Consider the following 144,179-nt stretch of genomic DNA (forward strand, 5'->3'; position numbering starts at 1 on the left):
CCAAACTCCTTCATCCTTACTCCCAGAGCCCTATAGTCACTTCTGATCTGCTGAAGGTCATACTTCGCAGTATCATTAGTGCCCACATGGATGAGTAGCATGGGGTAGTAGTCAGAGGGCTGGATGATCCTCGACAATCCCTCCGTAATGTCTCAGATATGGGCCCCTGGCAGGCAGCATAGCTCCCGGGATGCCATGTCAGTGACAGATGGGTGCCTCTGTCCCCCTCAGAAGAGAGTCACCGATCACTACTACCCTACTTTTTCTCTTGGGAGTGGGGCTATGATCCTTCCAGCCTTGGGGGTACATGGCTTCTCCTCCTCCAACTTTGGGGGTGAATCCTCATGACTCATTGCCAGGGCAGCATAATGGTTTTCCATCACCATGGTGGGTGGATTGGGAGTAGGGGTGGAGCACTGCCTGCTGCCAGAAGTAACCAGCTGCCAGTGTCCTCCCTGTGATAGAGCCATATCCTCCTCCCCTGGTGGTGTGACAGCAGTCCTCTGTAGCTGGATAACCTCCTCAGCCTTGGATGTCTCCATGTGAATACTCTCGAGGAATTCCACGCGGGCACGGATGCTCATCAGCCTAGCCACCTCCTGCTGTAGCTCTCCCACCTGCTTCCTGAGAGATTCCACCAGCAGGCACCTCTCACACTGGATGGTCCCCCCAGCCTGGCTTTCTATGAGTGGGAAATGCAGGCCACAGTCTCTGCAAATCCACAGCAGGATCTGGGTAGAGGCATCCAGGGTTAGGTTGTCTGTCTGGATATAGGCTCAGGTGGAGGAGCCAGGAGCAGCGTTGGCACTGGCAATGAGGCCCTTCCTAACCATAGCGATTATATTACATCTCTCTCCCTCAAACTCCCTCTCAAACTCCCGTTTGTAATCCCCTGTTCACTAGCTCCCCTGCATCACTTAGCCTCTCTCTTTTAAGGCCTTCCCTCCTAGGTCAATCCTACCCCCTCATAGGGCTTGTCCAAAGGCAAAAGAAAGTTTGCGGAAAGCAGGGAACTAAACTTAGGTTTCCCAAGTTCCAGGCTAGCACTAGACCATCCTACCTCTCCCTGGATGTAATTTGGGGGAGTAGATGGGGGTGGCATCACCGACTCCCAAATGGCAAGCCTCCGGCAGGTGTGAAATTTGCCCTCTCCCCCTCCATGGACAGCCCAATTGGCCTGACTGGAGCTGTCCTCGTACATATAGGAGTCAAACGACGCCTAGCCTGCAGGTGCCAGCAACAAGATGAGTCGTGAGCTAGATTGGGGACTGGCTGGGTTTTAAGAAGAAGGCAGAAATCTGGAGGAGGGCCAATGAGCAGGCGGGGGAAGAGAGCTAGAGAAGGATAACCAGACCTGTAAGCTGTCCCTGAAGGGGAGAGAAGCCCAGAGGGGACTGAGAGCTACTGGAGGAGCAGAGGGCTGTCATGGGGGGATGTAGAAATGAGACCTCATGGTCAGAGAAAGCGATAAACAAGGGGAGAGACAAATATGGGGGAGTTTAGTAGGACAAAGATGGGGAACTTGAGGAAGAGAGAGGCCAAGCCCGCCCTGCCAGGGGAAGCAGCTCCTCAAGATGCCCATGGAGGTGAATACTGAATGCACCTACTGGCTCATCACTGTGTAACCCAGTAGAAGGCTCCATAATCCCTCCACTACAGAAGGGGAAGTAATAGCCTGAAGTCAGAGAGGAGATGGCTCAGGAAGGAGCCAGAGGCTGCATGAGGGCTGGAGCAGCTGGGAGGGAAGGCCAGGGAGCAAGCAGCTTGGGAGCTGGCACTTGCATTCTGAGAGTTGGACAGAGATTCACCGGCAGAGGCCAGTAGTTGCTTGCAGTGGAGAGCTACAGAACAGCAGCCGGCAGGTTGGACAGGTTACACAGAGACTCTTACCTTTATACCATCCAACTGAACTGTCCCTGAGGCTGGGCTAGGAACTGTTGGCTTGAGCTTTGGGTTGTAATTTAAAGCAATTGTGCCTTTTATTTCTGGCTGCCCTACTCCAGCAATCCTATTACTCAAATGCATGAGAGTTAATGGGGACCCAGCCAGGGCTACAACCTGGGAAGCCTCATGTTGCCCAGAGCACGCTGCTAGCAGCCGTGAGAAGGGATAGGTGTAATCCAACACACACGGCCCTGCTCTGCATGGGGGTTGGCTGTCGTATACCCTTAAAGACATGAAAATAAAATCAGCTGTACTTAGGCAGGCTGTGATCTTTGCACGTGTATGCAAATTAGCAGTAAGATTTATGCAAACTAGACCTCAGGCTTTTGGAAGGCACAACATAGGCAGGTTGGACTAGGCTTCTGCCTGCCGTTTCTAGCTCTTCAGCTCAGCACTGACAGGATGGTGTTTCCTTTTCCTGATTGCTCAGGATCACACAGTGCCCTCTCCTGACTAGATGATGAAGTATGGACCTTTCACCTTCCAGGGTGTCTGGTGGCCCAACCCTTTGAGATTTTTCTCCAAGGGCTACAACCAGTACAGAGCCAGCAGGTTCGTTGCCAGGAGTTTTCTACTGACATTTAAACACCACATTAGACTTGCTTTGAAACCCAGCTGGCTGTGAATTCTAAAACAAATCTCCACATTTGGAGCATTAAAGTAAAATGTCGCTGTTTGGTTAAGACGGCGAAACCCTGAAAAATAACAAACCAGGGAGAAAGCTAGTTCCTCTGCTAAAGAAACTCAAGGGCTACAGCTATTCCCTTCATCTGTTTCTCAATATTGTATCACATTTAGTACAACTAATGTCCTCCCGACCCCTGCAACAGTGGCACAGTGGCACATAGGTAAGGGAAACGCTCTCACTCTGAATGTTAGGTTTATGTGAGTTTAAAGTCAATGCTCGATGCAAAGCAGACTTTTGTTTTCCCATCTTTTAATTTTCTTTGAATTTGGTGCCTGCAAACCCAAGGGACTAGCACCACCATCAGGAATCAGACAACAGGCAGGCACTAAATAATATGGCTAAGGCACCTCAATACTGAGCACCAGTGCCCCATTTAATGCCAGTCCTTGAAGTTATTATTATTTGTATTACCATAACACCAAGGAGTCCCAGTCATGGGCCAGGCCCCCTTTCTGCTAGGCACTCTTCAAACACAGGAGAAGATGGCCCAGGACTACAAACCATGCTGAAAGATACTGAATTTGTGAGGTGGTTGGGATGCTGACAACTTAAGACTTAGAGCTGATCAAAATCTTCATTGTTGATATGTGGGGCAAACTCAGTCCTTCTGTTCTTGATCCAACTCAACCAACGACTCTGGAGCCTGCTGGAAGCTACTTGGTTATGCGATTGGTCACTTAAGTCATGGGGTATTGAGTTTGTTCCCCAGTTGGATGACAAATTTTTTAAACAGTAGAATAACGACACAGACAAAAAGCAGCACTTGTAGGATGACATTTGGGGACGTAGTATTTGTGCTAAGATCAGTAAAATGTTCTAAGCACCTTAATACCATGGTGATGGGCACTATACTTCACACTGTTATGGAGACTGAGACATCCGCAGATTTACAATAATCTGTATGGCTCTAGCTGCAGAGTCAGCATGTGTATTTGCAAGCATATTAGTGAGTCTCATATTCAGCATTTAACCAGGAAAATTAGTCTCAGTAGATTTGAACCCAGATTTCAATAGATTTCCAATAGTACTCAATATCCTCATACATTCCTCAATAAATATTTCTGTTTTGTATTTGAGGAAAAGATTGTGATGATGTAGGCACATATAACACACTTTCTATTCCACTAATATCTCAGGAGGATGGTAAACAGCAGTTACTAAAGTTAGACATTTTTAAATCAGCAGGTCCATTTAACTTGATTCTAAGAGTTTTAAAAGAGCTGGCCGAGGAGCTCACTTAACCATTATTGTTGATTTTCAGTAAGTCTTGGAACACTGGAGAATTTCAAGATGAGTGAAAGATAGATAATGTTGTGCTAATATTTAACAAGAGTAAATAGGATGACCTGGGTAATTATAGGCCTGTCAGTCTGACATGATTTTGAGCAAGATAATGAAGTGACTGATACAGGACTGATTAATAAAGGATAAAAGGAGGGTTATATAATTAATATCAATCGACATGGATTTATGGCAAATAATTTCAAGTTAGTCTGTCAGGATCCGTTTTTGATGAAGTTACAATTACTGGTTGATAAAAGTAATAGTGTTTATACAATATACGTAGACATCTCTGAGGTGCTTGACTTGATACTGCATGAAATTTTGATTACAAAACTAGAATGGTACACATTAAATGGATTAAAAACTGGCTGATAGGTCTTAAAATGTAATTGTAAATGGTGAACCATCATAGAGTGGGTAGAGTCCTGGAGGGATCGGTTCTTGGCCCTACACTATTTAACATTTTTATCAATGACCTGAAAGAAAACGTAACATCTCTGATGAAGTTTGAAGATGACAAAAGTTGAGGGTGTAGTAAATGATGAAGAGGGCAGATTACTGATATTGTCAGCTGGATCACTTGGTAGAACAAGCCCAAGCAAACATTCTGAATTTCAACATGGCTCAGTGTAAATGCATATGTAATCCCACAATCCCTTTACCAGGGAGGGGGAGAAAGTGGGCTGTGAAATTTACCTGGAGCCCAACCAGGGCCAAAGATTGCACCCCTGAAGCATTGCTTCTCCATTGCCAGGTGACCCTCCCTTAAGCAGAGAGGAGGTTGGAGGGAGGGAACTAAAGCAGCAGCCCCCACATGTCCCAAAAGAGGGGAGCTCTGATTGCTTCTTTACCACAGAACCAAGATGCCTGTGAGAGAGGAAGTGACCCTTCCCTGCGGGGTATCAGCTGAAAGGGGCGAGAGACCCAGAGAAAGCATCCAGCTGCCCCCATACATGAACTTTCTTCAATTTTCCCCAATCCTTAATAACTGACTGTTAGCTAAGGCTGTAGAACAAACTCATTAATCTCTCTCTGACAGTCTCTATGCAAAAGAATAAATGGACACAAATCTGACATAAAAAATTATAACATTCAAAAACCAGCCTGAGAACACTTCAATCTCCCTGGACACTCAACAACAGACTTAAAAGTGGCAATTCTTCAACCAAAAACTTCAAAAACAGACTCCAATGAGAAACTGCAGAACTGGAATTAATTTGCAAACTGGACACCATCAAATTAGGCCTGAATAAAGACTGGGAGTGGATGGGTCACTACAAAAACTAATTTTCCCCCTGCTGATACTCACACCTTCTTGTCAACTGTTTGAAATGGGCCACCTTGATTACACTGAACTCATTAGCTCTACAAAAGTGATTTTTCCTCCCTTTATGTCAACTGTTGAGAATAGCCCACTTCCATCTTAATTGAATTGGCTCCTTAGCACTGACCCCCCCACTTGGTAAGGCAACTCCCATCTTTTCATATGCTGTGTATTTATACCTCTCTACTGTATTTTCCACTCCATGCATCTGATGAAGTGGGTTTTAGCCCACAAAAGCTTATGCCCAAATAAATTTGTTAGTCTCTAAGGTGCCACAAGGACCTCTCTCTCTCTAGATGGGACAGAACAACACAGCCAGGAGGTGTGTGGGTTACACCACCACTGGACATTGAAATGCAATATCTGCTCTTTCCTTGAAGTTACTGGTAGCAATAAGTAGTGGGCAAAAATTCATTTGTGGCATTGGGAACAAGTGCTGGCTTTATTGTGGTCCATTATTGCAACAAGCAGCCGACAGAATAAGGAGGCGCATGACTGCCTGTATGAGGTGGGGCAAGGCAACAGCATCGTCATCCCTGCACAAGTAATGACTCCACGCTGCTTAAGGGCCCAATCTAAGTCTCACTGACATCAAGTGGAGTTGGATTAGGCCCCAGCGTAGGGTGGAATAAATCAATTTTAAGGGTTACTCGGTCACCCTCCCTCACAGTGCGTAGTCCCTTACTCCTCAAGTCAGGCCCATTGATAGCAGCAGCACATAAACTGGTCAGTATAAGGGCAGCAGAATCTAGCTCTAGACGAAGTTCCAATGAATTCTGCCGCAGGGGTGGTGTGCTCACTAGCTAGGGGTGATCATCAGTGGAATTAACATGGTGCCAACAGGTTGAGAGAGGCTAAATCACACAGGGAGGTGACTGCAGAAGGCCAACTGAAAAAAATAAATCTCATGGGGAAGATTAATTGTTGACCCAAGTCATTTGTCATAATTTGAGCTGGGGAAATTTTTGCCTGTAACACTTCAGCTTTTAATCAAGCAACTAGTGCAATCATGCAACCTAATCCTTAGGGATGGGGAATCCTGCTTCAGAGAGCATAACTTTTGTACAATCCTTGATCTTTAACTGTTTGCACCTTTGAATCTTTGATGCAGAATGTAAGAACACTAGGCTGCTTGCTAACAGCAACACAGATTGGGAAACTTTTTTTTTAAAAATTAGGAACCACTATATTCCTTTAAAATAAAGTCTATATAGCTTACCAGGCATGAACATGATAATGCCATTTTAACAATTATGGCAATTTCCTGCAAACCTTATTGAATTAAGTTAAATCTTATTGAATTAAGTTGAGTATCTTTGGAGTCCATTGTATTAAATGAATCATATATCTATCCTTGTGGGCCAGGAATTTATGCAATTCCATGGGGGGGGGGAAATCAGGAATTAAGAACAGCAGGAGGTGATTAGACAAATTTGTAACTCCTTCTGTGAGCTCCCACCACCTGGAAAGACTTACATATGCTGGTTCAAACTGGATTCTCCAGGGACCAACAGACAAAGAAAGGAATTATGGTTAAATAACCTGAGTTTAAACTGGCTCATCAGGACCTTCTTTCTGATCCAGCAAACAAACAAGACCCCTGGTAAACTGAGGTCCCCAATCCTTAGGGAAGGGTTAGGACGACTTTGGTCTACCGAGACTCCATAAGACTGGGCTCTTGTTCTGGGCAAAAGCGTGTTATGAACTTGAAACCACAGGAACACATCTGTGTGGGGTTTTGAAGAACTGCTCAGCTGCCAAAGCCTGTGATGGAGGGTCTTTTTGGTTTGTTTGGGGTTTTTTTTGGGGGGGGGGAGGAGGGGGGAGAAGAATCTCTAGCAAGCTCGATAGCATATGTGTATACTCTTTGATTGTTTTTCATGTTTTCTCTAATGCTTTTACCTTAAGAAAAAAATGTGTTTGCTTAGAAAGAGCTGTGTGTAAGTTATACCTGTGGCAATTACACTGTGTACCATCTCTGAAGAGAATGCCAAAGCAGCCTGTCTTTTCCTGGAGATTTCACAGTACAGGCAGGGGACTGTGCAGCATGGAAATATCCTGGTCAGAAGGGAGACATGCACATCTCCATCCAAGAGAGGCAATGGTGGGGGAGTGGGAAGCCTAGAGTGGGTGCCTTTGCTGGATCAGCGTGGAATACAGGTGCGGTTGCTCTGAATTGTGACAGCCATATCAGAAGTGGCAATCATGGTGCTTTCATTATGAGTAATGACAGTGACTTAAGCAATGACCACGTTTTCCACGACCTATGTTCAAAGGACTAGTGCACGTATCAATATGATAAACAATGCCAACAGCATGGCAGTGGAAGAAAACCTACACAACTGATACTGCCTTTCAGAAGGCAGATTTCTGAAGGCAGGCAGGAACATACCTCTGCAACAGAAGTGTTTTCCAAACAGACATTAAATAAAAGACAGAACACAGAGTACAGTTTTGCCAGTTTTATTGAACCAATAAAATTCCTACTGATAACAATGAAAGAAATTTCAGCAAGTATAAATGCAATAGTTTAACAAACCCCATTGTTCCGTACCTATAAATAGAATTTTCAAAACCTCATAAAAAGTGCAGATTTATGAATTGCTGTTAACACGTTAATACACACGATTCCTTTATTTAAAAAGGTGTTTTGTCTCTTAATTCACTAAAAAGTTCCTTCTGCATCTATTCAGATGAATTCAAGTCATAACTAAAAGCTAAAAAAGAATCACACAAAAATGGATCCAGCTAGGTCAGTTTATCCAAAAATCAGCGACACAGAGAAAAAAAGTTTGCTAAAAGCTCTTGTTGAATCCTGCAATAAACTCCAAACTACTCACTCATCTAATGGGCGTGCCATTTGCAAAAGTGCATGAGCATTCAGGATCAAAGTGAGGCCCAGCGTGCATGATTATCACCCCCCTGCCCCGGTAAGATGCACACTTACTCTTTTCTGCTGGCTACCCATAGCATAAGTTGCAGCACAGGACAGCAAGAAGGCTCTGCAGAACTGCTGTTTCCCTCACACCCTACAGATGGGTGGGCAGAGCTGGGTCCTTGACTCCAGCCCTTCAGCTTGCCTGCCTAGCTGCACTGGTACATTGGGGAGAGTAGGTGGCATAAACCTGGCAGAGTTTACTTCCTCCCTGGAGTATGAGGCCCCAGGAGGGGGATTTGTTTCTTTCCAACTCACAATCTCCCTCCTGGGCTGCTCCACAGGCAGCACAACTCCTTATCGCTCCTTACTCCAAGCAGATGATTAAGTCACAATCTAGTTCCAACTAAATTAGACCCATAACAACCTTTGGAGACCTAATGTCAATTGGAAAGGAACACTATTTTCTCCTGCTGAGCTGGGCTTCTTGGACATCAAATTAAAAGTAATGTTGCTATTTTCATAGTTTAATAAAACATAAAATGAATCTAGGAATCTCAATAGACTAACTAGAGAAGATAATCTTGACTTGCAGGTCAGCACAAAGCCTAGGCAATACTTAAATCCCCCCATAACCCTTTTCGAGTGGCTGCATGTGGAATATCGACAGACCCCAGTCGTCGGCAGGCGGGATCAAACCTGGGACCTCTGGAGCTAAATGCATGAGCCTCTACTGCATGAACTAAAAGCCATATGCCCCTTAGCTAAGGCTGTAGAGCAGATTCATTAATCTCTCTCTAAGTGGTCTTGGTGCCACTAGAGGGGACAGAACACCACACCCAGGTGCGTGCGTTACATGTGGAACATATAAATGATAGGGCTGTCAATTAATCGCTGTTAACTCAGGTGATTAATTCAAAAAAATTATGAAATATATTTAGATTTTTTCTACATTTTAATATATTGACTTCAATTACAAACACAGAATACAAAGTATACAGTGCTCACTTTATATTATTTTTATTATAAATATTTGCACTGTAAAACTAAAATTTTTTTAATTCCCCCATTACAAGTACGGTAGTACAATCTCTTTATCATGAAAATTGAACTTATAAATGTAGAATTATGCAAACAAAAATGCGTTCAAAAATAACAAAGTCCACTCAGTCCTACTTCTTGTTCAGCCAACTGCGAAGACAAACAAGTTTGTTTACATTTATGGGAGATAATGTTGCCGTCTTCTTATTTACAAGGTCATCTGAAAGTGAGAACAGACGTTCACATGGCACTTTTGTAGCCAGCATTGCAAGGTATTTACATGCCAGATATGCTAAACATTTGTATGCCCCTTCATGCTTCGGCCACCATTCCAGAGGACATGCTTCCATGCTGACGAATGCGTTAATTAAATTTGTGACTGAATTCCTTGGGGGGGAGAACTGTATGCCTCCTGCTCTGTTTTACCCACATTCTGCCATATATTTCATGTTATAGCAGTCTCAGATGATGACCCAGTACATGTTGTTCATTTTAAGAACACTTTCACTGCAGATTTGACAAAGCACAAAGAAGGTACCAATGTGAGCTTTCTAAAGATAGATACAGCACTTGACCCAAAGTTTAAGAATCTGAAGTGACTTCCAAAATCTGAGAGGGACAAGGTGTGAAGCATGCTTTCAGAGGTCTTAAAAGAGCAACACTCAGATGCGGAAACTACAGAACCTAAACCACCAAAACAGAAAATCAACCTTCTGCTGGTGGCATCTGACTCAGATGATGAAAACAAACATGTTGGTCCGCACTGCTTTGGATTGTTATCGAGCAGAACCCATTATCATCATGGACGCATGTCACCTGGAATGGTGGTTGAAGCATGAAGGGACATATGAATTTTTAGCACATCTGGCACGTAAATATCTTGCGATGCTGGTGCCATGCGAATGCCTGTTCTCACTTTCTGGTGACACAGTAAACAAGAAGCAGGCAGCATTATCTCCTGAAAATGTAAACAAACTTGTTTGTCTGAACAATTGGCTGAACATGAAGTAGGACTGAGTGGACTTGTAGGCTCTAAAGTTTTACACTGTTTTATTTTTGAATGCAGTTTTTGTGTGCATAATTCTAAATTTGTAAGTTCAACTTTCATAAAAATGAGAGGCTGCACTACAGTACTTGTAATGGGGAACTGAAATACTATTTCTCTTGGGTTTTTTTAGAGTGCAAATATTTGTAATAAAAAATAAATCTGAAGTACAGTTTGTATTCTGTGTTGTAACTGAAATCAATATATTTGAAAATGTAGAAAACATCCAAAAATACTTAAATAAATGGTCATTGTATTATTGTTTAACAGCGCGATTAATTTTTTGTTAACGTGGAGGGTTTACAATGTGCTGTAAACCACAGCTCTTCATGCTAATTGGAAAGATTTGTGATTAAATGAATAGTAGTCTCTTTGCCTGAACTTTAAGCATCTCACTGGAGATTTTTTCATTCATAGAGAGGGACTTTGACCCCACCACAATCCATAGAGAGTCCTCATGACACTACCATTAATCCACTCCTCTACTATCCAGATTTACAGCGGTATTTTATCTACAGCAGGGTCTGTTTCGCAAGAGCAGTTTAAAGTGGCTATGTTTATCAAATTTGCTAGTTTACAAATTAAAACCTATAAATACAAAGACTCTCACATACTGAACATTGTAACTTGTGTGAATCCTAAACTGCATCAATTAACTGTTAAAAGCTTATTCTACTTAAAACCTTACATAATACAAGATTGATAAGTGGCAGTCCTGTAGGATCACACTGCCTGCCTCACATTAGCCCACAGTCATGTGCTTCACAAAAATAGAAATGTTACAGTAACAAAGCACAGGCCCGCAAAGGCATATCACAGCTTCTGATTACATTGGATAAAAGTACCAAAGAACACAAAAAAGAATAGGTGTTAATACTGATGAATTAAAGAATAACTATAAAGATCAAACATGTTCACAGCATGCTACATATACTGCTCAACTTACAACAAGGTGAATACAATGTTGAACAAAAACAAAAGTAGTTGGCAGTGTGATTTTTGAATTGTGTTTCAGATACAAAGACATAGCATATACATTCATGATGTGGCTGTCCAGCAAAAATTGGGGTACAGATTTCAAGTTAAAATCCTATCTTGTAAGCTACAGTTTATAACCAGTTCTGTCCTAATCAAGAAAGTATTTTGTGGCTTTGTGTATTTTCTCAGAGTCTCAAGACTGGAGCCCAAGTTTACAAGATCTTAATATTTATCCTACTTTTGGAGGTTTGTTGAGTGGCTGTACCTGTCCTATCAGCATTAGTATATTGTTGCCTGTAATCACACAATACCTTTTCATTTATCACGTGTATTGTTGGGCGGCCCTGTTTGAATCATGGTGACAAAATGAATTAAACATGAAGAGGCACAATGTAAAAAACTGGATGAGGCAAAGTGTAGATTGATTATAGTTTGTTTGGATGAATTTGGTGCCATTTTATCTACATCCTTAAAGATAGACAGGCATCTGATGCTCCATAATTCTTAAAACTTTGCCTTAAAGAAGGTTATAACAACCAGAAAAGGAGATTCAAACACACAGTTTGTTTGTGCTTTCCAAAATTAAAGGCTGGCTCCCCCTACCCCTTTCTACTGCAGGGGTAATGATAAAATGGACAAGATACCACAATTACTCCATTGCAACCAAGCAACTCAAAGCCGTACCTTTTGTAAGGAAAGCTCATTGGTAATCTTGGGGAAAAATAAAGGGTTGCCAACATCTCCCCTGCATACAGAAGTACAATCTGTGTATTTTAATCCATTTAATGCTATTTTATTTTAGGGAATAAAAACACTGATTTCCCTCCTAATTTTATTACTTCCTTCCTGTTAAACAGCCTCATATTTGCAGATGCTTAAGCATGTGAGTAACTTTATTCATACAAGTACATTTACTCAGGTAACAGTATTTGCATGGTTAGGCCAATTATTTTATATATTCATCAGTATCATAAGGACGTTATAATGATATCAGAATAAGGAGCAAAAGCTCCCACTGATTTCAATTAAAGCAGAATCAGGCCCCCTTAAATGGGGGTAAAAAACCTTCACTGTCTCAAGTAATCATGAGATGTATTTATGCTTAGCAGTTGTCCCACAAGAAGTAAAAAAAGAAGATAATTTGTTCTAAAGGCCTTTATGAAATCTACCCCATTTTAAGGGTTTTTTTCCCACATAGTCTCAAGTGATTCCCTGTTGAAATTCATTTTAGTCTCTTACTCAGTTGTATAAAAGGTATGTGTGAGAGAACTGAGTGGTCTAGGTTTAAAGCCCTTACATGGGCAAAACTCCCAAAGTCAAAGAAAGTTTTGCCTGAGAAGAGCCTTCATGAGTGGGTCAAGTGTAAGTACTAGTGGACTTCTTTTATTGTAGACACAAGATGGGTGAGATTTTTTTTATTAGGCCAACTTCTGTTGGTGAAAGAGACAAGCTTTCAAGCTTGCACAGAGCTCTTCTTTAGGCCTTTTATTGTAAGCACAGAGCCAGAATCTGATCCCAGTTGCCCATACTGAGTAGCACCCCTCCACAAGTGGTCCAGTTGGTTCATATCATAAGGATGGCAGAATGTGACCTTTAGAAATAAAGCTCTGCTAAGCTAGTCTCCCTCCTTGACAGTTAGTGTGATTTCACTATTTAAAATAGGTACTCAGTACTGAATTTTTAGAAGAGATGTAATTTCCCTGGCCAGGAATAAAGGGAACATTTGAAGTCAGTGTTGCTGAAAGTGAGGAACACTGAATATGACCACAGAACTCCAGCTAGCTTCTAGGTGGTTGATGTGGGAAATGAATGCAATTTTAAGATCTTGAGCCTGGGAGCTCATCCCTGAAGCATGACATTTAGGCTTTGACAGGTCGGAGACCAGGACTGGGAACTTATCTCAACATTTGGTGGGAGGGAGGAAGAGAGACCTTTTCGTAGGCAGGGTTAGCCATTGAAAAGAGGGGGTCAGAGACCTTGGTGAAGAGCAGGAGATTTATACAGCTGGACGGGAGATGGGAATGGGGTGCCTGTGGGGACCGACTGCATGGCCAAGTATAGTTGTCGTAAGGATTAAAATAGCATAGAGCAGGCAGATTCTATTCAAGCATCCGCCCACTGCTCTGCCAATGCATCAGTCCTAATCTGGGACACCTCTGCTATTCTTGTCCTACATGTCTCCCATGCCTAAGGGCTGTGTGATTTTGTGATGTGTACAGCTTGCCAAACTCTTTCACTTGGGAAATATTTCTTGATTTAAACCTTCCAGAAGTAAAGAAACTAGTGGCTGCACCACTTAGGATGGGGTCTTTCCCTCTAATTTAAAAGCGGATTCTGAAAAATTTGACTCTTTTGGCCAGGTCTTGTGGTTGGCAGCATTTGTATGCCACAAGCAGATCAGCCAGGGCTAAGTTTCATTTACAGATGGTTGATCCATTTCCCTCTCTTATTTATGCACTAAAGTCAACACAAAGTCACAAAATGGGTTTTGGATCAGGCCCTATGAATATGAAGCCCCGACACAGGCTAAATGCCCACTGAATCCAAAGGGTGCTTCGTGCAAGTGGAGGCTGCAGAATTTACCCCCTAGAAGACAAGAATCTAAACTGGTCAGTCTGAGCACATCTGTTAAATGCATGTACTTATGATGAACAAATGCATAAGCAAGAGAAAGGGATGTCAAGATTTTGCTCTACAAGGGTACATTTTGCTCTACAAGGGTAGCAGCCTACAGATTAAGATCTTTTGAAAAAGTTAATAGAACATATGTATGTCAATAAACCAATGCAAATCACACTATTACTTTAATATCCAGGGAAACTGATTTCTACCCTATTAACTTTTGGCAACTGAATACCTTTAAAAATCTGGTTCAGAGATGGAGATAGGAACCTATTGGGATTTTACAAAGTGCCTAGGTACCTAACATCCATTGAACACAATCGTAGTAGGCACCTAATCTGCGTCTTTAGTTGCCTAAACTCCTTTAAAAATCTGGCCCTTTGTCCTTTTCAATTTAAGCCTTTTTTATTATTAAAAATCTTGTTTTTCTGATTTCTAATCTGCCTTAAATTTACGGTAACCCTAAATATGTAATTTTTAGATTTGTAGCTGATTTTGTAGCTCCCTTTTGCTAAAACATTGAACAAAATTAGGGTTTTTTTTTTTCATTTGTTTTTTAAAAAAAGCTGACCGGCTGGCCCAATTCTCCATAAATCCCAGCAATATTCATGGAGGCATCCTATATACTAGAACTGCAGCACCATGGATCTTGATGGGTATAAGTGAACTATAGAAGCATTTCAAAAATTAGTTCTCATGGGACTCTACAACAGTTTGAATCACCTGCTGTTAGCATAAATTGTTGTTTAAAATGAATCCTACTATTATATGACTACAATCCCATGATGTTCAATTGTCAGTTTTATATTCCACAGAATACTGAGCTAATGCAAATGGCTTTTCTAATTTGTACTTTCCCCACTTATTACAGACAAGCAATTTCTGAGAGTATCGTTCTGCATCTGACGAGAATACAAAATACTTTTAAAATGCTCTTAAGGTTAATAAGCACTCCAATCGCATAAAAAAAGCGATTCCCTATTTACAGCATTTCCTACGATATGTGGTTAGTCATTACCCCAGTGAGCCAATAGTTTCGGCCTTTTCTTCAGCAGACAGGAGATGATGCATTTGTCTTTTTACCTTGGTGAAGATTGGGATTTTGATGACTAAATGTTAATGCTGGTAAATATAAACCCCAGCAGGGGAAAGCAAAAAGTCAATATCTGTGCATATACTCCCATTAAGGTACATTTCTGACAAAGGAAGTTTACAAGCAATGAAGTTTGAGGATTCACATTCACACGTGCATTTTTTTTTTTTTTTTTTTTTTTAACAGTTGCACATTTAAGTTTGGCACAAAGTGAGCCTAAGGTGTAGGTAAAAATATACGGTATAATCGTATACCTTTAACACCTGTCCTGAACAAACATCTATATTTTAAAAATATCACATTTTGAGTATAAAAGCTAGGCTATAAATGATTATACAGTAAGTTCAATACTCTGAAAAAGTGGAAAACAGCATTGTTACTTTTAAGTTTGCATTTTATATAGAAAAGTTACAGCAAACTAGTTGTCAAATGACATTTCCCCAACATGGAATGCCATGCAGGCCATATTAGATTAGATATGACACCTTCTGAAATCAAGTTTTGTTGTTTTTTTTTTTTTAAACTGATTCACTATGAATAGATCAATTCATTTACAGTTTATGTATTTCAAAATCTAATCACATACTTTGCTGAGAAGGCAATTCAGCTGGAAAAGTAAATTCTATAGCGAAAGATTAAAATAAAGGCACTAAAGTTTCCACAACTAACACTCAAGCTACTTTAAAATCCTTATATTTCAGAAGAGGAATTAAGTGGTTATGATAGTTACCTAAAACTAGTTTCACCTTCGTTCCAAAACTTAAACTGTTCTTGAGAAATACCTGGCTTCTCATACCAAAGGAATTTCACTGTACAGTTCCCGTCACTTAAAGGCAGAGTTACTAACTGAAGAACATCCTTACCAGATATAATTGTTACAAGCAAAAACTCACTAAGTGCAGCCACTATAGTTAAGTTGAAAAAGATTATAACAAGTTAAAGAAGTCAAATTTAAGGTTATGCATATCAACCTCTCACCACTTTGTCTGAATAATCTTTGTAGTTAGCTATATGAGATAAATAAATCTTATTTATGCAATGTTTTATATAGGAGAGATTCTGATGCAGTTTGATGGGTAGTTTCTTATCTTGGCTTAAAAAAATTAGTAACTTCTTTCTCACAAGGCTTTTTATGCAAATAGACTGCCGTCCAAAAGTGCAGAAAAAGTGTATTTAAATGTACAATCATTTAGTTTTCCAATCTGGAACAGACAGATAAAGCAAAACCTCCCAACATGTGGTGTCACAGCAAGTTATTAAGAGAGGGAAGGAGGAAGAAAAAAACTAACTTTAGTAGCATACTGGTCCATGTTTGTTTTCCCTCAGTGAAAGATGTAAAAATATGACTACTATGTTAAAAAAGCTATTCTGCAGTCTTCAATGGAAAGGCCTTTTTACATCTTCTACAATTCAGAGGAACTTTAAAAAACCTAACCAGTTAATTTCTAATACATGTAAAAGCAAAATAAAGTCACCCTTCTTACAGTGAAAACAAAAATCAAAACAAAAAGATTTTTAGCAAGGATAGCTGTGTCCTACTGAGAAAGCTTAAGCATCAATTTAGGCACTTCACTGGTTCATTAACACAATCCAAAGTAAAGCTATAAACACTGAAATGTTGGCTCTTAAAATCAGTCTAGTCAAGCAACACAAAATAATGCAAAAATGTGACATTTTTGGCAGCTTATTTCTTCCCTTCCCCAATATTACCAGTTGTCCAAGTAAATTTTATTTTGTGGCTGCTTTGGCATTTAAATATCAGATTGCTCAAGCCATACAAGCTAAAACAAAAATGCTAAGCCTTGGACAAAGAAATTGTTTTAAAATTTCTTTATGGTTGTATAAAAAGGGCACTTCAGTAGCGACATACTAGGGAAAAGCTTGCTTTCTTTTTAAATATTGCACTTTTCTTTTGTTCACAAACATTGATGCATAGAAACACAATTTTAGCTTTGAATATTGAAGTGTTCAGACACTATGAATGAAAAAATTCTAGGAAATAAATTTCTATAACCTATTAGGAAAAGAAGAGGTATGATAGCCTTCCTTAATTAAAAAATGCACTGGAGAAAGGAGAGTGCAAACATTTTTTTTTGGTCAGTCTCTGTATTACGTTTACAGGCGCCAACTAGGTGAACTTGCAAGAAACACTATGATGCGCATGCATGTTGTAAAGAAGATTGAGGGTGACTGTCAGTAAGACAAGATTATTCATGATTGAACCATAATATGTACAACAAATGGATAATTATGAAACCTCTTCTTTTGGAAAGAGGAAAGGAAAAAAACAACTGAATTTTGCATTTCAGTAGCATTCTGTAGAATTTATCATGATTAATGTCACATTAAAATGTGGACAACGTTGGCATTATATTTCACATCACCTTCAACTGCTGTAGTAAAACAGTGCCTGACAAGTAGTCTCCAGGAGATAAAGAATCCAGTAGCCAGTTCAGTTTAATACATCACATGCTTCTCTCTACTAGCGTTAGGACATTGCATTAAGATCTCTTAGAACATCCAAAAAACCTTTGCTGAATTCCACTAATCTGAAAAATGATTGCTGGAAAAGATAAACACTTTTTTCCTGTGTTTAAGAACAAAGCGCTAGAGTTGAGTATAACAAAACTAGTTTTAGGATTTTGACCAGTATCCTGAAATCCAACCAGAAAAAGTAGTGCTCCTCAGTGTTATTTTTGCTATCATTAGTAATGTTAAGCATCAAGAAAATAAAACACGTCATTGCACATTACAGCCGCCAAAAACACGGCTAAACTTTGACACTAGAGATTTGAGTAACTTGATGCTACATCACATACAGCTTCTGGTGTGTATCTATTTCAAAAAGGTCTTTACATATCAATTAAACTTCCTTCGCCCCCTCCAAATTGATACTTCAGGTCAAGTGACGAGTTATGGCACGAAGGGCATATAGAAGTTCTGCTTGCATACGGGCTTCCATTAGAAGTAGATTTAAGTGGACCTATTTGAAATTAAAAAAAAAAAAATTAGCCATTTAGTTCACCATTACATATCAACAAGCAGAGGCATTTAATCACTTAATTATCTTACAGATTTAGATTTTTGTGCCAAATGAAAATAGCTGCATCACTTCTCTCTACATTCTAGTGCCACGTACTAGACTGAAGTGTTGCCATTTCTTCTCCAGATGGCTAATATGCCAATTTTATATGACATTCTGGACTCCCAGGTAACAAGCCTTAATTACTGCTTTAAGCAGTGTTCCATCTGCTTTAACAGAAGTCACAGCAAAACAATGCTGTACAGTAATGGAAATCATGACAGAAGACTTACCATTCACCATCACTGTAAGCATTATACTCTGAGGACTAGATTTCTGTTATCAGTATTATTATCAATCCACATGCCACACACCCTATGTACTATCTGAAGTCAACTGTCAAATAAATGCAACCTCAGGGACGGCAAATTATTCCAATGAAGACTGAGGTTGGTTTCAGAATGACATTTACTTAACAACAAGGAACAGAAATGCACATATCACTGCCCACTGCTTTAGCATCTGGCCTTACTGCACAACTGTCTCAGGAACTTCTAGCAGCACGTCTCCTGGTACAATGCTGGGGCATTGGCATGTATCCTACCCAAGTATTGACCAGGTCTGTTCTGGCTTAACTGATGATATGAGACCATAACAGTTATAAATAAAAGGAAGATCAACAATAGCTTTATCCTATCTTATCTATTACAGGTCTTTAAGAAAGCCTGCTTGTATCGAAGATCTAATCATCATGATTGGAGGCATCTACAGTAGAAGTTTAGAGAAAGAACAAATAATGGGCAGTATTGTGTGTCATCTCAGGAGTGCAATTTTTATGTCATTCCTGTTTATTGTATCATGCACAAGACATAGTGGTCACAGGCACAATATGATATTTTGTGTAATATAGAGCATAATTTGTATGCCACTCATACTAAAAAGGCATACAAGTATTATCAATGCTTGGTAGTTAACTTAAAAATAGTGTGTATGTATACACACACACACACACACACACAGATGTATATATAAACAATGTATTTTACCACTGAAAAGCAGTGTAGATACAAGTTAATTTATCTTCTCTATAAGAATCAAGTAGTATCAGAACAGTTGACTACTTCACGATTTCCAAAACTGCCCATTTTTCTATATGCAGATCTATGGATCTAGCTTCATGCAGGAGTCACTAGAGACTGTCCACGGTGTGCTCATTATGAAAATGTTTTGGCAACAGTGACATTTAATATTTATTGAACTAACTTGTAAGGCTCTACTGTACAGTATTTAAGTTAATTCTTTAAGTTTTTTCTTTATTGTTAAGAAGGTTAACTCTAGTACACACACACACCCACCCACCCACCCACCCCCCACCCTTTTGCAAGCCACCTTATTATTTGCATTGTTTACATAGCACAGGGCATCTTGTGTAATGTTTGGCTATGAAACACTTACCTTCTCTGAGTGCTTGAACTGACGCCAGTAACTATCGTACATGCGCTTGGTAGTTCTCTCTGGGTAGCAGGTCACTGTCTTAATGTAAACCTTCAGGCTGCGTTCAAGTAACTGATTAACTTCCCCATAATCATAATCATCATACCTAAGCAAAATAAGGCAGACTGAATATTTTGTCTGGACCCACATGGCTTTTTAAATTCTAAAACTACACGTATTTATGAACTGAAATACTAGAAGGAGCGGTTACTTATCTTGTATAGTAACTGGAGTTGTTAGAGATGTGTTACCCTATGGGTGCTCCATGTCAGGACGTGCGCATGCCTGTGCACTTTTGATAAGAGATTTTGCGAGCTATGTCTGTCCGCAAGTCCATGCTTGCACCCCAGACACCCTCATGCTCTGGTACGAGAGCATATGGGGAGGAGGCAGCAGACCCGCTGCCAGGCCAGTTCCTTCTCAACCATGGAAGTCCAGTGAAAGACTTTGAGGCAGAGAGGAAGAAGGGTGGGAAGTAGAAAACCCACAGGGACACATCTTGAAGAACTCCAGTTAGGCTCCAGGAACTTCTCCTGTTTCGAGTAGCGTCCCTATGGGTGTTCCACATCAGAAAATTCATGAGCAGTACCTCATTTATGGAGGAGGGTGCTGAAAAGGCGGATTCAGTAGAACAGCATCACTGAAGCAACTTCAGCTCTGCAAGTCGATACAAGAGCATAGTGCCAGGAAAACGTGTGTACTGAAGACCAGGTGGCTGCCCTGCAGATGTCAAGGATAGGTATGTTTTTCAGTATGGCTACAAAGGTAGACTGAGCCCTGGTGGAATGAGCAATAACTGTGTGTGTGTGTGTGTGTGTGTGTGTGTGTGTGTGTGTGTGTGTGTGTGTGTGTGTGTGTGTGTGTGTGTGTGTGTGTGTGTGTGTGTGTGTGTGTGTGTGTGTGTGTGTAAGTAAAAAAAATCGTACCTCCTTTCATGGGTTCTGCAGTTGAGATGCAAAAGCCTGGGTGAAGCCCTAAAGGGCCTGGTCTTATATAGGTAAAAAGCAAGGACTCTTCTTATGTTCAGTGTATGGAGGCTCGTTCCTCCTCTCAAACAGTGAGGCTTGAGATAAACACCAGCAGGTGAATCTCTTAATGTGGAATTCTGGAAAACCTTAGTCGGAAGGGAAGGTGTGGTCATAGCGTCACCTCGGTCAACAGAACACTGTATAGTGGAGTCAGCCACCAAGGTTCCAAGCTACCATCACCTCAGTCAGGGGGCAGGACATGAGGAATGAGGTCTTAAGGGATAGATCAATATTTGCCATAGGTTCGGCTGGGTGTCTTCTCAGCGCATTGAGAGCTAAGCTGAGGTCCCATGATGGAGTTGGTTCCTTGACAGAAGGGAAAAGGTTAAACACATCCTAGCAGTTGGAGGCATAGTGGTATGGTAGGCCTCCTGTGGCTCTAGAGCAAGAAAATTCCTGGATGGCACTGATGATGAAGAAGCTTTGTGCCTGGAAGAGATTCAACGTCCAAGATGTAACCCTGCAAGCTGATGACTGCAATGGAAGCTCTGATCAGGATGTTGTTCAGGAAAGGGTCCCTGCAACCTGAGTCTGGCTATTATCACCACCACCATCTTTGTAACAACCCTGAGGGCAGAGGTCAGGCTAAATGGGAGTGTTTGCTACTGAAAATGTTTTCTGAAGTTTCCCCCAGGATAGGGGTGACACTGTAGAGGACAAGGTCTCCATCCAAAACTTCATTTTCTTCATCCATTTGTTGAGCCTTTAGAGGTCAAAAATGGTTGATAATCCCCCCACACACATGCCTGTGCTCTTCTGTAGAATGCAAAAAAATGGATTAGAACCCAGAGAATCTTTCTTCTGAGGAAACACACTCCGTCAGTCCCATGTCCAGAAGAGGAGATGTTTTGTTCCAGATCAGATTGTGTTTTATGAGGTCATTGGAGCTGGATGAGTGGATGAAGAACAGATGGGGTGGTGACTCTGGCTCATTGTTTCCTTGATGCACTTGTTTGTGGTTGATGAAAACCATTTATCTAGGAAATGGGAAATCCTGTCCCTTCACTTCAGCTCTGGGCAGATGCCTATCTGATATTTAACATAAAGGGGATTTGGGGGCTGAGGTCCCTCTGGACTTGTGCCTCAGACCTTGATTCCACTGTTTTCCCTTGGGGAATCTGTTGTCCCTTTGCTAGTATCTCTGAGAATGGGGAGAGAAAGGACAGCCTCTGTTTGAAGGTTGACTTATAATTCACTCCTTAGAGAAAACTTAGTGGGAAGGGACAGTGTGTTTGGATTTGCCACACTCTCAGCCACCATCTTCTCCAATTTTTCTCAAAAAAAAAAAAGGGGAGCCTGTAAGCTTGGCTGAGCATACAACCTGCTTAGATTGAGTATCCATCTTCCAAGGTGGTGTCTGGCTGGAAACCATGGCTCAGGCTGAAAACCTCATTGCATCCATTGAGGCATCTGCTACAAATGCTGTTGCTAGCGAGACTAAGGTGGCATCAAAATCAGGGCGATCTCTGTCCTTAAGGGCTTTGAGATCTTCTAGCCAGGAAAGAGATGCTCTTGCAAAGCAGGTAGCTGCCAGGGATGCTTGGAGGATGGTGGAGGTGGCTTCAAAAATCTTTGAGAGTGGCCTCCATCTTTCTATTTGTGGGTTTTTGTGGTTTCCTTACAGTACAACTCCCCTGATGAGGGACACTACTGCAGCATCAACCTTCAGTATCTCAGCAATAAAGCCTTTTGGTTTTTAATGATATATCGCCTCAGGTAGATCGTATTAATATGCTTGCCCTTATCATGCTTATTCCATTCATCCCTATCACTTCCTCAAAGAAGAAGTGAAGGGATACTGCAGCACCAGGAGAAGAAGATTCTGAGGGAAGAAACGTACTCTGAGGCTTACTCACAGGGGCTTGCTCAAGTTTCAGAGCCAGACAGTTCACCTTCCTCAGTGGTGATGGAGGATGACTCATATCCTCCTGATTTTTTTGGGATGTTTCCCCCTTCAATCCCCCCTTTTTTTTTAATTAAACAAAAACCTTTTTTGGATGCTTTAGGAGCATGGACACTCAGCTGTAGCTTTGGTGAGGCCTTTTGTAGCTTGCCTTTCTTAGGGCCTGGTGCTCTCTTGAGATGTCTGCCTCAGAATCCTCCACCACTGCTTCCTATTCCCCCTGGGAGAAGGGTGGGGACTTGCTGTCAGAACCTCCTGGTCAGCTTGAAAGAGAAGAGCTGATTAGAAACCCTGTTTTCTTCCCAGGGTGCTCAGGACCCACTTTATCATGGGGATTGGGGGGGCGTGATGGACACTTGTGGTCCACAAGCCTCCCCTCTTTGTTCTGCAGGGGTCCTCCAGGACTTACCCCCCTAGTCGAATGGTCTGGAACCTCTCTGCTCTACTGCAGGGTTTCTGGTCCAAATTTTCCTTGTTGAAGCTGTGGCTGCCTTGGTGGGCAGGGAACGATACCTGCTTGTCTGACTTGCAGCCTTGGGACCTAATGCAGTTAGGGATGGAAGGCTGGGCATACCTCACCATGTTTTAAGCCTGCGAAGGCTGCCTCACAAATAGAGCACTGCTTGGATTTAACCTGGTGCTTTTTTGGTTGCTCTCCCATGCCTGTAAAGGACAAAGGAGCCAGCAGAGAGACACTACAGCAGAGGCTCAGAGAGAGTTAAGCCCCCAAAAAGTTAACTGATCCAGGGAGGAGAAGGAATGCTGAGGAGGGAGAACACTGCTCCCCACTGCCCAAAAACAGGGCAGAAAAAATTAAAATAGAAGGAAAAGAGGTGAGAGCAAAAGAAACCACCATTGTCTACCTGCTCCTGCAGAGTTAGAGAATCTGGCAGCAAGTAGGAGCAGACTGTACAACGCCAAATGCTTATCTTCAGAGAGAGAAATCGGCTTGATGTCCAGAATTGTGGGAGACACCGGGCTGCAGAAGAACCCTTTTCCAATGAATTTTGGAGGAACAGGTTTGATTAACCCCAGTGTTAGGAATTATATTTTCTATCTCAAATGATTCTCATGAGAGGGGTCCCTGAAGAGGGAGGGAGGAAGAAGTTGGGGGTGGGTGGGGAGGAGCACACTGGATGGAGTAACCTGTAGAAACTATCTTCAGAATTCACCTGTCTGAGGTGATGAGCTCCCAGGAAGGTAGGAAACGGAAGACAATCCCAGTGGGGGGAGTGGTAAAGAGGGGAATACACGCAGTGTAAGATGAGGAGCAGGACAGAGTTTGTAACCCTGGACCAAAGGTTCGAAAACCAGTTCTTTCAAGAATGTTGCTGACTGGAAGGCTATTGTAAGGACAGCCCTTTTTCTTCATTATCCTGGCTTCTTTCTCGGGGGCTCAGCCATGCTGGGTAAGACCGTTGAGCCATCTGCAATTTACCGTACTTTCTCTCTTTGCCACAAGCGTACAGATGCCCAGAGATCATAGTGTCGCCCAAGAGTCTTTAAGAGAACAAAGAGACCCTGGCTTCACTAAACGACTTGGGTCCTTCAAAAGAAGGTCCTTAACTGTGTTTTCTACTTCCTGAGGCAGACCAGAGGATTGCAGCCAAGAAACTTCTGTAGCCATGGAATGTTGCAGCTATATCGGTGGCATTGAGTCAGGCCGGGAAAGATTTCTTGCTGATTGTCTGGCCTTCTGTTAGGAGGGCTTGAAATTGTTCCCTCTGATCATGTGGCAGGAGTTCAATAAAAGATGAAAACTTGCAATAGTTTGTAAAATTGTCTTCTGCTATCACGGCTTGGTAATTAGCTACTCTGAACTGCAGTGAAGCAGAGTAGCTCTTGTATCCCAGAAGGTCCAGTCTTCTGAGCTCTTTGTTGGATGGTGTTGGGCAGAACCTGTTATCTGTTCCATTTAATAACTGCCTCTATGAACCAGGGAGTTGGGTTCAGAATGGGATGTGAAAAAAATATTCTGACCCTTTGGCTGGGAAGTAGCATTTTCTGTCAGCCCATCATCACATAGGCGGTATAGTAACTGGAGTTTGCCACACAGATGTCAGCTGAACAAGGTGGGCAAGGTAATTTTGCCTGCAGCAGATGTATGAAGAATGTCCAACAGGGAATGCTGGTATTCTGGTGTTTCGTATAATGGAATATGCAGGGTTTCTGCCACAGAAAGGTCCTGAATGGCCTTGAAATCATAAGCATAAGATAGTGGGGGAGGCAAAATAAGAGAAGGGGGTTACACTCCCCCCCCCCACAAAAAAGCACAAACAGTGCTAAAAAAACAAAAAGAAAGAATATACGGAGAAAAGAAAGGATAATTGTGAGAGAGGTAGCAAACTGCATAGCTAGCTAACAGACACAGCAATGTTCCACCTCAAGCCATAGGTGGTTGAGAAGGAACTGGAGTGGCAGTGGGTCTGCCTTCGAGCTATATACCCCCATACCAGAGCATGAAAGTGTCTGGGGCGCAGGCATGGATCCATAGACACTGCTGACAAATCACTGATCAACAGCAAATGTGTGTTTGCACCTCCTGTCATGGAGAACCCATAGAGACACTACTCAAAGAAGAACAAAAGTTACTCAGTTCCTAAGAGCCTTTTAAATAGTGTGCAATTTCCTTTTTTCCTGAACTGACAATGTTGTCCATGAGTTCAGAGAAGACATATTTCTGTCAAAATATCAATCCTAATTTAATTCTGTAATACCAATTCATTTTTTTTAAATAGAGAAATTAAGTTATACTACCACCAGTATTTGTACCAATTTCACTGCAGAAAAATTTAAAAGCCACAGACACCAATTTTTAAACACTGCTTTAGTGCGATCAAAATCTAAATGTGTTCCTGTCCCCAAGTAAATATACTTTGCTTACATGCTTCCAAATACACTTATTAGACAGGTGAATTTGTTACATACCTGATTCCAAACATACAGTGAACATAGTTAAATAAAGCTCTTCTCAACATGGTTGTGTCAACATCTTCGTGTGTAGCCATAGTGTTGTAGGTTAGATTGTAGACCATCCGAAACTTCTCATCCAGGAGATGCCCAATATCAGAATAAAGCCTGTTCACAAGGGAGAAGCCATGATTTTCCCAGGTATAGTCCTGTAAGAGCACAAAGAAATACACCAGCGATGCATAAATATGCAAATAGTGCCTTCCCACCTGATCCTCCCTCTGGTTTCTTCCCCAGTTGAAGATCTTGTTCTCTGTTTTGTGTCTCATTCTGCTTTATTAATTCCCCTGCGCGTCCGTCTGTCCCCACCTCCAAATGGGGTATTTTAATCAATAAGTTTTCCCCGGTCAGTTCTGCTTTAGTCCTTAGGTCCTGCAGATTTGGTTCAGACTGGAAAATATTCACACTGATATTATTCAGAGACTGCTGCGTTGGAAAGCTACGAGTCAGAGTGGAAGCACGGGGATGTGCTGTTCCTTAGAGACATGACTTCACTCTTGCACCAAGGACGGAGGAAAAGAGTTAGCTGTTTGAGAAACGCTGCCAGCTGTGCCTGCGCAGCAACACTTTCACAGGCTACTACTTCAAACATAACCTCTTTGGGCAGGGATTAGCTTAACCTATGTTCATGAAGTGGCTAGCGCAATGAGGCCTTGCTCCATCACTGGGACCTCTGGATGCTTCTGTAATACAATTGTTACAATAGAAGATATGATTTGGGTAAAAGGTCTCACATTCTACCACCACTCAGCTAGGAAACAGTTAAACAAGTTAGCTATTCTGGAGAAGGTGAAACTTTTGAAGTTGGAAGTCAGTAACTGAAAATCCTTGCCTGTACGCAGAGACATTTCAGTTTCAGTGCAACCTTCCATAAAGCTCTTCTGAAGCAGTGCTGTACATGTCTAACGTTGACTCAAGTCAATGACAATTGTCAGCCTTTTCCCAGAGGAGCCTTCTAAAGTTCACAGAAAAGGTCAGCAGTATCTTTGATCTCAGACACAAACTTTGCCTTATCCTTGTCCACAATACACACCCAAGGTGGTGTTTGCGTCACCTACCAAAACCTGGTTTATTGCAGCATGAATTCATCCTGATCAGCACAGACTGTTGTAAATCTAAGGGCTTGTCAACACAGGGAGTTATTCAAGAATAGCTACTGTGCTTTAAATTCACATCCTACTTTAATCCAAATTAACTTTCAAGTGTAGACTAGCCCTAAGTATGTCTGCTGACAGGAATCGTGACTCCTTTGCTTTACCAAGGAATTTTTTTACACCTATTTTGGTTTGTCTACACCTATTTTGGTTTGTTTGGCTCTGACATGGTTCAAGATTTTCCCATAACTTGCAGTTTATTAATATTAGATTCCCAGGAGATCAAACTGACTTTAGTCAGTGATCTGCTCTAAACACCTAGAGCTGTCCCTATTTTTTTTTTAAATTTGTATTGCAATAGTACATAGGAGTCCTATTCGTGGATTAGGGCCCCACAGTGCTAGGCACTGCATGGACATAACAAAAAGATGTCCGTTACATACACTTGTTCTGCTAACACAACAGAAGACCTAATACCCCCTGGCCTGAGGTTTACAATTAATAGAGGGTGGGCTAGTCACCCAGCTGAAGCGATGGAAGCCTCATTTGAGATATTTAACAGTTGACTGAAAAAAATGCTACAAATATAAAAATATACCATAATGAGCAGTTATTTACCTGGGCTATGTCTACACTTAAAACACGACAGTGGCACAGCTGCAGCACTGCACTTCAGTAGAAACACACTACAGCGACTGGATGGGTTCTCCCATTGCTGTAGGTAATCCACCCCCCTGCAAGGTGGTAGCTAGTTTGAAAGAATTCTTCCATTGATCTAGCACTGTCTACACCAGGGGTTAGGCTGGTTTAACTATGTGTCTCAGGGGTGTGGCTTTTTCAACCCCCAAGGGATTTAGCAATGGCAATCTAACTTTTCAGTGTAGACCAGCTCTTGATCCTCTACTTGGACCTGGACATTTAACATGGATGTCCTTCTACTACTACATCTTATTTTTCCAGTAAAGAGAGACTTAGGGCATGTCTGCATGAACACTTGCTGCAAAGCAAGCTGGGGCATAAATCTACAGTACAGCAAAGGGCACTAGGGAACTTTTAGCATGCAGCAGCACAGTCCACACAGAGAGTTAGAGCAAGGTATGCTGGTGTGCTATAGATTTGTGCCCCAGCTTTCTGCACAGCAAGTAGTCATGCAGACCTGCCCTTAAAATGTTGGGGTTAATTTATTTTAAAAAATAAGTGCATTTAAGTACCTGAGCTCGGAATGTTGGCAGATGTTCTTCTCCCCGCCTGGCAAAGTCTTTGTACCCAAAACCAGGATCTTCGATATAGCGGGAGACATCCGACGTGGAAACCATTTCATCATCAAATGCTGAGAAGGACAGCAAAATGCTGTGTTTAAGACAGATAAGTATGGAGGCCGTTGTAGCCTTCTGATCCTCTCCCTCAACAAAGACTACAAGGCGCGCTGAACACAATATTTAAAGTTTGCAACTAATTCTGTGTACAAAGAAGAGGATAACATGTTGGTGTAGGAAGAGTATTAGGAGAATTTCAATCAATTTCCGTTCAGTTTATGATATTACGTTTGTGTACATTTGTCAATGTAATTCATAGTAATTGGCTTGATTTACTTCGCACCAGTGTTTCAATTTTTTATTCTTAATTTTGCAAGTAAATATTTAAATTTATTCTTATACTTCTCCCTTTTTCAGAGATTTTCTAAAACCCTTCATTGAAACAATGGGCAAGATGTTTTTAAACAGATTGCAGGCTGGGATGAGGGAGTGAGGTTAGTAACAAGAAATCCAGAAAAGAGGAAGAGAGGAAGATTGCAATAGTAAAGGTTTGAGATGACCTGGGAGTGGATCAGTAATTTATTTGTTAGAATAGGGAGGAAAAGTTCAATTTTGGAGATGAAGAAAGAAAGGTTAGGACCTTAGTCATAGCTTGGTTGAGGGGGTAGATATCGAAGATGACCCTAATGCTGCCTAGAGAGTGTTAGGAAGAATTAAGGTGTGACTCAATTAACGGGGAATGGAGATAGCACAGGGCTTGGGAGAAAACACAAGTTAAGTTTTGACTCTACTGAATTTGAGATTACAGCAGGCTATATAAGACTGAAAGGAGTGGTATATCTTACAGTACTGTTTATAACAAAAAAAACTTAAGTTACAACACACAACTGTAGTTCATGTTTTTCTTCCTATATACAAACTAGCAAAGTGTTAAGAGAGCACATGCCATAAAACAAAACACTTGTGAGCTGTGGTAAGCATTCATACAGATTTAATGAGGGGCATGGGTCAATTAACTAAACTAACTAACACTAACTAAATATAGTAAAGAAAGAAAACACTAAATATGTACATGGACAAGTGTTCTCACAGACAAGTGATGAGCACAAGAGGAACAAGGATTCCGACCATGCAGCAGTAAGAGGAAACTGAAAGGGGCATCATCCCACACAGCCTCATAACTTTGCCTGCACCACGAGGCTACGTACAATTGCATGTGAGGGCCAATGAACATTGCTGCAAAACCTTCCAGCTCCAGCACATGGCGTACATGCACACCCGTGTCTGGAATACATATAGGGACCATCATTCGAAGAAGAACTAAATCATACAAGACTTGGCTTGTAGATACCAATTCAAAACTATATGAAAGCAGTGAACTCTACAGTTCATCAAGATCCAGGCTGAACTTATGCCAAGAGTTACAGTAACTATGCATCTCTGAAGAGCTCCAACAATGTGTTACTAAATGAGGACAGGTTCTCTAGCAGGAATCAATTTATCTCCACTGAACAAACAGGTGGCTTGATTGTGTAACTACCTTTACAGGAGTTGATTACCACATAGCTGACTGCATTTGACCCTGATATTAAATCTTGGCTCACTTCCACATGAACTGACAGAAAAATTGCCAGATGTCCACTGTTCACACTTAAAACAAAAACAGTTCATCTAAGAATCACAGGGATGCTTTATCTTCTTTCTGGCTCATTAACTAATCAAGACATAACTGTGTAGGAAGAAACTTGCATGGCACCTGCCCTAGGTAATCACCCCTGAAGATTATTTCAAGTTAGATTTAATTCTCATTGGTTTACAGTTTGTATTTTCCTATTTGCTGCTTCCTGCAGCTATAAGACTTAAACTCTAGCATTAGAGTGTTTTAGTAAAACCATGGGAGTCTCACAGATCAGTACCTATGAAGTACCCTTTGAAAAAAGAAAAAGCTAAGCTAAGAAGCATAGCATCTCTAGCCGTCTTCTCTTACTACAGTTCCCAAGAAATACCAATACAGTACACCCTTGCCATAATGAACCTCTAGGGATCCAAGCCATTTGTTCGTTATAGTCAGCGGTTTGTTATAGTGAAAGAGCCCTGCTGGGGCTGTGGTGGAGGGATCCAGAGACCAGGTTCGCTTTAGCCCAAGGTTTGTAATTGTGAATGGTGTTATAGTGAGCATCTACCGTACCACACTGTGACGATCTGTACCATTATGTTCACCCCTTTTACAGAAACTACGGTGTTAGGATATAGACATTCAGGCCTGTCTGCAAAGGCCTGTACTTTAAGAATTTAGGTGTATTCTTATCACTTGGCTAGTTAGAGGTATAAAAGAAAGAATCAAAATCACTGTCTGCCAGTGTAAGGTCCTTCTCTTACTGTGACAGTCTGAGGCCCTGTTCTTAGGCTAAGGCCTCTGGCTAAGCAACAGAGGCAGCCATAAGCTGGGAAGTGACCGGTCACATCCTCACATTCCAAACTAGTCACATTGAAAGAAGGTGCTACTGGGCTGTTAGGAATACACTCCTGTCCTGATAATGCCTGTCACCTCCAGAGAAAGGGAAGTGCCTAGAAGATGTAAAAGGAAACTTAGTTTGATAGCATCCTGTCTGGCAAGAACTCACTTATCAATAGCTGGGATGTGAAATCCTCACTTCTGTATTGTTTTGTCATTATAGTTCCCACCTTGCTATTGTTTGCCTGTATAATCTCTGTCTGGTTCTGTGATTGTTTCTGTCTGCTGTATAATTAAATTTTTGCTGGGTGTAAACTAATTAAGATGGTGGGATATAATTGGTTACATAATCATGTTACAATATGTTAGGATTGGTTAGTTAAAATTTCAGGAAAATGATTGGTTAAGGTATAGCTAAGCAGAACAAGTTTTACTATATAGTCTGCACTCAATCAGGAAGTGAGTGGGTGGGTGTGGGGAGGGGAAATGGGAACAGGGAATGGGGGTGGGGAAACTGGAATCATGTTTGGCTAAGGGGGGAAATGGGAACAAGGACACAGGTGTAAGGCTTTGTGGTGTCAGAGCTGGGAAGGGGGACACTAAGGAAGGAAACTGGAATCATGCTTGCTGGAAGTTCACCCCAATAAACATCGAATTGTTTGCACCTTTGGACTTCGCGTATTGTTGCTCTCTGTTCATGCGAGAAGGACCAGGGAAGGAAGTGGGTGAAGGAATAAGCCCCCTAACGTACGGGGATGTGAGTGATTGCTGGACCCAGACTAGGAAAGAGTCTAGTCTGTAAAAGAAGCTTACTGGAACATCTCTGAGGGTGAGATTTACCTGCATTTAGTTTCCTACTGTATTAGGCTTAGACTTGCGTGTTTTTGTTTTATTTTGCTTAGTAAATTTACTTTGTTCTGTCTGTTATTACTTCGAACTACTTAAATCCTACTTTTTATACTTAATAAAATCACTTTTTGCTTATTAAATTAACCCAGAGCATGTAATTAATACCCGGGGGAGCAAGCAGCTGTGCATCTCTCTCCATCAGTGTTACAGAGGACAAAAATTTATGAGTTTACCGTGTATAAACTTTATACAGAGTAAAACGGATTTATTTGGGGGTTTGGATCCCATTGGGAGCACTTCTTAAGCTGTTTTCAGTTAAGCCTGCAGCTTTTGGGGGACGTGGTTCAGACCTGGGTCTGTGTTTGTAGCAGGCTAGCGTGTCTGGCTCAACAAGACAGGGTATTGAAGTCCCAAGCTGCCAGGGAAAACGGGTTCAGAGATAGTCTCAGAACATCAGTTTTGGCAGTTCACAGGGGGGTTTCCATGATCCAACCCATCACAGGTATCATTTGAAAACTCAATTTGCTGATAATTGTCCAAGTAAATTATATGGCAACATTGTAATAAAGTTATAAAATTCTACTGTATGACATTACTGAGGCATGTTCCAAAGTTCAGAAAAGCAGGCACAAACCAGTTCCTTAGAGATAAAAGGCAAACTGATGCCTCAGCCAGGTGTGAACAAAATCAAATGGACTATCACCTGGTTAAAGCAGCCATTCTCTGGCAGGAAAAGAGGGTGCGAGCAAGAAATTTACACCTTGGAAAAGGAACAGCTGGTGGTTCCTACCCACAGACTTTCTGTCTCTTGAACCTCAGCTGGAGATCATTCTCAAACAGGAGGAAAATGTATGAGAGTGGGAAACAGACACCAAGTGACTCCTCCCTTTCTCTCTGCCCACGGCATTCAGAAGTACAAGGAAAGACATATGGGACTGGGGAGAGGGGTCCTAGCTTGTATTGTGCAAGAGAGCGTTGGGCAATACAAGCAGCACACTTCTGGGGACAAGTCTACGACTGGGAATTTGCTGCTGTTGCTCTGCAATATAATTCAGGAGTGGCTGGCTACAGCATTCACAATACAGCTGGGAGTAATCTACATGCTGGAGGTTGTGTTGTTAGCAGTCCAGGACTGGTTGCTCTCACAGTGAAGCAGTGTAAAAGGCACCCCAGGTTGGAGAATTGAGGGGACACAGCTGTTAAACAGTCCAGATTGTATGCTGGATAATGTCACACACGTTATACTCCTCAGGGAATTCTGCACCACTGTGCACACGCATATTTCACGTGCCATGCATATTTTTAATTTTTTCGCAGAAAATAGCTTCTGCTGAAAAATTGATGCAATTCCATCTTTTGCCCACCAGAGGGCACTGTGGCACAGGCAGCTGCTCCTGGCAAGCCCCAACCAGCTAGGGAAGAGAAAGAGCCTGCCTTTTTCCACAGTGCCTGTTGGGCCAGGTCAAGAGACAGGGGATACAGGGAGACAGACAGCATGCGGCTGCTGGGAGGATCACAGACAGGGGCTCATAAGGGCTAGTGGGAGAGGACAGACTGGGGCAGGGGCTGAATGGGAATGGAGGCGCAGGGCCACAGAGTGGAGGGAGGTGCAGGGCCACATGGGCATAGTGGAAGAGGTGCAGGGCTACAGGGGGAAAGAGGATGGCTGAGTGGGGGCATGGAGACACATGGGAACAGGGGGTGCACGGACATATGGGGATGGGGTGTTGTCATAAAGGGAAGGGTAAACACCTTTAAAATCCCTCCTGGCCAGAGTAAAAATCCTTCACCTGTAAAGGGTTAAGAAGCTAGGATAACCTCGCTGGCACCTGACCAAAATGACCAATGAGGAGACAAGATACTTCCAAACCGGGGGGGCGGGGGGGAACAAAGGGTGTGTGTGTGTGATGCATTTGCCGGGAACAGAAAGGAATGGAGTCTTATAACTTAGTAAGTAATCTAGCTAGATATGCGTTAGATTCTGTTTGTTTAAATGGCTGAGAAAATAAGCTGTGCTGAATGGAATGGATATTCCTGTTTGTGTGTCATTTTGTAACTTAAGGTTTTGCCTAGAGGGATTTTCTATGTTTTGAATCTAATTACCCTGTAAGGTATTTTACCATCCTGATTTTACTTTTTCTTCAATTAAAATTCTTCTTTTAAGAACCTGATTGCTTTTCCTTTGTTCTTAAGATCCAAGGGTTTGGGTCTGTGTTCACCTATGCAAATTGGTGAGGATTTTTATCAAGTCTGGTTTGGGGAGGATTTTGGGGGGAAAGACATTTCCAAGCGGGCTCTTTCCCAGTTATATATCTGTTAGACGCTTGGTGGTGGCAGCAATAAAGTCCAAGGGAAAAAGGAAAATAGTTTGTACCTTGGGGAAGTTTTAACCTAAGCTGGTAAAAATAAGCTTAGGAGGTTTTCATGCAGGTCCCCACATCTGTACCCTAGAGTTCAGAGTGGGAAGGAACCTTGACAGGTGTCTGAGTGGGGGTGGAGGGACACATGTGAACAAGGGGTGCAAGGACACATGGTGCACAGAGACACAGGAGCAGATGTGCCTGATTGAATGGGAGAGACTAGGGGTCAGCTAGGGTCTGCACAGGTACACTCCCTAACAATCCTTCCCTGCCCCCTGCAAAAAACCTGTTCCATATTTTTCCCAGCCATACACAAACAACCCTTCAAGTTCATACCCAGGCTCCTTCCCAGCAATTACTTCCCTCTCCTTCAGCTCCTCCGTTACCCCCAACTCCCCCAAGCCTCTGCATTGCTTCTGAGAGGTCCAAAAAATATGGTTCTGTTCTGTAGTTTAAATGAATTATTACTTAAAGAGTTCTGTATTAAATATGCCTAGTTAAGGAATCTATTTGTCAAAAAATGTTTCCTGAATCTTTTTTGTTGTCCGTATTGTTACAGCCATACTTACTGACAGGTATTTTGAAATAAAATTACCAAAAAAATTGAAACTGATGTGATTATATTGTGTTATTTTGACAAATAAAATATGTGGAATTTTAAAATTGTGTGCAGAATTTTTAAGCGCAGAATTCTCCCATGAGTAATGTGAAATAGACTTCAGCTATTCCTTGTCCATGGATGAAACTATTACTCTCAGGAGTTTAAAAAAGAGAAACATAGCAAAGCAGACTCCCCAATTCTGAAGTTTGAAGGATAACTTAGAAATAAATTAAAAATGTTTTATGAAACCATCACAATACAGGAAAGGGCTATAGGATAACAAAACAACACCTCAAAAATAGATAATTTCAATCCATCCCCTTCCCCCCTCTCCCTGAGATTGTCCCTTCAGGAGAAGGTTGAAGCTCAATGATGGAGTAATGTAGGGAAGTCTGTGCTGCCACATTCTGTCTTATACTTATTTCTGGAACAGAAAATTTTTCCTTCTAAGACTATTAGCAAGGGACTTTCCAGAAACACTATTTGAAAAGGTGACAGAAGTCTGCTATTCAAAAATCTTATTAAGGAATGAACTGGGATTTAAAGATAGGCAGCACTATGAAAAAGCAGTTTCTCCTGAAGTTGTGTGCAAGTTTCTTACTGACAAAAGATGACTAATTTCTAGTAACAATGAGGATTAATATATTTGAGAACCAAGAAATCTGAATCAGACAGGCAGTGACACATGAGCCAGCCTTACTATCCTGTGAAAATCCAGATCAGTATAACTGCTAAAGTCCACTAATTGGATTGGACTGTAGAATTCTAGTTATAATGGAGCAGAGAAAGAAGGGGAGGCAGAGAGGGTTAAGTACCTCCAGTAACTACTAGAAGACTCTCTTTCTTCTCCTTTTCAAAGCGAGTTGCCATTTCTTCCTGTGAGGCCTCCTCTTCCTCCTTTTCTTCTTGCAGCCTCTTCATTCTTTCCATTAAGGCTTCCAGCTCACTCAAAGAATCTGCAATCTGGAAAAAACCAAAAAGAAACCCAAAAACCAACCATGATATTTTGGAAAATTAAAAAGTAAATGGCATCATAGTTGTCTAGGAGTAAAAGCTCAAATTAAATATTCTCAAAAGTTATCTCTATCCTTGAAAACACAGCATATGGTACATGTACTTTGAGTACATTATACGTGATGCATCTTTGAAAGTCTTTCACAAAGGGTATGTCTATGCTGCAATGTAAGCCCAGGGTTAGTGGGACTCGAGTCAGCTGACCCTTGTTAGAGAACCCTGGGCTTGAGCATCTACACTGATTCTAATTGTATGTTAAGAATTTTGTAACCTAGGCTCAAAACTGTGGTTCTGATGTCCACACTGCAGCACGCTGATCCAAGTCAAACCAACCAGATTCCAAGTCATTCGCCCAGAATCCCTAGTACCCTCCCAAAACATGGCTGCTCTAGCCCTTTGACTGTGATGCACTGTCAGAAAATTTTATTGCCCATGCTGCACATTAAAGTAAGTTTAAACAGCCTGCCAACATAGCCAGCCAGAGAGACATTTTGATATGTAGGCCCCCAGCTACCAGGGGCAGGGTGGATGTGCCTTTTGAAAAACTTCTTGCTTGCATTTTCACTCCTGTGTCAAGAAACAGGCAGAGCTTGTCTGAGGCACTGGTGGATGTTTTAGCAGCTTTTTCTGATCTACCAAAAGTACCTGACAAGTTTCATGATGGAGCAAGTAGGAGGTGGCGGCAGAGAAGTATCCAGGCATGGCAGACGCTGCTCAGTACAAGTCAGCAGAGTCACTGATGCCCCCTACATAATCCGGCGCATGCCCACAAGCAGAGATTGGTGGGATCATGTAGTCATGAAGACCTGAGATGTCAAGCAGTGGGTCCAGAAGTTTTTCATGAAGAAAGCAACATTTTGGAGCTTTGTGAGCAGCTTGCTCTGACTCACCAGCGTAAAGAGACACACAAGGGCACCCTTGCCTATCCAGAAGCAGGTTGCCATAACTGTCCGGAAGCTGGCTACCTCAGACCGCTACAGGTTTGTTGTCAACCAGTTTGGTGTTAGAAAGTCAACTGTGGGTAAAGTGAGTTTTCTGAGGCAATCAGGCACGTGGTTTGCCACAAAGTGGCAGGCATTAAAGGTATTCCGGAGGTAATCGTTAGCTTTGAGAAAATGAGGTTTCCAAACTGTGCTGGGGCCATTGATGGATTCATGTGCCCATAGTTTGCCCTCCTCAAGGCGCACGAGCACCTATGTTGCAAAGGTAGTACTGCAAAGGGTACTACTACATTGTTATGCAGGCCCTCATGGACCATGGAGGCTGATTTCATGAATGTCATAAGGGGCTGCACTGGAAAAGTTAATGAAGAAAAGTTTTTCACGGCTCGAGAGTCTACATTCATGGACAGGATGGCACACTATTTCCTAAATGACACTGTATTAAACAGTTATTGTCCACACCATTATTCTGGGGCACTCTGCGTCTTACCCCCTCCCCCCCCCACCTTTTGCCTTGGTTTATGAAACCATACCCTGATTTCAGAGGCCCTGGCAAAAGGAGGCTTAGTTACACTCAGCAGGTGCAGAATGGTTGTAGAATGTGGGTAGAACCTGCTTTTGGCAGGTTAAATCCCACTGGAGATCTCTACAGATCTGTTTGGATGCCAGTGTCATCAGTGCTGTCCGCATTACTGTGCCTTGCTATGCTGTTCACAATCTTTGTGAAGCCAGAAGTGAGCCGTTTCACCCTGAATGGATCTATGATTGGCTCAGGTGTGGCTTCCGTCTCCTCCAGGTTTGCTGCACGTTTTGCAAAAGGCTTGTTCTGTTGGGCCTCCATTGCAACCATAGAAGGCTCTCTGATGGTGTGTTTGCAGCTCCATGATTAGAAGACAATGGAAGAGTTAATGAGGGCTCACTGAGCTGCTGCTGTATGCTGGGGAGGGTGGCTTCCATTTTCAACTGAGTCAAATAAAGATTGTTGGCAGAGAGAGGATTAAAGGAAATTAGCCCATGGGATTGTGGGATACTTCTGGCAGACAACCAGAACAAGAGTTAAGTGAGGCCGCAAAGCAATAGGGCTCGAACCCTGAGTCCTGGTGTGATTTAGGCTTGTTCCCTGAAGCCCTAGGTCTTAGCCTTCGGTTAGTGCGATGTGTGTAGATGAAGGTGTGGTGTTAGCCTTGAGCCTGCACTTACACTGCAGTGTAGACATACCTAAAACGTTATAAGGAAAAGCAGTGAAAAGGGACGGACCCGGTAGCACTATTCAAGGCTATCAGACTACTTTATTGCAGCAGGGGTAATTGAGAAACGCAGACATTGTTTGAAAGAGGAAACTGTATCCATAATGTATGTTGCAACATTCTGAAGGTTCAGAAAAATTCACTTATCCCTGAATAAACATTGACATGTACTCCGGAAGACAGTTTTAAATATTAAAATTGACTTTTCTGGTTTTACTGATGCTGACAGCCGTCTTACTAACAAGTCATATTGTCTATGACACCAGCAATACAGAAGCCCAACCTAGGAGAGTAAATCAATATTCTATTCTATTTTAATGTTTTATTAACCCAAACTAGTTGCTTATACATATAAAGATAAAAATATTACAAGGAAGAACTGCATATTAGAACTACATCTTGTAGTGACAAAAAAGGATTCAGATATGCATAACCTAAATCTGTTATTCTCTCTCCTTTCAATCTCTTACTTGTGAAAAGTTATTTTGTTAGCAGTGAACTTAAGAACTACTAATTAAATTGCACCAAGGGTCTCCCCACCCCCAAAAAATAGCCTAGCACATCAACCTGTAGTACAATTTAAGGCTTCCTTTTCAAAGCATTGCAATATTAGATTTGTAATAAACCCAGGTTTACACAATATAATTAACTAGAGATCAAAATTCTTTTTGCTGGTTGGTTCAGGGAGAAAAAAAAAAAAAGGTTGTTTGAAAAAAAGTGTATTGATCCTGGAAGTAAGTACTTGGTGTTAGGATATAGATATTCAGGTCTGTCTGTAAAGGCCTATACGCTAAGAATTTAGGTGCATTCTTATCACTTAGCTAGTTATAGAGGTATAAAAGAAAGAATCAAAATCACTGTCTGCCGGTGTAAGGGCCTTCTCTTACTGTGACAGTCTGAGGCCTTGTTCTTAGGAAGCCATAAGCTGGGAAGTGAACGGTCACATCCTCACATTCCAACCTAGTCACATTGAAATAAGGTGCTATTGGGCTGTTAGGCATTATCAGGACAGGATTGTATTCCTATCACCTCCAGAGAAAGGAAAGTGCCTAGAAGATGTAAAAGGAAACTTAGTTTGATAGCATCCTGTCTGGCAAGAACTCACTTACCAATAGACAGCTGGGAAACCCTTATGTCTTTATAGATGTAGTTGTGAAATCCTCATTTCTGTGTTGTTCTATCATTGTAGTCCCCATTTCCCTATTGTTTGTCTGTATAATCTGTCTGGTTCTGTTATTGTTTCTGTCTGCTGTATAATTAATTTTGCTGGGTGTAAACTTATTAAGGTGGTGGGATATAATTGGTTAAATAATCATGTTACAATATGTTAGGATTGGTTAGTTAAATTTCAGGAAAATGACTGGTTAAGGTATAGCTAAGCAGAACTCAAGTTTTACTATATACTCTGCAGTTAATCAGGAAGTAAGGGGGGGAAATGGGAACAGGGAATGGGGGTGGGGAAACTGGAATCATGTTTGCTAAGGGGGGGGAAATGGGTATAGGGACACAGGTATAAGGCTCTGTGGTGTCAGAGCTCGGAAGGGGGGACTCTAAGAAAGGAAACTGGAATTATACTTGCTGGAAGTTCACCCCAATAAAACACTGAATTGTTTGCACCTTTGGACTTCGGGTATTGTTGCTCTCTGTTCATGCGAGAAGGACCAGGGAAGGAAGTGGGTGAAGGAATAAGCCCCCTAACAAAAAGTGTTTCAAACATTAGCCTGGTTTGAGATCATTGACTTTAAATAGATCAGAATTCCATTCTATTTCATTCTATTTCATGAGCCTCCGGAGCTCAAACAGTGATTTATACTATTTAAAAGTTAGGGCTTCCAGCTTTCTAAGAAAAAGAAGCCTTAATCTACCCCAGTAATTCAGGAGATCAGCTATTAAAAATCACTTTGCAACTGAAGTTTGTAATCAGAATTATGCGATTTTGAATCTGATATATTGCAAACTGTCAGGGCTAAAATCTTATATGCCACCAGAACCCTAGCATTCCAACAGCATATACAAAACAAACAAAGTTTAGGCTTAAATAGGAAAGAGTGGAAAAAAACCTAATACAAAACAGAAGCAAGCAAAAGAATACTCTTGCAACACTAACCCCAAAGTTGCTACTTGTGAGGGATGCATTCTCTATGTTGTTGTCGTTGGCAAGATCACAGACACAGAATTTGTTGACTGCTATAAGTCTGAACCCATTAGAGGTATCTGGATCTCTCTCTGGATTAATGCCACTACCAAATACAAAACTTGCCAAGGCATGATAGTGTGCCAATAGGACCACAGCATGTACCAATTCAGGAAGAGACCAATTATTTTCTCCAGTCTTGACAAGTTTCTGAAATGAGAACAAAATAGAGAGTGAGTAAATATGAGCTCTAGAGACCAAGACAGAAAGTGTATGAGAATGTATATGGATGGGATAGCTCTGACTCCGTCTCCAAAAATGATTTTTCTTTCATCCCAAACCACCCCCAACCAAATAAAGGTGCATATTCTGTCCTATTTTCTACTTACAATTATTCGTGTTAATTCCCATCTTTGGGGAGGGATACAATTATTTAATATCCTAATATCTTCAGAATGTCTTCTAAATATGTAGATTTTTCATTTAACAATGAAATTATAAAACAAAAATATTAAGCCGAAGTAGATTTGCATATTATTTAGCACTTTTCATTAATAAAATTACACTGCTAATCTAGATATATTTTGATGGGTACCTGAATATGTTCTTTTGTGATCAGCCAGGGTCGGTGTGCAAGAAGTTTGTTTATTTCATTCAAATTTTTCAGTCTTTGTGGGATATATTCCAAACCATTCAACCATTCTGCAATCCCTCCAGTCTTCAGAAACTCATCGACATGCATATTTACTATGTAGGAACACTGATGTCTGGCAGCAGCCTAAAGTAGTTAAAAGAGTCAGGAAGAGGTATTACAAGGGCAGCAGATTTAGATGTCTATGTAACAGCAACAAACCCCAGTCGGCGGTGGGCAGGATCGAACCTCGGACCTCTGGAGCTAAATGCATGAGCCTCTACTGCAGAGGTGGGCAAACTTTTTGGCCTGAGGGCCACATCTGTGTATGGAAATTGTATGGCGGGCCATGAATGCTCACAAAATTGGGGGTTGAGGTATGGGAGAGGGTGAGGGCTCTGGGGCCAGAATGAGGAGTTCAGGGTGTGAGGGGGGACTCTGGACTGGGGCAGGGGGTTGGGACATGTGGGGAGGGAAGTCAGGGGTGCAGGGTTTGGGCAGCGCTTACCTCAAGCAGCTCCCGGAAACAGCAGCATGTTCCCCCGTCCAGCTCCTACGTGGAGGCTCGACCAGGTGGCTCTGTGCACTGCCCCATCCACAGTTACTGCCCCCGCAGCTCCCACTGGCCACAGTTCCAATTAGGGCAGGAAATTGGGGTGTGGGGGCAGCGTGCTGAGCCCCCTGGTTGCCCCTACGCATAGGAGGTGTGTGTGTGTGGGGGGGAAACATGCCGCTGCTTCTGGGAGCTGCACGGAGTGGGGCAAGCCCCTGACCCTGCTCCTTGGCAGGGGCTCAAGAGCCAGATTAAAACATCTGGAGGGCTGGATGTGGCCCCTGGGCCATAGTTTGCCCACCCCTGCTCTACTGCATGAGCTAAAAGCCACATGACCCTTAGCTAAGGCTGTAGAGCAGACTCATTAATCTAAGTGGTCTTGGTGCCACTAGATGGGACAGAACACCACACCCAGGAGGTGTGTGGGTTACATCTACACCGCAAAAACACCCCAGCAGCAAGTCTCAGAGTCTGGAGGCCTGTCTACAGGTACAGTTCTGCAGCTATGCCACTGCAGCACTTTAGTGAAGACGCTACTATGCCGACAGGAGAGCTTCTCTTGTCGGTATAGTTAATCCACCTGTGCAAGAGGCAGTGTTATGTTGACAGGAGAACTTCTACATAGTGCTGTCTACATTGGGGACTAGGTCGGTATAACTACATTGCTCAGAGGTGTGGATTTTTCAAACCCCTGAGCAACGTAGTTATACAAATGTACGTTTGTAGTGCAGACCTGGCCTAAGTGAACTGACTCAGGCTTGCAGAGCTTGCACCATAGAAAGAAAGGAAGCCAAGTTGTTAAGGCAGGTCTATTTATAAACAAGGTTTGGGGTTTCTTTTTTTGGAGGGGCATTAAGGAGATAGGCAGGAAAATGTGTGTTAATATAAGGATTCTTGGTACATACCATTATAGCAATGTAGTGCCTATAAGGCAAAGGAAGGGGCCCATCCATACGCAACATATAGAACTGGCTGCGGAGGAAAGACTCCAAGTACTGAGTATGTAAACTCATGACCTGTGTGATGTTGTCCAAGCGACCAGATGTTGAGTATTCTTCCACAAGAAGGTTAGTACGTTCATTCAAACCATTTGCTTGCATCACCTTAAGAGCGAAGTAGGCAATGTAAAACAGATAAACTAAGAGACTTCCCCTCACTCAAGTAACCCCAGACACCTACATAATTCAATTGTGCATGCAAATCCCAACTTCTGTGGACTTTGGGATGTTTGTGCATATATATGTACAGAAAATGCTTAACAAAATTAAAGAATAAGAAATCTGCAAAGAAGCTGTACACTCAGTTTGTTACTTTGACATGCTTCCATAAAAATGGAGTGAAGTTTTCCATAAATCCTTCTACAGGTCATATTGTCAGTTGGTGAAAGTCAGCATAGCTTCACTGAAGTCAACGTAACTATGCTGGTATACCAACTGAGAATTCAGCCCCAAAATGTTACTTCAAAGTTAATATGGGGAGGAGCTGAGTTAGGTAACTAAACCAGAGAATAGGTCTGTCTGCCGCTTCCCAGTTTTATGTTTGTATAATTAAAGAGATCAAAAGCTAGTTTCTTTTAAAAGCTCGCATTATTTAAATACAGGAATTTAATGCTTTCTTTAAACTGTTCTTTACTAACCATTCCAGCCAACCCTGACCTTGGGCTACAAGATGAAATCATGTGGTAGAACGGTAGCTCTTGAAATGCAAGCCTTAACAAAAAGCATTAGCAGCTATTAGAGCAGTGTTTTATCACCAAAGAACGGCCATTCTAAACATGTTCATCTGTGGAAAAAAAGTTGCAAGAAAGGGACTAGAATACCAAGAGTTATTCTTTAACTCCCTATAACAGAACATTAGGGTAGCTAGTTTATCATTACAAATACCATGACCTTCTTTTCTACTCCAACTGGTTTACCAGGAATTAAAAGATAAAATCCCTGCAACTATCGAACATAGCTCTGTTGTTGTTGAATTTGATTCCGTGACTACATCACCAACTAAGACAAAAATCTTGAACTGGCAAAGAGAAAAATATTTCTCAACAAATCAAGTTTTATTCTTAACGAATAATATATACACACATGAACAAGTTACTGCACCTTCTCTTTTTACCTCAAGGTTTCCTTGTTTTGGCTTGTAGAATCAGAAGGCAGAGGTAGAAGAGAATATTTTCAGTCATCTAGTTAACTAGTCCCATCACCTTTCCATGAATAATTGTTCCCTGCAATGCCTCTTTTTGTGCTTCGTACCAAGCAATGGGCCTTCCACCATTCTTCCTGGGAGGCTGTTCTGACCATCAGAAACTTTCTGTTTTTTCAGACTAACTGTCTGCACAGAAAAGCTACAGTGGCAAACCTGCAATGCTGTAGGGTGGACACTTATTACAAGCGACAGAAAGGGTTCTTCAAAAGCTGTAGTAAATTCCACTTCTCCAAGAGGCAGCAGATAGGTGGACAGAAGAATGCTTCTGTCAACTTAGTGCTGTCTACCTTGAGACTCAGATCAGCTTAACGATGCATGTGAATTTTTCACACTCCTGAGCAATATCAGTAGGTGGACCTAAGTTTTAGTCAGAGACTAGGCCTAAATCTGTTCTTAATTTTATCCCATTAGTCCTTGTTATACCCCTATACTCCACTCTAATAATTCCTCTTTCTCCTTGGTGATTACACCCTTCAATTATTTATAGACGTACGTCCCCGTTAGTAGTCTCTTAGGAAAACTATCCACATGTGTCTCAATCTTTCCTTGCATGTTTCTTCCTCCAGTTCTGAGAATCTTTGCCAGTTTTCTCTACACTTCCTACAGCTTGTCAGCATCTTTCTTGTAAGGACGTACTCTGAACAGAAAACTGATTTCAGGTGCAGTTACATTTTTCTGTAGAGAGAGAGGACTTGTCATGTATTGTTGTGCCTTGCATAGACAGGTACAGAACTACATTCTGTTTGAGCACTACTGCTTCCCTGGCTTATCTCCACAATAAGTGTTTTTGGATAATTTTCCCCTGGATATATCAGCTTGCATTTTCCAGGCTGACTACGTATTTTTTGACTGTTTGTGTGTCTAGTCCAACATGTATTACTCTTCTGCTCTAACAAGTATCTGTACTTCTTTGCAAATTAGTAGCATCTATGGATTCAATAAAATGCCCTTCCAAATGTTTACAGTACCCTTACACCTTCTGATTCATGCTTGTCATTACCTTTTTCTTCACTTCTGTTTTCAATCTATTCCATATCGCTCTTACCGAAGTCCGTTTTATTTAATTTCTCAAGCTTTGAGATGTACCAACATGTTTTATGAAATTACAATTATATCAAGTGTATTCCCTTCATCCTTCATTGATAACTATCACCAAAACAAAAAGTCAAGCCAGCCTAGCAATTTTAGTCTTTATAACACTGCTTTTTGTTTATAGTTCTAATTTTGCACAGAAGTTTAGTGATCTGTTTGAATATTTGTTCCACTATTTCCTTAGCGATAGAAGCCAAGCTTATGGAGTAGTAACTGCAGAATTACACTCCTTTCTGAAGACTAAGGCCTGGTCTACACTAGGAATTTACAATGGTATAGCTACACAGCTATATTGACCTAACCCTGGTGTACACAGTGGTAGGTCAACAGAAGACTTCTTCCATCGACCTAGCTACTGCCTCTCAGGGAGGTGGATCATCATGCTGACAGGAGAGGTTAGTAGTGTCTACACTGAAGAGTCACAGCGGTGCCACTGTACATTTTAGACATACCCTAACTTCTTTTATATGACCTTCCAGGACCCTTCCTGTCATGCTGGACTTTAACTGATACAGTAAGCTCATTAGACAATTCTCTCAAAACTTACATGTTCAGATTCAAAATATTCACTTTTGCTTTTTATCTATCTTTATGGCGTTTTCCTTGCTTTCCAGTTGTCCAAGCTTCATTGTTCTCATTACAGGTTTGCTTTTAAGTTCAGCTTCTCAAATCCCTGTGTGATATTAGTGGAAGCCTTTTCACTCTCACTCCCCTTTGCAACTTTGACTAGCAGTGACTCAGTCTGGTTTTTGCTGCCTTGATCTTTTCTCTGCAAGCCTCACTTTAACCTGAATCCTTGTTTACTTCTTCCCCTACCTCTCCATTTCCAGTGCATGTTTTAAGATTTCTTTTTTGTTTGTTTTTTGAGATTCAAATATTTGAGCAGGATTTCATGAGATTTAGTCTTTATAATGCTACTTATTGCTCATGGGTCTAATATATTATAGCCTTGGAAATTCATATTTTGGCATACACTATTAGACATGATCCCTAAACATAGCTACTAGAAATTACCCCTAAAACAGGGGGCAGATTCCCACTTACTTAATCCAGCAAGCCACATTAATATGCAATGAAAATAATTCTGTGACTTATTATCCATTCCCCACCTCAAGCCAGGCGACTCATGTCATTGGGAACATTCAGCACAAAATTTAAAAATTGCAGTATCGTTCATTTGATTATTGGACTGTCCCACGACAGCAAAACTAACCAAACATATCCCACTGTGGGCCATCAAAGATCCTAACTTGCTGGACATGCAGCGCAGGCTCCTATAAGCCAAAATGCCCACAAAAAAGATGGATGTTGCAGGGTGCCTAGAAATGAACAAATCTGAGTTCTGGCAGACTACAGGATAGGGAGCAAATTCCAGAGCCCAAGACCCCTCATGAGTCAGAAGCACTCTCCCTTTTAAAGTGCCTTTGCTGATCTTAACTGTGTACTGCTTGGGAACAGCATCATCTCAGGAACCATATCATCAAACCATTTAGGGTTTTCTAGATTTAAAGTGTACACAATACCATTAAAAAGTCTTTAAAAGACAAAGCATAGTTAATATACACACATATCTTTCCCTAATAAAAATCAAGTCAGGGACTCATTCCAATATTCTTCTCTAATCCCCACAGACAGGATTCTGTGAATAATCAATACTTGTATCATCCTGAGTAATGGGTGGGGATCCTGCAATTTCTTTTCCTTCTGCCTAGGAGTGGAGAGCTATTCCAAGAAACACTACAGCCCAGTGTGACGCTATTGATGGAGACTGTGACCATATAGATCACTGTTGTAACCACTGTTATATATTTGCAGCAAATATTGTACAAAGGTTGTCGTGTGAGGTGTGCACGACAAGGTTATAATTTGCTGGTTATGATTATGTTATCTGTATGCATGTATCATTTTTGTATTTATAGTTATAAGTATTGGCTCTATACTGTTTGTATTTCAAACTTGTGCTATGTTTCTGGGTGACACCCCACACAATTTGGTGGCAGCACCACCTAGCCTGCTTGATAGCCCATTAAGGACCATCAGCTATACAAATGACCTATTGAGAGAAGGCAGACACACCTTGTGACTCAGCAAGGCATGCAGGGACATGCCTATGGACAGAACTCTAAGGTTTTTCCATGCCATGTGCTAGATTAGTTTGTCTTTGGAACAAAGAAAGGAGAAGCCACATGGCAAGAGACTATAAAAGGCTGCTGCAGCTCCTCCATTTGTCTTCAGTCCTGCTTCTTACTTCTGGAGGAACCTTGCTACAAACTGAAGCTCTGAACAAAGGACTGAATGACCCATCCCAGCTGTGGACATAGGTGCTGACTTTTGGTTTTGCCAGCGGGTGCCCCATCCTGGCTCCGCCCATTCTCCAAGGCCTTGCCCCCACTCCACCTCTTCCTTCCCCATTCCTCTAGACCCCCCTGAATGCCTCCTTCTTGCCGACCCCCTCCCCTAAATGCCTCCCACCTGCCACTTGCTCCTTTCTGCCCCCTCCTGCCTTAAGGGTGAGCTGCTGTGCGTGCTCTGCCAGTTTTGAGGGGAAGCTATTTTCAACATATTTATACACTTTCAATAACTAGAATGAAAGTGTATCATTGGTATCTCCCCTTCCTGATGTTACCAGTTCTTGCTCTCCACTTGTGTCCCTTTTCCCCATCTCTCTCTCTGCTCCCCACCTCCTGGTGGCTCTGTTTAGTGCTCGCTCCCAGCCACACACTCAAAGCAGCTCTGTCTCCCCCCAGCTCCAGCCCCTGCAGCCAGCCCAGAAACTGCCCACCCTGAGACAGAGAGAGAAATTTAATTCAACAGCCCAGCATAGAAATAGCCCGTTCATTCATCCTGCTGTGTGGCTGCTGTGCCACTCTAGCTCCTCCCAGTCTCCCAGACTGCAGATCCCTCATATACTCTGCAACTTTTGTGGGAAGGGAACCCCTGGTGGGACCATGGCCAAAGGCGGGGGGGGGGGGGGTTGCTTCCTTTACCGGACTTCAGCAGCCCAGCACCCTGAAGCAAGATGAGCTCAGGTGTCCCAAGGTGAAGCAAGGCAGTGTCTCCTGACTTGAAGCTGATACAGGGGGGTGCATGCAACGAAAGGAATTCCCTGGGAGCTGTGGGGGGATGGAGGGGAGGGGTGGGAATGGATGATGGATCCAGGGGAAAGAAATCAATCCTTCCTAATGCAGGGAAGGGATAAACTTCCTCTCTGGGAGGAAAAGCCCCTCAAGCAGGATTGATCTGGGCGTGGGGGAAGGGGAGACAGCATTGAGCTGGGCAAGCATTACTTTCCCAGGCATGAGAGCCGGCCATGGAGAAGAGCCCACGGGGAGGATGCGGCTAGAACAGAGGTGGGCAAACTAAGGCCCGTGGGCCACATCCAGACCGTGGGACTGTCCTGCTGGCCCTTGAACTCCGGGCCGGGGAGGCTAGCCCCCCCTCCCCTGCAGCTATGCCACTGCGTGGGCAGCACAGCTTGCACCCGCCCACCTCCCAGGCTTTCCAATAAGTCAGTCCTGCCACTCTGAGCGGCATGGTAAGGGGGCAGGGAGTGGGGTGGGGTTGCATAAGGGGCAGGAGGTCCCGGCTGGAGGGGCAGTCAGGGGACAGTTGCATGGGGTGGAGGTTCGGAAGGGGGGGGGGGAACAGGACGGTTAGGGGGCAGGGGTGTGGATAGGGGTCGAGGCAGTCCAGGGACAGGGAGCAAGAAGAGTTGGATAGGGGAAAAGGAGCAAGGGGGGTTGGACGGGTCGAAGATTTTGAGGGAGGCAGTCAGGGGATGGGAAGTGGGAGGGGGTGGATGGGGGTGGGGGCCAGGATGTTTGGGAAGGCATAGTCTTCCCTACCCAGCCCTCCATACAGTTTTGCAACTCTAATGTGACCCTGGGGCCAAAAAGTTTGCCCACCCCTGGACTAGAAGTAACGGTGGTGCGTTGCCCCCTCCTGTCCCCCCACGCACAGGGGAAGGGATGCAGAGCCCCGGGACCTGGGTCAGAACCGTAGTGGTTGGTAGTTCCCAGAGCCTGCATGGGAGAGGTCCAGGCACAGGCAGGGTCTGGGCTGGGGGAGGCCGCTCATTTGCGCCTGGGGCTGTGGCTGTGGCTGCAGTGAAGCCCCTCTCACCTTTTGGCCATGGCTGGACGCACCCGGCTGGCTGGCTGGAGCATGGGGAGGGGGCAAGCTGCTGGCCCCAGACCAAGTTCACTCATCAGACACAAGGGCAAACTTTTATTAAAGGAGCCATGTCTTTTGGTTTGTCCCCGTGCCCAGCACTAAGGGGGTCCACAGCTGGCTTCTCCTGGCAGGAAGGAGAGCACAGGTCCTGGGGGAGATACCAGGGTGAGCTGAGAATAGCTGGCTTGGTCCTTGAGAAACCCCCGGGGCCCATACTCCCCCCAGTAGCCCCCTGGGGCCAGCCAAGAAGCTGCCCACCCGTCTCTTCCCCCAGTCCCCTGCCGAGAGGCTGCCCACCCCATCTTCCCCACCCCTCCGCAGCTAGCCCAGGAGCTGCTGTGCCCTGGCTGCTTGTCCCACCTAACCCAGCTTCCTCTGCCCTGAAAATTAAAAGGACTCATACATGCCTGCGGTGGGAGCCCGCTAGGAACTTCAGCAGCAGCAGGGGAAACAGCTGATTGGCCGCAGCCAGCCAAAGAGCTGATGAGGGCTGCTGCGCATGCTAAATCAGCTGATTGGCAAAAAAAATCCACTAAAAAAAATCCACTAATTTTTTTCAGTGGGTGCTCCAGCCCCGGACGACCCACAGAGTCAGCGCCTATGCCTGTGGATGTACTCCAAAGGCTTGATTTGAACCTGTAGTTTATTCCATCACTACTACAAGCCTGAACTAAGAACTTTGCTATTACTGTATACAACTGATACAATGTAACCAGCTTTAGCTCTCATCTGTATTTCTTTCTTTTATAAATAAACCTTTAGATTCTAAAGGATTGGTAACAGCGTGATTTGTGGGTAAGACCTGACTGGTATATTAACATGGGTCTGAAGCTTGGTCCTTTGGGATCAAGACAACCTTTTCTCTTTTACAGAGGTATTGGTTTTCATACCCATTCGTCCCCATAAAGAATGGCACTGGTGGTGATACTGGGAAACTGGAGCATCTAAGGAATTGCTTGTATGACTTATGCTTAGCCAGTGGGATGAGACCAAAGTCCTCTCTGTTTGGCTGGTTTGGTGTGCCTTAATGGTAAAGGAAACCCAGCCTTGGGCTGTAACTGCCCTGCTCTAAGCAATTTGTCCTGACTTGATACTCTCAGTTGTGTCCTGCCAGAGGCTGCATTGTTACACCCTGCCTTTCCTTTATTTTGTTTTAACTTTTACATCCTTTATTATTCTAATTGCCTGGCTTTAACAGCTACTAGCTCTTTTAAGAAAACAAGAATCAGGACTTGCCTTTACAATTTGCTTTCACAAACAATCCCTCAGGAAATAGTGTTCCTGTAAAGATCTGACTCCTAGAGAGAGAACTATGCATGCAAGTTTTACATATACTGTACCGAGCTTTATGTATACTGCAGCAATCTGCAATCAAGACTTAAACATTTAAATCACAGGAACCAATCTGAGTTTGCACCTTTACAACTATAAATTTTATTATGGACATAGTTGTGTACTACAAAATCAATCACACTTTTACTTTTGTGAAAACTGAAAGTCAGATCCTCCTCATATTACTAAACATTCATACTGCAGTACCGCCTAACGACTACAGCAAGGTATGGCCCCACTGTGCTAGGTATTGTGTAAATGATAAATGAGTCCTTCTCCTAAAAAGCTTACAGGTGTTTGCAGGTCCCACAGATTTAATGGGAGTTGCACGTCTGCATCTGAAGACAGAAAAGTTAGTCTACAAGTCAATGGGTGCTACCTGAAGATAAGGAGCAAACTTTGACTTTTACTCACTGAAGGCCAGATTCTGATGCTCACACTAAATGGCCCTTTAGTCCACAAATAACTGCACTGGACTCTCAATGGGACTCCACATGGACTAAGGTACTGCCCAATGGATGTAGAATGCCTGAATCTGGCCCTGAATATTTTTGTTATGCAGTTACTACTATATGCAGAGTAGTTTTAGTTTGTAAACTTACTTCTTTTTCTGGTATAAAGGCACTTGGTCCTCTCGTTAATGGCTGAGAGACTCGGATTCTTTTTTCCTGCAAAGGAACGTCACATGGTTTTATTAGAATTAGCAAGGATAACATAGTAACTTACTTTATCTTACAAGATTAGATGCTGAAGGCCGTGACTTAGTTATCTTTAAAAGACTGTCTGCCTGTTTTACAACTCGTTAACAGATGAGGCTAACATGCCATATCAGTTGGATTGAGTTAGCAGTCCTTTATATTGCGCTCAGACTGCACTAAATTTGGCCAGTGACAGGACATAAAAAAATAAAATTAAAAAAATCACTCAGAAATCTAACCTCGACTACTTTACAGAGCTATACGAGAACATGTGGCAATACTGCTCAAACTTTTGACACAATACTTCAGAGCAAACAAACTGTCAGAATAGAGAGAAATACTGAACTCAAAGGAAATTCTAGCATGATACTAGACATAAGATTGACAAGGCTGCACATGAGAGATAGTCCTCAACTCCATTTCCCTCAACATTGAATTTGATTATATAATGTTTGCGAAGGTTTTGAAGATTAGAAATGCTCTGGAAGTGGCAAGATTCTTACGAAAACAGCTATTACCCACACATACAGCAACCAGAGTGATTTAAGAACTTTTACTAGAAAAACTATGCCTCCACTCTTTGAGGAAGAGATGACCTAATTGAGCTGTATCCAATTCAGAAGAGACTAGAGGTTACAAGGCCTATAAGGCACAAACTAAAGCTAAGGAAGAGCCAGGCCCCCAAAGAATTAATGTCAAGTTTCTTTGTACAAAATTTATTTACTACATAACAGGCAGTGTATTTCCCCCGCCCCAAGAAGAGAATTGAACTAAGATTTAAAGAAAACATATGGGTCTCAATCCAGCTTCCACTGACTTACATGGTAGTCTTTCCACTGATTTTAATAGGAGCTGGATCAAGTCCAAGATGGGTACGACCAAATGCTAACACAGTAAGAGATGAGTGAACTACATGGTCACCGTCCACTCCTGTAACTATCTGCACTCCTATTACTATCAGTGTCAATAAAAAGTGCCTGGGATTTTGTGTCAGCATGTTATAATAGGTTTCAGAGTAGCAGCCATGTTAGTCTGTATTCGCAAAAAGAAAAGGAGGACTTGTGGCACCATAGAGACTAACAAATTTATTTGAGCATAAGCTTTCGTGAGCTACAGCTCACTTCATCGGATGCATTCAGTGGCAATGAATGCATCCGATGAAGTGAGCTGTAGCTCACGAAAGCTTATGCTCAAACAAACATGTTACAATAGTACATCCCATTGACTGAAATTCACTAGCAGCTTAATCTTCATAAGAATGAATAAGTTTTGATTTACTGGTTCAATAATAATCAACTAATAGCCCCCGTAAATCACTAACCTTGAGAAAATGGTTTTAGTCTGTTACATCAGTTCATATATGCAAGATGAAGATTTGCATGCAACTGCATACCTATGAACTATTGTATGCCTTGCAAACAACCATGAAGTTTGGAAATAAACAGATGCTCTACATCAAAATGTGTAGAGCAGTTTCATTGCCAGATGCCAACCAAGTCTGAACGCTTGGAGAAAAATAAAATCAATCAGTCTTTGGTCTACAGATCTGCATTATTGCTTCTACCTTAAGTAAAATGAGAGAAGAGGCTTTCCAACAGCAGCATAAATACCTTCCCCTAATACTTGTGCACCCCTTAAAACTTATTGTTTATCAAATGGCTCATATCCATTCAACTACTTTCCTTCCAAAAGCATTAGTTCTTATTCTCACAGGTACATGATTGATTTCAAAAGGTATGCAATTACCCATCATTACCAGTATTAGATTTGCACTCAAAATATTTTGTTGACCTGACAATCAAGTCTTAGATGCCCTCAACAATGCCATCAGAGAGGAGTTTGAGAAATATACTAATTTTGTAAATGAATATGTGCACCATTCTGAGATTACTTTAAACACTAATCTTTGCAACAGATTGCAGCATAGGGAAGTAAACACACTAGAGGTTCATGTTATTGTTACATTTCTGGAAAAAAAATCCCACCTACATTGATTTTTCAGATGATCAGAAATAACGTCAGTGCAAATTATTCAGGAAAGAGGTTAAAACAAGAGTTTGATGATTTAGGAGTTATGTTCATTACTTTGGCAGAGAAGTATCTACCGCTGAGGAAATGCTGTCACCCCTTCTGAAATAATCCGAGCTGTTCACAAGAAAGCCAGTTGTAGGGAGACAGTTCAACAATTTACACCCAGTAAATTGCAGTAAAGTTCCAGGATAATTTACAATATTTATCAATCAAATTTGTTAATCCTGTGGAAAACAGAAGAGGTAAATACTTTATTTGTTTAATGGGATATGAGCACATGCAAGTTGTTTTATTGTATTTTCTTACAAATTTAACTCAGAGAACGGAGCACTGAAATACCACTGAGTAGAAAGATAGAAAGTATTGACATTTTTGATAATGAAAACAAACACGTTTCCCAAAGTAACTACTACGTCCACTGTTAGAATTGTATTTGATTTGTTCTGTTTTGAAGTTATTTTAAAATCCTAATTTTGGGATAATCTTCATTTCAGAAGGGATAATTGGGACGGGGTAGCTCTCCGGGCTTAGAGGATTAGTGATAATTCAAGCTTCTATTGATAACTAGGCTAATGCCTCCTAAAGGGTTGCTATGGGTTAGAAGATGAGCATAGTTCCTATAAAAAGTGCTCCAAATGGTCAGAGTAATACCACCTAGGTGACAACCACACTCCTGCCACTTGCTTTCTCATGGCAGAGGTGTTCCAAACAGGGAGTGGGGATGTGAAAGCTGAGTGCCTGGTGCCTTAAAACCAGGCTGCTCAGTGGCCCTTTTGCCATGACAGAAGAAGGAAAATTCCAATTTAAACTCTCTCAAGATGGGAGATAAGTTTTTAGAGTCTGGGACAGGGTCAATACTTTTATGGAGACCTGGAGAGACAAACAGAAATTGCAATACACTCCTGAGGACCAATTGGCTAGTGTAATACCCCGTGAAAGGAAGGGCAGCATCTTTACGATAAACTAGCTTTGAGGATCCATCATTTTTCGGATGGCAGGATCTACATGCTCCCCTTAAAAAACTGTGACAAAATGACACACTGGTTAAGTTGTATAAAGCACATTAAAACTAAGTGCTAAATCATGTGACTCCAGACACAGCACATGTACACATACGTGTGTACACAACAAACCTTGGATTAACTGTACATATAAACATGTTCATGAATGTTGCATCTTCCATTGAAACACACCTAGTGAAAGCAGTTTACCCAATAGAAATAAAGCTATTGGAGCAGAATGATTTAATTCTGAATTCTGGCAAGCTGATCAATTTACCAACCTAAAGTGAGTTACCAAGTCCCAGCAGAGGGACCCAGAAACTACATGGAAGCGAGCAACTCTATAAAGAATGAGTTTCAAATAGAAAAAAGCATCTAAAAAGCTCTCTCCTCCCCTCCAAAAAGCTTTTGCAATATAGGATTAACAGCTGTATTTAGTTGCTATTAAGTGCTTAGTTACTTAACTAACATTCATCCTGCTTCAATAGATTTTCAACTACAGGCAAAATTGAGAAATAAAACTACTAAAATTCTAGTTTGTAAGTCATCAAAATGGCTTCACATTAAACTGGATATTTCCAGTGTTTCTTTGGAGTCTAACATGGCAAAAGCTACAGAAAAATCTGAATTCTGTTTGCCAACATCAGGAATGTGGCAATATGTATTAGACTGTGCAAAAGAATTTGGAGACAGATTACAAGGAGAACTAGTCAAATAATTTTAGCCTGAGCTGTTGTCTGTTTAATATACATACATACAGTTTTCTCAATCTAAACTTGAGGGAATACGTGGATTTTGACAAAAATTTTCTGTGAAAAGAAATCAAAACATTTTGTTTTGATGGTATTTTGATTCAACTCTACACATTAAATATGTTTATGCGTACATTTAATATAACATTAAGCATCAAAGACAAAATGAAATATTTGAATAGTCCCAAACCAAAAAAAAAAAAAATCTGGGAATTTGTGTTTTACAGGAAATTTCAGCATTTCATTCTGAATTGGAATGAAAAAAATTTAGAAGTGTCAGAACTTCCCATGAAGTAAAATTCCAGTTCCTGACCATCTCTAATTACAAACAATGAACTCTATTTCAATCTCAAATTGATGGAATAACAGAGGATTTTGGAGCATAAGAGTTTTCACTATCTTATTAATAGCAGAGACAACTTTTTGCTAACCAGCTCATCTGTAATCCCTCTAATTAGAAACCAAGGTTATCACTTATACCAGTATTATGATGGATGGAAAGATCTTGTAGCCTTCTCAATATAATTTCAGGCAGTCATGCACCATACATCAGTAGCGGAGATTTCAAAATTCTTAATCTCATCAATTTGCATCCTAGAAAATACTTTACAGCCTAGCTCATCTTCATGAAGACAAAAATCTTTGGTGAACATCTTTTCAAGAGACCCACTGAAGAATAATTCTGTCTCATATAAACAAAGGAAAGATAAGCGGTTTGGTTCTTTGTATGCAGTGTAGTTATAGCTGTGTCAGTCCCAGGATATTTGAGAAACAAGGTGGCTCAGGCAGTCATTAACATCCTGAACACAAATAACCATAGAAAACTGTTCAGTCACTGGCAATTGGGTATATAAGCACCATGCTGCATAGCAGGTAAAAACAAAACCAAGTATCATCATATGGTTAGAAATAGATGACTTTTTGGTTTGGATTTTGAACTCCACAACCATCTCAGGGTCTCGTTATACGGAGACCTGCGTATCTCTCACCCCACCCCAGGGGAGATGTCTCTTGAAAGTGTTTCTTTAGATTGCTTAGCCCTTTGGGGTTCCTAGCTTACCTATGAACCAGGCATTATTCACACACCTCCTTTACAGGCAAAAGCACCCAGCTTGCTGTCGATTATCAGCAGTAAAAAGAGAGAACGATAGAAAGATAGGTGTCATGGAGACAGAGGTGAGGCACAGCTGACATTTATCTTCCCACATTGGACTTTTGAGTAAATGGTACAGCAATCAAAAATCCAGCTCGTCCAAAGTTAGCGCTCATTAAGATATCAATAGCTTAGGACTGGCAAGGTCAGCTTCCTTTTCCTAGGTTTTTTATCCTCAGAAAAACATAGCTGCTTATATAAAACTATGATCAAGGCCTTCCAATATATGCTGATCTGATACTGTACATAACTTTGGCATAACAGTGAAATTACACACTGGATGATACTAATATTTGCTACTGCATCTTTCTTTGGAACCAGGCTCTATGGAATCAAAGATTAGCTCCGCCTCCTTCAGAGAGGCATGCAATGGTGAGCATTCTGAGTATGTTCAAGAGGCTCACTGAAGCCTTAAAAGGGGAGCCTGTGTAACTTATCTCCCTCTCCCCACATTGTTTTGACCAGGGAGGGAGGATTCATGCTACAGACTGTACTCAAAGGACAGCTTCCATGATGCAAGATTTTAAGTAACAGACTGCTGCATCAGTAACATTAATATGACTTTTAAAACTACATAGCTGTTGAGTTCTTAAAAGGAGATTGAACTGGTAAAGAGGAATTCCGGGGTTCTAATCCTAGTTCTGACATTAGCTGTGGGGGGCTTCAGAAAGTACTTGTGTTATTTCCTTTCTATAAAACAGGGGTAATCGCTAGCAGGATTTTTTAGGAAGAGTACTTAAGAGTTTTAGAGCACTTAATCATTATGTAGTAAGGTATAAAATAGTTTCATTCTGCAGGTTACACCACATGATCAGAGGTTCCTTCGTGCTTGCTAATAAATCTAGCATGCACACTGCCAAAACAAGATAGATCCAAAGACTGTCTGGCATGTAGTTTCAAAATTTATTTTTAGTAACTACAACAAGGAGGGTGTCTGCTGTCAGATGCCAAGTGTTGAGTAGACAGTGGAATATGGCAACTATTTCCAACAATTGTATCAACCAGACTGACAAAGTAAGGGGGACGGGGTCGCAGGAGGCACAGCATCATTCTGAGGCTTTGTACTGCTCAAAGGACCTCCCCCTTATGCCAAAACTATTCCACAGTGGCCAGTTCTTCCAGCTCTGGGGCCCCATGAACTGGTGCAAAGAGGCCAAAACAGAAGAGAGAATCTGGCTCACCAACTCATCACCACCACAAACTCCTCTGCCCTTCCTACATACTATCAACCACAATGTAATCATCCATATATTAAATAGCACTGGTCCAAACACAGACCCCTCTTCCCCACAAAGCACCCCACAATTAATCTGTCCCCACTTTCCACTATCACTTTTGCTTGTTCATGAATCTTTCATAAAGTTCCTCACATGTGTCTCCTCACAATTTTAGTAAGTTTTTCAAAGAAAAAAACCAAACAGGTGACCTAGTAAAGTCCCCCCTCCCCCACAAAAGCTGCATTGGTCTGACCGTATCAAGTTATACTTCTCTTTCTAAGATGCATACATTTGTCTATGACTTAAGTAATGCTTACCCATCTAATTCCTAGGATCTCCCTTGGCACTTTAAGACAATATAATAGAACCTCAATTTTACGAACCACCAATTATATGAAGTATTTTTCCTCCACTGGCGGGGGGGTGCGAGTGATATCAATTAAGAACATTTTAAGGTCTTCAGTGCACTGGAAATCACTTTGCAGTAGTTTTAAAGACAACAAAACGATGTGGTGCATCATAATGCAACTTATGCACTGCATCTACTGTCATTTTGAGATGTTAGATTTTATGAATTGTGATTTTATGAACTCCTCAGTTCCCAATTAGTTTGTAAAGCAGGTGCCCTATTGTGTATCAGCAACCTCATTAATAGCTTTCCAAGCTTCAGGAGATATAGCTGCTATTTAAGAATATACAAAATTTGCTGATCTTCACTATTTGACACTTTATATCCTTCAGAAAACACCAGATAAATACCATCCTGCCACCACTTTACCGCACTTGAGTTTCTGTTTCTTTGTAACTTCCTCACAAAGTTCAGTCTCTGTCAAGGCCATACTCTGATCTAACATAAGAAGTGCCTCTGAAACAGGAAATTCCCCATAATCCTCTACTGCATAGGACATGGACAATTCATATAATTCTCTACTAGTTCACCACCCTCTAGTTTCCCCCTTGCATTGCTAGCTTATTTCAAGCATATTATTTTGTGTACTCTGATGTTTCTGCCTCTATTCTTTGCATAAACTTTTTTCTATTTCCAATTTTCCCCCGTAACTGACACTGCCTGTGTTGTCTTGGTATGTTTAACGTTTTCCAGTTTAAGAATGATTTTAACCTTAAATCCATGTATTTCTTTACTTAACCATGCACATTTTATTGGTTTTCCCAACAGCATCCAAACTATATGTACTTCTAGTGCAGTGTTCTTAAATAGCCTGTAAGAAGCTGATTCTACAGTTCATATGTATTTTTAAACTTTGCCCTTCAGTATGTGATGAGATTTTCAGAGTTTTAAGGATGTGCCTTTTTAAAAATTTGTCAGAGTGACTTCCTCACCATGTCATGTTCAGTTATTGCATCAAGTCCATCTGTACTGCTATCACTGTACCCCCTGGAGCTTCTACATCCATGCTCTACATTAAACTCTTCTTGCTACTTAATGGGACACTCAACTAAGGAAAAAAGCCAACTGTGTCTGAAAATTTCGTTAACTATTATAGTTACAACTGACAAGATTATCATCACTGAAGAGTGGAAGAATAAAGTTTTGCTGTTCATTTACTTTGTGCATTTGATACTCTACAGTCATTTTCACTGTGTTCCCTTATACAGTTTTTTTTCTGGCTGAAGAAACCCGTAAACACCAACAGGGAGTATTGAAGCACTTATTTTTAAATTAATTTTTGCACACATTATTTAAAAAGGTGCTTTATGAAAAAAAGTTTTATTTTTAATATCAAATTGACCATGCCCCTTTTAATACATCCCTTCTAAGTACTAAGACAAGCAGCTATAAAAACAAATCTTATATGGTATCAATAAAATGCTCCTCCAAGCCCTGCCCAAGTGATGAAATTCAGCCAAGCTCATACTGCAATAGTTAAAACCCCTCATTATCCTATCAGATTTAACAGCTTCCCATACTCAAATTCTTGTCTGACAGATTCGTAGTATGCACCTACAATTAGTATTTATTACTGGAGGTTTGTGACTAGATACACTTTATCCTTCTTTTGATGGGCAGATCTTTTCATGCTGTCTCTATTTATTTATTTATTTATCAACACAACCCCTTACCTCATTGACATTTTAACCTTTCTTATAGTTTATAGCCAGCTAACGTCATTTTATAATGTACTCAACACTGTAGCATTTGAAGGCTAAAAAAAGTTACCACCACCATGATATTGTCACAATATGGGTTTATTTTAACTCAAGTTTAGCCCAGTTGGACTCTCAAGAGGTCAAACACTACAGCTCTGCCATTTTGGGGGAGAAAAATTACACTTTAGTGTTAACAGAATAGCTAGTATTATTGGCCCCAGTTAAAATCCCAATAGCATGAATTAACTTCTACACTTCTATTGTCCTTGCTATCAGATGCTAGGGCTATGTCTAGACTACAAGCGCTACAGCGTCAAAGCTGCAGCCATGCCACTGTAGTGCTAAAGTATAGACTCTTCCTACATCAATGAATGAATGAGTCTTTTGATGTAGGTAATCCTCATCCCTGAGTGGCGGTAGTTAGATTGACAAGAATTCTTCCATTGACCTAGCCACATCTATGCCAGGGATTGGGTTGGCCTAACTAGGACACTCGGGGATGTAGCTGAATGGTGCAGCTACGTTAATCTAAATTTTAAAATGCTGACCACTCCAAATGTTTCCCAATTCTTTGCTCTTGGATCCTGACAGCACCGATACCTGCTTATCCTGACTGTGATCATACCTTCTGGTTTTCAGTAAGAATAGACTAGACTTGATATCAAAGTGGTCTTAAAATCATAGCAATTTGGTATCCTTCAGTTTTACCAATTTTTTCCCCACAATCCATGCTCCTACCTCCCCATGAAAAGGCCAGAACCATGCCTTACTTTGCCCCCAAGGAGGCTAGTATAATTGCTTTTAAACAAGATGGTAAATAGCGAAAGAAAAGTTATATGAGCAGTCATTTAGTAATAGTTTGTGATTAACAAACAGACTATATCTATCGGGAAATCCCCCCCCCCCTCAAAAAAAAAGTGCCCAAAAGCTGAATGTACAGAACACGTGCAAGAGTATATTAAAGCTTGATTTGAGAGCATAATTCTGAATCTGGCAGAGGTTTTCCTGGGTGTATGTGACAGTATTCTATTTGTGGGGAGGGTGTGGAAACACCATGGAAGGGTCACTTATTCATTTAACTGCAGAACCGGAAAACCCAACTGTAACTCAAACCATAACTTCATGGGTGGATTAAATTTCTGAAGTGATCAGCACTTTCGGACTGTGGCAGCAGTTCTGGAAGCATCCAATTTATTAAGTCATAACTGTTTGACGCTTTCAGAAAGTTTAGTAATTACTATGTTATTTGAAGCTATGAAATAGTCCCTGTTCATTAAAAGGAAAACCTTTCTTCCTTTTGCATGACAGTTTGATACTTTTGCTTTTATAGTGAGACTCTTCTTTTGGTTGTAAGAAAAATATTAAAATTTAGTCTCTCAACTAAGCGTTTCATTTTTATAACAAGTAACACTTGTTTAATATCTGGCTGGAAAACTATGAATCAAGACAAGAAAAAGAGGAGAAGAGAGAGAGAGGCGCCACAGGAAAAAAGGCAGAAACATCAGAGAACCCAAAATAATATGCTTAAAACAAAAAAAGCAGATAATGTTATGAAGTTCTGAAGTTTCCTAATTTAGAAATGCAGACTCATAGAAATGTAGGGCTGGAAGGGACCTTGAGAGGTCATGTACTCCAGACCCCTGCACTGAGGCAAGACCAAGTATATCTGTATCAGTGACACTCAGGCCTCAAGGCTTCAGGAGCCAAAACAGCGATGGAGAGCCACAGTATTTCATTCTTCAGTGTTTCATTTACTATTTTTATTTATATATATAGACACACACACACACACACGGTTATTCTGACCAAGTATTATTAATTTTACCTACTACAACTGATTAACAGTTAAGCATCCTGATTGGTTAATAATTAAATAAGTGTTTTACTATCATGTGCTGCAAAAAACTGCAGGCAGGATTGCCACCCTTCTATCTAATTGCTGGTAACCAACCCCACAAGGCCTCCACCCCGCCTCTTCCCCCCCGACCCTGCCCCCGCCCCGCCTCTTCCCCCCCACCCCCAGGCCCAGCCAAGGTCACGTGCTTCTCTCCCCCACATTGCTCGCCTGATCATCTCAAGGAGCCTGCCTGCAGGTAGGAGGTGGCCCCAGCTGAACGGGGGCTGGCACGGGTTAAGGACCAGCACCTCCCTCTCCCTTTGGTAACTGGACTTTTGGTTCGGGTGCCATTTAGGGTTTCCAAGGACCTTGAAAACTGGACATCCAGCAGCCCTAAATGGCACCCAGACACAGAAGCCAAAAACCAGACTGTCCAGGTAAAACCCAGACAGGCGGCGCACAAGACATTAAAAAGCCACTTGCAGCTCCCCAGCCCCAATCCGAGTATCTCTGATCTAGACTATTCCTAACAGATATTTGTCTAACCTGTTCCTCAAAACCTCCAAATGATGGGGATTCCACAACCTCCACTGGAAGCCTATTCCAGAGCTGAACTACCCCTATAGTCAGAAAGGTTTTCCTAACATCTAACGTAAATCTCCCTTACTTCAGATGAATTCTTGACCTACCTTCAGTGACATGGAGAACAATTGAACACCGTTCTCTTTATAATAGCCCTTAACATATTTGACAAGTATTATCAGTCCCCCTACCTCGACACACATTTTTTAAGCCTTTCCTCATACGTCAGGTTTTCTAAACCTTTATAATTTTTGTTGCTCTCCTCTGGACTCACTCCAATTTGTCCATATTTTTCCTAACGCGAGGGGCCTAGAACTTGACATTATTCCAGCTGAGTACTCCCCTGTGCCGAGCAGAGCAGGACAGTTACCTCCCGTATCTTACATATGACACTCTTGCTAATACACCCCAGAATATTAGCCTTTTTGGCAAATGCACCGTATTGTTAACTCATTCAATTTGTGATTCACTATAACTTCCAGGTCCTTTTCAGCAGTACTACTGCCTAGCCAGTTATTCCCCATTTTGTAATTGTGCATTTGATTTTTTCTTCTTAAGTGTAGTACTTTGCACTGGTCTTGACTGAATTTCATCTTGTTGATTTCAGACCATTTCTCTAATCTGTTAAGGTCATTTTAAATTCTAATCCTGTCCCACAAAGTGCTTGCAACTCCTCCCTGTGTGACATCATCTACAAATTTTATAAACATACTCTTCACTCCATTATTCAGGTCAATAATGAAAATACTGAATACAACAGAGTCCACTTACTAGCAACCTCTGCATTGCCAGCAAAAAGTTTCCGTTACCTAGCAGTTGCCAATAAGCAAAAGGCCAGTGTGTGAGGCTTCAGCCAGGAAAGACATGTCCCAGTTCATTCCCTAGCTGCAGCCCCACAAACCTGCTTGTGGCTGGGTAGGTTTACCACTTCTGAAATGCAAAAACCCTGGCAATCTCCTCTTCACAAGGCAAACCCGTTGCAAACCCAACTCCCAAATCACAAGGCAACTTTGCAAACACCACCCCCGCCAACAGTCATTAATAGTATCTAGAGAGATAACATCACATGCCTCTTCACTCTTGCATGACTCAAATCCTCTCGTGCGCACACACACACACTCTGCTTGCGTGCTGGTGGGCAGACAGCTGCTGTATTTTCAACAGTTTTGATCTGTTATTGCTTAAACTGTGAAGTGGGAACACTGCAGCATCTTTGGCTGGACACAGAAACTTAACATTAGATAGCCCAGTGTATTGTGATAATAATGCAAATCCTTAGACCCAGGTAGAAAAACCCAGCAGATTAAATTATTTTTCTGGCAACTCCATAAAAATACTGGCCAGGTGGTAACCCGATGGCCGGGGACTTTCTTAAATACAAGTTCCATAAGCAGCATGCTATTGCCAATATCTGAATCCCCTTAATAATAAAGTTAATGGGATTGGTTCCTGGCAAAAATATTGCTCTGAACCAGAAGTTAATATCAGGGTTGTGCTATTAAGCAGCATTCACTGTAGTACCAGACCCAGGGCAGACCCTCACAGGACCCACTAAACATGTCCTCCCAGTTTGACAGCAGCCTACTGATAACTACTCTGAGTATAGTCTTTCAACCAATTATGCATCCAATTTACAGTAATGTTCCATATAGACCACATTTCCCTAGTTTGCTTATGATTACTTTTCTACTTGTGCATCATTTTGTATTTCTCCAACATTAAGAACATTTATATATTTAAAAACTCCAGGACTTTAGTTGCTTAAGAATTTCTCTCTTCACACACACACACCCCCTCAAATTATAATCCATTTGCAATAAATTCACACAGCAACATATTGTGACATTCCACTCATAAAAGTGCAGAACGAACACCAAAAGCACAAACTCTTTAAGAAGTTCTATTTTCACAGAAAGTGTCCTTAATAGAAGAAAAAGAAATTAGTAAATATGATGTGAAGCAGAATGCTTTCTGAATGCAGAAGAATTTTTTCAAACCTTTCAATTTTGCATGAGTACCTTTTTAAAGCTGTCTAATTCCTATAGTAAATTCTTATAATTAGTACCCTATCAAATTCACAGCCATGAAAAACCCATCACGGACTGTGAAATCTAGTCTACCCTCGTGAAATATAGTCTTTTGTGTGCTTTTAACCTATACTATACAGATTTCACGGGGGAGACCAGCATTTCTCAAATTGGGGGGCCTGACCCAAAAGGGAGTTGCAGGGGGGTTGCAAGGCCACCTTAGGGGGATCGCAGTATTGCCACCCTTACTTCTGCGCTGCATTCAGAGCTGCATGGCCAGAGAATGGTGGCTGTTGGCCAGATGCCCAGCTCTGAAGGCAGCACCCCGCTACCAGCAGCAACGCAGAAGTAAGGGTGGCAATACCATACCATGCCACCCTTACTTCTGAGCTGCTGCTGGCGGCGGCTCTGCCTTCAGAGCTAGGCTCCTGGCCAGCAGCTGCCGCTCTCCAGCTGCCCAGCTCTGAAGACAGCACTGCCGACAGCAGCAGCGCAGAAGTAAGAACAGCAGTACAGCAACCCTCTCTGCAATAACCTTGTAACCCCCGCCCCACAGCTCCTTTATGGGTCAGGACCCCTACAATTACAACACCAAGAAATTTCAGATTTAAATAACTAAAATCATGAAATGTACAATTTTTAAAATCCTAGGACCATGAATTTGACCAAAATGGACCCTGAATTTGGTAGGGCCCTACATATAGTTATTAGATTTTAGCAACAGAAGCAACAAAGTCAGCAAGTATGAGTGTTCAGAGCGGACTATTAAAGCAAATGTCCAGATTCTTTAGTTTATATATTGTAACCCTGAAGATTTTATCATTTACCGATGGAACTTTAGGCACTTTGGCAACGAAATTTGTTGGCCCTTTCACCCTTTTAGTCTTCCTCTGCAGCATGGGGCACGGGTCACTTACAGGTTTCAACTAGTGTAAATGGTGAATTCTATGTAACTTGAAGTCTTTACCCATGATTTGAGGACTTCAGTAACTCAGCCAGAGGAAGGGGTTTATTACAGGAGTGGGCGAGTGTGGCCTTCAATATGCAGGAGGTCAGACTTGATGATCATGATGGTCCTTTCCGACCTTAAAAATCTATGTCCCATATTCTCCTTAATAATCCTCCTTCAGTCCATGCTACACCGAGTACTCCATGGGAGACAACCATGCCAAAATGCATACCACAGAAGCATCATCTAGGTCTCAGTGATAAAGAAAGAGGCACCTGCATGGGTGCGTTCATGAATGACTGATGTTTTATTATTCACCAACCTTGGATTCGATATGGATCGGAGACCATGACCCTTGTTTGATACTCTGACTCCCCAAGAAAAATAGACAAAAATCAATGGAATAGTGACTAAATGTCTTGGTTTGGGTCTCCACCTTACACAAGCTTTTTGCCTATATGTGTGGTTTTGGGGGGGGAGAGAAATTAACGGTGTAATTATGCTAAATATAGGTTCATGAAAGCAATTATCTGTGGAAATTGCAAAGAATTTTCAATTGACTCCCCTTTCTATTTTATTCTTGGTTCTCTTATGTGTAGCTTCCATCAAAATACACTCCTTTCAGCTACAATGGAATAAGGAATAAGTTATCATCTTAACGTGATGCTGTTGCTCTTGGTCAGAGTTGTCCAGAGTCTACATTTGCAGGGCCTTGAAACAGATACTTTCTTGACAGTATTTCCCGTATGACTTCCTGAGCCACCATAGCAAAACTGTTCAAAAGAAATAAATGTGTGTCAAAAAAAAAAAAAAGAAAAAGAAAAAAAAAAAGTAGTAACATACTTATCTCTCCCCACCCCTGCAAATCCCTTTTATCCATCACCAGCTATTTCAACATGGAATATTCGATTTCACAAATTGAGGCCATTGTGGCACACTGTACCTCAAAATTGCACCCTGGAATGCCCATATTCACCACTGTGATACGATTAGGATGTTTTGTACAAAGTATGTCTTGTGAGGTATCATTTGGGAACTCATGATCTGTTGGACATTACTATCCTGTTTAATTATGTGTGTTACCGTTGTATGTGAAGTTATGCTATGTGTGCACATGCGTTACCAAAATCTGTTGTGTGTCTGGGAAACATCCACAGCTGGCTTTTTCGGAGCAACAATGGAGCAACTGACACCCCCAAGACAGATTTACATTAGGACTAACTGGCCACGTGCTGATGGTCCATTAAGGAGAATCTACTCTCCCAGTGGGCCCCTCCCAAAGTACATAGACAATGGAGACCGCTTAACTCACTGACTCAGCTGGGGATATAGAATATGTTTGTGATTGTATCTTTCCCTGCCCATGGATTGGGGGGTATAAATTGGAGTGTTTGACACCAGCCCAGAGCCTCTCTCCCTCCCTCCCACCCCCAACCTACTCTAATGGCAACAAGAACGTTTGGAAGAAAATATTTTGAACTGGGGAGACTGGTCCCAGACTGAGCAAAAAATTCAGCCTGTGTATTAAGAACTGTGAACTGCTTACAATGCTAGTAGGGTGAGCAAAACTGCTTGATTCAAATCTTGCTTAGTCTGAAAGTTCAGAAGTTAGAGTGCGATTTTATTTCTTAAGTAACCAACTTTGACCTCGCTGTCTAACACTTATAATTGCTTAATTTTTCTGTAGTTAATAAACTTATTTTAATGTTTTATCCTTACTAGTGAGTTTGTCTAAAGTGCTTGAAGAATCTGCTCAGATTACAAAGGCTGGTGCATGTCCACTATCCTTTGACCAAGGGGTGAACTAATTCATGGACTTGCTTTGTTCAACAGAAGGTTTTGAGCAGTGTAAGATGGTATATTTCTTGGGTGCAAGGCATGAGGGTTCGGGGGGCTTGCCAGTGTCTCTCTATGTACAGTTCAGAAGTGTCTTAGAGCAGTGGTTCACAACCAGGGGTATGCATACCCCTGGGTGTATGCAGAGATCATCCAGGAGGTACATCAACCCATCTAGCTATTTGCCTAGTTTTACAACAGGCTACATAAAAAGTACTAGCGAAGTCAGTACAAACTAAAATTTCACATAGACAATGGACTTGTTTATACTGCTCTATATACTATACACTGAAATGTAAGTACAATATTCATATTCCGGTTGACTGATTTTATAATTATATGGTAAAAATGAGAAAAGCAGCAATTTTTCAGTAATAGAGTGCTGTGACATTTCTGTACTTTTAAGTTTGATTTTGTAAGCAAGTAGTTTAAGTGAGGTGAAACTTGAGGGTACGCAAGACAAATCAGACTCCTGAAAGGGGTACAGTAGTCTGGAAAGGTTGAGAACCACTGTCTTAGAGAGCATTCATGCAGCTTAGCTGGGTGTGTCCCTGCATATTGTTGGCCGAGTGTGCACAGCACCCAGAGGAGTTTGCTGCTTGCCATCAACACAGCACTGTGACAGACAGGCCAGGCTTGAGAGTTCAGGGGGTACAACGGTCCCACAGTTCCAGGTTGTATCCCGGGGGTCCATCACTGCCATCGCCTGTTCTGCCTACAAATTCTGCTTCAACTTTAAGTGTGGTCAACTAAATTCATCTTATGATTTTCTACAGTTCCCAGAACCACAGTATTTAAGCACGGAATTTAATGAGCTGGATTCATTTGACATAACTCCATCAAGTCCATGTTGCAAATTGCTGGAAACAGGGAGAACAAACATTTGATATAATCCAGGTTCCGCTTTATTTGCGCATTAACAAGCCTGAATTAACATCTGAACAAAAGTCTGACAGCAGTCCCAGTACAATAAAGTGAGTCCATTTTTAAATATGGATATAAATTAAAAAAGCTAAAGAACTATCAGGCATACTGCTAGCCTCAGATGTATAGCTGTTAGATACAAAAAAAATGGGGGGGGGGGGTGAGGGAAGGGATCATCTAATCCATCTCTCAATTTAGCAAGATTGCTCACAATAATACAAGCAATGTTATGAGTACCCTATGAGCGCTGGAAAGTGGAGTGGCATTCACCCATCCTGCAAACAAAATGGCATCTTCCTACAATAAGACGACTTCCTAATGACAAGATTTTTAAATTATTTCAAATACTCTAATCAAAATTTCAAATATTTAAACAATCATTAAAAAGCATTGAATAGAAAGACATCATAAACCTCACAGATTTTAAGAAAGCACTTGACAGCCTTCACCGGAATTCACTCTGGATCATCTTTAGGTGTTACGGTATGCCAACAAAAAAGGAACATCAGGGCTTTATTTCAAGGTGTAATTTGCAGTAAAAGTAAATGCAGAATTGAGTGAATGGTTAAACAGACAATGGTATCAAATAAGGGTTTATCTTTGCACCTCTCCTGTTTGGCATCACCACTGACTTCCTTATGGGGAGAAAAAAAAAAAAAAAAAAGAAGTGTACATGGATACAACAGACAGTACATGGCTTAACAATACATTTGAAGCTGAACACACACACAAGTGGAGAACAAAAGACTGTCCAGAATTGCAAAACAGATGGGGTTAATTAGTTATGAAAAAACAAATCTCCCCACCCAAATAATTTGCAAACACCTAGATAATAAGACTATAGGGAATAGCCAGCATGGATTTGTCAAGAACATATGTCAAACCAACCCTATTTCCTTCTTTGATAAGGCCTAGCAGGCGGGAGGAAGCAGTAGACGCGATATATCTTGAATACAGTAAGGCTTTTGACATAGTCCCACATGACCATTTCAAAAGCAAACTAGGGTCTAGATGAAATTACTATAAGGTGGGTGCACAACTGGTTGAAAGACCATACTCAAAGAGCAGTTATCAATGGTTTGTTGTCATACTGGGAGGGAGTATTTAGTGGGTCCTGGTTGGGGGGGGGTGTCAGTCCTGGGTCTGGTACTATTCAATATTTTCATTAACGACTTGGATAATGGAGTGAAGAGTATGCTTATAAAATGTGTAGATGACACTAAGATGGGAAGGGTTACAAGTACTTTGGAGGACAGGATTAGAATTCAAAACTATTTAAAAAAATTGGAGAATTGGTCTGAAAATCAACAAGATGAAATTCAATAAAGAGAAGAGCAAATATTTCACTGAGGAAGGAAAAAAAAATCAAATCAAATGCCCAACTGCAAAATGGGGAATAACTGGCTAACTGGTACTACTGCAGAAAAGGATCTGGGGGGTTATAGTAATCATAAATTGCATACAAGTTAATAATATGATATAGCTGTGAAAAATGCCAATATCATTCTGGGGTATATTAACAGGAGTGTTGTACATAAGACACAGGAGGTAACTGCCCCACTCTACTCTGTACTGGAGAGACCTCAGCTGGAGTACTGTGTCCAATTCTGGATGTCACATTTTAGGAAAGATGTGGAGAAAGTTCAAGAAAGCAACAAAAGTGATCAGGTTTTCTAAACTTTTTATCTATGAGCAAAGGTTAAAAAAGGTGGGCATGTTTAGTCTTGAGAAAAGACTACTGAGGGGGGAACCTGATAGTCTTCAAATATGTTAAGGGCTGTTATAAAGAGGATGGTGATCAATTGTTCTCCATGTCTTCTGAAGGTAGGACAAGTAGTAATGTCCTTAAATCTGCAGCAAGGGAGATTTAGGTTAGATATTAGGAAAAACTTTCTAACTATAAAGGTAATTCAGCTCTGGAATAGGCTTCCAAGGGAGGTGTGGAAAACCCATCATTGGAGATTTTTAAGAATACGTTGAATAAATACCTGTCAGGAATGGTCTAGGTTTACTTAGTCCTGCCACAGCAGAGGGATGGACTTGATGACTTCAAGGTCCCTTCCAACCCTACATTTCTATGATTTTATGACTGCTCAGTGACTTTCCCTAGTTCTGAGCCAAGAGATCCACAACCAGAGGTAGAGAGATGGGCAGCCAAATTGAGCATTGATGTAGATCTGGGTACCTGTATTGCCTTGGCTATGTAAGTACTCTGAGAATTAAGATTGCCTTGTCTCTTTTTAGTTTCCTCATTACACTTGGAATTCGAGGAATTGAAAGGAACACATACAGCGGATGACAACCAGGGAAAAAACAGACAGACATCTGTCATGGAACCCGGGCTGTAACCTGCCCTAGAGAAGAATTTCCTGAATTTGTTGTTCAGGTTCATTGCCAAGAGGTCTATAATTGGGTATCCCCAATAACAGAAAATCCCTTGCAGGATTGGCTCCTTTACAGACCACTCCTGATGGCCTGCTGAGGGAGCTCACAACAGCGTTTCTCACACCCAGGAAGTAAAATCTCTCTTTAGGCAGAAGCCCCACAATTGGATCACCTCTTGGTACAGCCGAGTCAACTTTGTACCAGCCTTCTTGTTTAGATGATACACAGCAGTGGTGCTGTCAGTCAGAACCTGAATCACCCCATTTCTGATCATGGTAATCAAAGTCTTGCTGACCCAACAAATGGATTGATGCTCTAATCATTTATATGGAGGAAAGCCTTCTGTGGTGTCCAAAGTGCCTGAGTCTTAAGTGGCCCCAGGTGGGCACCCCAACCGATGGAGAAAACACCTGTTATAATAATTACTGTTGGCTCTGGTGGAAAGAAAGTAACCATTCTGCAGATATTCTAGGAATCTATCCACTAATTCAGGGACTGAAGAGCTCGTACAGACAGACATTATCTGGACTTGCTGATTTGTGTGTTTGGACAACATACTGAGTAAAGCCAGGCTTACAGACATCTGATGTGAAGTCTGGCATGCCGAGTCACATACATTTACAAGGCCATATATCCCAAAAGTTGGATGCAAGAATGCACTGTTGTCCTTGGGTCAGATATGAGGCTTTTCTACAGGTGGCTATGAACCGAATGTGTCCATAGGGAGGTAAGCCATTGTGAACCATTGAGATCCACTCTTATAAAATGTATCCATTGTTATTAGCCCCAGTGGAGAGAACAGATCTCTGATGACAATGTTGTTGTTCTGGATGTGAAGCTTCAATGTTCCTCAAACTAACCAACCATCTAGATATTTCCCTATCTGAACTCTGGAACGAAGCAAATGTATCACTGTTACTGTCATACACTTGAATGCCTTTGGGGCTGAGGACAAGCTGGAGGACAGTACAGTGTACTGGTAGTGCACATTGCCGACCACACATTCAAGATACTACAGCCGGGACATATTGCCATATGTAAATAAGCATCCTGCAACTCGAGGGCAGCATGTCTATCTCCCAAAAGAGATAAACAGATGCAAGGGCGACGATTCTGAACTTGATTTTCTTGATTAATCTGTTCAGTTTTCTTAAATCCAGAATGGGTCATAGACCATCTCTTTTGAGAAATCAGGAAGAAGTGAGAATAGAAGCTTTTCCCTTTGTGTTGAGAAGGCATTTCTTCTATTGCTCCCAATTCCAAAAGAGCACTTCCTGAAGACAGACAGCTGTGTGAGACAGATCCCTGAAAAGGGACAGGAAATGTGGGTTGGGAAAGGAACGGGATGACACATCCCTCCTTTACTGTGCTGCACACCCATTTGTCTGATGCAGTCTGTCTGTGCCCTGAAAAATTGCCTCTTTCACAAAGGGAGGTTCTAAATCCAGAAAAAGAGACATGGTCGGTGTGCTGTGCTCAATCATAATGTCAAAATGACTGCTTCTAAGTTTCCAAAGTCTGGTGAGAAGGACATGCTATAGAGAAGATGCTGCTGGGCAATGTCTCCTTCTACAGGCATCCTGAGGTCTCAGCTAGTACTATAACTGCCTATACTGCAATTGAGGCTCAAACTGTTTTCTCTATTACTGGAGAGTAAGACACCCAACGAAAGCAGAGGCACACAGGAATCCTAATATGCTCATGGCATCTTCAGTCTTTTAATAAAAAGCTTGGAGCCTTCAAAGAGAAGGTATTCTGTTGTGGTTTGTGACTCTTTAGGAATGCCTGAGGCCTGCAATCACAAAGAGTGTCTCACCAAGATGGCTGTAGTCACAGAGCATAAAGTAGTGTCTAAGACACACATCTGGGCAGCGGTGTCCTTCAGAGACCGAAGCCAAGAACTTCCTCTGCAAGGCTGTCCACAGACTTTGTAACCTCTGTCCAATGACACCCTCATTTGCATGTGGGGGTGGTATAGGCCCTTTTACCATATAAAAGAAGTCTCATGTACTCCTGTCCTTCGAGGTAGTCTTACCCCAAAGCTAGCTTAAGAGCTTATTTCACCACCATAACCACCAGAGTCTGGGACACCATGGGTGAAGAAAATCAAATTTCTGCAGGATAACTTGATACTGTCTCTTCACATGTTTAGCATGTGGAATAGAGGCCAGGGTTGGCTAAAAGGTCTCAGCAAGGTCTAACAGGGCCTTATTAATGGGAAGGGAAACCCATCCTGCAGTTGGACTTTTCAAAATATCCACAAATGTGTGTGGATTGCCCTACATGCCTTCTGCTTTCATTCCTAGCAACGTGGTCACCCTCTTCACGAGATCTTGAAAGACTTTAAAGTCTTCAGAAGAACGTGACATATGACTCTAGAGTTATGGCCTCATTTGAGGAAAGATATTTGTAGATTCTTCCCAAGATGCCTCTTTCTCTGTGGGTTCCAAAACTGGAGGATGCTGTCAAACTGGAGGAAGATCTTCTCTAACAGACACAGGTGCTGGAAAAGGTGACTTTCTCCTGGATCGTGCGGCCAATGGAGATGTGGATGCTCTGGTAGCAGTCCAAGAGGCCTAATCTGGACAATGTTGGTAGTCCAGTCTTTGTACTGTCCATGGTGGTGCATAGCACACAAGCATCTTTCCAAATAATGTTCTTGCTCTGTAGAACAGGTGAGAGTGTCTCTAGAGTGTGACCTGTAAGGAGACCTGAAAGACCTTGAGGGAGAGAGGTCTATCATGCTCAGAGTGAAGAAAAAAAATATAGCTTTCTTCAAAGAATGGAGGCACAGTTCCTATAGGTGTTGGTGGAAGTCTTGGGCACAGGTGGTACCAATGACAAAGATGTATTCATTGGACTCAGTGGAAGCAACTGAGGCAGATGACATTGACTCATCTATCTGCCTTCCACCAATGCTGCTGGCAGCACCAACAATGCAGGCAGAACTGATGGTGTCATGGAAATAAGTAGTGTTGACATGGTTGAAGCTGCTGTAACTGGTACCAGTAAATGAAGAAAGCGAGTCAAGGAGAGTGAGACAAAAGGTCTTTTGCCACAAAGAAAGTCCATTGTGTCAACAGTATAAATATCAGAGGCACGTGTTCTTCTGATAATGTCAGTGGTACCATACATAATGGCATCAGGGTTGAAGATCTCTGTGGTAGAGGAAGTAAAAGCACTAATTTCAACAGCCCTGCCAGAGAGTCAGTGCTGGCAAGCATCTGTGTTTGTGACTTGGGCCCTGGAGGACTTTTTAGAGGATCTGTCCTTCTCAGACAAAAAATGAGACTGATGTCTGAGAATCTCAGAGAACGAAGGCAGCAGCAAAGGAAACTGTGGAGAGCAAGATGAACACTCTTCTCCCCCAGTTTCTGTTCTGGGGCTGGAGCAGCCAGAGGGGCACTCCTCATGGAAGAGGTCTCCATGCTTTCATGAACAAGGTCACTTTCTGAAGAGTTTTTAAATTAATGTACCTTAAGAATGAAAAAGCAAAGGGAATTGTCAGAAGAGAGGTACAAATGGGACACGTATCCTCCATATATCCCTTGCCCAAACAAATCAGTTAACTTTCGTTCCTATCACTCACAGGGATCAATAAGAAGGAACTGAGAGGGAGGCGGTTGACGTACTTGCATGCGCCACCTGCTGGTACAGCTGGCAAAAGTCTCCGACTCATATGCCTACATACACCTACAGTGAAATGTACATGTACACTTGTCACTCAATAGGAGAACACAGTGATGTAAAAGATGAAAATCTAGAGAAAATTTGGACAGATGTCTAAATGCCATCTGAAAATGCCAAAAGAAAATGCCTTGGGAAGATATTCTATTAAATATATAACACATGCTTGGATTGGTCAGAGTTCACGTTTCCCTTATCTCTAAAATTATCCAGAAAAGAAGATGGAAATATCTGGGACATGTATTAAGAATGAAGCCAGAGCACCTCCCATTGGCAGCTAGAGGAACATGTAAAAGAGGACAACTGAAAGAATCCCTCTGAACAGTACCAGAGGATGAAAACTCACGGATTTAGCATAGAGGACATCTAAAGTATGGTCCAAGATAGACTGGGATGACAGAGCCTTGGTCATGCCTTAAGTGACATTTGACAGAGCAGGAAGGATCAGAATCAAAAAGTTCAGGTTTTTTAATGTCTCTACTTGCATCTAATCATTTGTTTCAAGGTACTTTAACAAAGCAGAAATGAATTTCACAACATCAAGTAGCAAACAGCACCAAGGGCACATACTAAACACCACTCTAAATTATGCCTCTGACTAAGTCTATGATATTGTGTTCAATACACATCTACGAAGCTCAGTTAAAGTGTAGTTTGTTTGCTCAAGAAGCAAGCAAGCAAATATTTATGGTTCTGTCCAGATTATTTTTCTGATTTTATGTACATTCACATGTGCAACTTTTTTGGCAGTAACATTTCAATGACAAACTGCAGTTCTAATCTGAAAAATGATTACAGTTAGAAAAGTGCCAATTTTCTGAAGAGATCTGTTCACTACAAGGATTCAAAAATCATACCCCTTTATTTACTGACAGTTTTACTATATTTTACTCTACTTAGCGCCTCGAAGCCCAAAACAGCCAAGAGGAGGGATCTGAATTCTAGTCCCTTTTCCTGAATCGTCAGAATTGTTTACCAAGTTTCCATGGCATTGGAACAATTTTTATAGTGGGAATGCTAAAAGCCACTGAACAAAAATATAAACCCTATACATGATAGATACCACTTCAAGCCAGGGAACGCTACCACACCCCCAGCACCCACAGTTCCAGCGCTCCTGCCAAGTTCCAATTATGTCCATGCAACCCACTGAAGGCTGTACAGATGTCCTAGAGGGACTCATCTGACCCACAAGGTGTTTTACTAATTAATGATCTGAAGGAAAGAACATAGCTTGACTGCCAAGGGCTTAAGTTTGAAGGGCTGGAAGTTAGACCCCTTATTCGTAAAATGCGCATATTTTATGTGGAAGTCACAAGAGGACATAAGTACACATCTTTCAGATACTGGGGGGGGAGAGAGAGGGGATCCTGCTGCTTGAAAGGCAGCTGTAAAAGAATGGAAGGTGAGACTGTATATTCCAAGACCACATAGTGAAGTAATTGGTTAATTGTACCTACGATATTTTCAGCTATGAAGTTAGATAGTGCAGACACAGCACTGTTATGGCTCTTGCTTCCTACCATAGTTCTCACAGCATCAAGCATCTCTTGGCATTTAAAACTAAATTGAAGAAATTTGTCTACTCTTGCTTTATTTTGCTTTTAAATCTGATCACTGTACTAGTGTTTTACTGTAAACCCCCAGCAGTTCTCCTATGAAGACTGCTATATAATTGCAGTTTTTATTGATGTTTGCATGGTCATCTAGCATTGCTTGCTTGTCTTTACCCAATGTTCAGCCAACTACTGTAAACCATTCAAATTGCTGTTTGAGAGATGCTTTTTTGGCTACTTCTCCACAGATGTTCGGGTGGAAGACTGAGAAACCATGGCACTATTTGAATAAATGAAACTGATAATGTGTGTCCTGGCCAACATAGTGTCTCAATAAGTCATCTTCTAAAGTCCACAGCTCTGCAAAAACTATTGCTGAGTGAATACATACTGTCACATTATAAATCACAACCCCATCATCTAACTCAGAGGTGGGCAAACTACGGCCCGCGGGCCACATCTGGCCTGCAGGACCCTCCTGCCTGGCCTCTGAGCTCCTGCCCCAGGAGACTAGCCACCGGCCCCTCCCCTGCTGTCCCCCCTCCCCCGCAGCCTCACCTTGCCACTGGCACAATGCTCTGGGCAACGGGGCTGTGAGCTCCTGGGGCAGTGCAGCTGCAGAGCCCAGCCTGACCCGGTGCTGTGCTGTGTGGTGGTGGCGGCGGCAGCAGTGTGGCCCAGCTCCAGCTGGGTGGCGCGGCTGTAGCGCCACCAGCCACTGGTGCATCAGACAGCGCGATAAGAGGGCACAGAGCAGGGGGTTGGATAGAGGGCAGGGGAGTTCGGGACGGTTGTCAGAGGGTGGGGGTGTGGACAGGGGTTGGGGCCGGAACAGGGATTGAATGGGGGCAGTGGTTCCAGGGGGGCAGTCAGGAAGGAGAGGGGGGTTGGATAGGGCAGCAGAGGGCAGTCAGGGGACAGGGAGAAGGGGTGGTGGATGGAGCAGGGGTCCGGGGGGGGGCAGTCAAGAATGAGAGGAGGGGTTGGATGTGGCGGCGGGGGGCGAGGGGGCAGTTAGGGACGGGGGTCCGGGCGCGGATAGGAGGTGGGGGCCGGGCCACGACCCCCTCCCCTAACCGGCCCTCCATACAATTTCCGAAACCCGACGAAGTCTGCCAGCCCCTGATCTAACTTGTTGCTGTCACTGGAAAATGTTTCAAAAGTACCTTTCATTTGCTGGGTGCTGCATAAAACCGAATTCTATTTGGAGACAGGAAAACATGGCAAGAGCGGGTGGGTTTTCTAACAGTCTTTTAGAAAGCTTTTTATATGACAATTATGTCGATTTAAGACTGTGTGGGAACCCTCTTAAAAATAAATGAAGATGAACTCATCAAAATACGAGGGAAGACGGGAACCTCTAATCTCGGTCATTAAAAATGGGATGAGTTATATAAACCAGTTCAATTTTACAGTACCTCCCACAGCCAGCTTTCTGCTTATAAACACCCTTCATCTTTTGGAAAACATCTCTGAATTACCGAGCTTGGTGTTCCAAGCATGTCAGATATTTTATTAATTGCCGACTGGCCGGATGTTACTCCATGTGCAGTGTACTTTTATCTTCTTTTGTACTAGCCACAGAAGTGATCATGATTTGGTTCAAAATTAATCTTGTATAGTTGGTACTTAATACAAATTAACCCATTCTCTGCCAATGTTCAAGTATGTCAAATGCTCTCTTCCCTAGTCTTGCTGGATAACTCCTTGGAGGCCTCATATGTGGACTGGGGGGTCCCTCGGCCTTTGACTGAAGAATTAAGGTGTTGAATTTTTAAGAAAGGCCTATTTTCTCCCAATTGCCTCTCAGGTATTAAAGTTAAATCGGTGTTAAAGATGGAAAACCAGTTTTAAACAGTTTGAATGCAAGTTATTCCTCATCTCTTCTATTTTTTCAGTCCTTCCCACCAATTAACTTTATTTTAAAGTTTATTTTATTAGCAAATGTTGATTACAAAGTGAGTAGTAGAATTACATAAGAATCCAAGAGGGCAGACAAAACAGCATGGTTAAAAAGTTTTGAGGAAAAAATAAAGCTGGAGACAAAGCTATAACCTAGTTTAAGATATTTTGACGGATTCAGTCTTCACTATTATGGAGTGAGACTATTAATTTAAATTTAACTTATTTTAAAGGAGATGTACACCCAACATGCTGCTTCAATGCATCTCTTTCCACAAAGACTTAAAATTTCCACTCAGGAGTCACATCACTTAAAAGACCCAATAAAAAAGGCATATGGTTGCAGATTCATCTACATTAAATTGACTTAAAACTGGTAGCTGGATATCTGTCCAGCGACCATAAGGTGTCTTATTTCTTGTACTACTACTAGAAAGTGAGTTAAGGAGGGAAAAAAAAAATAGAATGGGAGAGTAAATTAAGTTCAATAACTTGGCTCCCCTCACTGATTAATGTAGTCAGTATTGCAGATAAATGTTACTAGTAGAAGTTAGAACCACAGCTAAGTCTGAAAAGCAAATCTGTTACCTTGTCTACAGCCAGAATTGGAAGTTGTGACGATTTGGAGGTTCCCTGTGATAATTTATTGACAATATGTTGGCCTGATATATTGAGAGATTTTCTGGATGACTATATTGGTTTAACTCAGTGGGGGGTTGCTCTGGAATACAGTCAGAAACAAAGAGATGGCTCCAGATAGCCACCCATCAGAGAGACTTGAGAGTCTTTAAGAGACAACGCCAGAACTGTTAGCTTTGATAATTCTCACTGTCTCCACCCAACCTACAAAAATGGTTCTCACTAGGAATGACCAATGATCTTCCAAAAACAGGAGAACAAAAACACACTGGCAGGATTTAAAGGGACACCTGAGAGCCATCTGTTCTGGTGAATCAGACAGGGACCCACTGGGAGGGAGAGAGGGAAGGAAGGGGCGTTCAAAGAAGTTAGTCTACATGCGCCATGAATCCTGTTTTAAAATCCTTCCCACCCCCACCCCCCAAAACAGCTTTGCTCCCACTGCTAAAACAAACAATACTTTGGTTTTCAGACCCTTTTGGTCACTATGCACCACTGGTCACACACTCCTGACAAGACGACTCTTAGGTACCCCAATGCAGGTCAGACCTGCAAGTTAAGAATGGTGGATACACAGATAGCCCAGGTCCCACTCAAAGAGTTGGAAAACTGGTAAACTTCATCCCAGGATACGTAAAGGCACAAGGCCTAACACTGGAGGCGGTGCACTCAGAGATCAGAAAGGGAACAGAGGTGTAGTAGTCCTATAACCATGACCAGAGTACTCTGTATTTAAAAATTAAAATTGTATCTAAGCAAAGAAAAGTGGCCTGTGAAAATCTTTCCAATCAGGTTTAATTTTACATATCTGTTGTGTATGTAATTATTTTAAAAGTTAACTTGACTTAGAGTTAAACACTATTGGTTTATATTAAAAATAGGTTTGCCCCACTTTTCAGCCTCTAAATTAGGTATCAGAATAGTCTAGCAAATGTTCAGTAGAGTAAGAAAGCCCAGATGCCATCTTCCAGAGATCAGGATTTACTATGGCCAGCTAGCAGGTATTTGCATGTTTGATGCACAGTTGATTACAAGACATTCATGTCTTGTAGTACAGCATCATGTCAAGCGTTCTTTCAACCTGGATGAGAGCCAACTATTTTGACTGTATAGGATCCTGGTTTCATTAGAGATCTACATAAAATTTCTAAATTCAAGAGCAAATTACTATTTCCACTATTTGATCAACAAAGGAGGGGATTTACAAACTGAAAAGTATTTCAAACAAATCTGAGGGAATGATTTTATTAAAGGCTTTTTCACTTAAAAGCATAACTATATTAAAACAGATTTAGAACCATATGTTTAAGAAACTCTTCAAATATATTAATGAGTAGCAAAGGGAATATAGTTAAAGTACGAAACGTTAAACATATTTACAAGTATACTCTGTTAAATTGGGTCTGGTTCAGTATTCTGTATGGGTGCTTTCATATTTAATCATTTCCAAATGCCAAATTCATACGAACAAGAAAGAATACATATGACTTTCAGTCTATTTGTTGATATTCAGTTAAAGTGACTCCAATGTAGTCACAGCATAGACACTATACATAAATTGATTCTGAGTACAAAGTTGGCAGTCCTTTAAAAAAAAGTTTTAGATCAAGACAACTCATATTTTCTTCCCCAATCACTAACACTATTTTTTGGCTGGTGAGCAACTCTACAGATTAAATAAATTTAGGAATTAAAAACTATAACGTGACGAAGTATCTGTGTGTGAAAACATTAGATAGTTGAAACAACGAGTCCTTGTGACACCTTGGAGACTAAAATTTGTTTGGGCATAAGCTTTCGTGGGTTAGGACCCACTTCATCAGATGCTTGGAGTGAAAATACAGGAGCAGGTATAAATACATGAAAGGATGGGGGTTGCTTTTACCAAGTGTGAGGTCAGTCTAACGAGATAAATCAATTAACAGCAGGATACCAAGGGAGGAAAAATAACTTTTGAAGTGGTAATAGAGTGTCCCATTACAGACAGTTGACAAGAAGGTGTGAGTAACAGGAGGGAGAAATTAGTATTGGGGAAATTAAGTTTAGTTGAGTAATCTTCATGTCCACTCCTCCCTGGTGAGTGTTAAACTTCAGAGTTTATACTAATTGGACTTCTATGGTGTGAAATATAAAGATGAACCAAGTTCTTTTTAAACATTCTAAGAAAGTCAGCTATATTTCATCATTTTGATTTGAAGTGCACTAATCAAAATATACATTGTGTTTATGAATATTTAATTCAATCAGTTATGAAAATCCTGAATTTTAAAAAGAATTATAAGTCAGTTCCCTATGGAAATTTTCCGCATCTCAAAAGATAATCTAAAGAACTATTCTATCCCTCATAACTTTTATCCACAAGTCTGGATTTCTCCTGGCCTTTGTACTTAAAGACAGCATAGGTTTTTTTTTCTTTTTACATTTACAAGAATTGTTGGTCTAAACCTAACAGTGATCCATGGACAAATGGTAGCCTGCAGAGCCCTGTGTTATGGTATACAAGGAGCTTGAAGGACAATAAGGCACAGGGCAGGTCTACGCTACAAATTTACAATGGTATAACTGTGCCGCTGTTGCGCTTCTGGTGAAGATGCTCCAAGCTGACGGGAGAGAGCACTCCATCGGCTTAATAACTCCATATCCACAAGAGGCAGCAGCTACGTTGGAGGAAGAAGCTCACCCACTGACATAGTGCTGTCTACACTGGCACTTAGGTCAGTATAACTACATTGCTCAGGGGTGTGAATTATTGACACTCTTGTGCAACAGTTATATTGAACTAATTTTGTAGCGTAGACCAGGCCGCAGGTTTTCCTGCTAGTTTCCAGCTAAAGCACAGTAAGAGAAGTTAGAAATATATTAAGCACTTCCCAAATGTTACCTTTCCATGTAATCATTTGCTGTAGCAGTCTTGGACACTCTGCTAAGGGCACCCAGAACTTAAGCTACTGTGATACCTCTCTGCCTCAGCAAGGGAGAGGTTTGCTAGAGTTTAGACTGTATGTCCGGTCCCTGCCACACCTGTCTGTCTACCTTATCAACAAACTCCTTGAGACTGTACCAGGCTAAATCTTGCCTTGTCAGTAACATTCAGTGAACTCCAGTTCTAGAGTTGCCCAGAAATGTCTCTGCAGCAGCTAGTTCCTCTCACAGGACACTCTCAGAAGTTAGGTTCACTACCTCCAAAGATACAGCACACACACCAGCCTGTTGGCCCACCGCAGACACTATCCTAAACACAGCACAGAGATGGTTTATAGTAAAATTAAGAATAAGTTTTTTAATAAAGAACAGAGATTTAACTAATACTAAGCAGAGGTAACAAACAGTAAAAGGTTACAAAAACAAAAACACACTTCCTAGTGTCTAATACTTAACTTTAGCAAGCTACAATCTGTATCTAAATAGCTTTCCTCACATCAAGGTAGAAGCATCTCCAGCCCTTCCAGTAGGAGGATCCAATGTCACAGAATCAGAGGGTGCTGTCCCCTCTGTCCTTTAAGTGATGACTAACTAGAACGTCTCTTTGCTCCCCTTATATTTCCCAAAGTCCATTATCTTTGTCTCAAGATCCCGGAAGATCCAGTGGGGGTTCAGACTCCAGTGTCTATCTCGCTGTGCTCACCAAGCTGTTGCCTCTGCCACTTGACTAGACTGCTTTGTTTATCTTATATGTAAGTGTACCTTCATGATCGATGGCTTACAAAGCTTGACTCAGATACACAAAGGAATGTAAATTTGCCTAAGACAAACTTGTTCACTAAGTCTGCCCCCCAAAACATACTTTAGGAACATATTTCCAGCACATATAATAACTCCTTACAGGCCACCCATACATACATCACACAGTTATATTTATGACCAGTGTGTCACCAGTTTTTATATGATACCTTATACAATACATTTTTATAGTACAATAATATTGTACACAATCAGTTGGTTCCACTGATTGTATTCTTTAGTGATGCTTATTCTTTAGTGATTCTCTTAAGTGTCTGGGCCCTGATTGTCATAAGCCCACAGGGACATTATGTGATTAAAAACAGGAGTAGTAGTACAAATGGAAGATGTTTCAGAAGACACTCTTAGGATGAGGTCCACATTATGAAAAAGTCTGAAACCCTGTTTTAGACTGTGTTTTAAAGATACTTTGTAATTTTATTCTCTTTTCATTTTGAAGGTATGTTTAAAGTATTCTTTAATTCCAGTATTCAGATACAGTTCTCTTTACACCTCCCCAGATTTTTTTTTAAAAAATGCTTTTCCTTGAGACAGATCTCATGGAATGGCCCTGTGAAAATGTTTCTTTTTTGCGAGTACAGTGCGAACAAAATACACAAGCTACATTTTATACTTCCAACTGTTCAGACAGTAATAACTTGTGTCCTCATGCAAAAGTTGTACCACTGTAACTACACAGGTACAGTAAAATGATACAATTATACTGGTATAGAAATATTTAAACCAGTATAGCTTATTCCTGTGCGAGAAGGGGAATAAGCTAACTGCATCCAGACTAGAGGTTGTACAAATACAACTACCAGTTAAAAAAAAAAAAAAAAAAAAGTTACACTCTTAACTGAGTTATACCAGTACAAAATTTGCATGCAGACCAGGCCTGTTTTATATATTGAGAAACTAAGTATCTGAAGAACTCAAACAATTATGGAGCTGGAATATTTCACAAAATAAACTAAGTGGCAAAAAAAATTATAAGTAAGATTTTAAAGACATGGAGTCCTCTTTCAGGCCAGAGAGTGGCAAATTCTTATTTGACAAAAGTGTATTATTTGCTTTGCATGTGCACCAAGTAAAGAAGCATGTGATATCTTTATCCTACTATAAAATGAGTTAACTGGTAAGAGGCATCAGTGCGTCAATCAAACAAATCTCCCCAAAATGGGTCCTCCAATCTCAGTAAACTATGAATTAGAGAAAATATGAATGAGTTTGAGGCAGTTTGAGCTAAGATAAAGGAAGCTGTTAACCCGAGAGTTCTGCAGTAGCTTAACTATGCAGCATTACAGGCTAAAGACCTTGCTTACATTCATAATCTGCCCCAAATCCAGCAACTGAATAGCCAGTCACCAACACAGCTACACTCGTTCACAAGATAGAATCAGCATGGAAGTTCCATTGATGCTAGTCAGACTACTAGCAGATCACAGCTTCCTCATCTGCAGTTGGGGTCTGCACCAGGGCAGTTACACTGGTGGCTTGACACAGACTATATCAGTAATTTGCCCTACTTCTAGCAAACAAGGCCTACAGCATAGGCTTTCTTCTTAAAAATCCTTCAGTCTGCACTGATCAGTGAAACTTGAGTGGTGGGACAAAAAGTTCTGCATAAACACTACTATGTACAGTATCACTTGAAATTAATTTAATTGAGCATATTGAAATATTGCAACTCCGTATCAATAGTTGCTTCTACTAAACCTTGAATATTTGGACAGCATGATCCTGGAGAGGTGAAATATTGCATGGGATCTAACCCAAGTTTACAACTCTTCATTTGCATTAAGAAGCCAATCTCAAACGACTAAGCAGATTGGTGGGTTAAAACGGACATTTAAAGTAAATATTCCTTTAACAGTTTCTTTAAATTAAAGTATTCCTCCAGTTACCAAATCTCTTGAGGATGTCAGTACTGATACAAGCATGGGACTTTCGTACAACAGTTTACTTTCTGAATGAAAAACTTTCTTTAGCCATCTATCAAGCAGCTGAACAATAAGCAGACAGAATCCCACTATTGATTTTTGGACATAACTTTGGTCGCTATCTACCTAGAGAAAGATGCTCCATAATGGAAATGGGTTTCACTCTTATGTAATTTCTGTTAAATGCTCTACTTAAGATGTGGTGCAGCAGCAAATAAGCCAAGACGCAATCCCTATCCTATTCTGGTCTATTTAGAAGTTCACGTGTAATGATCTTGAAGCACTGGGGGGGGAGGGGGAGAAGGGAAATCCTGCATTCATATGGAATATGGTCTTCAAATCAAACACATGCCCACTTTGTAATAGATTTAGTTTAAAAGTGAATCTTTAAAAACATTTTTAAACATGGCAGCCCATGTTACCACCAATACTAGTGCAAATGTACAGGGTAAAGTGCCAAAAAGTCATTTATCTTGTGATGAATTTTAATAGGGAAAACTAATTTTGGTTAGGAAAGAACATCATGAGTTTTTTCTCTAGCATGTTTAAAATATTGGCTCAAAGTTAACTATCCGACAAAAAAAAAATCCATTTGTGGATAATGCCTCTGTTCTTGTAACATAGTTCCACGCAATATTGCAGTTATCTGTGTAGCTTTTCTGCAAACTCTACCTAAGGTGGCATATGCCACCAGGCTCTATTGAGGAGGAAACCCTAGTAAAGAGATTTTGAGATGGATAGGATTACAGATGCAGACTAGGAGAATCAAATATAAATTACCATTTAGGTCCCTACAGTGATGGTTAAGAAGAAGTCATAAAACTAAACTTCCTTCCTTCTATAATTTGAGCTTCTTTTCTGATGGGCAGGACTATAGTAAGGACAGACTTACCCACCCACAGAAAACCAGATACTCAGCCCCACAGAGTGAAACGTGGCGTGTTACGATCTCTAATAGCCCTATTATCCATAGTGGAAATGGGACGCAGACAATAAATGCATAACCCAAACCACCTCAGTTAGCAAGATCAGGGTAGAATGGAGAATTCAACGACTATTCTCTTCCTCCAACTTCCCAAGCCAGTCAAAATGAATATCCAAATAAAGAGCAGTTTTTGACCTCTCTCGAAAGGAGAAAGTTAATACTTAATTTCCAATGGACTTTTCTTCTGCAGATCTCAAAGCACATTCTCACAGTAAACGAGCATTAGCCCTGTTCTACGGATAAAGAAATCCCTGAATTTCTCTCTCAAATTCCCAGAAGTCATAGTAAAACTAATTAACACTGCAGAGAACAAAACCCAGGTCTCCTAACTCAGTCTGGTGAGTTAATAGATTATTGGTATGTTCTCCTAAGAACTGGAACATATCACTTATTCCTGTTAGCAGTAATAGTTAAAACAGTAGGTAAAATAATTTAAACAGTTAATATAGCCCAGTGAACAACAGTGGGGGCCTCTTGTGAAAAAAAATTAAACCCCTCATTGCCACCAATATTTCCTTGCTTCCCTATAATTCAGGCAATGAACGACTGATGCACACAGGGCAATTATAAGTGATCCACGCAGTGTTGTCTAGTCCCAGCTTCTGGCAGTTGGAGGTGTAGGGACATATGGAGCCCTGTTTTGCATTCATGACCGTCTTGGCTAATAGTCTAAGCTTAGCTAATGCTTTTTGGAACTCATTTATACTTCTGGCCTTCACAACATCCCTGGCCACAAGTTCCACAGGTTGACTGTGTTGTGTGAAGAAGTACTTCCTTCCGTTTATTTTGAACCTGAGGCCTACTAATTTAATCGGGTGAGTCCAGGCTATTTTGTTATGTGAATGGGTAAACACCACTTCCCTTCTCTACACCATTCATGATTTTAGACTCCTCTATCATATCCACCCTTAGCTGCCTCTTTTCTAAAATGAGCAGACCCGTTTTTTTTTTAATCTATCCTCATATGGAAGCTCTTCAATACACCTAATCATTTTTATTGCCCTTCTCTATACTTTTTCCAATTCTAAGATCTTTTTTGAGATGGGGTAACCAGAACTGTGTTTTCAGAGAACTATCCACAATGATTCTGAAATCTCTTTCTTAAGTGGTAATAGCTAATTTAGACTCCATAATTTTGTATGTAATTTTGGGATTAGGTTTTCCAAAACGCATTACTTTGCATTTATCTACACTGAATTCCATGTACCATTCTGTTGCCCAATCACCCAGTTTTGTAAGATCCCATCGTAAATCTTCACAGTCAGCTTAGGACTTATCTTGAGTAATTTTGTACTGCCTGCAAATTTTGCCACCTCACTGTTCCAGATCATTTATGAATACACTGAACACCATAGGTCCCCGTGCAGATCCTTGGAGGACAACATTATTTACCTCTCTCCATTATGAAAACCTACCATTTGTTCCTACCCTTTGTTTTCTACCTTTCCCTGATACTGACCATTTACTGATCCATAATAGGACCTTTCCTCTTCTCCCGTGACTCCTTACTTTGCTTAACAGCCTTCACGAGGGACCTTGTGAAAGGCTTTCTGAAAGTCCAAGTACACTATATCCACTGGATCACTCTTATCAACATGCTTGTTGACACTCTCAAACAATTCTAATATAGACTGGTGAGGCATGATTTCCCTTTATAAAACACATCATGTTCACCTATGTGTCTTAGAATTCTGTTCTTTACTACAATTTCAAACAATTTGCCTGGTAGAGACATTAGGCTTATTGGCCTATAATTGCCAGGATCATCTCTGGAGCCTTTTAAAAACTGATATTATAATAACTACCTTTCAATCACCTGGTATAGAAGCTAAATTCATTTAGGTTCTCTGCAACAGCCTTGTCTTCCTTGAGTGATCGTTTAGCACCTCAATCATCCAGTGGCCCCACTGACTGTTGGGCATGCTTCTAACGTACTCACATTTTTTACTGTTAGTTTGTGTGCTAGTTGTTCTTCAAATTCTCTCTTGGCTTGCCTTATTTTACTTTTCATGTGACTTGCCAGAGTTTATGCTCTATTGTTTCTATTTCCCTCACTAGGATTTGACTTCCAAGTTCTAAAGGTGCCTCTAACCACCTCTTTTATTCTGCTGTTTAGACATGATAGCATTGTTTTGGTCCTCCTACTGTTGTTTTTAGGATATACATTTAATTTGAGCCTCTGTCATGGTGTTTTTAAATAGCCTTTATGAAGTTCGCAGGTATTTCACCCTTGTGACAAACTTTTAATTTCCGTTTAACTAGCTTCCTCATTTTTGGGTAGTTGAAGTTAAATGCTACTTAGGTGGGTTTCTTTGACATTTCCCCCAAACACATTATGGTCATTATTACCAAGAAGTTCAGCTATATTCACCTCTTGGACCAGATCCTATGGTCCATTTAAGACTAAGTCAAGAATTGCCTCTCCCCTTGTGGGTTCCAGGACTACCTACTCCAAGCAGTAGTCATTTGTGGTGTCTAGAAATTTTATCTCTGCATCCCTTCCTGAGGTGACATATACCCACTCAAGATGCAGACAGTTGAAATCCTCCATTATTATTGGGTTTTCTGTTTTTGTAGCCTCTCTAATATCCCTAAGCATTTCACAATCACTGCCAACCACCTGATCAGGATTGTGGCAGTATATTCCTACTGCTATACTCTTACTATTCAAGCACGTAATTTCTACCCAGAGAGTCTATAGTATAGTTTGAGTCATTTCAGATTTTTACTTTGACTGTGCTCTTTCACAAATGGTTCATGCTGGTGGGGATGTGGCACTATTACCATGTCCCACTGATTATTCGCATTCCACCAAGTTTCAGTGATGCCTATTATATCAATATCCTCATTTAATGCCTGGTACTCTAATTCACCCATCTTACTTATTTAGACTTCAGCAGTTGTCTATTAGCACTTATACACTTTGTCAATATTCAGTCGATTGTCTTCGCGTGTTAGATTTGAATGGGATTCTTATGTTTGACTATTCCTCACTAGCTCCTATCTATACTTTGCCAACTTCTTCCCTACCACTTCAATAAATCCATCCCTAAGGGATGTCTCCACATCAACTGTGTGCCCCTCCACACCTGACAGCTATCCCCCTGCCCTTAGTTTAAAAAATTCTCTATAACCTTTTCATTTTACTTGCTGGCAGTCTAGTTCCATTTTGGTTTTCGGTGGAACCCATCCTTCCTGTTTAGGCTCCTCCCTTCCCAAAATCTTCCCCAGTTCCTAATAAACCAAAAACCTCTCTTCTCTACACCATTGTCTCATCTGTGTATTAAAACCCTTCAGTTCGTCCTGTCTTTCTGGCCCGGTGCATGGAACTGAAAGCATTTCAGAGACTGCTTGCATGGAGGTCCTGGACTTTACTCTCTACTCTTACCTAGCAGCCTAAATTTGGCCTTCCGGTCCTTTCCCCTACCTTTCCTTGTATTATTGGTATCTACATGTACCATAGCTACCGGCTCCTCCCCAGCACTGCATATAAGTCTATCTAGACATCTCATGAGATCTGTAACCTTCACACCCAGCAGGCAATTTACTATGTGGTTCCATCGGCCATCACAAACCCAACTATTGATATTTCTAATAATCAAATCCCTTGAGTTACTTGCTCCTTGTAGTAACTGCGGCCCCCTCTCTCCCTAGGAGGGGTATCCGTAGACTGAGGATACCATGACATCACCTGGAAGGAGGTTCACAACTATGGAACTGTTGATTTTCTCTATCCCCGAAACTTTCACCCTCTCAACAGCACAAACTGTCTGACTGGGGTGTACTACTGCAACCCTGAAAGTCTCCTCGATGTAGATTTTTGTCCCCCTTACCTCCACCAACTCAGCCACTCTAGCCTGTACTAAATCGGAGGGCTATGAGCTGCTTGTATCAAATGCACACATACAATAACTGCCCGCAAGGCAAGTCATTATTCATGCTACTTTCAGTGCAATAAACTGGATACCCTCACTTTGCTGCTGGACTTCTGCCTGCATTATTTTTACTCTTGCACTTTTTTTTTTTTTGGGGGGGGGGGTTGAGTTGGTTTGTTTGTTTTTGTGGGGAGAGGGTGTTATTGACCTAAATTTAGAGTATGTTTGTTACGTTTCTTCCTGTAGTTAGATTATACTACTTGGCCTCCCCCAGGCCACTGAACTCTCCCTGCAGCCAAACTCTCCTTACATTAATAGCTCTCTCACTCCCTCTGTATTGTCTGTTGTAGCTGAATTTTGCCCCAGAGGACAACATGTTCTTTTTATTGCAAGACTATGACATTTCAGTAGAGGATAATTTCTTCTCAGACCACCAATGAGAATTTAACTGTCCATTTTCTGACTTCCAACAATTGAGACTAGAAAAACATAAAAAAAAAAAAGTTTACTCATGGGTCATGTGGATCATAGGCTGGGAGAGGCTGAGCCTCCCCAAACAGTCTGGCATGGCCCCACCCACGCACCGCCCGGTGCTCTGGGGCTGGTGGCGCTCGGGCAGCCCAGAGCTGGGGGTCTGGCAGCCACGGTGGGGGTGCTTTGGGCTACGGTGGGAAGGGATGGAAGGAGAGGTGGGTTCTCGGGCAGAAGGGGAGGGACCAGGGGCTAGCCTCCCTCAATGGCCAGTTCACCCACCACCCATGTTTTTATTCCACTTTTTTGGAATAAGTGGAAGAACACAGGAATGCTCAATATCAGTGTACATGAGCTGAGAACAATAGCACTCTGATACCGCAAAGCCAACAATTAAACAAGGAAAAAGAGTACAATTATCCAAATGGATTGCAGTATGGAAAGATGCAGAGCAGTGCAAACAGACAGAACAGTATCAAAGACCATTCTTGTCTTTTCACTGCAGTTATTAGAGGAAAGGAGTTGCCGCTTGCTGTGTACAATTTTGTAAATGTTTCCTAAAAAACACTAATAAATTTGAAGTAATAAAATGCTTTTTGCCTAAAACCAGAAATATCGTGCCAGCAAGCCAGGTGTATACTACAGGATAAGAAAGTATGGCAGGTGGAAACATTGCCAACTCCAGGTGTTCAAACGTTATGCCTCAGACCCTCAAAAATCGTGAGATTTTTTAAAGAAGTTATAAGTTTGGCATTCTATTAAATTTGCCTTCTAGTTTTTGAGCCTTTAGGGTTCACATATCCAATCTTTTCTTTGCAACCATATGTGCTAGAATTTTTTATTTTTTTTTAAATGAAAGCTAAAATTCTCACATACTAAAAAAGACTTCATGGGCTGGGTTCTAAGACAAACACTAAATATCACAAAACTTATATTTTCATGTGAAGTGTGCTAATTCATTCTGAGAGCTCCTTAAAAAAAAAATCCATAGAGATTTCAGCAGGTGACTAATTTTAAGAGACCATAAAATTAAAGAGCTGTGATATAGCTCTAAACAGAGAAGTGACACATCATGACCACTAGGAAGAGTGGTGCACATATAGGAAGTATACAAGTTCATCTGAAGTCTTTAAAAATTAAGTGTAACATTGTAAAATGAAGAGATCGATTCACGTCACTAGTACTTTGACTATTAGGTTCCTTTAAAAAAAAAAAATCACACTGTACAATCCCTTGACAGTACGCAAGGCAGTGTGTGGTCTGGCAGGTGCTTCCCACTTCCTAGCCTGGTTCAGCCTACTCTGAAAGACAGTCAAATCCAACTGGCTGTACTACTGTGGCATTTCCTGAACTTCCCTGGATGACATTCCTGAAAATCCTCTTGAATTCTACAAAGCAAATATCAGCGTTTCCACCCACCTCTGCTACTGAAGTGGTATTACCTTGCCTTTAGCCAGCAGCGACAGAACTAGTGTGCCAGATCCCTGCATCCGATGAAGTGAGTGGTAGCTCACGAAAGCTTATGCTCTAATAAATTTGTTAGTCTCTAAGGTGCCACAAGTACTCCTTTTCTTATAGCAAGACTGCATTTTTATTTATTTATTCATGCTAACCTTTGTACAATGGGCTCTCCCATGTTGAAAAAAGCATTGTTTTTTCCAGAGATTGAAAACATCTTTAAAAAGGCATAACTTTGATTAATCCAAAATAAACAGACTATGCACTCTAAATCTAGTTTTTCTCCATTTACATCTTTCAGTATAAGATACCCCAATTCACCCAAACGAGTTTACATTTAGTTTGTCTGTTCTGAATTTCATTGTAAGCTGAAAGGCTTGTTTTCCCTCACTGCCATATCACCCCATCCACCAATAATTGTTGCTAAGACTATACTTTAGCAGTTTAAAATACAGACTCAAATAGACGAGAGTAGGAACTGATTAAGAATGTTTTATGAGCAGTTATTTTTCCAACGCATTGTCATGTTAGCTTAAAAAGAACATTGTCATAAAACAAGGTGAAGCAACAATAATCTTAAGGGCATTTTAGCATATACATTGAGATCCAGATCAAAGTTTGCATCTCATTTACACCTGAGAAGAATTCTATATTTTCTATTTGTAAATTAGCTAATGTCATGCAAAAGGTTAAAGTTTACACTGACTTTATTACAACAAACATATTAAATGCTTACAGAGCAAATGAGACAAGGTTTATATTGCTATCAAGTATCAAAGGGGTAGCTGTGTTAGTCTGTATCCACAAAAACAACAAGGAGCCCGGTGACACCTTAAAGACTAACAGATCTATTTGGCCATAAGCTTTCGTGGGTAAAAAACTGCCACCAAACTCCTCGTTGTTTTTGTATTGCTATGTTTGTTGGTTAGCCTGAAGGCTAGAGGCCATAACGTCACAATCAATTCAATCACAAAATATCCCTCTCAAGTCACTTGCTCTTAATTTAATTTCAATAACTGCCACTGGAATTATGAATCCTCCAGCAAGAGTAGCACTGTCCACCAGCAGGGAATTCATAAGGCAGGCCAGCAAAGAGAGCTGCTCACATCCACTTAACCAACTAGGTTCCTTTGCAGTGCCCAGCACCCCGATACCTAAGCATGCCACCATTATTCTCCATAATTTACCTGAATAGCAACATTTCATCAGACGATATGTTGGTAAATAAACATCATTCACAATCATTACTAGGAAAGTAATGCATATTACAGGCTAGCAGAAAGTATATTACAGCCACAGTTTCTAGTATTAAAAGGTATAAAACAAGAGACCTACTCACTAGTTTGAGACTATGGCTTTAAGAAATTTCAGATCAATTTAATTTTAGAAATACTAGGATTGCCAAACACCAGTTTATAAGTCAACAAAAACTGTTTATTTGACAAGAACAACGCAAGTTCCCCTCCCCACTCTTTACATAGACGAGTGATTCTCAAACTTTTGTACTGGTGACCCCTTTCAAATAGCAAGCCTCTGAGTGCGACCCCCCTTATAAATTAAAAACACTCTTTTATATATTGAACACCATTATAAATGCTGGATGCAAAGCGAGGTTTGGGGTAGAGGCTGATAGCTCGTGACCCCCGGTGTAATAACCTTGTGACCCCCTTGAGGGGTCCTAACCCCCAGTTTGAGAACCCCTGACATAGACCAATTTGACACCGATTAACCCGTTAAGCCAATCCTTTAAACATGTCAAATCTCAGAGAGAGCTTCAGGCTTTTAACGTCTCAGAAGTTTTTCTGTAAGTGTCTGTTTTCCCCAAAAAAATTAATTAGCAAGTTAAAGTTTGGCCCTGCAGTGAAATAGTTAACATCAGACTGCAATGATATGCACTTCTCTGACCCATTAAATTTCTCACAAGCTGCGCTACAATGAGCTGAGTACCAAGTATCAACTGTAATATGATCTAAGAGTTTATGGAAAAAATAACTGCACATACCAATTGCACACATTTAATAAGAGTTTGTTTCCCTTAAAATATTCCATAAACATGATTAAGACACACCCCTCTCTCTCATGCATTTTAAATATGCTCCCCCCTCCCTCTACACACCTCTTTTCCAAAAACCAACCCCTTTACAAAAAAAAAAAAAAAAAAACAGCAGCCCACTGCAGCAAAAAGAGGCTTGAAAAACAACTTTGATTGGCACTTGGCCTGACCCACAGAGGAAGAAAAACAGTTTTTGGACAAAGAGCGCAAATATTTGAGCTCGCCGACTTACATGCTTTCTTAATATTTACAAGAACAACCCTGGTGCAAAATGTATTTAGAGAGATAGATGAGGGAAAAAAATATTGCATTTTTCTCAGTCTTCCAGTCCTGATGCATTTGCACAGCTCAGCAATTTTAATTCATTTGCACTGGACAAACAAAAAGCACCTCATCTAATGTTCCCAATTAATCAGATGTTGAGAGGAGTTAGTAAAGGATTAGAATATTCGCAAAGGACATTCTGGTCAGGGGACCTGTTAATAACCAGCTGATTTTTTTTTCCCAAAAGCTTTACATTTCAGAGAGGCAGTCTGAAAATAAGGTTTTATAAAAATCGTAGTGATATATTTATTTTTACTAAGTGATATGTGAATAAACTTTCTAAGCCGCTCTCTATGAGAATCAACCAGAGCCAGTGTTTCTGATGATCCATCCAAGTAAACACTTTTGCTGAAAAACATACATACACACACCCAATACAAATCCCCACATATTTTTTATGTCTCAGGCAGAATCGCTAACAAGGGAAAGGCACTACAGGGGGTGGGGGGAGTGCGAAACACGAGAAACTAAGAACCCCGCTAATCGGAGCTGTGGCTGAAGGCTGCGTTCACGAGGTAACAGGGACATCAATGGGCCGGGAAACATCCCTCACACCGGGCAGAAGCAGATGCAGAGATCAGCGAAAGCGGAAAAGAGGGACCTTCGCCAGAGGGCCAGTGTCGGGTGGGAAGGACGATCTGCCCATCCCCTCTTCTCTACCATGCTGGGGCTGGTACCCCCCTCCCATCCCGGGACAATGCCCCGTTCTCCTCATACTCACCCACCTGCCACCCCCCAGATCCTCCCGTGGCCCCTCGCCTTGCTAAAGTACCTGGCTACCCCGCTCCTTCCCCTCAGATCTACGGTTTCCCTCTCTCCGCCTCCCGTGCGCGGAGGGGCCCGCAGCTCCTGTGCTACCCCCCCCCCCAACACACCAGCCTCCCCTCGCACCCCCCCGAGTCCAGTATCCCGCCTCCCACCCCACCTCTTCGGGTCCGCCCCCCCCCGACAGCCGGCCTCGGACCCCCAGCGCTCCCCACCGGGTCGCACCCCAGCGGCCCGGCCTCCCCCACACCACATCCCGCCCCCCACTGGCGTCCCCAACGGTCGCTCACATCCCCACGGCTCCGCCACATCCCGGCTCCACCGCCGCCCCCCTCACGCCAGCAGCGCCCCGGCCCCCCGGGTACCTGTCTCAGCACTTTCCGGCAGTTGCTGCAGACCCGGTACTCGCTGGCGGAGGCGGCGCTGCCGATGGAGCCGGCGCTGCCCCGGTTCATGCTGCCGCGCCGCGCCGCACCTCCTGGGACGGGGAGCGGGTGCGCCCGGGTCGGAGGAGCTGGCGGGGCTGGTTGCGCTCAGCTCACTGACCCGCTCCTCCGGCCGTCCCCATCCTCCCGCAGCTTCCCCGTCCACCGCTCGCGGGCAGCCCCTTCCCACCCCCCCAGCGCACAGCCCTCCGCCAATCACCGCGCTCCGGACACGCCCACTCTCGCTACTAGCCACCAATCGACGAGCTCGCACGACGCTGACCAATTGCCAGAACGCTCGCCGGCTCCCGTCTCCGGGCAGCCTCCAGCCAGGGGCGGGCGAAAGGGCGGGGCCGCAGCACAAGAGGGCGGGGAAAGCTCCTGTCTCCGGGCGGCCTTTCGGCCAGGGCCCCAGCACGAGGGCGTGGCTTCTTCCAGCCAATAGAGGGCGACGGGCGAGGATATGCAGATGAGGCATAGGAGCCCATGCTTACCAGGTGTCAGTCACACACACCCCTTTAAACTTTGGCTGCTGCTGCTGCTGAGATGTGGGCTGACTCAAGGAAGAGCTTGGAATACGAAAGAGAGGGAAGAAGGATCGGAGAGAGGGGGAGCTGAAAGGAGGAGGGGAAAGGGAGAGGAGAGGAGAGGAGGAGAAAGGCCAAGAGGAAAAAAAAGGAAAATATAGTGCTCATAAACACCCCAGATACCAAACCACCATTTCCTCATGCAGAAAAGGGGAGGGGGAATCTGAGCCTTGCACCATGCCTGAAAAGCTAGCAAATTCTGAGGCTGTCAGACCCATGGAGGAAGTCAATCCTAGCGTCAGGCACGGCTAACACGGCTGTTACTCTGAAACCTGTCATTATGCAAGGCACTGCATTTAGCCGTATGGAGTGGAAATCTATCAACTGCATGAAGAAACTTGTACAGATACAGACAGACATTATCTTCATGGTGTCTGTGTATATAATGTCTTCTGCAATTTCCACAGTATGCATCCGATGAAGTGAGCTGTAGCTCACGAAAGCTCATGCTCAAATAAATTGGTTAGTCTCTAAGGTGCCACAAGTCCTCCTTTTCTTTTTGCGAATACAGACTAACACGGCTGTTACTCTGAAACCTTACTCCAATCAGGGGTCTTTTAGGTCAAGCAGGTCAACTGATCTCAACTGCTGTCATTGGGAAGGGAGAGAGGAGTTGCTCCTCATAGCCACAACCCAAATCTTATACAGTGCAGGTCAACAGATGAGAGTCATCACTTTGAACTGTATCCCAAACGTAATAGGAAGCAAACACAATTGTGCAGCAGAAGCAGTGTGATATGGTCTGCTACCAAGCAGACACAAAGTAGTTCTGTCCTGGCTGGAGCTTCAGAGTGGCTGTCCGGTACAGAGCGCATTGCAGTAAACCAATCTAGAATTTTAAAAAGCCATGGAGTACCATGGCAAGCTTCAAATCCCAGAAGTCTGGTCATGACTGCAACCAGACAAATTGCTTTTGGCCTCCAAATTTCCTGGTTTGCAGGAGCAAACAAGGGTACAAAAGCCCCCATACGCACACTGTAAATCTCTTGGGCAGAGTAGACACAAACCCCTTCTTTGAGGAGACTACAAACATCAGATTCTTCCCCAGTTCATTAGCATCAACTCCATTTTATTTGGATTATTGTCCATTTTTCCCCAATGTGCATTAATCAATTATTTATCAAGAGAGAGATACAGCATTATTACCACCTTCATCCTAAAAGTGTACAGATCAGAGTATCTGGAGAAAAAATTGCTTTCTGGAAAAACATCCTGCTTTAAGGCAGTTGCTTGCACACGTAGAAACAAGACTGCTGTGCTGCCAGGCAGGATGAGATTAGATATTTGCTTTAGGGGAAGTTGGGACTTGGGAATGTTTGGAGAGTATGTGTGTTGTCTCAGGTTGGGAGGATTATTAAAAAATGATGAGTCAGGTTTTCTAGCCTCCATGCTAATGCACAGAGAGACAGGGGATATAATTGGGACAAAGACAAATCTCGTTTACAGGGCAGGTGGGTGGGATGTAGTCCCCATTTTTCTGATAATAGTGGTGCACGTGTTTTATACCATGTATCACTATAATTTCCCCCATTTATGGGCTATCATAACTTTAGATTTTAGGTTCTAAGTACTTATACAAGTACATTAAGCATGTGAGTAATCCTGTTGACTTCAATAAAATTCTGGAAATTAATGATAGGATAGTATATGATCTCTACTCTGAAAAATATTACTATAAAGTCATTTGATCTATCTGTTACAGAAACTTAGCACGCTAATATTATAGCCCTCTGAAATCCCTAAGATAGGTTTTACTGTTTTGTTATGTACATTGTTTTAAAGTTTTATCTTGTCAAACTAATTGTAAATTGGCTGTAAACGAATTACGATCTGGTTCCTATATTTTTATCTTTGATAGTGTTATTTGTTTTTGCAAAGTTAAGCAACATAACATTTAGCTAAGTGATATGCATAAAGGGACACTCAAACAGTTTATGTCTCCAGAGGAGATTAAATAAATACAAGATCTGACTATCTTTAAAAAATACTGAAAATCTTCACGATTTGAAAAAACATTTCTACCATAACCAGAACATCATTCACAGCATCAACCACTCCCATTATTGCCCTTGTCCTTCCTCCTGAAAAAGCACAGAATACTTTATGCTAAACATACTGATGTAAATAAGGCCCCAATCCTATAACCATTTCACATGGGCAGACCCTGACAGACAGTCAGAGCCCCTTTGGCTTCAACGGGATTCAGTGCAAGTGCATGGCTTCACCTCCATGGATCAATTTGCATAATCAGGGCCTAAATCTGTTATTCATGCTTATTATGCAATTATTGACATAACAGATACAACTTGAGACATATAAACGCATACCTAGGGTCTTCCACATCACTGGAAGAATTCTTTTTTGCACTAACACAAAATCTAACAATAAATGAAAATGTTATAGTAAAGTATTATTTTATGATTAATTATCTTTATTGGACTCCAAATAGCCAAAAATGCCAACCAAACAAACCTTGAACCAAAAACCTATGCCAGAGATAAACAATTGTGGGCTATGTAATGCAGAAAACACTATCTTATTACATATGCTGTGGAATTGTGTAAAACTACAGAAGCATCACAGTGATTTCTGAAATGATACAACAAACAGTGAATGGATTGTTAGATTATTATGAAAATTTTCTACTGAATCATGAGAAACGTTCTCTTGGGTATCTCTTCTGAAGCTGACTGCTTCTGCTCACAAACAGAAATTCCTACATATTCTTTTTCTTGGACAATTTTATGAACCATGGTAATGGAAATCAGCAGGGGCATGCACAAGGGGGACAAGCTGTGGCATGCCCCCTCCCCCAATAATCATCAGGGGCACAGAACTCCTCAAGCCCCGGGGCCGAGGTGGTGGGGAGAGCGAGCTTCTCTGGGCCCTGGGCCTTCAGGGAGGAGAGTGAGCTCCTGCTGGAGCCGGGGTGGGGGCGGAAGGGAGGGAAAAGCAAGTTCTTGCATGGGGGTGGGGGCACAGAATGTGCCCACCCAAAAGGGGTCAAAGTTAAATTTTTGCACATGCCCCTCAGGAAAGCCCTTGATGGGACATGAATGGATTTCTCATCCTGTGCCACCAGTGGGGCTACTGGTTTATAGAGTAAGAACAGAAAAACTTTTTAAAAAACTGAAATATTTGACCAAATACCATGGAATGAAATGGATTATATCTTTCATTGTAGCCCCAATCCCACAAAAATGTATGCATGTGCTTAGCTTGAAGCCATGTAACTTCAAAGTCTTGCACACATGCTTAATTTTAAGTGTGTGATCAGTTCCACTGATCTCAAGTGAAGCATTTGCAGAATTGGGGCCTTTATAAAAAACTGCCTTTCTGCTAAATGTTTCAAAAATCTCTAGGATACTTCTTTTATGTACACGAATACACATGTATATAGTTGCAATGGTTTTTTTTCTGTGCAGCCTCCACCTTTGACTGGCAGCTTTCACAGTCCAACTGCCCCCTCCTTTTCACCCACTGCTGTGATCTTCATTTGACTTTTGTCTAATCATCAAACTGGTGAAAGTTACTAAAGTCCTTTACTTATCCTGTATTTTAGCTTATGGCATTGTGCATTGGCAGAGGGAGTTTAAATTTACCCACACAACTTTAATCTTGATATGGGGTGAGAGTGTAGTTCAGTTTGCAAATTCCTTCAGTTCTTCGTCCTTCTGCTGAAACTGCCTACAAAGGAAGCCAGTTAGTACCATATGCACTGGGGTGTTTTTCTGACATAGATACTTGTCAAACAGAAATTGGAATGAGACCCTCAAATTGATTTCACAGATTATTGAACAGCAATAAAAGGGCTGCATTTTTGGTCTCTCCTAATCTGGTTTACATAGATTTTATAATTAGTGGTCACAATTTTTGCACAAAATTTTAGCAGTGGAAGTGATTAACCACTAGAACAAACTACCAATAGAAGTGGTAGATTCTCCATCTCTTGAAGTCTTTGGATCAATACTGGATGCCTTGCTGGAAGATACACTTTCATCAAATATAAATTATTGGGCTCACTACAGGAGTAACTGGATGAAATTATATTGCCTGTTATAGGAGGTCAGACTAGATGATCTAATGTTCCCTTCTGGCGTCAAAAGTCTATGAATCATACATTAACACTGCATTAAACGTGGTTAAGGTTGGAACAGATAGAAAAAGCAAGCAAATACAGTTAAGAGGAAAAATATACATGGTTTCTCCAGAGCACACCAAGAAATCCAGCATGACACCTTGTGACCATAGGTGCTGTGTGACAGGGTCTACCTGGCCTTTACGGCTCCCTGCAGGAGGTCCCACAGTCCTACTACATCCCACGCCAGGAAAGGACCAGCAAAGTTGACCCCTCCAAGCCTGCCTAGAGGGGCCTCACGGAAGAGCCAATCAGAGCCCAGCAGGTTCCTATTAAAGGAGCTGTAGGGGCTAGCAGCTTAGCTGAAGGCTAGAACTGGGGGAGTAAGGAAGGGTGCTCTTTTCTGGCCAAAGGAGCTTGATAATTAGTTAGGTGTTATTACTGACTGAATTTACCTAGTGGGAATTATAGGGAGAGAAGAACCTGAGATAGGGATGGAGATAAAAGGGCCTCACTGGAAGAGGTTTAGGGAAAGTGCAACAAAGAATTGAGTTAAGTGGTATGTGGCTGTTGTGTTTAATGTCTCTGGGTTGGAACCTGGAGTAGTGGATGAGCCTGTTTCCCATACTGGCTACAAGTAAAGCACTGTAAAACCCATGGAGGGGACAGGACTGAACTGGGAACCCAAACAAAGAACTGTATTTAAAGGGGCCTGAGCCAGGACTGATGGCCACAGAAGGCTGGCCTGCAGAGGGTGCTTGCGTGAGAAAAGGACTGCACTACCACACCTAGCTGCTAGAGGTACTTGTGGTAAGTTCCCCTGTTACATGCTGAAGGACCTATAGTGCTGCCTTTTTGATTTGTACATTTGTTAGTGCATTGCTTTAATGTTTATGCAGGCTTTATTTTAAATTCATCATGGGAGAAAAGATGGCAGTTAATATTTGTGCTTTGAATAATATTACATAAATGTTTTAAATTACAAAATGAAACTTTCTGACTTTATAATTACATATCCTAATTTGCAAAATGACGGTAGAGATAATTACATGAGACTGTGAGAGCTAATAGATTGTGGAATAGTCCCTCCAGGGAAATGGTGCAAGCTTCTTTATCTGAGGCATTTAAATCAGGACTAGATAAAGCACTAAAAAGTATGTATGTCATAGGAAACAATTATGCACTGGCCCATGAGATGGACTAGATGACCTAATAAGTCTCTTCCATCTCTAATTTCTCACTGCTGTGTAATTCTATAAAACATACAAGCACTTCCTAGCTGTGAAATCTATTTTCCTCTACCCCCTCTATATTTTCTGTGTTTTGCATTATAACTTGCTAAGTATTCTAATGTTATTTACCTTGCTCTACAGCTTTAATACCATATCAACCAACCCTGTAAAACAATAAATAGGGATGTTTGGAGAGCAAATAGGGTCATGCTAAGTTATCTTTGGAAATCTTTTAGTCTAAGAAGTTTAAGGATGACAGTGTGGGGAGGAAAAGGCCAATATATTGGTTTAAAAGGTAAGGACAGTTGGCATTTGGCTGCCCCTTACTCCTACACGAATGGCAAATAATTATTTGTAATGTATTTGCCTCACTGTTGAGGCCACTCTGGCTTCTGGTTAGAGACAGGGTCTATGCAATCAGCTGGGAGTGAAGTCAGGGAGTAGGAGTGGCAGTTTGGGCTGGAGACTAGGGGCCAAAATTCTGTTTACATGGGTAAATATGGAGACTCTAGATTTGCATTGTGAAATGAGAGCAGAATTTGGCCCAATGTTCTGAAAGAGGGGGTTACAAGAAGAGTGAGACAGGGCTGGAGACAGAATGTTCAGGGGCTGGAGTAACAGAAGCTACTGAAGGAGGACATAGAGGGAAACTGGACCAGTGAAAGACAAGATCGTCCTCTTGAAAGACCAGGATGAAAGTAACAGTTGGGAGATGGAGAGGGGGAAGTACCACACAACAGTAGCCATAAGCTTCTAGGCAGGTTCTCATATCTTATCACAGATGGCTTTAAGATGCCAAATTCACAAAGATTTTGAACAGCCCCAGCACCCCTCTTTCCCCAGTGGTGCATCTACTCTAAATATTTGCCTCCATAGCACTCCCAATGGGAGCTAGGTGCCTAAATACCTTTGAGGAGCTGGGCCTATGAGCTGACATATGCATTCAAAAGCATTCACACTGAGGACTGAATTCTGTGCTGAAGTGCAAGGTGCTTAGCTCCTTGCAGGATATGGCCCAATGTAAGGATATTCGCAAACCTAAATTTGATTTTGTTTTATGGTCATGTAAAAAGCCAAAACCACCCAGTCAATGGGTGGAGAGGGAGATTGCACAAATACAACACAGATTCCCACCACCAACATTCCAAAATTAATGCATGTGTCATGGTTACAGCTGGGGTAAGCTGCATCTTCCTTTCCCCAGAGCTAACCTCCCCAGATATCGGGCTTCTGCCTACTTCTGTTCCGGAGTCCCATGATTCTCCTATTCAGACAGGTCCCTGGGCTGCAGCACCCATCTTTACCAACTGTGATTACTCAGCAGGTCTGACTGGGTTTGACACCTGCAAGAGATGTCTCTTCAGGAGCTGTGACTAGTAGGTAAATGCAGTGACTCGGAACAGCTTCTTCAAAACAAACAGGAACATGCACATGAATTGCCTTTGTGTAAACACAGATTACATAGAGCAAAGTGACTCCAAGCTTGTTTACCATGAACTCTCCATGAAATTCATCATGCTCTATTACTATAGCTAATCAGGCAAAAGGGAACCTGTCTGTTCCCTTCTTGCAAATGAAACACATTCTGTAGCATACCACCACATTCAGGATGGATCTGATCAGTGTAGTAAGCCTGCTGCGTTCACTGCAGAACTTATGACGTCTATTATTGTCACAACCAATAGAACACGCAGCAGCTTTCCGGATTTGGCCCATAATTAAGCTCTGGTTCCCATTGAAGGCAATGACATTTTATTCCAATATATTAACAAAACTACACTGGAAGATCATGCTGAATTATGGGGCAGTTTTAGTCTTTGTTTCTAGTGAAGAAAAATTGGAATGCAGAAAGGTTTGCATCTGTCGTGCCCTTGCCTGTATTTTGGCTTACAGATGTTTTCTGTTTTGTTATTTCCTTGATCTTTATATCATGGAAAGACAGACGTGTCACCTTTTCTCAAAAGGTGCCACCATTTAAAGAGATAAGATCAGGAGAGTAATTGAGGGGACTGAATGCAGATGTACCAGAGCTGGGTAGGCTTGGGTTTGAGGGCTAGAACTTATTTGCAGGGAGTCTTTGTCTTTGCATTGAACACTATTGGGGTACCAGGAACGTTCTTGAATGTGAGAGGGCCCAAAATCTAAAACTCAAAAGACTAAAAAAACAGCTTCCAAGGCAGCAGAAAAAAATGACTGATCTAACGAGAAATGGAATGTGTCTAGCTGACTAGTCTTACATTTCTGTCCTCCCCCCCACCCCTTGTGAAGTCAGCCAGTACCTATTATGATACACAGAAATACAGACTGGGGCAGAGCCATTGGCACGATTATATAGGAGAAAAGGAGCAGCAACATTTCCTTCCCACAACTAACGTCAGCAAAATCCATTTCCCCCCTCCCCATGTCCTTTTAATTTGTGTATTCATTTAGCTCTAGGACCTTCACAAATCCCCTCTGAAAGCTCTTTGAACAATTTCACTTCATAGAGTAGTGCAGCTTCTGCAGAGGGATAGGACTCTTTATAGGCAAGGGGGGAGGAATTTAGAGTGCAAAGAGAACGGTGGGTACAAATTCTCCTCAGTTCCACCAGAGCAGCCCCAAAAAGAGGTAGGATGGTATGGTCCAGTTGTCTGGGACTTGAGACCTAGGTTAAATTTCCTACTGTATCAGAGCCTACCTTGACAAGTCATTTAGTCTCTTTGTGCCTTAGTTCCCCATCTTTAAAATGGAGTAATAGTATAGCCCTGAAACTCTGTCTCATAGGGGTGTTGTGAAGATAAATACACTAAAGACTGAAAGATGCTCAGATACTATAGTAATAGGGGCCACAGAAGTACCTAAGACAGAAGTCAGTAGAATTGCACTGATATAACTGAAAGAAGAATTTGGCCCACGGTATTTTGCAGTGGGTTCTAGGATAGTTCTGGAAGCAATTAATGTATTATATTGGCTAAGAGCCTGATTTTGACACCCTTAGTCCTGTTCAGTTGTATGTTCTATCAGTTGCCTCATTGAAATCTAGAGGTAGAATCCAAAATGGACACAAGTAAATTGTTACTCATTCACATTTGAATTGATAGTTGTGAGGATATTGCGTAGCAGAGGCACTAATGTGGATGTCTTAAAACCATACCAGCTCCCTGGTATAAGCATGCAATGAGCTGAGATGTTACATAAAAGCACTGTATTTCAACAGTAAGGTCATGTCTCAAGAATTTTATTTATCCTTGTTTCTAGTATAGTGTCCTGCTACAGGGAGAAATAATATGGCATTTTTAGCCATGCTGAATAACTCCTGAACTTTAACTTTCTTTAAGTGTGGTTTATGAATCACTGGAAATAGTGGATTTTCTTATAAACAGACTAAAGATCAACTTACATTTTTGTATTATTTGGCTCCATCACTTAAACACAATGGGCCAAATTCTTTCCTGGCAAAATTCCACTCCCAATATTCTTTTACAAACACTGGGCCAGAATTCTGATCTCAATCCTCTCAGTGTAAATCCAGGGTAACTCCACTAATCAGTGGAGACACTGGTATAAATGCTGTGTGAAACAGTGAGCAGAACCTAGCCCTCTATTTAAATGCCATTTTGAGCAAATTAGGAAAAAACAGTAGTGAATGTAGATAAAACTATTACTTGTGGTGATGAAAGATTAGTTAGTTCACATGGCTTAATTTTTTTTTATTTCAATGTTTTGTCAGAAAAAAATCTGGCTGAAATAAGGAAGAGAAATTAAACTTATTTCTTCTAAAAGGTGCTGCAACTCACTGTCTGTATATAAATGTTGAATTTCATGGAGAGTTCATGGTAAACAAGCTTGGAGTCACTTTGCTCTATGTAATCTGTGTTTACACAAAGGCAATTCATGTGCATGTTCTTGTTGGGCAAATAACTTGTTTTTCTTAATCGGTTTATGAAAACTGAATTGCTCCAGTGTAGGATATTATTACCTTCAAATAAAAGCAGGCAGTTATGATACCATACAAGCAATATATCAGCCAAAAACACTGGAGACAGAGGGCTACTAAGTCTGCCACGGGACAATGGCATCATTTTGTAAGAGCAGTGGAGGTTCTGTTGCTTTGAGCTAGTGACACTGCTCGGTTAGCTAATGAGCAAAGCATTTTCTCTAGAAACTGATGATCCTTCTAACCTCTTCAGTGACTTCCCCTCATGATAAAATATGGTATGTATTCACTTACTTAATCAGAGAAATGGGACATAGGCTTTGAGTCCAAACCTTGTTGAAATATAAAACCTATATTTACAAGCTGTGTCTGCAACATAATTAAACTAGTTCTGTTTCAAAGCCACGGGAGGGAGAAAAACGTAATTGGTACTATATATTGCTACTGTTTGTCATTCTCACTAATGACTTGCGAAAGTGCCACCTAATTTCGTCTGTTTTGAGTTTGCATGTGCGCTCATGTAGCATAATCTCTTACAATACGTTAAACACTCAGAGTTACAGGGAGCACAAGTGAACAAGCCACATGTTTGGAGAAACCACAACTTTAATCTTCACTGATTTGGTATAGCATGCACTTGGACTGAAAACGACTCGATCAAATAACAGGCTTCTAATAAACAAGAAATGCTGATTCTAAACCATGTTTATGCTTTGCCCACTAAGACAATGAAGGTAGAAATTAAACACCTGGATTGCTGGAGGGGATGCTGGTGCAGTTACCAAGGAATCCATTATTGATGGATATAATGCCAGCAACTAATCTCATCCGTTCTAAACATTTAATCTTTTTCCAAAGTCCACTGAAGCCAGTTAGTCTTTCCATTGACTCTAGTAGGCTTTGGATCAGACCTAGAGCAGGGGACTGAGTGGGACATCTGAGTTCTGGGTTCTGCCACAAACTTCTTGGGTGACCTTGTGCAAGTTGCTTAACATCTGCAGGACTGATTCTCTTCTGCTCGCATCTTGTTTAGTCATTAAAACTATGCAAAAAAAGTGTAAGATACTAACAAATCAGAATTCTCCATTCACATGAATGGTAACATTTTGCTCTTTGCTCTTTTTGCACTTTGCTTGCATGTAAAGGATTACACAAGGCACATGGCACTGGAGAATCAGACTCTATCTCCCTCCCATTATCCTCCTGCAGGATTTGAGACTTTTTTGCAAAGTGCTTTTGAAATTGTCTGTTGAAAGGTGTTAACAGTGTGAAAATAAGCCACAAAAGAGCAGCTTACTTCTCGAGGCACGTAATGGGCAACATTCTAGATCTGAAAAGTTATGGGGAAAGTAAATAAGATCTTCATATTGAACATGAAGCAGACATGACTACTGAGCTCTCAACCATAGCATTGGTAAGAGAAGTTATTGGTATCATGCTTTTTTGAGTCGTTTAAAATATTCTATGCAAGTGCTACCTAGATGACTGGTGGAAGTGAGTATTTATTCCTCTTCCAAGGAAAAGTGTGTGAGGGAGGGTGACAAATAGAGAATGATCTCACTTCTTGCGCTAGAAGAGTTCCCCTGCAGGCCATCCTAGAATGATTAAGGATGATAGTAGCTGTCCTGCTGTCAGAACAGAAGAATATATGCTGCGTTGGGTAACACAGTGTCAGATCTCTAATCTAAGACCGTGATAAAAGGAGATGCAAGCAAGAACATCCAGCAATGTAGATGATTTTTAAACCAATTACCCAAGGTTCTGGACCACTCTTCTAGAGACTGATTTATCCTGCATGTGTGGTCCAACTGCTGCAAAATTCCTATGGTAACCAGAACATAATAGCTCAGGCCAATTTCTAATGTGAAGTTTCTCAAGTTTAAAGGGACTTGAATTGTCTGCCTATATTTTGGTCTCTTTACTGAGCCGCAGAGTTCAGATCTGGATCCAAACCTTAGCATCAGAGGTAGACTGATTTGAGGTTTCAATCCTGGCTTATAGCCATCATAACTGAAAACTAACCCTTAATATCAAAGATGTATCAGATTGGTCTGACAACATTCAAGGAAGATGGTAGAGATGAACAATCTGTTCCGCCTTCATATGGAAATGATCATACTTCACTCCTTATATTTATATTTAAAGGGGATGATAGTAGGTGCTACAATCTGCTTTACACAAATGGAGGCACCAGCAAAGGTGAGGAATATGTTGAGGAGCTGTTAAAAGCTGCTGGCTACAGTTAGTAACATTTGTAATGAAAAACAAAGGGGTTACATGTCAAGTGGAATACCCCAACCAGCATCACTATAACAACGCCTACTGCACAGATGCACAAATGTGTCCCTGTGCAAACACTCCACCAAATGACTTATGAACTGTTTTAACCCTTTCCAGTTCCCTTTGTGTAATGATTCTGTGTACCCAAAGAACAGCCATATACTCAGTCTAAATGGCTTTTTTTTTATTTTAGAGTAAGAGAATCCAATGGATGGAGAGCACAGTGTTTTCTGCTGTAGTACACAGCATCTGAATGGGATCACAAAATGCAGCCTCCAGAAACTTTAAGATGCACTACACAAATTGAAATCATAGCAGCTACTTGCAGCACAATTGCAAAAATGAAAAACAAGTTTAGTTCTGCTACCTGGGCCCCATATGGCATATGAAGAAGGCCCCTATAGTGTTAGACCATACTCCACATTCTAAAGATTATTTGAAGTGAGCTGAGCCAATGATCATGAAGGTCAGTCTGGTGCAATAGTTTTGAGTTTTTTCTTTAATAAAGCATCAAGACAGGCAATGAGGAACAGTGATATTGAAACTGCCCCTGAGAATGTCACAGTTTGAGAAGATAAAATAAGCAGTTATGGCAGCAATGTGGAATGGAGCAATTAGTTGGAGAAGCCAGGATACTTCAGGCACCCATGAACCAGGGGCCATTTCAAAAAGAGGATGCCATGGAAAGATGCCAGGGCAGAAATTGCAGTGAAGGCAAGGAATAAGGTGGCTGGCTATCAATGGCCAGGAACTGCAATATGCATCTCTGTACCTCCATTAGTAAGGCAAACCCTAAAGTAAATAGGTGTCAAGTATCAGGGGGTAACCATGTTGGTCTGTATCCACAAAAACAACAAGGAGTCCGGTGGCACCTTGAAGACTAACAGATTTATTTGGGCATAAGCTTTCGTGGGTAAAAAAACACTTCTTCAGAAGCTTATGCCCAATTAAATCTGTTAGTCTTTAAGGTGCCACCGGACTCCTCATTGTTTTAAAGTAAACAGGCAAACTCATAAAATATTGGGCCAAATTCTGCTCTGATCTGAGTTGGTGTAACACTCTTGAAGTGAATGGAGTTGCACCTGTTTACACCAAGATTGAATGTAGCCAATTATTTCTAATGTAACAATACTTCGCCTTTGTAGGCGTGAAAAGCATTATAGCAGAGGAAGTCAATAGGTGGATTGAAGACCAAATCCAGACTTCCAGATGCTGTTGAATGGACCCCAGAATCTTTATGTACTTATCATTGTTTTCTCTGGAGTCTGGACCTTGACCATACCTTGACCAAGAAATTTGGACCTTGACAAAAAATAGTGCACCTTGGGGAATTTTACCAGGGTGGTCTTGTGGTTATGGCATGAGTCTGAGATTCGGGAAGTCTGGGCTCAGTTCCTGACTTTGCCTCAGGCTTCCAGTGTGACTGTAGGCAAGTCACTTTCTCTCTCCATCCTCAGTTCCCAACCTGTAGAACGTTTTTGTGTCTTTAGACTGTGACCTCTTCAGGGCAGGGACTGTTTCGTACTATGTTTATACAGCACCTAGCACAATGGGACCCTGATTTAGGTTAAGGCCCCCAGTTGCTACTGTAATATAACTAATAATTGTTATGCATTAGTCTCATTTTACAGACAGGGTAGGTTATGCATAAAGTGACTTGTCAAAGATCACAAAGCAATTCAATGGCAGAATCAACAATAGATTCCAGGTCTCCTGATTCCCAGTCCTTTTCTCAGCTCACTAAAGCACAGCTGCTTCTTATGTAACGTCTCAAAGAGAAATGGCTGATTTACAAAGGTATCATCTGAATGTATTTAATTGTATTTTTGTGGAGGGGGAGCGACCAGTCTAAAAGCAACAATTGAATCATTAAAGTTTTAGAAGTCACAATTTGCCAACAGATTTCTAAAGTTGTATGTGTGAAGTAATCTGGTTTCACTGGAAAACACAGGCTATAGAGCAAGTCATCTTCCCAACTTGCTGAAAGCAGTATCAACTGCTATGCTTCGGAGTTTTCCACCCAGCAACAAGATGATGTCAGTGGTAAAGGAAAGTGACCAATCAGAGGTAAGAATGAATCTGTCTGAGCAAAATCATAGCACTGTTTCCTAGCAAAGCGAGCTCTCCTGTGGAGTGCAAGGGCTCTTTGCACTTCCCTTGCACTTGCAGCGTAGACAGGATGTCTCCAGACACTGAAAATGTACAAAAGAATGACCATACATTTGACATCATTTGCATCAAGACTAATAGGCATGGGGGTGATAAGTGCTGATTCAGGCTTCTTAGCAAGCTGAGGTTTGCAGAGCACCCGGGCAATGCGATAAACAGGGCTAAAAATATTTCCTTTGAATAGTGGTGTCTGTAAACAAAATATGCTGTGATATTATGCAACTCCTGGCAAGTTAACTGTATTTCCATGCTCTTAAAACATGATGATTAGATGTTTGCTCTCTTAGTGCCTCTGCAACATGAGCACTCTTACTGTCCACTGGTATTTATTTGTATATCAGTTGTATTTATTCTGTCTGAGCACTGCCAGCCCTAAGGATTTAGAAATGAGCCTGCTCTTCTTGGAAAAAAAAATACATTTGGGGTTCTTATTTGCTGTCTGGCTTCTGAGTCTCTTGTGCTCACATTTTCAAGTTTTCTCCAAGACTGTGAGGGCGAAAAATTATTATTTTAAAATGAAAGTTGAGATTCTTACAACCACAGGATTCCAGGAAGTGGGGCTTTAAGAAAAGCAACAAATATCATAAGACTCACGAGAGCTGGCAACACAACCAAAACAGCAGCTCTGTTGTAGACAGCCAATGATATCAACTGCTTAAATAGACAAGGCAAAAGGCAGGAGAGGAAATAGATACAGAAAGATGAAGTGACTTTCATAGAATTGGCCAAGGTCACAGAGCAGTTCAGGGGTGTTTACCAGTCTGGTGTAGGTGGAGCAATACTGGTCAGAGCGGACCCACAGGGCAGAACTGGAGGCATGGCTAAGAGGTAAGTCAAAGATTGGAATCAGGAGTTCAGAGGCAGGAAGGGTCTAGGGCTGCAGCAGAACCGGCAAGGGTGGAGCAAGGGCTGGGCAGAAAGCAGGTCTGGCACAGCTGTAGGTGATCTCTTGGTCCTTCTGTCCAAGAAATAGGACCCTACCAAATTCACGGCTGTGAAAAATACATCACGGACCATGAAATCAGACCTTCCCTGTGAAATCTAGCTATTGAAAGGGGGAGAGAGGGTCGGGGTGGGGGCTCCTACTATTCACCAGGCTCCAGCTGCTAGTACACCACGCTGGGGAGGGACAGGACTTGCCCTGCATGGCTGCTCTCCGGGGGAAAGCAGACCTATCTCAGGGCACCTCCCCTGGCCACAGGAAGGTCTGCAGTTGCTCTGCCTTCAGAGACTAGCTCTGAAGACAGCACAGAAGTGAGGGTGGCAATCCCGCAACCCCCCTACAACAACTCTGTGATTCTCCCCATGATCTCTTTTTGGTTGGAGACCCCCATGGTTATAACACCATGAAATTTCAGTTGTAAACATCTGAAAATGTGAAATTGATGAATTTTAAAACCCTCAGGCTGTGAAATTGACCAAAATGGACTGAATTTGGTAGGGTCCTACCTACCAATCAGGGAGCGCAGTCACTTGGTGTGGGTTTATTGGGCCCAACAGAGCTTATTGGGTTGTCAGGCCACCTAGCCCAAAAATAGCTGAGTTCCTGACAAATGGCACAACTGGGAAAAGAGCCAAGATGTTCTGATTCCAGTCCAGTGCCCTCCACTAACTCTTAGACTTAACTGATTATTTTAATGACTGGTGGCTCCATGCTCTTGCTTTGGTTATATTGTGAGATCTACCATACGTGACTGCCTGAGGGGGCCAGTGGAAAAATCAGTTGCCTACCAGAGATGGATGTTAGCAATATTGTACTAGAAATCCTGGTGATACTGTAAAGTAGTTGTTTAAAGCTTACATCAGGTATCTGGAGCCAAAATGTAGGTTTTCTGTAAGAACTTTGCAAAACCCAATACTGTAAAGTGTTTTCATTATGTGGTTTTGTTTCAGTGAAGAAAGTCAGGATTTAAACACTTCAGTTGTATCTCTTGCAACATGCATACTTTGAAGAAAACACAAGCACAGTTGGGGCCAAAAAAACATATTTACTGAACATGTAGGGCCCAGCTACATCTATATGCTACTGCTCTGGCAAGGTTTCTGGTAGCTTCTGAAAAATAGAGTGAGGACCACAAAAGGGTTCAAAGGTATTTGAAAGTATACTACTCAATTCCTGAACTCTACACTTCCTCTGTAGCACTTGCAATGCAAACACTGCTTTCCTAGGTGTGAGAACCAGAAAATTAAACTCAGGTTACTTCTAAGCTGAATAAAATGCTAAAATAAAGATTAAACTTTCTAATGAAAGCAAATTCATTTTTTACATGTGACCTCATTTTACTATAAACTTCACAATGCACTGCATCAAGATTTGCAGTTTAGGACAGAAAGGTAACCTGCTTTAGTCCACTCAGTGAAAATTTTAGCCATATTCTTTTGCCTATATGTAAACTGGCATATGCCAGAAGTGATCAGAGAACAAATATTTTTCCTCAGACTGGGCATATTTGCCTTTCCCTGTGCACATGCAGTCCCTGTGAACAAAAATTTCACTCCAGAGTTACCCTAGGTCTGGGCATTTGGGTATGGGAATCCAGGTCTGAGCATCTACTGTAAGTGACATTCAAGTCATATCCATGTAGCTGCATCGACACTGGCACTGCACTAAACCAGGTTAAGCACTAGGTTTTCTGGAGGAATATCCCAAGCCTATTAGCAAGCTGTGCCGCTCTATGAATTGTTTTGCAATGTATTGTGGATAAAACTTGTTGGTCCTTCCTGGGCCTGTGTGGAAGTGTTCTTAGTCCACCAACCCAGTAACTTAAAGCAACCCTGTAGCCTCCATTCCAGCTGGTAGCAAAGCATGGCTCCAGGTCAGGATGATTTTTTTCCCCAATAAAAGGCCTGTGATGTTAATATGAACTGTGACTATATAGATCATTGTTGCAACCAAGGTCATATAGTGGCACCAAATCTTGTACAAAGGAGGTCAAGTAAGGTGTCTATTAAAAGGTTGTAATTTGCTGGTTATAATTATGCTGTCTGTATGTGTGTATCATTTCTGTATTTGAAGTTATTGAGAAGGGACTCTTCAGATTAAGTGCCCAATCAAGAAACACTTAACTGACAATGGACCTTGTGAGACTCCAGTCCACATCTAAGAGCCTTCCTGGGAAAGGTCAAGGTAGCATGTGAGCAATGGCTGCTCTACCTGTAAAGAACTGAGTCATGCATGGACATGTGACTTGCCCATGTGACTCCAAACTCCACCTTGCTGCTGTGATTTTCTACAGTAAGAACAAAGGGGTGTCCTTCCACATGGCAGAGAATATAAAAGGCCCTGGAAACTCCTTCATTTTGTCTTCAATCCTGCTTTTAACCTCTGGAGGAATTTTGCTACACTGAAGCTCTGAACAAAGGACTGAATGACCCATCCAAGCTGTGGATGTACTTCAGAGACTTGATTTGAACCTGCAGTTTATTCCATCACTGCTACAAACCTGAACCAAGAACTTTGCCATTACTGTATGTAATTGATTCCATTTAACCAATTTTAACTCTCATCTATATTTCTTTTTATGAATAAACCTTTAGATTTTTAGATTCTAAAGGATTAGCAACAGCATGATTTGTGGGTAAGATCTGACTTGTCTATTTACCTGGGTCAGGGGCTTGGTCCTTTGGGATCAGGAGAACCTTTTTTTCTTTTACTGCGGTATTGGTTTTCATAACCATTCATCCCCCATAAGGAGTGGCGCTGGTGGTGATACAAGGGAACTGGAGTATCTGAGGGAATTGCTTGTATGACTTTTGGTTAGCCAGTGGGGTAAAACTGAAGTCCTCTCTGTTTGGCTGGTTTGGTGTGCCTTAATAATAAAGGACACCCAGCCTTGGGCTGTGACTGCCCTGCTCTAAGCAATTTGTCCTGCATTGATACTCTCAGTTGTGTCCTGCCAGAGGCCTCATCATTACAAGGGCATTAATGCAACTCTCATTTTAAGTAAATCCAATAAGACAGGGCATGAGATGTGATGGAGGGCATTTCAGCAGAGGCTTGTTGCCCTAAGAAGGGGGTGGCTTTTCTCGGTGGGGAGATCATGCAGACAGGGCAGAGCCATCTGAGGTGGATTATAATAGCTGTGGGATTTCCCTATGCTGACCTGTAGTTATAGTGTAGGACTGGGGTTGTCAACTTGGTGGTAATTAAAAACTAGACACTCCAGCAAGAGTGCTGGAACCTCCCCCACCCTGCCCCACTTCTCCCCCACCCTGCCCCTTCCCCGACCAAGGCTGTGCTCCACCCTGCCTCTTCTCCCCTCCCTTTTCCCCCATCGCTCGCTGCTTCCCCCCCAGCCCCAGGTCAGGAGGGACTCGCCTACAGAGCCGGGGCTGGGAGCCGCAGCCACCCGACACAGGTAGGAGGCAGCACCAGCTGAGTAGAGGATGGCATGGGTGATGACCCAATGCCTCCCCACCCACAGTAACCAGACTTTGGGTGTCCAGTCAGTAGATCTGACCGGACTTTCCAGTCAAAAATTGGGCACCTGGCCACCCTATGTAGGAGGTAAGCATAGAGTGGTGTGATTACATCATGCAGACCTTGAATGTCCAGCAATGGCACCAGAACCTCTAGTATATTTAGAGGAGATAATTCCCCAGAGTCCTCACACAGCATATGGTAAGAAATAAAAGGTGAACAGACTTCCCTTTGGGTCCAGTTTTATGTGGTTCTACCTGTCCTTGACTGCCAAGGAAGCCAGTAGACACTAGGGACACTCAGAGCTTTGCAGGTATTAAGCAAAGCCATTAGCAGGATCAAGTCCTTAGAAAATAAGACCCTTACATGATGACATCTGTGACAGCAAGTGGGCTTAACACAGGCACTAGGTCAAATTCTGCTCTTATTTACAGCTTTGTAAATGTGGGTAATAAATCCAGATTCTCACTAGTAAGTGAGAAGAAAATGTGACCATTACTTTTATTGTTTTATGTGCAAAACAATCCGAGTGATCTCACTGGGGCTCAGTCCCAGCAGAGCTGGTCCTTGAGGGGGAGCCAGGCATTCACAGGCTCTGCTAAAGAGAATTAGCTAGCCCAGATCCATCTGAGGATGAGTGATTTGCCTAAGTAGCTGGGTAGTACTTAACTAAGTTACAGCTGGGCCTTAACTAATTATACAGAGTTATGTGGGCTCAGACTGGATAGGGCACAGGGAAGAAGCACCTGGGGAAAATTCCCTTGGGGGAGCTGGCTATAAAGCTACTACTAGTGGAATCTCCATCAAGAACAGGGCTCCCAGGGAGAGGGAAGTTTCTAGAGGAAGGCTTCTTGGGGGTAGCTGTTGAGGGAGTGCCCTAGGAAAGGAAACTAAGGAAGAAGAGCTATCAATGCCAAGTCTCAGCAAAACTGGTCCCAATGGAAAGACTTCACCAGGTAGCAGCAGGAGTGCCAGGTCGGAGAAATTAATGTTGTCCTGAGAAAGGGTTGTCTGGGTTTGACCTCTGGAGACCTCAGCCCAAGAGAAGAGACCCTTCCACAAGTGATGACAAAAGCCCGTGTCTCCAGAAGAGTGCTCTGTATTAAGAGGACCTCACTTGTAAAGGAGATGGATGTAAGTAGAGTTGATGGACTAAGGTTAACTTGGCCCTTCCCCCCTCCAGCTAGACATGCTGAGGTAGAGGCCTGTTTGTCTGATCTGCCTTTGGGCTAAACAGCCTAGACCCCTGAAGGAGCACTGTTCAATATACATAAATCTCATTGAACTTATTGAAAGCCCCCTGGGGAAACTGAGGCAGAGATGTAATTATGGCACTGCACTGTCTGCCAGGGGGTGCTTCTGGGATGAGGGCCCCCATTACATGCACTCTTAGTGAAACTGTTCGGGGTCTCAATGTGCTACTTCCCTTATATATACGTACACAAAAGCACCCTTAATGAACCACCACAGGCACCTGGGCTGATATAAGTGAGGAAGGCTAAAAGACAATCCCATCCCCACTCAGATTTTAAAATGGTTAATTAAGCACTTGAAGGGTCTAAGTTGTACTTTAATTTCTGAATATTTTCTCCTCCAAAACAGGGTACAGTTGTATGCTGTTGGGACTGATAATGACTGAAAGCAGGCCTGTCTGTTGATGCAGCCTAATGACTGTTTTGATCACCCAGCCATGACTGGGCATAAAAATATTGTCTGCCTATGCCAAAAATAAAAAAAAGCCTGTTACCCTGCAACCCAGAGATGGGCAATCTGAATTAAAAAATTCTCCAGTGGACCCAGCTCCCAACGGTGCCAGGCTGGGCCCAAATCACTGGATAAGATCTCCCTATGCCCATTTAGTCATATGTAGAGCACTACATTTACATTGTGTCTTAATCTCTGTCTGTAAAGTCCCATGGCCTGTTCTGAAGAGTTTGACCTAAATTAGAGGAATGATGGACCGGTGCTTTAGGGTGGGAGTCTGGAGATCCAAGTTAGCCTGCTCTGCCCTGTGTGACCGTGGGCAAGTGTATCCTAATAAATATCCCTTGTTCCAGAAATTGTTACTAAACCTTATGCTTCAGGATTTAAGCCAATCTGTCTCTATTAGAGACCAAGATGAGATCTGATATGTGGGGGCAGAATATCCTGCATCCTATTGTGCACTTCTTATACCTTTCTCTGGAGAATTCAGTGCTGTCTACTGTTGGAGACCCTGGGTCCAGGTCCAAGCCAATGTGGCAATTCTCACTCAGGCCTGGTCTCAAACAGATCTTGTATTGTCAGGGGTATGATTTTTATCAAAAGTTATTCCTGTACAGCCCCTAGCTGGGATGCAATTATACTAGTACAGTTGAAATAGTACAACTTTTGTGAGTAGACAAGAACTTAGTCCCTCTCTGCTTCAGTCCCCCATATTTAAAATGGGAATAACAGCACTGCCCTACCTCACAGGGCTGTTGTGAGGATAAATACATGGCAAATCGTAAGTTTCTCAGATATGATGGGGGTAGGGGTAGAATATAAGTACTTTAGATTGACTTAGACTCTGGGTGCAGTGGTGTTGTAGCTGTGTTGGTCCCAGGATATGAGCGAGACAAGGTGGGTGAGGTAATATTTTTTTATTGGAACAACTTCTGCTGGTGAAAGACAAGCTTTCAAGCTACACAAAGCTCTTCTTCAGGTGTTCATGGGATGAGGAGGAAAATGGGGAGATTAGTGGATTATACAAACCCCCCCCCCCCCAGTGACTGGAGAGGTGTTAATGGGCCACTTCACCTTGACCCGTCCCTTGAAATGTGTTAATTATGCTAAACAATCTGTTCCGCCTTGTGTTTAGCTGTGACACTCTGAAGAAGAGCTTGAAGCTTGTCTTTCACCAACAGAAGTTGGTCTAATAAGATATTACCTCACCCACCTTGTCTAACGTAGGCCTGGCCTTCGCTAGAAAATTAGGTCAGCGTAACTAGTCACTCTGGGGTGTAAAAAATCCACACCCCGGAGCAGCATAGTTGAACTGACTGAAGTCTTCCCTCAACCTAGCTATTGCCTCTTGGGGAAGTAGATTACTTACACCAATGGAAGACTCTCTCCTGGCAGTGCAGGGTAGTGTCTACCCTGAAGTGCTGCAGCAGTGCATAAAACACGAACTAGGGGTCACCCACTGAAATTGATAGGAAAAGGTTTAAAACAAAAGGAAGTATTTCTTTACACAACACACAGTCAACCTGTGGAACTCCTTGCCAGAGGACGTTGTGAAGGCCAAGACTATAATAGGGTTCAAAAAAGAACTAGATAAATTCATGGAGGATAAGTCCATCAATGGCTATTAGGCCGGGATGGTGTCCCTAGCCTCTGTTTGCCGGAAGCTGGGAATGGGCGACGGGATGGATAACTTGATGATTACCTGTTCTGTTCATTCCCTCTGTCGCACATGGTATTGGCCACTGTTGGAAGATGGGATACTGGGCTAGATGGACCTTTGGTCTGACCCAGTATGGCTGCTCTTATGTTATGCTGCTGTAGAGTTTAAGTGTAGACCAGCCCTTAGAGGGCCAATGCGCCGGTAATATAAGGGCAGAGGTGTAAATTACTCATAAAGTGGGTGTGAATCTGTCAGTCTGAGAATCTAGTGGACGTCCTAGGCCTCAATCCCACCAGTAGTTGTGTGTAGGCAAGCCCATGCACTTGGATTTCCAGAGCCCAGGCCAATATATGGTCTGGATGATGGTAGATCCTCCGACACTTATGTAGACTTTCTGAGCTAAACCATTCCACCAGTTACAACCTCATTATGATCCAGGAGGTGTCACCAGTGTTGACCTGATTCTGAACCTCTTAGGCCCTGATCCTGCAAGTGGTTTCCACTGACAGATCTCTGAACCCCTATAGAGCCCCACTGAAGTTAACGGGGGATCTGTGTGCATGCAGGTGTCTGTATACTTAGAACAAGTGGCAGGATTGGGGGCCTAGATGCTTCTGAGTTTGACTGAATATTAAATGCATGCAAGGGCTGGGAGCAGGAATAATTCATGCAGGGAAAGATAAAGGATTGATCTAGCCCAAGGGTGGGCAAACTTTTTGGCCCAAGGGCCACATCGAGGTGTGAACTGTATGGAGGGCCGGGTAGGGAAGGCTGTGCCTCCCCAAACAGCCTGGCCCCTGCCCCCTATCCACCCCCTCCCACTTCCTGCCCTCTGACTGCCCCCCTTAGAACCTCCCACCCATCCAAGCCCCCCCCCCCGCTCCTTGTCCCCTGACCGCCCCCTCCTGGAACCCCCACCCATAACTGTCCCCCAGCGCCCCCTCATCTAACCCCCTGCCATTCCCCCCTCCCCCCGAACCTCTGCCCCATCCAACTGCTCCCTGACTGCCCCCTGGAACCTCCTGCCCCTTACCCAACCCTCCACCCCCCTTACCATGCTGCTCAGAGCAGCATGTCTCGCAGCCGTGCCACCCGGCCAGAGCTGGACACGCTGCCCCTCTGCGCTGCAGGAGTGCGCAGCCCCACCGCCCAGAGTGCCGCCCGTGCGGCAGCATGGCGGCGGGGGAGGGGGAACAGCAGGGGAGGGGCTGGGGGCTAGCGTCCCCAGCCAGGAGCTCAGGGGCCAGGCAGGACGGTCCTGCGGGCCATAGTTTGCCTACCTCTGATCTATCCATCTATCTATTGCTTCAAATTGATCTTTTTCTTCCATCTTTCATATTTAACAGGCTTCAGCCGAAAAGCAACAGTTTGTTCCTCGCACCACTTCTAGTATGCTTCTTATCCCCACTGTAAAATCCTTTGAAGTCTTACTTAAAAAATGAATTGAATTAAACTGACTGCCAGTAAAACACAGTGTAAGCTAAAGCCTCCTTGTGGCTGCTCTAGCTTTGCTGAGCACAGCAGCTAGTCTTGGAGGGATGGCAGCAGTTTCCCTCTGAAATAGCACTGCTGTGTTACCAACCCCAAATGGTCAAAATCATGAGATTGGCTTAAAAATAATGAGCTTTAAAAAAATGGAAGTTAATTTTTATATTCATTCTTTCAGGTTCTGAGCCATTGAGTGCTAGCAACTTCCTCTTTTCTTACAGAGAAGCCAGTTCTCCTGATTCCAGCATTTGGGACTTCAGAAAAACCACGTGAGACTCAAAATAAAATCATGACAGTTAGCAGTACTATCAGTGGTTGGTTTCAGAGTCGCAGCCATGTTAGTCTGTATCCGCACAAAGAACAGGAGGACTTGTGGCACCTTAGAGACTAACAAATTTATTAGAGCCAAAACTGGCCCAGCAACAGCATCTAATCAGGTTTTGATAATATATACAAAGTAGAGGGTCTCCTCTTTTATTAACTCACAGAGTGTTTTTGTTTTTGTGCCAACTGTGAACCAAAAGTTAGGATCCTTGCCTCCTGACAGCTCAGCCTCCTAAGGGGGTGAGACCACAAGTGCAGAAACTAAACATCTTATTCCTGGCTTATACCATCTCCTTACAAGCTTACTTCCTTGTCTCTCCATGCCACCTACCACAGTAACCGAGGAGACTCCAGGCTCATGCAACCATAGCCCCCATTTTGCAAGCATATGGCATCATTGTCCCACCCTCTTGACCACTTGACAGTGGCCAGTAAAGGGACACGGCTGGGTGCCCAAATAGTGATTTTCCCCACCTCCACCCCAGGGCTCGCTGCAAAAGACTTGTTGAATCAAAACACACAAACACCCTCCCCTGCTTCCTAACCCACCACCCACTCACTGTCTCACAGCAAAGGACCTCTGGGAGCCTACAGTGCCATCCCTCTCAAAAATGGGGGGAAAAAACACCCCCCCCTCATTTCTACAGACATCATTTCTTTTTCTTGCCCTTAACCACACTGGCCCCTTGGCCCAATGGAAAGGAACACCATCATAATCACTCACGCTCTTGGTCTCTGCCACCCTCAGCCGCCAGTCCCACTGCCATGGAATTACCAGAGGGAAGAATTCAGGACTCCCTTGCCTCCTAACTGGAGGGACCTCTTCTGGCTATAGACACTCATCCACCCTCTTACTTTTACTTCATCCAGCACTTACTTTTTTTTTTTTTTTACAAAACCTCTTGGCCTCTCATGCTGCAGGCTGCCCCCATTTCTAATCCCACCATCACCTGTGGCCAGTCTCCCTGCCACAGAGGCTGTGCCCATAGGTACTGCTCCAAGGGATTCTCATTTTAATGACTTCTTACTCTGCTGGCCTCTCACTCAGTAGGGGAACCCCCTTAACCATAACAACCTGCTGACCCACCTCTGCTCTCACTATTAGCAAGGGAGAAAATAATTCCACAGCCAACCCACCAAGCAGAAGGTGTGAGGTATGTGCCCAGCCAGGCTGTTGAGTCCCTGCTGGCTGTGAAGAGGCCTCGTTACAGGACAAGCACCATAATTGCAATCTCTGCCGGTGATGAGGGGGCAGGGCCAGGCTGTGAGGTTAAATTAAGTTAAAAATCCAAGTTGGTATTGCTGCAAATCAAAAGGAGAGTTTTTTTTTCTCCCACCACCATCACCTCCTTGCTAATTCTTGTAAATCTCTTACTGTGTATCACAATTGAGTCACTAACATGGTGTGCTGCCAAACTAGCACTGTGTGTGTGTATATATATATATGGGGGGAGATGGTCATATTTCACAATTTTTCATCTTCCAAAATAATCTGTTTTCTAAATGCATTGCTAAATCCTTGTTCTAACAGTCTCCCATCTGCTCATTCTTTCAACACACCCATTATGTAGTCTGTTGTTTTGTTATAGTGCCAGAACTTTGCATGCTGCAACCAAAGCAGTCAGTACTTTCAAATGTAAGATGTTTTTCTAATGTCACTGAAAAACTTCTGCAATTAGCACCAAATTGAAGTGACTCCTTTGCCACTGGGCTTGATCTCATCCTAGAGACTGATGTAATCTCAACACCAGACATCTGAATTATAGGGCTATGATTCCATCCAGAGGTTCTGGTGATACCCTAAAATACCAGTCTGGAGGGCAAGTGTTTTGTGTAGTTACCAGAATGCCTCAATGGAATTATAAATCCGTAAATCGCAATGTTCATCATATTTAATATGTAGATCCAAGTCCCAGATCCAGGGTCCTTTATTTTTCTATGTTCAGCCTCATCATAATTAGCTACTACACATTCAATGTGAAACAATGAAAACTAATTTAGTGCAAAAAATAGCATCACTGGAGCACTAAAGGTCTGATCTACAAAGCATTTAAGCACATGCTTAACTTTAAGCACATGAGTGGTAGCAAAGGGAGTATTCACATGCTTAAAGCTAAGCATGTGGTCAAGTACTATGCTGGATCAGGACCTAATTTTGAGCTTTTAAGCTCTCACAATTCAGGGCATTCTAAAAGCTAAGGTCATTTTTGCTCTCTTGTGCATATACCATAGCATGTAACAGTAGCCTTTCATATTTAAAGCGTTGTGAAAATATTGGGCTACGTCTTGCTTGCCTCATTCTCAAGAGCAGTCCCGTTTTCTCTGGTGGGACTATTCAGGTGAGGAGGACAAGGACTATTATCTAATTAAGTTTCGTAACAGGCCTGGGAGATATTGTAGGTAGGTACCATTGCTTGCTTTTTCCATAAGGGAATCTGAGGCACAGTGGTCAAATGACTTGCCCAAGGTATGCAGAGAGTCAGTGTCAGGACTGACAGGAGACTAGAATTTGGGATCGATGGATAGCTCAGCAAAATAAATATTGACTTTGGCCCAAAGTAATCTTGGCAATTCTAATGGCATTAACAGTTACCTTTTGATCTGAAAGGACACTAGCTGGTATGATGGCCAGGGCTGCAGAACTATACAGACACCAAATAAGCTGGCAAGGGCTGTTGAAACTGGTCCAAACCAAAGCTGGCCTGACCCTACAACCAAGATGAAGAAATCAGGAGGATCAGTGCTTCTAGAGGAGCATTAACACAGCTATGATAGCACTTCCTTGACAGAAATGAGCATAACTAGAGAATAATTCCAGAGAGTTGGTTTGTTTACAGATAGGGAACCAGAAAGGTCCTGTCTCCTTAGGCTTTCTGACTCCAACCATCAAAGCAGGGGTTTTCTCTGTCCTGCTCCAAATAGGCTCCCTTCAGGCATAGCCCAAACTCAGGATGTGTGAAAGCTTCTCAGTCAGATGACACACTTCGAGTATGAAAGACATGGGCTTTCTTCTGCTATAGTCCTTTCCTCCTAACCTGGTCTCTGTTACTCACGTGGGTTCCGAGGACCGGACTGAAGCACAGTTCAGCAGCTGGAAAGCCTGTCCCCAGGTTTCAACCCTGACTCTGATGAACTAACAGACCTACTGGTCAACCAGTCTTTCCCCAAGTGCTCGACCCTTTGTACACCCCTTTACACGAACTAAAGTACAGATTATAATCCAGTTATCAAGTAAATTGAGAATGGCAAGGGGGACTGTGTATAATGTTTTATTCTCATTTTAGCTAAAGTTATATGCTATATAAGCAGCAAGAGATTGGTACACTGCTTAAAGGACAGTAAGATGGATCTTAGCAAGAAAGGCCAATATTACTGAGGAACTGAACCACACCTTTGATCACAATCCACCATACGAAGAGTGAATGGCTTGCTTGAAATGGGTTCCCTAAAGGACGGAGAGTAGTGTGACTGGATTTTCTTTTAAAAAGAGCAGGATAATGTTGCCATTAATTCAGCAAGCCACTTAAGCATGTGCTTAACTTTTGGCATGTTCTTAAATCCCGCTGACTTCAAAGGCTGCAGAATTGTGGTTTTTACGACCCATGGTTATATTTGAGCTACCACCAAGAAAGTAAATTAAACCAGTGGCTTCAATGTATAAGCTGATTCGAGGGCTCAGGAAAGATTCCCCTTCCACTTTTCCCAGCACACCTCCCACAAAGGGGCCATAGCGTGGGACCAAATCTGGCTCTGTCTTTTAAATGATGCTTTGTAGACTTGCTATTAATGAACTGGATTAAGAGCTGCAATGCTCTATCATAGAAACCCCATCTCACCATACCACTATTCACCAGCCTTTCCTGGTAACCATTACAGATGTGATTAAACTATGATAAAAATAACTTCTTTAATGCTGAATGCTGTTATTTGGGTCATCTGCTGTAATTGGAGAAAATGTTGTTTATGTCCAATTCCCTTTCCCCCCCACAAATGCTTTTCAGTTCAGTCCTAAGTGAGTCACAGATCAAAGCATTTCTTCTTCATTCAGCTTTATAGGCCAAATTGCAATTTATAATGTCTGTGGTTTTAGCTAATCTGTCTCTGTGTCATCTCACTTTAAATCAACAGACTAACAGAAAATAACTCATTTAAGCATGCCCTGCTGAACTCAGAGTTTTAACTTGGGCATCCTGTTACTGATCCTTCCCAAAGGTAGAAGTTTTGTGGGGCTTTGTTATTATTATAAAAAATAACCTTTTAAACAACTTGTTTTAACAGAGCTGAAACAACTGAGGTTCTTGTTAGAGCTCAGCTAAAACACCATCTTGCTTCTTTCTGCAAGTTAACTGTCAAATGGCAGCTTAACACTATAAAAAGCCTTTTATTTTTCATGAAGTGAAGGAGAGCAAACATACTTTTGCCTAATTTCAAACCCAGTTGAATAGCCTGGGTTCAAAAGTTCAATTCAAACTTTTATCTTATTGGTTCTGTGTTGGAGAGATGGTGGGGTAAAATAGGGAGCAGACAGGGAGAGGGGAAGATACTAATGGAAAAACAAATGCTGTGGCCCTGAATCACCATTGTGCATCTCCAGTTTTGCACTTGTATAACACCACTGAAATCACTGCATTTACACTGGGGTTAAATTGGAATACCACTGTGATGAATCAGACCCCGTGTAAGTAAAATACATACATAGCGACGAGGTTCTCTGCTGGAGTAAATCAGCATAGCTCCATTCATTTTGAATATACACATGTTCTGGGCCTGATTCTCTTCTCATACCAGTTTTTCATCCATGTAACTCCTGATTTACCTCAGTGTAAGTGAGAGGAGAGTCAAACCCACTGTATCTATTTTCCCATGAAATTTCTTTCTCCTGTCCCCGTTCTTCGCTTCTTTCTCTGTATCTGTATTGTTGAGCCTGCCCACTGCTCTGTTTGTCACCTCATGAACCCGTGCTATTATACGAACACCCTGTGTAGGTAGGTACTGGGATACACCATCTGTTGAATACTCACTGGAGCAGCTTCAGTGAATAGGACTTGCTGTGGTACCCCCAGAAAATCCATCTATTGGGATGGAGAATTTATCTCCCTATGCTGCAGCTCCGAGTTAGCTTTGTTTAAGCAGCTCTTCTCAACTGTCTTAGGGCTTGTCTTTACCTACAGTGCTGCAGCGGTGCTGCTGTCATGCTTAGTGAAGACACTACCTATGCTGATGGGAAAGCATCTCCCGTCAGAGTAGATACTCCACCTATGTCTATAGGAGAAGCCCTCCCATCAACATAGTGCTGTCTACACCAGGGGTTAGGTCAGTATCACCATTGCGCATCTCCAGATCAAAGCATTTCTTCTTCATTCAGTTTTATAGGCCAAATTGCAATTTATAATGTCTGTGGTTTTAGCTAATCTTCTAGCTATGGGGGTGTGGATTTTCCAAGCCTTTGAAATAAACCGTACATAAGACTCCCACTTGTGCCAGCCTGGCTTTTGGGCAGGGTTCTCCTAACTCTAATAAATAACACAATGTTCACTTTAGCTGAAAAAAAAAATCTTTTTAAAAAAAATGCTGACTCGCCCTTTAAAAGAACATGAGTTACTCAGCAACTCCCATTGTTCTCAAAATACAGCCCAGCATCTGTTCACTTGTGAACTGAGTGACTTTCAAACCAAACTGGCTGAGTCAAATATTACCATTTTGTATTTTCATTAAAGTAGTGCCTAGAAGCCCTAATCTTGATTGGCACCTTCTTATGCCAGGTGACATAAAAACACATGGGGTCCATGCCTCAATCTAGAAGACAAGTAGCATATGAAGGATCAGGGAAGAAGGATTCAGTCAATTATATGCAAATTGTATATACATTTAAACACTGTCAATTAAAAATAATAACAACTAGATAGAGGAGCCAGCTTACTTCCAAGGCAGTACTGTTCCCCCCCTCGCTATCTATGGTAGACGCACACCGGACACTACTCCTGGTTTGGCTGGTCCCTATGTCCTAGGGCTGTAGGCAGGTATGGGTGTCTCTCCTGCCTGAGCTGTAAATTGTTTTCCTGTCAGGAAATGAGCTGCTGCTACAGATTGGCTCTTTTCTGATCTCCAACAGACCCCTACCTGGGCAGGAAACAGGGGCTCCCACATGGACTGGGACTAGTGGACCCCCCCCAAATCTAGTGAATCCAACCTACTCCCCGAACACTACCATGTCCTCCAACCCTATAATCCAAAGACACCCTCCCCCCACTTGCTTTTTCAACCCCCAAAAAACTTTTTACATTCCCACCCAGTGGTCCACCAACCTTTCCTCCTGACTCACTAACTCCCTTAATGCAATAGAACCCTCCTGCTCCTCAACCCAGAGACCCCTCTATGACGGGTTCGGTCACAGAGACCCCCTTGGAACTGTCACCTGATGTGCTGAAGTTACCTCTGAGCCCTTTTTCCATACCAGCTTGGGACTTCCAGAACCCTGCCTTGTTGAGCCAGACACGCTAGCCTGATGCAACACAGACCCAGGGTCCCTGCAGGCTTTAAGTGAAAACAGGTCTTCAGGTTACCTCTCCAGCACCCAGACACACACAGCTCCCAATGGGATCCACACCCCAAATAAATCCGTTATATTCTGTATAAAGCTTATATAGGGTAAACTTATAAATTGTCCACCCTCTATAACACTGATAGAGAGATATGCACAGTCCTTCTTAGTTCCAGCAGACATCTTAGGTGGAAAACAGGGGCTTTCTCATGACTGGCCACCACCCTCTGTTCTCTTCCACCCACTTTTATAGCTTTGGCACAAGGCGGGAATCGTTTGTCTCTCTGGGTCCCCACCCCTCCTTCTAAATGGAAAAGTACCAGATTTAAGATGGATTCCAGTATCCTGTGACATGGTCACATGTCCTGTGAGACCCCAGCCTCCATTCTTCCTGGACTTGCCCACACATACACAGGAAGGTTTGCAAGTAGAAAGCCATTTACAGTTAATTGATTCTGAAGCACCCTTAATGTCTTCCACTTAAATGTTTACATTAATACAAGTTTATATCTTATTCTCCTAACTTCAGACATAGAAATAATACATGCAAACAAATAGGATGAATACACTCAGTAGATTATAAGCTTTGTAATGATACCTTACAAGAGACCTTTTGCATAAAGCAGATTTCAGTTACATCATATTCACATTCATAAGCATATTTTCATGAAGTATATGGAGTGTAACATCACACCCGCCTTGTGTCACCTTTTGCCTCAGTAGATCCCAGAGCCCTGGCTTCTTCACGGAATTCTCCTCGGAATTTTTCCCATAATGCTGGCAACTGTCTCCATGAAGATATAAGAGGGAACAAATTGTCCTCTAAGTATGCTGGTGCTAGCCCATTGTACAGGAGTGGTACAGAAGAGATATGTTGGTCTGTTATTTCAGGCAGTCTGCAATGGGTACTGCCACTACCTTTCTCATAGTAGAAATCTCTGCCTAGTGCCTTCAGGTACTGTCTGTTTCACATATTATCCCTTTCACATTAGGGCGTAATTTAAACAAGAAGCTTGTAATAGTCCCACTCACAGGAGTCAATGGGAGCAGAATCAAGCCCTGAATTATCTGATGTCAACAATTCTGCTCTTTAAAAATCGGGGTGTATCTTGAGAAGGTATCCAGTTCGTCTGGTTTGGCAGGGGCTAGGGGAGTGCGAGGGAGGAGGGCAAACCCTCATTGAAGTAGGGCCAACATACAAAGGAGTGTATTTGACTAAAACGGAGCAAGAAACATTCTCCCTGTCAATAGGGGAAAAATAATCCATGTAAGATTGAAGGATCCCTAGCATCTCTCTAATTCTTGTCACTCTCCATTATCGGAGATGCTGTTAACAGAGTAGCTTGAAGCTCAGCTGATTTGGTTTGCACAGACTCATATCTCTTTGATTGCTGTGGTTCTTAAGTCTTGCTTTTAGGTTTGATTGAAAGCAAAATCCAAAGAAAATGTAGTTAAAACTGATAAACTTCCACTCAGTTTTGCCTAAAAGGGTGAAATCCTGGCCCCATTGAAGCCAATAGCATAACTCCCCTTGACTTCAATAGTGCCAGGATTTCACCCCAAATGTTTTGTTTTGGTTGGTTGGTTTTGGGTTTTGTTTTATGCATGGTTTTTATACCAAAATTGCTTTTTTCTATTGTAGTACTATATTGGGTACTATAGAATGGATAGGTCCCAAGATCCTCAAAGGTATGTAAGCACCTAACTCCCACTGAAGTCAACTACTTTTTGAGGATCTGTGTTTGCTTTACACAGAAACATAGACATTGCTAAAATAAAGTCAGACCAACTAGTCTGGTATCCTGCCCCTGGGAATGACCAACACCAGCTCCCTTAAAGGATGCTGTAAAATCTGCAAAATGTACAATTCTGCTATAGTATGTTCCTGGTGGAAGATCCTTCTTAACCAGAGACCAGGAACAGCTGGTTTATGTCCTGAATCTGAGAATTTGTATAGCCTCTATAAATGTTTTTGCTAGCTAGTGTAACTGCAGATGATATTCTTATTAATATACTTAGATAATCACTTTTTGAATTCTGCTAAGCTTGTTGCCGCAATATTATCTTGTAGCAATAAGTTCCGCATGTTGATCATGCAAAAAAGTATCTCCTTTTTATCAGTTTTAAATCTGTCACTTTTTAATTTAATTGAATTTCCCTTTGTTCTTGTACTGGGAGCATGGCTTTCTCCAATTCCATTCATTATCTATCATGTCACCTGATATTCACCTTCTTTCTGTGGTTTCAGAGTAGCAGCCGTGTTAGTCTGTATCCGCAAAAAGAAAAGAAGGACTTGTGGCACCTTAGAGACTAACCAATTTATTTGAGCATGAGCTTTCGTGAGCTACAGCTCACTTCATCGGATGCATTCAGTGGAAAATACAGTGGGGAGATTTATATGCACAGAGAACATGAAACAATGGGTGTTACCATACACACTGTAGCCTTACTCTTACTCTCCCCTTATGAAAGTCTTTCTATACCTCTAATCCCTTTTGTTGCCTTCCTTTTTGCTATATCCTTGACATGACAACAAAAGCTGAATCCAGTATTCAAGATAAAGCCACTGAGTAATATAATAGGCACAACAGCAGCTAGATTATTTCCTGGGTGGTTACAGTTAATTTAACCCCCTCTCATTAGTTCAAATTGCTCTTTCCAACAAGGATTACCTTGTACTGATGTAGGCCCAGTGATGGGCTATATAAATCCCATACAGGCCAACAAAGAGTTAATAAGAGCCTGAAAGACCAGTAACCCGCCTGGTTGCTCAATTCAGGCTCAATTCAGTATTAGACCCAACTGGGGAAGAGCTGGGTAGTTTCCAGTGCTTAATTTGTGCCAGTGCATGCCAGGGCTGAGCCCCGGCACCTGTAGGCTTGGCGGTTCATAGCCCCGGCACCTAAGGGCTTGCTGCTTCAATTATGAAAGTAAAAAAATTGCTTGAGCCCTGGCACCTCTTTCATTACAAATTAAGCACTGGTAGTTTCCATAAAGGAAGGAGTTCAGCGCAATACTGAGAGGAGACCTAGGGATGAGAAGGTGGTTTTCAGTCCTCTTCTAAGGAGAAGGCCCAGGGGAGAGGCAGTGGGGAAACCTCTCCTGGGTGGAAAGGCTGAAGGAGACGCAGTCATAGGGTGGGGGGGAAGTGTCTGCACTGGGCTCATAACAGGGGGAGCAGGACCCAATAGAAATGGCTCTGCTGTTTAGTGTCCTAACAATAGGACAGAAGTGTCACATTTTGTTTGTGACTCAGTGAAGAGACTGAAAATCAAGTAAGACTGCAGGTGGGGCAGAAAATGTTTTAGTTTGCTACCTGTGGTTTAAAACCGGCGAAGGACATTATTTAGGACACTAAGAACATTATTCCCTGGAAGGGGTGGAACGTCAGCGGGATCTGGCTGGAGAGCCAGGTTCTGAACACAGGAGTCAGTTGGAAAATGCCACCACAGGCACTCCAGGACAGTGAGGTCCATTACAGCCCCAGGTCTTGCTGATACCATGGGCACCAGGCTCAAGGATTATACTTGTCTACATTTAATTTCATCTGCCATCCCGTTAGCCTGTTGCCTAACTTTGCTAGATTCTTCAGAAGTTATTGTTTATCATTTATATTGCAATAGTGGAGAGAGCTTTCAGCTACCTCAGGGCCTCATTATCCTAGGCACTGCACAAATACAAAATTACAGCCTGTCTTCAAAAGACAGTCTGAAAACAATACTATCTCGTTTTGACTAACCTAAATCACTTTGAATCATCTTCAGACTTTGCCAACTCACTCTTGAGCCCTTCCTCCGGATAGTCCTCTATCCAGCCACCCAAAACCTACATATCAAGGCAATATCAATTGTGTACATCAGATATACGGTACATGTTCCCCTGCCAATCCATCTGTGGAACACGCAGCTTGCCAGCTGACTTTACCACCCTCATAAGAGAGGAGCTGAAGAGGAGAATTCACTAGACAGAAAATATTTATCTGTTCTAGGAAACCATTTTAACTTCTCACTGCTCTTCTCTGGTTTATTTTTTTTCTCTTCTTGTTCCTGTATGGCTGAATACCAATGAGATAGTATTTGGCCATATATCAACTGTTTATTTTTATGTAATTAACTAGGCACGGATAGCAGCAATTAATAGTCCCGGTTTTCTCAGAAGGAAGGTGACTGATTAAAAGGCCTCTCACTCTAATACATGTTCCTTTTTTATATATATTTTAGCCCAGCATACTTGCTGATTTTAGTGTTCTCCCCATCAGTGTCTTGACCCCAATCATTGGCAAAACTACCAGTGGTTCTAATGGGAGCAGGATTGGGCTCTAGCTAAACTAAATTTTGGAATGAGGAATAATAGGAGGGGTCAAGAGAGGGTTGACCTTTGTGGTACTTTAACCAGCAATATCTAGCCATTAGTGCTGGAAAGCTGTATTCAATGGGAGCCACAGTGGCTCAGCACCCTTGAAAATCAGGCCCAAGGCAGCTCAAATTGGGCATCCAAAACTGGAGGAACCCCAAATTAGAGAGGGTGCTTTTTAAAATGTTGTCTTAATGTGTTGGAGAACTGTATGTACATCACCCAGGACATGAGAGCTAATTGGGAGGGTGGGAGGCAGGAGGCCATTCCAGGGGCTGGAAGACCTCTGAAGGAGTTTGTTCTTAGTGGTAGGGGTGTGTGTGTGTGGGAGGTCATGTGGTTGTATCTCTTTTCAAAGTTGTGTAGGAACCTAGTGATTTTGATAGGCATAGCATCAAAGGTGGGTTGGATGGGTCAAGTCTCTTCTCCAGGACAAGAATACACCCACCTTCAGAGCAGGTCCAGGAGTGAGATCCTGGGTGCTGCTGTTGGAGAAAGCAGACACAAACAGTTTGCAGTTGAAATGTGTGGGAATCAGAAGGATGAGATTTAAGGTCTGATACTTCTCACTCATGATAGGTAGCCAGAACAAGCTGCTATAGTCATAAAGCTAGAAAAACAGTTTTGGTTGCATCCTTAATACATTTGGGCATTCCCCAGTGCATAGAGAGCCTGATTCAGAGTCTACTGAAGTCACTAAAAAGACTCCCATTGATTTCAGTGAGCTTTGGATCAGACCCAAAATGAACATTTCATAGCTCATAGGCTGTCTCTTTATAACAATAATATTCTTTTGAAATTATATTGACCAACCAAATTCTGGAGGATCTGAAGTAGCTCCCAATCCAGCTTTCTAAAGTCCCCCTCTTAAATTCATTTTAAATTTTCCCATCCTCCTTATTGCTTTGCTTCTATCTGTGACTCTTAATTCCCACTGCCCATTTTTAATCTCATATAAACAGTCTTTCATACACACCCCAAACAGAGATACACATGATCTGCCCATACCATTACAAAATTATCTCGAGCAGTGAGATGAGGAAGTAAGTAAAATAGAAAAACAATATGAAGGTATTGGGTTTTTTCCCCCAGCTTACAGATCCTTTTTCAGTTCCTTCTTGCGTGAGTTGCTGCTCTTAAACTGGGTGACAGCTGATTATTCCTTGTGTATTTTAAATAATGCTGAATGTACAAGAAGTAGATAATCAGCATTCTGATGACTGCAAATGGATATACAGTAACTTTTTCTACATGATGAAAGAAGTCTAACCAAATACTGCAGTGTCTAGTCTAGTTTTTGTTCATCCTATTTCGATACAGGCCTGTGTAAGGTCAATGACTCTTTTAAAAGTAAGGAAAACATGGATACATGCCCAGCTTATATCCTGCTGACAGTGCAGTTCTCTGTAGCATGTACAGTACATTGCTGAAACATTGATAGTGGTTTTTCACAGAGGTCTGCAATCTATTACTCCGCATTTACTGGTACATTTAAATGTATAAATTGATCCAAGGATAAGCAGATCATAAAAATTATGAACTATTTGACTATATGGCAATGATCCTTTTAATCAACAATGTACAGTACACAGATACATAAATACACACACACATACACGTGCAATATATGGTGATGATCCCGATAAACTGATCAGGCACCTTTGACTACTACTGATGCACTCAGCGTGTTAATCCATCTCCTCAATCTACTTCTAACGTTGCAAAACCTCTTGCCCGCTGCCAGGAGCCGCCATTTCTTGAAGAGAAATCAACCTGTCACAAAACTACTTCCTTTCTTCCCCCAAAGGAAAATTCCTTCCCCACCCACACTGCTGGTAGTTAAACAGAGCTGAAGTGCAGCATGGGCAATATTCATCCTGGACCAGGATGAATCCAATTATCTTGGGATCTTGCAAGGCTAGAAAGGGGAATTTTTTCCAATTGGGAAAGAGATTCCCAGCTTTTTATACTGGACCATCAGCACCAACTTTTAGTTCTGCAAAGTCCTGAGATATCAGGCTTTAAAGTCATGACATATTTACAGAAAAATTTATGTTGTGTGATTTTTAGATGTGTTTAAAGTGTATTATTTATGTTTTTTTCCTACCTCTCAGCCCTCTACAGTTACATTCGTGGTAACTAAGGATCCTGGCTTTCCATGAGGAAGGATGCAAGAAATAATTGATACATTATTTTTTAAACTCTAAATTATTAGGAAAATAATTGTGGTTGTAGCATGCACAAAGGTGGCGTGATGTGGTATAAAAGTTTTATTGGCATTAACTGAGGATGACTTGCATAACTCACCCCAGGCCTGATCCAAAACCCACTGAAGTCAATGGGAGTCTTTCCATTGACTTCAGATCCACTGGGGATGCACACAGCCATCAAAAACTTATGCTAATAAAACCTTTGTACCACACCATTCATTTCCTGTATATGATATATTCCAAATGGAGTCTGGGCATGTGGTTACTCATGAAAAAAACTTTATAATAACTAGAAGAGCTAAAGTAGTCAATAGCTTAATTTTAATATTTGCAATTCAAAAACCAGTTTGTCCAAATAGTGAGGGGCAGCCTGAACAAAGAGCCAGGTTGCCCTTTCTAACTTGTTTTTGCTAATCACGGATCTGATAGAACTGAACTGGTGTCAAACTTGTACTGCTGTTAATTCTTATAGCTATTCCCATTGCTGCTGGACCTCGAATGGGATTGCAAAATTGATATTAACATTATGTCTGCTTCATTTGTTCACCTATTGGCAGTTGCCTGGCTGAGATTATTGTGGTTTTTTTCCTCTGTATTTTTAGCTCTGCGTGCTGCCTTCAGCAGGCTGGTTATCAGAGCCCTGATCACTACATTTTGTAGTTTAACAAGTCCTTGTTTTGCTAATCATGAAAAACTAGTTTCAACCAACTATGCAAGAAGGAAACTTCATCTCTACACTGCAAGCACGGATGTATAATATGTATTGATTTGACAGTTTGAATTCTGACAGGCACGTAATGGTTTGGAAAATATTTAGGACATATTTTACTGCTTTTAAAACCAGAGTGGTTAACATGCACATTTAATCTTTTTGGGATATGAAGGCTCCCACCAGTATTGATTTTGTGGATCTTTGTACAATCCAATCTGCAGTCTTGGTGTGGGCCTATGGGTAGTTTCAAAACTTTGGGCCTGATTTCTCCATAGCCTGGCAGCCACAGTAGATGCCATGTTGTCAAATCTCAGTTTCATTGCAAGGCTCTCAGAATTTGCTGTCTGTCTTAAAACCCCAGCTCCTGGAATCAAGTGCTTTTGTGCAAATCTGTTTTCATTTTTTTTTTTAAAGAAGGAAATTTCTAGCCCTTGTGGTTGTGGAGAAAAGCTGGAAAGATGAAGCGGGGGGACCCTAAATGCTCAGGAGACCAGAAGACAGACCAGAAGACAGACAAAAAGACCACCAAATTTCTTATTTAAAAAAAAAAAACCCTCCTGATTTATTTTATCTTGACTCCTGAGTTTTGAACAAATGTGTCATATAAACCTGTATTCTGCTGGGGTCAGTCTGTGATCCTCGAGAAGAGCCTCCACTGCTCAAAATCTGTGTCAAGTGGGTGCCAAACACTGTTATAACAGAGCTCCGTGAGAATCACAACTGTATGTCGAGTGACACACACTGCCCTAGATCTGTAGCACAACTTCCCTTGATGACAGCAGGCATCAGGTTCATGGACTTGGAGGAGAGGAAGGTGATCAGGAACAGTCAGCATGAATTCACCAAGGGCGAGTCATGCCTGACCAACTTGATTGCCTTCTATGATGAGATAACTGGCTCTGTGGATATGGGGAAAGCGGTGGACGTGATATCATATACCTTGACTTTAGCAAAGGTTTTGATACGGTCTCCCACAGTATTCTTTCCAGCAAGTTAAAAAAGTATGGATTGGATGAATGGACTATAAGGTGGATAGAAAGCTGGTTAGATTATCGGGCTCAATGGGTATAATCAATGGCTCGATATCTAGTTGGCAGCCGGTATGAAGCAGAGTTCCCCAGGGGTCTGTCCTAGGGCCGATTTTGTTCAACATCTTAATTAATGATCTGGATGATGGGATGGATTGCACCCTCAACAAATTCATGGATGACACTAAGCTGGGGAGTGAGGTAGATACACTGGAGGGTAGGGTTAGGGTTCAGAGTGACCTAGATAAATTGGAGGATTGGGCTAAAAGAAATCTGATGAGGTTCAACAAGGACAAGTGCAGAGCCCTGCACTTAGGACAGAAGAATCCCATGCATTGCCACAGGCTGGGGACTGACTGACTGGCTAACCGGCAGTCTGCAGAAAAGGACCTGGGGATTACGGTAGATAAGAAGCTGGGTATGAGTCAGCAGCGTGCCCTTTTTGCCAAGAAGGCTAACGGCATATTGGGCTGCATTAGTAGGAGCTTTGCCAGCAGATCAAGGGAAGTGATTATTCCCCTCTATTCGGCACTGGTGAGGCCATATCTGGAGTATTTCTTCCAGTTTCGGCCTGCCCTCTACAGAAAGGTTGTGGACTAATTGGAAAGAATCCAGCAGAGGGCAATGGAAATGATTCAGGGGCTGGGGCACATGACTTATGAGGAGAGGCTGAGGGAACTAGGCTTATTTAGTCTGCAGAAGAGAAGAGCGAGGGGGGGATTTGATAGCAGCCTTCAACTACCTGAATGGGGGGTTCCAAAGAGGATGGAGCTAGGCTGTTCTCAGTGGTGGCAGGTGACAGAACAAGGAGCAATGATCTCAAGTTGCAGGGAGGGAGGTCTAGGTTGGATATTAGGAAAAACTATTTCACTAGGAGGGTGGTGAAGCACTGGAATGGGTTACCTAGGGAAGTGGTGGAATCTCTATCCTTAGAGATTTTTAAGGCCTGACTTGACAAAGCCCTGGCTGGGATGATTTAGTTGGGGTTGGTCCTGCTTTGAGCAGGGGGTTGGACTAAATGACTTCCTGAGGTCTCTTCCAATCCTAATCTTCTAGGATTCTATGACTGAAGGATTGGGCTGTCATGTCTCCTAAGCACAGAGGCTGCCGTCAGACCTTCACAGTGTATGTACAGGAGGAGATTTTATCTAATAGATTTTTTCCCCCCATTCATTTTGATAAAGGATTATTTCGTCCATTTATTCTTGTTTCAGCACCAGCTGTGATTTAACCACAGAAATGGATTCTTTCAGAAATACTTGACCTCTCCTTAACAGTTCCCCCTTTTCATACCAACCTTACAGCATGTCCACAGCCATTTGCCAGCAGTCAGCTATTTACTCCCAACCTGTTGTGGGTGGGGAAATAAAAAAATATGACAAATGTCAGCTCCTCTCCTCTTTAATTATACTGGCAGCTGGTTGGACTACAGGAAATTTATTCTCTATGCATGATTCAGGTTTCTCCAATAAGGAAAATTTGATTACAAAGCTAACAAAATACTGCCTCTCAGATGATTATGCAGGATGTTCAAGGGCAGATGAAGCCAATAAGACATTTGAGACAGTGTGATTCTAGTGGACACATGGTGGAACCAGTGTGCTCTGATTGCAAGGAGCTGGAGCTGGCCTCCGTTTGTACATCTCAGGCTTGTCTACACTTACAGCACTGCACTGGTGCAGCTGCACCACTGTAGTTCTTAGTGAAGATGCTACCTAGGCTGATGGGATAACTCCCATGGATGAAGGTACTCCATCTCCCCAAGAGGCAGTAGCTATGTTGATGGAAGAAGCCCTCCCCACCCTCAACATAGCGCTGTCTACACTCAGGTTAGGCCGGTATAATTGCATCACTCAGGGAGTGTGGATTTTCCACACCCCCTGAGCGACATAGTTATGTTGACATAAATTGGTAGTAGAGGCCAGCGCTGAGATTAGCACGTGGAGTATGGAGAGGTGGTGTGCCACAGAGGAGTCATGATTTAATGGTCAAGAGAATGGAATGGAGAATCAAGAACCCTGGGTTCTGTTCCAAGCTTTACCTGTGACTGGTTGCAAGATGAGGGGCAAGTTGCTTACTCACTCTTTGCCTTAGTTTTCAAGGGCTCAGTCCTCCCCTGACTCTCATGTGGGAGCCACCAAGGAGCCAGTTCCCTGTTGCTGATCCAGGCTGGCCTGCATCTCAGAGCAAACCAGGAGCTGCTCTATCTTATGCTGCCAGCATGAGGTCCCTTAAACCATAAGGTTCTTTAGAGTAGAGGATCCACATCCCTGCCCTACCTTTGTCCCACCTGTGTCATGTCTCCTTTCTTTCCCAGCCTGCCCCCTTTTGCCAGGGTAGAGGGTGGAACAGCTGGCACTGGCGCCACCTCTGGGTTTATGCCAATGAGGAGTTTACCTCTGTAAGTGGAATTTTCCGGTGGCCAGTTGTGGCCAGAATCCATCCTCTTTGTGCCACCGTAATAGTGCAAAGTGGCAGGATTGTGTTGGAGAATCTGGACCCCATCTGGTAAACTAATACCAGCCTTGCAGGGGGGTTGGGAGACTTAGGGCCAGATCTCCAGCTGGTGTAAATCAGCATAGTTTCATTGTGTTTGCTGAGGAGCTACCCCGTATGTTTGCAAGCTGCTTTGAGATCCTTGGATGGAGATTGCTACAGATAGGCTAAGCATTATTATTGTGACTCAGCTGCACCCCAGGGCGCACCCAAGCATCACAGAATGTGTTACTGCCTATTATAAAATAGCCTTCTGCTGGGCTATAGGGGTGGTTGCTGTTACTCATTTGTGTGCGTCTCTCCAGTAATTTAAGTTTATGACTTGAAGTGGTGAGTACTAGTCAGTGAGGAGGTGAAGAAGGTCTAGCTCACATGGGTTTGCTAGATGTAGGGCCTCATTCTAGAAGCACGCTGTGTACAGAATTCCCACCAGAATCAATGGGAGTTCCAGGCACAGAGCAGCTGTAGAATCTGGCCCATAATCTGGAATACTTACTGACCAATCAGGTCTCTCAGTTTTTCTTTGCTGTGTTACAAAGTCAAATACATCTCTCACTTGGGCAATGGGAGACATGAGCCTGTAGTCTGCACACAGGAACCTCTAGCACTGATTCTCTGTGCTGCCAGGATCAAGTCACTTAACTTCTCACCCGCACTTTCCCCTTCGGTCAAATGGTTTTAAACATACTGACCTACCCACTTTATAGGAATGTTGTGAAAATTAATTATTGTTTGAGCAGAGCTCTGACTATGTGGAGCATAGTATGAACCCTGAGTATTATTATTAGAACATTGGTAAACCAGCCCTCTTCTGAAGTATTTGTGAACTTAGAAGTCACAAACCAGGGTGGATTTTATTTGGGTTCCCAGTCTTGAGGGACAGCCAAGCTTATATAATGCACTTGTACAATGTGTCTTGTACTGTATCTGGAACATTGGGGAAGGGAAGAGGAAGAATACTAATATCTGCATTATATTATTGCGTCCTTATATCATTTCAGCTCCTAGTCAAGGGAAAGATCTCTTTTTTCACTGACTTCAGTGGGAGCCAGATCAAGCCCAGAATGACCAAGGGCATTGGTAAAGAAAAGAGCATTACCGTGTGTACAGTAAATTGCAGATAAAAGAGCAGGGTAAAATAAATCAGGTGCGTGGCTAAGAGGTACAATCAGGTGTAAACAGAAAACTAAGAGGGGCAAGAGTGAGTAGAGAGCCTCTGATTAGTCTTGAGATTCTGAAACTGTATGTGTGGGGAATTTTGCTTGATTGAAATACTGGTATTTTAGAGCCCAATGAGTCTTTGTTCTTTATCAGGCTGTTTAAACTGGAGAATATAGGATGGTGAAGCATTGCAGTAACAATCACCTGTTTTTGTTCACACTTTACATGGTTGGATCATCAAGTTGCATGCTGTATTATGAATGTATGGGTGGAACAACGAGCATTGAACCTTGTCATTCACATCTGTTTACTGCAGTTTTTGAATGTGGCAGATTCTACAGTCCCATGGTAACTCCTTCAGAAAGCTGTTATGGTCTGGTCTTGGTTCAAAAATGGCAGGCAGATCTCCATCTGATGTAAATTAGCACAGTGCAACACTGATTTACAGCATCTGAGGATGTGGTCCAAGAAATGGGAATACAAGTTTTGTGCTGCTGCTGTCTGAATAGACAGACAGACAAATGACACCCGTGTCCTCTAGTACTGTTTATCCAGCACCTTTAATGAGCCTGAATCAAAGTGGATAATTTAATTCTAAGTTTCACTCATAGCTTGAGAGAATAGCGGCAAGGAAAGAAAACACTGTTTGTGAACCAGTTATTTGTCGAAATAGGTTCAAGTCCCAAAATTTAGATCCAGATTTTGGACCAGGGTTTGGAGAAAGTAGGACCTAGTGCTTTTGTTCATCGCATTAGAAAGACAGGAAGCATTTTCAAAATTTGTGTTGAAATCCCAGACTTGTTGGGATTTTATACATTTCCAACATTGGGGGTGTTTCAGTCTGTGTTTTGGCTTTCGCCCTTCTGTATTCATTTGAGGAATAATTACTAAAAACCTTCAAACAAAGGTCTCCCTCCTCCTTCCTGGTTTCTTCAAACGCTCCAGTGTACACATTTTCTAATGCAACAGATCCTGAATTGTGGTCTTGCAAGAAGGGTGCTTAGATCATTGGTTTTCCAAACATCCCTAGGGTGAACAACATCTTAATGAGAGCTGCTGAGTTAATGGGTCACCAGCAGGCACATGCTCTTTATGGATACAGCTCCATTGAAAGCTAGTTGAGTTGGATCATGTGATATAGGATAAAGAATGTGGCAAAACCACTGACTCAAATGTTGGGGAAATAACTCTAGACGGATGAGCCTCTGTCACAAATTCACCTGAATGGAGAGACTGGAAATGAGAAGTGCCTCTGAGATTTTTATGAACTACAGATGGAACAAAGGATGGCTACAATTGACTGATACGTGATGGAGAAATTGTGGAAAAACAGGCATGCATCTTGCGTGTCTCTTGGATTGTGACGCATGGTTAGAAAGGATTAAACATCCTGCAAAATAAATAACCCTCAAAAGACATGTGGGGAGATAATGTTTGTGTTTTTGTGTATTTACCTATGTATGAGTAGGATCAACAATGTAATCAACGGTCCCTGTCTATGCTGTATTGATAATTCAGAGGTCAAAAGAACATCCTATCATTTAAATGAATTGTAAACCCTGGATATCTCTGTATTCATCTCTCTTTGAAATGTATAGCAAATAATCTGTGAATGGTGGAGGAACAAGCAAATTGCCTTATGTTAATTCTACAGCTAAGTACCCGTGATGGACCTCCTTCAAAGTCATGCTAATTACCTTTTGAACTCCAGCTTGTCAAAAGACATGAAATTGCATAAAAGATCCTTGGGTCCTGATTCAGTCATCTCAGATCTGCTTAGGCTTCATCAGGGGAAGCTTGAGTCCCAAGTCTGAGGTCCCAGTTATGCTGGTACGCCCTGAATATGATATATGGACATTGGACTATAACCTGTGAACTATTTCTAAAAGAACTCTTTGCAACTACAAAGCTCACCAACTCTGCTAGGAATCTGAACCTCAGTGGATTGAACTCATGTATGTATATTGATCTTTTAACCATACTCTCTCTCTTTTGTTTTTTTAATAAAGTTGAGTTTAGTTAATAAGAATTGGCTGTAATGTGTATTTGGGTAAGATCTGGAATACTCAGTAACCTGGGAGGTAATATGTCCGATCCTTTGGGATTGGAAGAAGCTTTTCTTTTATATGATGAAATAAGATTTACAGAAAATTTCATCATATTTGACGTGGGTACCTGGATGCAGGCCAGAGGCTGGATCACTTCAAGGGAACTGTGTTGTTTGGACTTCTGAGTAACCAGTAAGGTAATAAAGAAGCTGTTTTATGCTGGCTTGGTAAATCTAAATATTGGAATATCACCAGCTTTTTGGGGATTGTCTGCCCCATTCTTTGCAGTTCACCCTAATTGAGTGACCACAGCTGGCCCCCACTAGGACCCCGGTCACATGGATGCTTTCCAAATCCTCTCATTTGGGGCAACAGTACATCACTATTCCAACCATTCTAGAATTCTAGGCTAGGATTGAATCTCATTCACACCAGCGTAGATGCAGTGAGGTCAAGAGAGTTACTTTGGTTTTACGGTGCTGTAACTGAGTCAGAATTTGCACCTGAGCCAATCTATGATCGGCCAGTTCCTATTCTGCTGCACAGGAGATGGTCACAATTGCAGTCTCTGCACAAAGGCAAGCAAGGTTAGTGATATTAGTCAACACCAAAGGTTCTAGCTGGGCTCTGCGCATACTGAGTGTGGAGATCAGGATCTGGCCCACAGTGTTTGAAGCACGTACAACCCACAGAGGTGTTGTGTTTGAAGCAATAGCAATAAGTGATTTGTTGGAATTGTTGCAGTCAGTAGAGGCTTGCATGGAATTTAGGACTAGGCCCTAAGTGGCTTAAATTAGAAAAATTGCCATGAAGGCCTGATTCATCCCTCCATTATTCCAGTTTTTCAGTGGTGTTACTCCACTGACTCTGCCCGCCCAAACCTGGAGTAACACGGTGTATCCAGCCTTAAAAGTGTAGTTTGCAGACAAAGTTCAGAACTAATCAGGACAGCCCATGCTGAAACAGTGTTTGGAGCACTGCACTATCAGAACAAACTCTCTTTAGCTGAGCATCATAACCTGAGACTTGATGCTGTTTTCAGAAGCCGCTAAAAGCTGCCGTTTCTGAATTAACCTTTTACTAGTGTCACATGCACCGCATATAACACAGAGCCTTTTTTATTACTGAAAAAACCCTAACAGGCATTTCTAAAATTAACGTTTTTATATATCATCACAGACACGTTAACAAGTGCACACATCTGGCCTAAATTAGACCACCTATTGAGGTGGCCTTCAAAACCTAGACATTACCAGAGGAAACACTGGAAAAAGCAGTTTACTACCAATGGGAGGAACATTTTAAAGCCAGCCCACCAGCAAAGAGCCTTGGCAGCCCATAAAAAATCTTCAATGGAGAGTGGAAAGTGCCACAGCTGCTACTCTGAAACTTCTGATTTCAGTTACACCAAGAATAATTTCATTGACTTCAGTGGACCTACTCTAGCATTACACCAGTGCAACAGAATAGAACCTGACTGGAAGGTGACACATGGTCCTGAAACAGTCCAAGACATAAGCATGTCACAGAAATCCCCCTCCCCCATATCTCAGGTTGAAAGAAAACATCAGGAAATAAAATTATTTTGAGACTGTTGGAGAATGTGGAATACCCATTTTAGAAATCAAGTGGGTGAGGTCAGATCTTTTATTGGACTGACTTCTGTGGTGAAAGAGACAAGCTTACACAGGGCGCGATGCACACATTTCAAGGATATGTATATTTCAAGTATTTTTTCCCTATCTTTAGAGATGAGACCTCTTGACACTTACCTAAAAGACCAGACTAGGAGGACCACAAGCTGTATTGTATAAATACCGCCTGTCCAAGACTGATTTTAAAGAGCGTAAGTTGGCTCAAGACATTCAGAATGGCTGTACTTCTGTGCTTTCTCACTCCACTCTATCAACATCATGTTGGGTTAATAGGAAGATCAACTCCTATAAACATGATAACGCTCCACCCCACTGAAAAAGGAGTGCATTATGCTGAATCAACTCAAATACTTGAATTTAAGATATCACACACACACACACACACAAAATGTAATTGATTTTGACAGAACAAGTCCCATTCCCAGTGTACCTTCAGTGACATCGCTGGAGTCATGCCAGCAATGGATTTGGCCCTTAGTGTTTAAATTGTTCTAAATTTTACTTGTGCTTTAAATGATATTCTTTCTTCCCACTTAATTTGCAGCCTATTGGAATATCATTTGAGGTTGGTGCATTCTGCCATCTTGTGGGAGCGATTCACAGTGGCACAGAAGTGTCTGGGTTAAAGGTGGTGCATAGACCCAGGGGATCTATAGGGAAACCCAGCCTTGACTCTGGGATATCCTTGATTGCTTATCTGTGAGCCCCTCCCCTTTAAAAGCACTGCTGACTTAGTGGTGATGCTGCGATTAGCTTCCCCCATCACATCTGTGCTCTACCTACCACTCCAAGGACAACAGAAGCCATGCATTGGTAGTCAGTGCTTCAAGGTGCAGCATTAATTGTCATAGCAATTTGTGTAGGTGACAAAGAGCTTCTGCTCCTTAGCATCCTCCCATTTCGGGCCAGTCACTCTCCCTACAGTGTGAATATTTGGATACTCACCTTGTTTCTGTGGCTGCCTAGCAGGCAAGGATGAGGCGGTGAAGGAGAACGACACTGCATAGTGGCATAAAATATGCCACACTGGTTCACACCATCTAGCCCAACATCCTGTCTCTAGCAGTGACCAGCACCCCCTGCTTCAAGAGAAGGTGCAAGAAATCCTGCTGCAGGCAATTGTATAATACTGTGCCCCCAGGGAAAGTTTCTTCCTAACCCCCCTATTAGTTAGGGGTTGGTTAATGGCCAAAGCATGATGGTTTATCTTTATTATTATTTACTATCTGTTTTGATGTAGTGCTAGTGTAACCCAGGTGCCTAATCGGGAGATATCTCTTTAAGAGACTCATTCGCAGGAGCAGTGAGTTGTGTCTGGGTCATTGTTTTTTTTTTGTCCCCCCCCCCCCCCCCCCCGCAGCTTAACTCTTTATTGGTAAATGTTACCTCCCATGAACAAACAGAAAACAAAAATTCACTAAATGTGACAGAATAATTTGGCAAGGATTCTAACTAAAGAAATGGAGCTCACTTGCTAGGCAGATTAAGCACTCCACATCTTCGGGAATTGGGTGTGGTAGTTTTGGGTCTGCTCCAATAGGCTCCCTGTTGCTGCGGTCAGACCCCATGAGGGCAAGCAGGCAGGGCAGCTGCTTTGTAGAAGGCCATGTGCCCTGTGTGAGCTGGCAGAAGCTGAGCCCAGGAGCAGAAAGCGGGCTGTTGTCCCTAGCTCTGAAGCATTTTGCATCAGGCTAGTGATACTGTTAACCCTCAAACAGGGAAGCATGGGCAATGCTAATTATAGCAAGGGGAAATTGGAAGGGAAAAATAACTTCTATTTTAATTGTACGCTTTGAATGTTTTGATTTTGGCCAAACTGTTCTAGTTAAATTGTCTCAACTAGTCTGAGTCACCAACTTTTCTTTAAATGTAGCGATGGGGAAAGAGTCGTTTATATTTCGCTATTCTCAGTTTTGTATTTTCTTGTAACCAGGTTTTCTTTAACTCTGTACACTTAGCTGAGTGATTGGTTAATCGGTTAGCTGACTGGCTAGCAGTGATTTCAGCAGAGGAAGAGTCTGCATGGATTCCAACTGAAGTTTCCTACAAGCAAATGGAGGGAAGATGTTGTTTTAGACTCACCAGACTGTATAGATTTGCTGAGTAAAGACTCTAACTGAGACTTATGTGAACAAAACTTAAAGCTTTTGGGAACTCAGTTTCTTCTCACTGTATTTCTGTGGGGACTGCACTGTTCAGATTTTAATTTGTTTTCTTTATTTATGTTTATGTATAACTGTGAAGGTAAAGTGTATGGATTATAAAATAGCCATGTCATGCTGTAAAAATTAGATTGTTTCTTTATCGTAAGATTTTATAAAGTTATTTAATTAAATTCATTTCTTTAGTTCCTTTTGGGACTTGAATGTGGGGAGGATGACCCTGTGCAATCCTTGCTGAAAATTCTTAGAGACTGAACTCTGGGTCTCCAGCTACTTTCTACGGGAGTTGTTGTTGTTGTTTTTTTTAAGGCACTGGAGAAGGGAAATGAAGTGAACTCTAGCCCACCCAAAGGTTACATTAGGATCCCCAGTAATGGAGCAGGACCCCATTGTCCTATGTCAGGGGTGGGCAACCTGAGGCCCGCGGGCCTCATGAGGCCCATCAGGGTAATCCCTGATGGCGGGGAACAGTGAACCACAGCCACTGAGAGCTGCGGAGGCCCATGCTTGTGGATGGTCAACGTCAGCAAAATGTCTCACGGCCCACAACCAGATTACCCTGATGGGCCGCATGCGGGCCGCAGGTTGCCCACCACTGTCCTAGATGCTGTACAAACACAGAACAAAAAGACAGCCCCCCAAAGAGCTTACACTGTGAGTAACCTCCATTACTCCCCTTTCATGCTCCTAGGCCCCATTCCAACAAGGATGGCACATGTCTACTCCCCGTGCATGGTGCATAATGCAGAGGCGTTTGACTCAAAGAGAATGGCATGAAAGGAGATAATTGCTTCTCTCTTCTGCTTCATAAGAGACTGATACTCATTGAAGGGTGCTGAGTGGGGAAGGTCAGCACAAGTAATTGTGTGTTTCAAGCATTGTTGGGGCCCAAAGTTACTTGCCTCAGTCTTTCACTTGTGGGATTGTGTGTATATGAAGAGTGATTTTATGAAACAGCACACTCCAGCCAGAATTGCTTTTCTTTAAACAGTTACAGTGATTTTCCCCACAGAGTTTCAGAAGGATTTTCAGTTTGATTGACTGACACAGTGAAATGGAAGATACATTTCAAGGATGAAAAGGCCCAGTACTTTGTTTAGTTTTCAGTGAAACATCAATAAACCACATTAGCTGGTGTTTTGAGCTGTCAGAGGCATGGGCACTTTGTTTTGTTCATCCATCTGAATTATAGCCCTAACTGGGAAAAAGCAGAACTGAACAACCCCAAACTTGGGGGAAGTTGAGATCCAGATCCCAACTTCACAGGCAGCTGCTTGTCTCTCTGATGGTCCAAACCAAAACCCCAGATAAGAGACTTGACAGGTTGAGGGAGAAGTTAAAACCCAGATCCAATTCTAGAACCAAAGTTTGCAACTCACAAACTGGATTGCTCTTGTAGAGATGGCCCTGAGTGCTGGGCAACTGACACTGGATGACATTGAAGGCATTTTTGTTTTGCTTTCTATAAACAGCATTGCTGCAATGATCTTGAAGAAAAAAAGACTTGGGGCCTGATTCTGCTTTCATTTATGTTAGGGTAAATCTGGCACAGTATTGCCACCAAAATAAAACTGGAGTGCGAACTGAAACTTGTAAGATGAAGTTCAGCCAGATGTGGAGGGCTAGTAAAATCTCCTCCAAACCACTTGCACTCAACAAGTAAGGCTGTGAGAGGAAAGAGAGGGCCACAGGTGAAAGAACTGTTCAAGAGGCCTCATGTACTACCCTATTTGGAGCCTGGGTACAAACAATGTAGATCCCATGGGTAGGAACTCCTGTGAAGCATGAATGGAGGGGCTGCTGCTTCCATTCCAACCCAGAGGCTGGAGAAGCAGTGGCCATAGAGGGAATGCATTACAACACCGAGGGACTCATTTGGAAGCTCTCTCTCTCTCTCTCTCTCTCTCTCTCTGTGTCTGGTTTAGTGTGTGTGGAATATGAGGCCTACCAATTTGGACACTGTTCCTTTAACTGATATCCTTATGATCTTCAGTACCAAAATGCAAACCTCATGTAACTACAGTTTTAGCAAAGCCGAGGCTACCTTGCTTGATTGGGTGGAGACACAGAATCAGCCTCAATTTAGCTGCTTCAAACATTTTACTGGCCTGTACTGGATTTTTCACCAGAGTGGACTACATAGCAGACACTGGAAATACTTCTAATTTGATAGCTTGGATATCTCTCAGGTTTATTGTATAAAGCTATACACCAGAGTTCACAGCAAAATCTTTGCTTAATTGGCACAAAATCTCTCCATGCTATTGTTGGGTGGTGTTTTGCTCTGGGGTCAGAAGCAGGGTGCCACTAGAAATAATTGTATATAGTGTGTGTGGGAGGGAGGAGAGGAGGAGGAGGAGGAAAAGACATGGAATGTCCCTTTTTACATGCCTGCAGCAAACTGCTAGGGTCACACTGATGAGCTGACCTGCAAGTTCATACTGATTTCAGCCCATAATTGCTTCAAATATATTCATTAATGTAAGAGGGTTGGAACTCACCCAGTGAAATAACACAGGGCTTAAAGAGGAACTGAAAGACATGACATCTGCCAAGCCTTGAAGTCACGATTCTGTTTCCCCTGGCTACGCTGTCTGTGATAAAGCCTTCTGTGCTGCTCTAGGAGTTAATGATGCCATCCTCTGTAGCAAGTGAAACACAGAATCCTGAACACAGGTTGGGGCCGGTAACTAGAAGGGGAACTGATTTTCAACCTCTGTCATTGATTCACCATCTAGTCAATAATTATTTTACAATCTGCACATATTTGGGACCCTAAGAGGTTTGTTCCTTCTTTTCAAAGCATTTCTGTTCCCCTTTAAAGAATCTGAAGGACTGAAAGAGGTAAGATGTACTGGGGAGAGAAACAAGTTCAAAACAGCTTCAAAAACCGGATATAATCTTTTTCTTCCATTCCTCTCCGAGAATCTGATCCAAATCCCGTTTGTTTTTCCATTGACTTCAGTGGGAGCTGGATCAGGCCCCTAAAGATGTTGTGTTGGCATGGGCCGTTAACCATCAACGGCAGATGAAGTGATTTCTGTATTTGTGAAGGGTCTAAATCACTTTGGAGTCCTGCAGGAAAGTCACTACCGTGTGTAAAGTCTGGCTTTCAGTATGAAAAACACATGCTGAATAGAATTACTTATGACAGTAGTGTCTACCTGCCCCAAGAGGAACTGGGGCTCCATTGTGCAGGATGTTGTACCAACACAGGCAAATGAAGTATTATTATTATTATTATTCCCCCTCTACATACGGGGAACCGAGGCACAGAGTGAGCGTCATCTTTGGCTTGAACCTTTCTCTAGGTCCTCACATCCAGGCAACGTCTAAGATCTTGCTGATTCTTTCTGCAGAACATGTCTGAGATATGGCCTTTCCCATTGAGCCACACAGCTAAAAC

General features: G+C 42.2%; 1 protein-coding gene across 1 annotated transcript; it reads right to left on the bottom strand.

Annotated features, from left to right (window-relative positions):
• Positions 1–15,026: 15,026 nt before the first annotated feature.
• SESN3 (sestrin 3) lies at positions 15,027–92,728 on the bottom strand. The gene is made up of 10 exons (XM_074956923.1): positions 92,490–92,728; positions 49,848–49,913; positions 41,352–41,549; positions 39,858–40,040; positions 39,236–39,472; positions 34,742–34,889; positions 27,617–27,735; positions 25,270–25,460; positions 19,372–19,516; positions 15,027–17,877 (listed from the first exon to the last, which is right to left on the bottom strand). Exons 1-10 carry the CDS (start codon positions 92,577–92,579, stop codon positions 17,791–17,793), a joined length of 1,464 nt encoding a protein of 487 aa, XP_074813024.1. The 5' UTR covers positions 92,580–92,728; the 3' UTR covers positions 15,027–17,790.
• Between the last annotated feature and the right edge of the window lie 51,451 nt (positions 92,729–144,179).

The sequence above is a fragment of the Natator depressus genome, chromosome 1 (assembly GCF_965152275.1).
Source record: "Natator depressus isolate rNatDep1 chromosome 1, rNatDep2.hap1, whole genome shotgun sequence".
Lineage (NCBI taxonomy): Eukaryota > Metazoa > Chordata > Testudines > Cheloniidae > Natator > Natator depressus.

Coding starts and splice junctions, on each gene's coding strand:
- SESN3 (XM_074956923.1), bottom strand. CDS start 92,579: ATGAACCGGGGCAGCGCCGGCTCCATCGGCAGCGCCGCCTCCGCCAGC. Junction 34,890..39,235: donor TCACAAGTAGCAACTTTGGG/GTTAGTGTTGCA, acceptor GGTTTTTTCCAG/ATTGCAGATTCTTTGAGTGA. Junction 27,736..34,741: donor TCTTCTAGTAGTTACTGGAG/GTACTTAACCCT, acceptor TGTCCTTCTCAG/CATTTGATGATGAAATGGTT.